The 129,717-nt window shown below is 41.8% G+C and overlaps 1 protein-coding gene and 1 long non-coding RNA gene across 2 annotated transcripts; both read left to right on the plus strand.

Moving 5' to 3' along the window:
* Positions 1 to 17,823: 17,823 nt before the first annotated feature.
* On the plus strand, positions 17,824 to 120,472 carry SKAP2 (src kinase associated phosphoprotein 2). The gene is made up of 13 exons (XM_081883415.1): positions 17,824 to 17,998; positions 23,435 to 23,540; positions 28,103 to 28,128; positions 37,481 to 37,588; positions 66,450 to 66,527; positions 68,318 to 68,401; positions 75,333 to 75,457; positions 76,343 to 76,406; positions 76,900 to 77,022; positions 96,111 to 96,194; positions 103,126 to 103,238; positions 115,988 to 116,089; positions 118,329 to 120,472. The coding sequence occupies exons 1-12, from the start codon at positions 17,950 to 17,952 to the stop codon at positions 116,078 to 116,080; spliced, it is 1,053 nt and encodes a 350-aa protein (XP_081739541.1). The 5' UTR covers positions 17,824 to 17,949; the 3' UTR covers positions 116,081 to 116,089; positions 118,329 to 120,472.
* On the plus strand, positions 61,179 to 64,127 carry LOC309353881. The gene is made up of 3 exons (XR_014162110.1): positions 61,179 to 61,205; positions 62,324 to 62,398; positions 64,017 to 64,127. It is a non-coding gene; the product is annotated as an uncharacterized lncRNA (long non-coding RNA).
* Positions 120,473 to 129,717: the final 9,245 nt, after the last annotated feature.

Consider the following 129,717-nt stretch of genomic DNA (forward strand, 5'->3'; position numbering starts at 1 on the left):
TAGAATGTGCTGGGCAAGGGAGCTGACTGAACAGTTTCTCCCAGTGACAATCATTTGGATTCATAAATATTTTACAAGTGCAGCTTTCAGATCACTAAATTTTACTGCCACATTAATGTGACTTGCAAATTTACAGCATGGGCATTTGTGGGTTGTGAACGTCGAATGTATGAGAAAGATGTCAGTAAAATTTTTATGTTTTGAAGTGGTATCCCTTGTACAGTACAGCCTAACACACACACATCCACATATATCACAGCTGTGTTTCTAGTATAATGCTACAATTCATCAGGTCCTAATTCCATTGAAAAGAACCATAAATATCTCCTGCACAACACACTCTGTGCTGTTAGAAAAAATTTGCACGTCTGAGGATCATAAGGAAGTATCACAAAAGATTTGCATAGAATGCGGTCTACTTTCTTTGACCCTTACTATATTTTGTTGTCAGTGCTTCTGGAATTTTAAAAAGATAGCCGTATAAATTGAAATCATCCGCAGACATGGCAATGTATTTCAAGAAACCCTTTTAGTTTCTGCTCAATGGCATTGATGTAAATGAGTATGGGGAAGAAAAGGCTGGAGAGAAAGTGTGTTCAGCACCATCTTGGTGCTGAATACACTTACTCATGAGTATGTGTGAAAATTTCAGTGGGCATTTATTTGTTTTGCATTCTTGTACACTGCTTTTGGGACGCAGATGGCATTGTGGGTTAAACCACAAAGCCTAGGACTTGCTGATCAAAAGGTCGGCGGTTCGAATCCCCGCAACGGGATGAGCTCCCGTTGCTCGGTCCCTGCTCCTGCCAACCTAGCAGTTCGAAAGCATGTCAAAGTGCAAGTAGATAAATAGGTACCGCTCCAGCAGGAAGGTAAACAGCGTTTCCATGTGCTGCTCTGGTTCACCAGAAGCAGCTTAGTCATGCTGGCCACATGATCCGGAAGCTGTATGCCAGCTCCCTCAGCCAATAAAGCAAGATGAGCGCCACAACCCCAGAGTCAGTCACGGTTGGACCTACTGGTCAGGGGTCCCTTTACGTTTTTACACTGCTTTTAATCAAAATGGACCTCAAAGCAGCACACATCAAAACAAAACAGAGCACTAAGGGTTGTGAGAAACAGTAAAATACAGTTAAAAATCAACTGAAGAATTGATGTTTTTGTTGCTGTTGGCCTCCGTCTGTCTCGAGAGACTATGGAGTATGCCTCAGGGGGTGAAGTCAAACCGCTGTACTAGCAGCACCAAAGTGAATTCCCCAGGGCACAAGTCTGAGCAGTGCGTATGGATGTTTGCACCAAGTTACTATTTTACTGTTGGGATTGGGTTTGCTGGTAATCTTGCCAGTTCTCAGCCTGACCTTTGAACTGGCAGGGATCTCCGCTGTCTCTCTGAGGTTTGCAGATACAGTGGTACCTCGGGTTACATACACTTCAGGTTACAGATTCCACTAACCCAGAAATATTACCTCAGGTTAAGAACTTTGCTTCAGGATGAGAACAGAAATCATACAGCGGCAACAGGAGGTCCCATTAGCTAAAGTGGTGCTTCAGGTTAAGAACAGTTTCAGGTTAAGAACTGACCTCCGGAATGAATTAAGTACTTAACCTGAGGTACCACTATAGTAGACACTGTATCAATGTTTCTGAACCTTAAAATCATCCACCCAGGAATACCCTATGACAGAGAAACCCAAAAGCAATTTAAGAACTATGGAGGGTGAATAGCATGAAGAAAAAAGGAGATGGATTTTTTTTTTGCTGCCCACGGCAGCCATTTTGTACTGGCACTCATGGCACTTTTTGCAATATGTGTGCCAGCAGTTTAAAAAACAAAACATGTTTTCCCGTGTCTTTTCCAGAAGAATGAAGTATACCAGACGGAGTGGATAGTCCCAGCTCATATTTATGTGAAATGGACTTCTATGAATAGGCTTTACTGCCCTGTCATCCTTCACATACTCCAACTTGTAAAATGGCTATGAGAAATCAGGTGCTCAATACAGTCAGTGGATAAAAGCAGACAGGAACAGACAGGTATGAAGGACTGTGAAGGTAGCATTGCAGATGTCAAGCAAAACACCCCACCCACCTTTATCAGGAAAGTTGAATTATGGCTGTTCAAGCTCCCCAATCCCCATTTTTATCAATGGATTCAGTAAATAAGAAAAAAAATGTTTTTAAAGGATGGCTGAGTAAACATTTGTTTTAGAATCTGCAAGCAGATTTAAGGCCTATGAAGTGCCTAAGCTGGAAAATATTAATCTGACATTTAGCCCCTGCATCTTCCCCTATTTCCAGAGGCTAAAATACTCACATTTATATATTCCTGTGTGGTTAAGCCTTTGAGAAACAACACCTTGCTACTTGATATTACATGTGTATACATTCTAACGTGAAATGAAACATGACTCTAAATGACTTCCAGAGGGGTAGCTGTGCTAGTCTGTAGCAGAAAGAGCAACAGAGAGTTTTGTGACACTTGAAAGACTAGCCGTTTTATTGTGGCATAAACTTCCATGGAGTGAAGACTGTTTCCTTATATGCATGGTGTGTTATCCTCAACTGGCAGATATACAAATGAGTATAAATTGGTGTGTGTGTGTGTGTGTGTGTGTGTGTGTAACTGTAAACACTGGGGTCAAATCATCATAATATGCAATAAGTAAAGTCTGTGATAGTTCTGTGCAAAGCTTAAGTGTATATTATTATTATTATTTTTCATTTCGTTTCATTTGCTTTATATTTTTAAGGGGGGGGGGGAAATCTCAAAGTGGTTTATAACACATTAAAACATCCACTAAAACAATCCAGAATAAAACAATACTGAATACAGTCAAATATAAAGTACACATTCAAAGCAATGTAATTAACAGGAAACTAAAAAAATTCTTAAAAAATATCCACCCCTGCCCATTGACATTGTTGGTGAGTGTATACCAAGAAACCATTTATCTCCTCCTCCTTCACTCACCTGGGGCAGGTGCAGGGAAGAAAAGGCATGGATAGCCTAATCAAGGGGAGAGTTTGCAAATGCATAGCAAGGAACCACACCCAGCTTTGTGGACAACAGGATCTGGAATCAATCTAGATTGAAAGCAGCATTTTGAAGAGGTGAGCATGAATGATTCTGGATTGAGAAAAACTATGTTTTTATGCTACAAGTGGGTTAGTGTGCACACAGCCCGAATGCGAACTGGACTGATATCAATGCAGGATGTGAAATGCAGGGCAAACATTTGTCTCAATAAATTTTTAGCTATCTGGATAAAATGCTTATGTTGTTTTACTTTCTTTTTTAATTAAGCAGTGCGGAATTGGGGAGTGGCTGTACGACAATGTCACTTGGGCCTGAGAAAAATAACATCTGGTTAAAGAGAGAGCATTTAGCCTGAGTACATGGAACCTTAAATCAGTCAAAAGGGATTATTTACTTCTCTCATAAATCTATAATGATAGCACCATTATACATAATGGTTTGGGCTTTCCTTTGGTCAGCAAAGAGAGAAGCAATGGAAGTAAATGAGCTTTTTTTGTGTGCAGTAATGCAACATATATCTTCATATGGCTTGTAAAGATAGATGTAAATAATAATATGGTATACTTAAAACTGTAGTGTTATTTGACAGCTGTGCTCTAAGTATATGTTGAGTTTTATTTATCTGCTTGGTAACATTTTATAACATTGTTTTCTTATTCATTGGGACAACAGTGTTCTGAAGTACAGGATGAATATGCCCATTCTGCAGGTGGAAAACTAAGCCTGAGAGGGCGGGACTTTCTTATTTCCATGTTGTTTTGTTTGTATGCAATTAAATTAAAGAAAAAGAGATGTCTGAACCATTTGCCATGAGCTTAGATCTCAGTTTGGAGAAGCATTCCATTTTTTTTCTTAAGTGGGAAGAAGAGCATAACAAATTGAGAAAGTCACACAGTTCTTCTTAGGTTACAAATATAAGCCGGTAGATTACACCAAACACCTTTGCTGGGGTACAAGGGAATATCTCCTGAACAAAGGAAGCTGCCTTAGACGACTGGTATACATGCCTCAATAGTGTCCGGGGGTGGGACACCTGTGATTCTCTAGAAGTCACTGGCCCCAGCCAGAATGACCAAAGGCCAAGAATGGTGGGAGCTGTGGGAAAGAAACATCTGGAGCAGAGTTTCCAAAATTGGGTCTCCGGGTTTTCCCCTGCCCACCCACCCTCTGTTTAAGCTGATAGTCAATGACTTTGCTGTGGCTACTGTGATCGCTGTTCTTTAAGGGGCTGGGTAGGAATTTGCCCAATGCGCTAATTGGCACCGACCTGGTGGTTTTGCCTACCTCATAGCAATTGTCACCACTGGGTTGGGCATTGGGGCAATCCTTTGTTTTGGATGGAGGGGAGGCTGTAGTTTCTATGATTTCTATGATTCTATGATTCTATGTAGTCTCTGCCTGCCCCTTCAAACGCTGGGGTATCCTGTTAAAGGATCTGGGGGGAGTGGTCATGTCCATGGGGCCAGGCGGGGCCAGGGCCAAAGGCACTCCCCCAGACAGTGGTCCCTGTGGGGGGTCACCCTATGTGATGTAAGTCTTAGGAACCCCCGTCTGGACTGACCATGCGTCACTTCCGGCAGGCGGGCTGGAAGTATTTTGATTGCCCCATGCCCAAGCCAACCCTCTTTCATTTGCATTCAATAAAGTTGTGGCCTGTTTTGACCCCCAAAAAGCAGCCTCATTGGTCTCTTATTTGTATGGGTTGGGGTATAGGGTGTATGGGTTGGGGTATAGGGAACCCGACGCCTGGTCCTGTAATGGTGGGAGCTGTGGACCAGAAACAACTGGAGCAGAGTTTCCCAAACTTGAGTCTTCAGCTGTTATTGGACTACAACTCCCATCATCACTAGCTAGCAGGATCAGTAGTCAGGGATGGTGGGAATTGTAGTCCAACAACAGCTGGAAACCCAAGTCGGTCTGGAGGGCCACAAGTTCCCCATTCTGAATCTACGCAGACTGGTGGCAACCCTTCAGGTTTTAAATAGGAGTCCTCCCCGTCCCTACCTAAAAATGCCAGAGACTGGACCCGGAAGCTTCTGCAAGCAACCTTCTGAGTTTCAGCCCCTCAGCCTTTCACCCCCTCACACAGAATCCTTCTGTCTCTCCCCCATTCCCACCAGACATGGCAACTCTCAGTGCAAAATGGCTAATATGAAATGGGCTCATTCGTCACTAGATGCAGCTTTTCGTATCAGAGTATTGCAGCGTGTGTGTGTGTGGGAGGGGGGTGACTGCAGCTGCCAAACCTATTCTTGACATGCATTTGTAAATGCTAATCCTAATGAACACATAGTTCACAGAAATATGAGTGGTTTAATTACTTAAATGTCCTGAGCCCCTTGCATGAAATATGTCTTTCCAGGGAAAAAATATTATTATTGCCAGTCTGAAAACATGCTGATCAAGCAGCTCGGAACAAGTTTACTTGCCCTGCTTCACTTGTTGGTTTTATTTATTAATTATTTCCGCAAGATTGCTTGCATCGTTATCTTTAGCACTTCTGTGTACGAAGTTCTTGATAAGAGTTATATCCTTTAACCTTAGGACAACTCTGATGGTGATATTCCTCTTTCATTTATCAGGAGCTTCGGCTCAAGAGAAACAGCCCACCCCAAAGCCACTTTTGGCCTAGGTGTCGTAAGCTGAAGGACAGCACTCCAAGTTTACATCCTACATCACACTGCTCTCATAAACCAGGGCAGGGAAACTTCACACCTGGAGGCTGAATGCGGTCCTCCAGGCTGTGGCCTAAACCACTGAGCCTCTTGGGCTTGCTGATCAGAAGGTCGGCGATTCGAATCCCCATGACAGGGTGAGGTCCCATTGCTCTGTCCCAGCTCCTGCCAACCTAGCAGTTCGAAAGCATGCCAGTGGAAGTAGAGAAATAGATACCGCTGTGGCAGGCAGGTAAACTATGTTTCCTGTGCTCTGGTTTCTGTCACGGTGTTCTGTTGCACCAGTGGCGTAGCGTGGGTTGTCAGCACCCGGGGCAAGGCAAGTAATTTGTGCCCCCTAACCCGTGGATTTGCGCCCCCTAACCCGTGGATTTGCGCCCCCTAACCCTACCCCCCAGATGTTGCGGCCGGTGCAGCCGGCCCCGCTGCACCCCCCACGCTACGCCACTAGTTGCACCAGAAGCAGTTTAGTCATGCTGGCCACATGACCTGGAAAGCTCTCTATGGACAAACACTGGCTCCCTTGGCCTGAAAAGAGAGATGAGTGCCGCACCCCATAGTTACCTTTGAGTGGATTTAACCATCCAGGGGTCCTTTACCTTTACCTTTTTTTTCATCCGTGCACACCTCTCTCAAGCCCTGCTTTGCACCTTCCCAAAGTGTTTTTGCCTGTGTGTCACTGAACTCTGATAATGCTCCTGCATGCCTGGATAGAGGGCAGAGGAGTTTGTGTGTGGCCTTCTGCATAAAGGTACAATTTATTCATTGTTCCACCCACTTTTGCCTCTTGCCCTGCCCACCACTAGCATGTGGCCCCTGCCCCCGGCAGAAAAAGGCTCCCCGCTCCTGGGTTAAATGATGTCAGAATGCAAACATGGTATCAGTTTGCACATGTGCCACTATGTTGATTTCAGCATGCCTTCCCATAGAAGGAGATAATATTTCAAATATGATGCTTCTCAACCAGAAACAATAGATTAAAAATTCTGAAGGCATGTAGTGTTGAATGGAGAATTAAACACCTGTTCCTGCGAGTGTCTTGACTGATAAATGTCTTTAGTGGTACAATGCATGTGCGTACGCACTCACTCACACACACAGAGCCATAGAATTATGGAGTTGGAAAGGACCTCAAGGATCATCTAGTCCAACCCCTTGCAATGCGGGAAACTCAGCTAAAGCATCCATGGCAGATGGCCACACAAACTCTGCTTAAAAACCTCCAAAGAAGGTTTCCCCTTTCTCAGAATAGTGGTCTGAAATATAACAAAGTTTTAATAATCGCTGATATAGGAAAGAGTACAAAACAGCAGAACACTTGTTTTGTGTGTCTCCCTTCTCCATTGCAAACTTAATAGCTTCCATTCAGAGCTGGTTCAAGAGATTTTGCTGCCTGCGGTAAAGGACAAGGCGACATGCCCACCCTTCTGTGTGAAGACACTGACTGGACTGGAAGTTGAATCTTCAATACTAGCAATGGGGTCCTGTTCTCCCACACACCTGAGGGCAGTTTTTGGGGTGGGGATTGTCCATGCAGTACGCGCTGTCCTGTCTGTCCTTCAAATGAAGGTATAGTTGGTGTGCCCAGGAAGAAAAGACAGGGAGCTGTAGCTGCTGCCTCTCCCCAGCATCTGCCGCCTGAGATAGTTACTTCATTCTGCCTAATGATAGAGCCGGCCCTGCTTCTCTTGCATTTGTACACCCATAGATCAGTGTACCACAAAATACTAAGTTAGCAAAACAGAGGAAATTGAATAGAAATATTACCCACATTTCTCTCCTTCCAGAGTTACAGAATTCACAAGGAGGTACTCTGCCTTCCTCCTTCAGAGCAGGAACATAGAAATTAATTAGCAGAACAATATCTGCACCATTAATGCAATTAATTATGGTTATTGTGCTGTACAGCCACATGTAATACTTCACACATAATGGAACATTTCTGATTATGCCTCTTTAAAGAATAATATATATGAGAATTATGGACCTAAACCTGCTTCCACTGAGGTCAATGGGAAATCTGCCATTGCCTTCCTTTAGAGGGAGATCTGGCTTCAGGGCATGGGAGTTGCATTTACATTAATTAATGTAATGAATGAATGACGGGAAATGTTGAAAAATCTGACTTTGGGCCCCATGACAGACTGGCACTAAACTTGAAAGCAATACTGAAAGTAATATGCTTTCATTGCAAATAATTGAAATGATAAACTTGGTGCCATACTGGATTGTGATAGATGTAGCACCACAATGAAGTGTTTGAAGCTTTAGTCTGTCTATTAGTTGCAATTGCACTTTAGAGCAGAGTTGGCCACCTTTTCCATCCTCATGGGCCAATATCCTCCAGATACTGGTCCAGGGCCCAGGAGCACATTTTGTTATACAAACTGACCTCTTCATCGATGGCTAGCCTTGATCACAAAGCCAGCTCTATTTATCAAAAAGAGTTTCACAATTCTGGAGCGCTGTGCTCAATCCTTTTAAATTAAACAGTTGCCAATGGACCCTCCTGAGGAAATAGCATCGGAGCTAGACTAAGTTCGCAGGCTGCCCTTTCAATCAGCACTGCTTTAGACCACAATTTAATTTCTTTTGTATTTTCTTCCTTATAAACCCTAGCTTCCAAGCACTTGGAATACATATTATTATGTCAACAGAAAAATACAGTTGTTTTCTGACATTGAGCAGGATCCAATGCAGTCACCCTGTGGACAGAATAAGCTTCTGTGAACCGAAGAACCCCTTTTGTGAGTGTTTTCCTTCCACAAACAGTCATATGATTTTGTTAGAGAAACAGATGCAACAGAGGTACTGCAAAAGTTACACAGGACTGGAAATTGGCTTCCAGAGACATTTTCCCCCTCTCAAGACCAATCATCATGTATTTATTGTCAGGCAAACGCACAGGACTCCACTGTGAAATTCACAAGACTCGAAAGTATATCTTGGGTAGAACAATACAGAGAGTTAATTTCATGCCTATGTATATGAATGTACGTGAAGATAGCGATGGTGAAAGTTTGTGTCAGGGTCTGGTTGGACAAGGAAGAGTGGTGGGCGCCATCCATCCAAGAGCCCTCCAGAGTAGACGCAGAAGATGACTTAGACCCAGGAAAATGGTGGTGGGACATGGGAGACCAGTCTGCAGAAGGGACAAGATGGGAGTTGCTAGGTGCAGGAGAGTTGAGTCATCAAAGGGGGTTTAAAAAAGGAGATCCTTCTAGGACAGGGCTGAGTGCTTAGAGAGTTAATGTGAGCACAGACTCAGACAGAGAGGAGTCAGAGGTTGCCCAACAGCTAGACAGTCCCAGTCCTGCTGGCTCTCCTCCTCTCCTGACACCCCACTTGAGAAGAGTCCTGCACATTGCTGAGCAACGGGCCAGACAGGCCCCCCAAAAGAAGTGTAGCCCCTTGCCACAGTCTGCATCTGCTTGAGAGAGATCCAGAGTGAGAGGCTAGAGGGGGAAGGCAGGGCCAGTGGTCAGTGCCAGCTACGTCTTCAGCTAGGTAAGATGAGACAGAGGAACTCTGCTGTGTTGTTTACTTTCTGTGAATAAAAGCTAATTGCATTCCATGTCCCAAGTTCTTTCCTATCCTGTGGGTGACCTATACTTGCCGGACAGCTCCTTGACAGATTGCTATGGATTTGGGGGATACAGACCATAAACTTGCAGTGAGGTTATTGAAGTAATAGGACATAGAACTGGATTCAGCCACATCCTGAGAAATTCAGGCTGTGCAATTAAAGCTGATTTGGTGCTCTAGTGCAACAACACCCTCTTACTCGCCCAAATTGGACTGTTTGCAGTAAGAAAAGTGTTGAGAAAATGCACTTGAAAATGTGGATAAAAACATGCTTGATGTGACCTTGTATAACCTCCCTGCATATATAACATTGCATATTGTATAACCTTGTATAACCTCCCTGCAAACAAATCACAATGAATGAATGCGCAAAAAAAGTAGAAATCACACAATCTCCTCACAAACTTTGACCAAATAAATAAGGATGAATTATCACATTTCATATTCAACTTTCAATAAAAATTTAAGAGCCTGCAGAAAAAGTGGCAAAATATTAGTTTTGGCAAGTGTTTGTTTTTGCTCAGCAGGCTGTCAGTAAATGTGTTTGAAAACCTTTAGCCTTTTAGACTATAGCATATGGACACTGCTTCAGAAAATAGGTGCTGAGGAAAGCTCTTTTATTAATTGAACAGTCTCACTGTAAAACACGTGACATCCCATTAGAGATTTTATAAATAAGGCTAAATTTGCATGTAGAGTTTTGCCAAGCTTCCCCCAATTTCACAAAGTAATAATTTGTAGCTTAAGCTGTTCTCTGAGGTGAAGTTCAATCACACACCATGCTTTGATAAAACAGGAATGGATGCGTGGTCTGTAGGAAGCACAAAAAATACCTTGTTCAGCACGATATTTTATATAGCAGAGCATCATTCAAAAGAGGGCACATAATGGTGTCACCCTTACAAGCAGAAAAATGTCTAGAACATTCTTCCCGCATCTCTTGCACTCTAAGCAGAATTCTATTTGTGAGGGTCTCAAGGTCTGCATTCGCATGCGCCCAGTGAGAGCACTGGGTCCACACAGTTTGAACTCCTGGTTCATTTGAATTTTTATGATGGCATCTTTATGTATTACTGCTAACAGCAAGCATATTTGAGAGTAGGAAATGAAAAGGGAAAAGAGCCCCTCCCCCCCAAAAAAGAATACTAAATTGAGGAAGGTTGTTCAAGTATTCAAAATCATCCCCCAAATCCCAGACATTTTGCCACTTTTCTGAAATCCCCCCCTGCTATGCTGGTAAAATCCCATACATACTGGGGGGGCGAGGTCCTTTAAGAGTGATGTAATGGTTTTGAAGCAGCCTCTAAATCCTGCAATCCAATTTTTATTTACAGAAGGCTCAAAATGGATATGCTGCTAATGTGTGTGGAGCAGAGAGGTCTGCCCTCTGCTCTACAAGAGCCCTTTATATTGTTATGCATTTGGGGGTGGATAGGCCGATGCCTGAGACCCTTCTGATTCCTGGATCCAGCACAGATTCAATTCCTGGAATAGCCAGGCTAGCTTCCTGGTGAGGTCAAAGGCCTCTAAGTATGGGCCATTAAGATAACAAAGGAAGTGGCTCTGTGGCAGACAGCAAATGGGGGGTTCCCCTTCCCTCAACCAGCTGGTAGTTATGTAAGCTAGAAGGTAAAAGAGGGCAGAATGAAGGCTGGGAAGCTGGGAGCCAAGGCAGTGGCTATGGGAGAAGCAACAAGACCCTCTTGGGGCCTTAATGCTGTCAACCACTCCAGGTTGTTGTCGGCGGCATCCAGCTGTCACAAGAGACAATGGAGTATGCCTCTGGGGGTGAAGTCCAACCGCTGCGTTAGCAGCACCAAAGTCACTTTCCCAGAACACAAGTCTAGGCAGTGTGCATGGAGGTCCTGGGCTGCCCAGACAACAGCCTCATTGATGTGGTCCAAAGGAAAGCAGAGCAATAGGTTTGGCCCCAGCTCGGCTGCAGGAGTTGCAGGAAGGAGGTGTGCAAAGCGCCATCCAACTGCCTTAGGGACAACACTCCAGATTTGTGTAATGTTTACGCCACTTCTGCCAGCTCCTAGCAGAAGGAGCAATAGCCCTTTTCTTCAGTGTATTTGGCCCTTCAATTTTTAGCTGAATGTACCATAGGCAGGTATATGTAATAGGTGAGGGGACGTAATTTAAAACACAGGTGAAGATTTCATGATTTGGAACATTTTGCTTCTTTTGTTTTATTTTATGCCTGCAAGGCAGAATTTGTGTAAGCCATGATTATTAAAGCCTATAAAAAAACCTCATGGTTGGCAGAGGAAAGAATCTTACCTGGAGGCAATGCTAAATAATTACATACATTAGTTTCCAAGTCATTAGATAACAAGGAAAAAGAACAGACAAAATAGTTGGAAGAAAGTCAGACAGCTTCAGAAGCTATTACACAATTAAGATAAATTGGAGGTATAAATATATTTTGAAAACAGGGCTGCTAAAAGATAGTTCATTACACAACTAATAATTCCAACCCTGGGTGAGCAGGCTTGTGATAAACCCCACAAAATTTGGAGGTCACCAGAGACAATGAGTGGTCCAAAGTGATGGCTGGGTGGAGATTTGAACCCCGGTCTGCCCAGATCTTAGTCCAACATTCTAACCACTACACCACTAGTAGAATAGGTAGCCCCATTGAAATTAACAGATCTATGTTAGTCACATCTATTAATTTCAATGGAGCAACTCTGAGTATGACAAATGTTGGTTATAGCCTTGTATTGGTAGAAAATATAACATACGTAGCAGGACTTCTTTCTTAATCTGTTGTAAGGAAATTCAGATAGATCTTCCTCTTGCCATTGAACGAAATGTGCTATACAAAATAAAAGGAAAAGTTAGGTAATTCTTGAATTCTGCAAGTTTTGCAAGATGCAGCTGGATCAGTGGATTGCTCTGTCCTATTATGCAAAACTAAAATAATAATATGCAATTTTGGACTCCCCTTAGGCTTCTAAGATTTGAACTCTAAAAGATAGCAGATAGATTTGGCTCTAGTAATTGCTCCAACCTTTGACATCACATTTTTAAGAACAAAAGTTTATTTCTTAACAGATGCAAATATATACATCTTTAAGGATTCCTCCTCCCACCTAGCATTACTTTATTTAGAAGGTGATATCTCCTTACATCTAGACTTCTCCAGGCTTGTTGAAAAATTGTGTTCTGCCTACGTGGTTTAAGCCAAAAGAATTCAAATCACAGATAGCATCTCTCCCTCTGGTATTCTATTTCTAAAAAAAGAACTTTAGGAAATATGTTTAAGGAAATAGGGACAGAATATCTGTCCCCTTGAGTGTTTTTCATATATGTTGTCAAGAGGAGAAAAAGCACGATCCAGACTTTTATTTTTATTTGCATAACAGTCTTAAAGTGGGCATTGGGTTCAACCGTCAGGGTGGAAGACTGAGAGAAAATGTACAGCTGAACCAAATTCTATGGGTAACTGCACTGTGAGAAGTGGCATTACAAGTGACATTTGGGGAAGACAGCAAATTGTGGTGTTGTAGCAATACAGCAAAGCATGGTGGGAAACGAGCTAAGGTAGCGGCCATACACAAGTCTGAAGTGATGGACATGAGGCAGGAGTTGATAATGCAGGTGAGCTGCGCACAGGTGAGCTGAAAGCGAGCTGCCGGCCAGCCCTGTGGAGCCTCCTTTTATTGAGACAAATATGTAAACCAGGCAGATACATTTTGGGCTGTGACCTTTACACATCTTCTGGTTCCGAGATCGTGGGGTGGTAGAAAGTTATTTTGGCACCTGTTTCCACCGTGTCATTTTCCCCTTGCACAGTGTATGACGAAGGATACAAAAGGTCTCAGAGACAAAGGTTACAGACAGGGCACCACAGACTACTGAGACCGCAAAAGGTTAGACAGAGGGAACGATGTTCAGGCAGCTCCCTCCGGACCCCACTCCACGAACATCCCTACACAAGTCAGGTGTGAACAGAGAGCGATGACTCAAAGAGCAATGTTATCCACACCCCACCACCTTTGTATAGCTATGCTCATGTAACACATGGGTGTTGTTGTTTAGTCGTTTAGTCGTGTCCGACTCTTCATGACCCCATGGACCAGAGCACGCCAGGCACTCCTGTAGTAGTAATGCAAAAACACAAGCATAAATTCTCATAGGTTGAACAGGATGGGAAACCTATGACCTCTCAGATGCCTGCACCCCACAGTCAATGGTGAGGGATGATGGGAATTGTAGTGCAACATTTGGAGGGCCAAAGGGTTACCCATTCCTGAGCTAAGGAGTTGCCACATTGTTTGTGTATTCATTGGTGAATATGCAAGTGACAAGGCTGTGCTGTCAAGAGTCTTTCCCACAGCTGCTGCCTACAAACCAAACCCCGAAAGTGACAGGACAGAGAATCAGAGAATACACCACAGCGCAAATCTCAAAGCACCTCAGATTGCCAGATGGGAATTGTATGCTTATTAGTTTCCCCCAGTTGAAAGGTGCTAATGTGTTAGGAGCTATTTGGAGGCACCCTTAGGCTGAGGCTGCTAATCTACAAGCGAGTTAAGAGAGACTTAATGGATTTAAGCCAATTTGTTTTCATGAACTTTCATGGCAATATAGTTCTTTTAACTCGCCCCATTTTAGCTTGACTGCATTGTTGTTGGAGTTGTTGGGCCGTGATCCACAAACCATTTAAGACAACGTGCTCGCTTTTTATTGGAGTATTTTCAATTGACTTCAGATCACCTTCTCTCATGCAGCTAACAGTTATAATAATGTCAACAGGGAAAGTAATTTCAATATAAATAGTATTTGTTAGTTCAAGTGACACCCTAAATTGGTTTCTGAGGAGAGACCAAACAGTAAATTAAACTAAAAGAATAAAGTGGGATTAAGATTAGCCCCAAAGGTCAAAGTCACTGGAATGGATACCATTTCCTTGTTAGTCTATTATGTACATACGGCGTGTTTCCAGAGTCTTTTGATGGAAATGTGTAACCTAAAGTACGCATTAATAGCCATTATAACAATTGGAGGGAGACACAAACACAATAGAAATATTCCCTAGGCAGAAAGAATAGGCATTTATTAACAATTAACACAAATATAAAATCACTATAACCCACAGCTACCATTATTGTATGACATTATACGGGCCAGTTACTTAACTGCTTGAATGTTGGTTAAGCCAGCAATAAAATGGATAATAAAATACTACTGCTATCTAAAATAGCTTTCCTGTCTAATTAAAGATAAAAAGTGGAAGAGATACTAGGGCATAACCCATGAAGTGAAGAACTTTGATTTTCATTACTGTGCCAAACTGCATGTTACATGGGGTTTTCACATAACTTCCTTCCCAAGGTTTATTTTTTTTATATATTATAATTATAAAAAGCTGCTGGAGACTGCCATCAGAATGAATGATGTGGGAAATTGTTAATCCTTTCTGCCAACCATTTTCCCTCTCAAAATCCTCTCCAGCTAAATCCACCCTGTCACCTCTCTCCCACCACAGGACCTATTATTATACCCAAGGCAGAGAACTGTGGATCTCTAGATCAGCCTCCCCCAAAACTGATACCCTTCAGATCTTTTGGACTAGGACTTCCAATATAAAGCACCACATAAATGCCAAATAATTGAATAATGGGCTTATTCAGGCTGAAAACCTCCATCTCCTGCTGCGAAAGGTATTTGGGATAAAGGGCTTCTTCATACTGAGTCATCCATTCCTGTCTTGCTACCAAGGACACTCAAGGTGTCAAGCATTCTCCAGTCCCATTAGTTGGTTCTTTTAAATTGTGGATACTTAGGGTAAAGGCCTGGTTTTTTAAAATGCAAAACATAAGCTGTAGGTCTTCTTCCACCAAAGAGGTGACGTCACTTCTAGACTCAATGATCTCATAGTTTTTAAATCTATGTAAAAGGGGTTGCTATTCAATTGTCTCATATGGTTTTACTTGCCAAATTGCATGAGGATTTTTATTTTTTGCTAACTAGGGATGAGCTGACTTCCGCCTTACATGACACCCTGTCATTCCTGTGGTTCAACCTTTACAAAGAAAAACTGCATACCCACAGTCCCTTCACGGCGGATTGGCATATCCTAATGGTAGAATACCTGCAGCTTGCAAAGATGACAGGAAGCATAAGAGGCCAAACAAAACAAACAGTCTATAAGAACTGGAGAATTTTTAAAGAATACTTTAAAAATTATGGCATAAAAGGAAACTTCTTGGCAGAATTAGACTGAACCTTGCATTGTATACATATAAGTTTGTAGGGAAGTTAACAGAAACTATATAAGAAATATGTATAAGATGTGGTATAAGATAATCAACAGATAAAGTACAGCAAGACTAATTGGAAGTCATTTTTAATTTATTGTTTTACAAGTTTTACAATCGTTCACATCATTGGGAGTACAAAGGATGTTAGTTATAAGAAATGTGTTGTTTCATATATTGCTACTGTCTGTTTGTCAATTTATAGTTTGTTTATTTGATTGTATGTTTGTCTGTTGGTTTGTTTGCTTTCCTGGCATAAATGTATCTATTTTAAAACAATAAAGATATACACATTGACAATTATTTCAGTAAAATAATTTTGCAAAAACTTCACCTAAAACAACTTGTCTGCTAACCACTTAATCAATAGATTAATCAGTGGGAATGCTTATTCAGTTTTGGTGTCTTTTTGCTATTTTGAAGGAAGTACGAGACAATTCATAACTTAATAAACAAAGGATGCAGTTCATTGTTTTTCCATCATTAGTATGTTGCTGTTTATTGTTTGTTACATACCAGAATCAAAATAATACCTAAAAACCCTTGTGTGTGTTGTTTCATCCCTCCCAAATAAAATCACAATTAATTTATTTAAGAAACCTTATATTCCACTTTCTTTTAAAACCTAACTGAGCTGAAGCCAGTTTATAGAACACCTCATAATAACAGGAAGATGATCAAATTTCAAATAATTCAGCATAAAAATAACCACACTTCAAACAGCTTATCATGAAGCACAACCACCACAGGAAACAGTATTAAAATAACAGTCAGAGAAGCATTTGACCAAATGCCTTTTATGAACAGCTGTTCTTTAACTAGATGCCTGAAAGGGTGTAGGACCTGCTGAATCTCAGCCAAGCATCGCACAGATAATCCAACAGAAGGAAAATGGAGCCCTCAGAAACTGAATAGAACATCCAGGGAGGAATTAAAACTAAGGGAGGGTGGGGAACCTGTAGCACTCCGGATGTCACTGAACGATACCTTCCATCATCTCTGCACTATTGGCTATGGTGGCTGGGGCTCATAGGAGTCAGGAGTAGATTAACATCTAGGAAGGCAGTTCCTCCACCATTGAATTATGAAGCTTTATAAAGTGTGTAAGTTCTAGTTTCCACAAACAAGACACCACAAGAGCTCCTTACACATGCTATTCATGAGTTAGAAAAAAAAGATCTTTAAACTTTTGTCAAGGATCCTTTCTTTTTAGCTCTCAGACCTGGAGAGTGTAAGTTGCTACTTTATTCTTTTATAGGGGCAGGTGGGGCTCGTCAACCTGGGAAGGTAAACTCTGATCCTAAACATCTGCTGCCTTGTGTGATATCTTTGAGAGATGGAAAGGCTAAGGCGTAAACCCTACACAAATCTGGAGTGGAGTCCCTAAGTTGGTTGGATGGCGCCTTGCACACCTCCTTCGTGCAACCCCTACAGCCCAGCTGGTGCCAAACACAATGTTCTGGGCAGCCCAGGACCTCCATACTCACTGTCTGGGCTTGCACTCCAGGGAGGTTACTTTGGTGCTGCTAGTGCAGCAGTTGGACTTCACCCCTGAGGCATACTCCATTGTCTCTTGAGACAGATGGATGCCAACCACAGCATAGATAGATAGATAGATAGATCTAAGAGAATCCAACGAAAGCAGTTTTATTTTGTGTGCAAAGTAAGTTTTTTTAGCAGAATGACAGTGGTGTGGAAAAACAACTCTAAAAATTCTACTTGGAAGCAAAATAAGGGGAAAGGAGCCTCAGGATTCTCTTCTCAGTTCACTTTTTTACCCAGGAAATCCCCCAGCACGGCAGTGTAAACGCAGCTCCCTGCCTAGAGTCCGGGGTCGTGACCCAGGCGGCATGGGAAAGGGAAATGAAGAGGACGCCAAATGGCGGCCGAAAGTGTCAACGAAACAAAAACAACGCCACGCTCAGCCAACCGCAGCAGACGCTTCCCGCGCGTCCTATTCCGAGCGCTCTGTCCAATAGCGCCGAGGCGCTTAAGGCGCCATTTTTGATTTTGGAACGCCCGGGACTTAACCCCAACACCTGCGGGAATGGGTTTTGCCCTCTTTTAAAATGGCGCCCGGCATCGGCTGAGGGTCACGTGCCCCCCCCCCCCGGCGCTTTCCCGGAGGCACAAGGCGCGTCCATAGCAGAGGAGGAAGCCGTGACTGAGTGTAACACAAGCGGACGGCTGAATGAGCATGCGCGGACCGATCTAATAGGCGGGGGCATCCCTGGGTTAGAGTAGTGTAGCCACGCCCTCCGCCTTGCCGCCTGTGGCTTCCTTGACTGAACTTCCCGGAGCCGGGCAAAGTGGGCGGGGCCGTTGTCTTTCCCTGACGGAGCTGCCGAACAGCTGCCTCTCGCGCGCGACCACCTGGCACATCATGCACGGCTCCCCCGCCATCCCCGAGGAGGTCAGCAGCCTCCTTGCAGGTAAGGATGCCCCGCGCGCCTGAGAAAGATTGCGGCTGCGGTAGAAGTTTCTCTGGGACGAAGGGTAGAGTGAAGTGGAGTTACAGGGAGGAGGGTGAGGGAAGTCTCGGGGAGGGGGCGATGTGGCAGGAAGATGGGACTGGTGCTCTGTAAGCCGGATAGGGGAAAAGAAAAAAACTTATTGGGAATAGAGTTTTCCAGCTAGGGGAGAGAAAAGAAAATGGGAGAACTGTAGGTAATAATATCATGCAGGAGTTTTGCTAGAAAAGCCTCCTAGGCAAGGGAGGAACAGGTTGGAAGCTGTTGGGCAAATTGTTAAATTATGCACATACAAATATACAGTGTTTTTTCCTTTAAAAATGTTTAGAGCTACTCTCGTTTTGACTCAAGAAAACCACCACTTTATAGTTCAAATCGCGTAAAATAAAGGTAGTAAATGGACAAAAGTACAAAGATTCACAAAATGTTTAGGGGTATGCATACCCCTGCGTCCGCCCAGAAAAAAGCACTACAAAGCATAGTTAAGAGTGTTTATTTGAGGAACGAAATTGCTTCAATGTGTCCAGCCAGCTTCCTGACCCCCCACCCCCATATCACAATCTGCTTTTATGTGTGAACGTAGGGTGGTGGAGTGAACTAAATGGAGAAGTCCAAAATGTAGAAGCTTCCTCTTTAACCAAATGAAAGAGGCCTATGAAGTCCACTTATTTGCTTACATTTTCATGCATCTGACAAATGGGAGAACAGTTCTGTACTATCTATGCTGCATTTCCTGTGTCGCCCAATATACACTCTGAATGTCTCTTCCTTGTTGAAATTTGCATCGCTTATCTTGACAAATGCATCTTGTGACTGGTAACCTACAACTTCCGCAATGAAGTTCTTCTTTTACTCCCTTTCAAGAAACTTTGGAATAAACTCCCATTTTCTCCTGTCCCAAGCAGTGGCCTTTTTGTGTTTGTGATTTATTTTTTTTGCCTGGGATGAAGAACCTGTGCCCCCCTCCCCAATTCCTAATGATACAATTTTATACCCATTTACCTGAATGGACAGTCTGTTGAACTCAGTGGGACTTTCTGTGTAAATATGTATGGTGTTAAGAGTCAACTTGTTTAAATAACCTCTTTCAGAGTAAGCAGGAATACAAAGACAAATGGTCCTGTAAGTACCTTAATTAAAGTCTAATTAACTTATTGCAGCATAAGCTTACAAATGCAGGGTCTCCCATCAACAACCTACATAACTTCTTCTTTGGCGATTGCTCGTAGCCGAGTAAGATTAGCTTCCATGAACACGGTCTAAACAGTGAATCCGTAAGTGACGTGTGGATCCACACGTCCTTCCACAGTGGGGACATAGGTTTCCCAGGCGGGAGTTGATCACGGTGAGGGTTTGCCAAATGTGCCTTTATGCATGCATATATACATTCCTAAGACTAGAGCAGGCATCCCCAATCTCGGTCCTCCAGATGTTTTGGTAATACAATTCCCATCATCTCTGACCACTGGTCCTGTTAGCTAGGAATGATGGGAGGTGTAGTCCAAAACATCTGGAGGGCCGAGTTTGGAGATGCCTGGACTAGAGAAAGGGAATCTATTTTACAAGGTGAAAATAAAACACCAAGGAATACATCTTTAATCTCAGCTGCTTAAAAATGAGACTGCAGTTACACATGGGCGAGAGGTTGCCTGCTCTTGATGGAGTTACACTCCCTCTGAAGGAGTGGGTATGCAGCTTGGTACTTTTGGACCCATTGCTGTCGCCTCAGGCTCAGGTGGCCTCAGTGGTGCGGAGTGCCTTCCTCAGCTTCCACTGGTGGCCCATTGTGCCCCTATCTGGACAGGGATAGCCTAACTTGTGTTGTCTATGCTCTGATAACCTCTCGTTTGGATTACTGCAGTATGTTATATATGGGGCTACCTCTGAAGACAGTACAAAAAAGTTCAGTTGGTGCAGAGTTCAGTGGCCTGGTTGCTCACTGGCCAAGACAGTTTAAGCATATAACACCAGTAGTGGGCTAGCTGCCAGTTCATTTCTGGCGTCCTTTTCTGCAGTGGTTCCCTGTTTGTGGAATGCTCTCCACAGAGAGGCTTGTCAGACAAAAACATTCCTCTCCTCCCTGCCCCGTGGCTAATCTACCACTTTTAAAACTGTGTGTGGGGTGTGTGTTATTGTTTTTGTTTGTTACTGTGTTATGCATTTTTGGTTTTTTATATTTATATTCCATCCAGCTATTATTTTGTTGGTTGATCTGAATTAAAAAGAGTCCTGAAAACTCTTTTTAACTCCTAAAAATATGCTTAGATGGCAACTTTTTGGATTGTAGGGCAGCTGCCTGCTGGTTTTAAAGACATAAGAAAACCAATGCTTTGGAGTTTCTTCTGCTCATCTTCCACTAGGCAGAGCGTTACGCTCTGGTTCTTTGGGATATCTGTTTCTGACTTGCTGGGGCAGCTTCTATCAATATGAAAAAGATTGAAAGAACAAGGCCCAGCCCTGAGGTAATGGGCACCTCTCCTGGACTTTCTATGTACAGCTGCTGACTCTGGCCTTGTTTACATGACTAATTAACCCAAGATGTAATGACATATTAGTGGATTAGTTTCTTCTTGATAAATCAGAAGCTGAAAGAAGTTAAGGGGTGCTGCTGATAAGTGACTGCAAACAAGCCTCCAGTCTCTTTGTTCCAGGGCTAGTTTTTTTGGGGTTGTAGTATATTGTAACCCTTCTGGATGATAGGCCATTAGGCTGTTGGACCAGATTTCTCCACGTTGGACAACTGCAACTTTTAAGCATTTGTTCAGTGACGACGGTACCTTGGATATGCCCATACGGATTCTTGCCTAAAATAGTTGTGAGAAAAGTGAACGGGTCAGGGCTAGTGAGGATGGGGAAAGAAAGAGAGTCTTAAATATTTAGCAGAATAAGTCAGATTGTAGTGCTTCAGTGGAGTATTTGCAGTAAGAATAGAGATTAGATAGCACATTCTTTGGAATTCCAAGGAAGTCTTGCAGGTAGTGAGATGTCTTGTGAGCCTCATCTTGTCTTCTGCACCTCAACTAATGTTGCGTACATCAGTGCACCCACATGAAGGGCTTGCATGTATCTGGTCTTTGAGACTTTACTGAAGAAATAACCACTATCATCTACTTTTGCATAACTGCTCCAAGGCCTATAATCATAATTTTCATCTAAATTAATATACCACCCCTCACCCAAAGTTCAAAGACAAGTTACAACATACTAGTGTTTGTACAAAAGCACATTATTTGGAATTGAATTACATAGGTTTGAATAGTTCTCATTTAGGATTTGCTTATTGATCTTCAAAGCAGTCTTAGAATAATAGAATCATAGAATGATAGAGTTTGAAGGGGTCCCAAGGAACATCTCGTACAGGGTTTCCCAGACTTGGGTCTCCAGCTGTTGTTAAACTACAATTCCCACCATTCCTAGCTAGCAGGATCAGTGGTCAGGGATGATGGGAATTGTAGTCCAACAACCCAAGCCTGGAAACCCTGTTCACTGATCTTGCCAAACTCTTTGTTGTGTTGTGTCCAGTGAGTACAGTTGTATATATTCTTTGGCAAACCTATATGGTTAGATCAGGGATGGTCAACTTCTATATTGTCATGTGCCAGTTTACTTTCAAGACTGGTCAAAAGTTTTCTGGGGGGAGGAAGAGTACCGTAAGTTTTACAAAATGAGAAGGTTGGCAAGGTTGCGGATCTTGAATATGGATGATCCGTCTGATCATATAAAACTGATTTAGCGACCATAATTAAAAGAATGGTAACCACCCTCCTTATTTCTTATGCCCATGCTCTCCGTTAAGGCCATCTAGCCAAGGTAGAATATGATATTTTCTACGTTTAGTTCTCGGACATAAAGATTGAATTCTTATAGTGCTTCATTTCCATTCTGAACATTAGTGAAATGAATGTTCATCACAGACAGATTCTGGATAACTGAATAAGACATAACCATTATGTGGATATCATTTAAGCTGATTACCTTTGCAATTACCATCTATTAAAACAGTATTGAAATGAGGCTAGATACATTGAAGTTAGGAGAGTGAGAGAGAGAAAAGAAAGGAAACCACTGACATTCTTGAAATAGCCTACAGTATCTGAAACATAGTTCAATTGTCTTTGCTATAAATTTGATGTAAGTGTCAGATCTGTAATAAAAATGGCATGGGGTATTTTTTATATACTTGCTGCTCAATTAGCTTCTTTTTTAATTAACAGTGGGCCTGGTTATCTTGTCCTTCTGGCTTTTCTTCCAGTTACCTGTCAGGGAAACTTAAATGGGTACATCTAAGAGTATGTAAACTTGGGTTTATGTTTTTGCATTTAAGAAAGTGGTGCTCAGTTTCCTCAAGACCGTTCTAATTCCCCCCCTGCCATTCCAACTAGTCGGGTGGGATTTAAATTTTGATTCCACCCCGCCCCACTTGAGACCACTTTCCTCAATATGTGAGTGTGTGGGGGGGAGGCATAACACAAATAAATAAAACTACAGCTAATTTCACAGTCTGCTTTGCCCATTTTTCAACATATTCTTCCAAATTTCCTCTTACTGTGCTAAATGGTTGTCCTTCCTAAGGGGACTTGTTTGTATGCTGGCCTCTCCACCCTCAAAGCAACCCCCCTTCCCCAATTCTCATAGTAAAATACTACAAAGCATTTAGATGTTGGAGGGTATTTAATCATTTGCAAAAGGGGATTACAAAACAACAAAAAAGCAAAAATGTAAAGTGCATAGTTTGTTCTGCGTGTGAAGTTAAATGTTATTTCCATGTTTTTAATTATCAAAATCCAGTGAAACTTAAAATATAGGTTCATTTTTCAAATATTAAGTTTTCTAGTGTCATATCTTCTGTACATAGAATTATACTGTTGAAGTCTTTGAGATTATTGACTAGTTTTAACGTGACATTTTTACCCACATGCTTTCAAAATTGGGACCAGCTTTAACCCAGAGGAAGATATCATAAGTCTACGGTCACTTCTGAAAATGGGCTTTTGTTAATGAAAGTGCCAAATGATGTTTGATCTTGCTCAATCATATATGCATTAGAACAGTTTATTGTCTTCTAGCTTTTATTTCTCAAGTAATGGGGTGTATATATATTTTACACACTTTGACAGTTTATTAAAACTTGTTGGGTTCTTGTTCATTTAATGATGGCAAGTGTCAAAACAGCATTTGCTGTGCTAAGCATAAGCACAGCAGTGAACAAATCTATCCAATTTAGAGTTTGAAATATCTTTCAATTATATTATGCCTGGGACTGATAAAGTAATTCCATTAGATAGTTTGGATATTATTGCCTTATGAAAAAAGCCATAATAGAGGTATTTATCTTCTGAGAATTATCATTTCTTCTTTTGACTCATCTCTCTCTCCTTTTATTCTTTCATGATTTAGATGTCGACACATTTATATTGGATACCCTAAAAGGAGAGAATTTATCCAAAAGAGCAAAGGAAAAGAGAGATGCTCTGATTAAGAAGATAAAAGACATCAAGTCCAAGTAAGCAATTATGCATGTATGCTGTGCATTTAGTGCAGAAAGTGAATTATCCCTGCATCAAACCTATCCTTATTATTTCTTCACGTTTTAACAGCGGAAAAACTGAGGCCGAAAGAGGGCACCCAATGGCAGTGTTTAGTTAGAACTGTAAGCCAGAATTTCTGGATCATCATGGTTTGTTGTGAATGAGTGGAATACTAGTGCATGCTGCTGAGTAATTCCCTCTTCATTCCTCCATCTTCACTCCTCTGGCTCATGGCTTGTTGCTCTCTATCAAGCCATGGTTGCTAGCCAGCTATAAACCATGGTTTGTTGTTGGCTTATGGATAGTGACTTGTTAGAGAGCAGCCAAGGCTTCCTGGTTCCCCACCCCCTCCTGCTTGTGCCATGCCAGGAGCTAAGTGGGAGCAATCAAGTACAGTTCAGTATCATATTGCTCTCTTACTATTCTTATTATGACTTCCTATATTTGTGACTCGCTTTTCTCACAGAGTAACCAGTGCAGGATTTTCATATAAGCTAAACAAGCTATAGCTTCCCCCCAAAAGTGTAAAGGAAAAAAACAACCCCTGGATGTACATTTCCAAAAGATAAGATAAAAAACAAATAAAATAAAACCTACATACAGCAACAGTATTTTATGTTGTGTAGGCTCCTATGATGTAAGTAATGGGCCCCACCTGCTAGCCTGCTCCTTAAAATATCACTGGTTTGCTCATTTCTATATATAGGGTGCCTATATTCTGCATGTGCAAATAGCTTTAGATACCTATTAGGTCCATAAATTACCATAGCATATATTCAACACAAAAAACACTGACAATTTGCTGTTGACAAAATACAGCTGGACACATAAAGGGCCCCATTACCTTCAGTAGCTTAGGGCCTCATCAAACCTAAATCTGGCCCTGAGAGTAACCCAAAGCTGTATACCTTAAAACCAGTTAAGAACAACCGATAAAAACCTAAAAATACAATTACTGTTCCTTCCCCGCTAAAATAAGCTGCAGTACTATCCTTCAAATTAAGGTCGTAAAGCCCAGATTCATCCCTGAAAAAAAGATAAAAATGGTGCTAGGCCTGAAACACCCATTCTCATGTTGCCACCCTCTGAAACTCCTATAGTGGGAGCACACAAAGAAGAGCCTCAGATGATGATCACGTGGTCAGGGCTCATCACAATAAACCATGATTAGCCAGAAACATTGGCTCACCATTATGTGTGAACATGGCCTATAAATTCCAGGTCCTTGAAATTTAAATGGTTTCGATTATGCTGGTCCGGCTTGGGACATGCCGTGTGGCCAGGCTACTGCGACGTGGTTGTCTCTTGCTTGTTGTGAAAAGTTCGGCACAGAAGAGTCTTTTGTTCTGCAGCCAGGCCAGAAACACAGGCTGCTGCTTCTCAGTAGGTTAGTTTAAAAAAAAAGGAAAGCTGCCTTCCACTAAGCAGAGTGATGGAGGAGGAGGAGGACAACCTCCCCTCCAGCTGTGCTTCCTTCGCAGCTAGCATGGAAACCAAGCAGACAGGCAGAGGACCGATGGTGAGATCCATCTCACTCCAACAGGCTTGTTCACTCACCTGTATGGAATTTCTAGTTGCCTGTGGCTAGCAGGTGAGTTGTTAAAATACAAGTCTGTACTGGGAAAAGGAAAGAACTGCATTACCTTTTTATGGCTTTCCGTCCTGATGAGTAATAAGAGTGAAGCATTTCTGTCCCTCTTGGGTCTTTCCTTGCAGTTGTTTGTCCATGTGGTTGGGTTGCTTGCATTTCTTTGGCATCTCAGAGCGTGGCATTTTGTTTGCATAAAAAAAAGAGATGGGAAAATGTGAAAGGAATGTGCCTTTCAATTTCTTACACTAGAATGCAAATGCACATCTAAATAGCAGTGGCCTGTGTTTCCAGCATTGCAATCTGCCCCCCTGCTCTGGCAACTCTGAGGTTCAGTGTAGGAAGTCTGCAGTCTGGATGGAATAGCTTATCATGGTCTTCTGCCAGTGCTTGTCAGCTTTGTGGACTTATAGAGACCAGCATGCTGCCAAATCGGTGCACCCAGTCTCTGAACTTAGAAATACCAGAGCTCTTGGTTGACCCAGACAGATTATTTACCTAATAAGAGAAATCATGGCATGCTACCCAACCTGTGAATAATTGTTTCATGGAAAATGAAGAACTGCAGAAGAATGGAGTGAAATTGCTGTGGTTTCTGTATAACAGATCGGCATTTGAAATGAACTTGCTCTGTACAGAAAACTTTGACCTACTTTGTACTATTCCTGCAGGCTAGTTTACACATGTAAACCTTGCTTACTGACTCCACATAATTCTTTATGGTGGCCTGGAGAAATGGTTGTGTGAACTGGGCAATAGACAGATTCTTGCGGATCTGTGCAGTGATTCTTCTGAATATAATTTGTCAGTGTAAGTTGCTGTGAAAGATTTGTCTGTGCATATAATACTTTAGCAAAGAGAAGTCATATTTTTGATGAGTTGCAGCCAGTGTAACATTTAGCACTGGTAAGCATGTTTTAATTGCTTAATTACAAGCCAGAGCCAACACTCCTCAAGGACTGAAGTGAGGACACAGAGATCATAGAATCATGGAATTGTAGGGTTGGAAGATACTCTGCCCAATGCAATTCAGGAATCTGCAGCTGTCCTATATAAAAGGGAATGAGCCCGCAAAGCTGGCATGATCAGCACTGTGCTCTAACCAACTGAACTATCCCCCATATTAAATCAGTCAGATTGTTATTGTTTATAGTCAGTTGCTGTTATAAAACATATCACACACAAAAATGCACAAGCACACAAGACAATCAGATGGTAAGTTAAAACATATCCGTTTTCAGAGTTGCAAGCTATTAGAGCAGTAAAGTTTCCCAAATCTTGTGTGTTTCTATCTCTCTCTCCCCCCCCCCCCCCACTATGTGTGTGCGTGTTCTGGCTAAAAAAAGTAGCCCATAACTTGCTCATTGCTAGTGCATATAAAGCTCCCCTGCAGGTAACAAACTTGTCTACACCAGCCAACAGCCATCTAATTTTGACCTCATCCCATGGAACTGTGAAACCCCCCCTTGAAATGAATTGGGGATTTATCCCTCAGCGAATTGTATAAAGGGCAATACTGGATTTAGTGTGTAGTGTTTTGATCTGTCCCGGTCTCTGCTTTTTTTATAAAAAAATGTTTAGTGGTACAGTGGTGCCTCTGGTTACATACGCTTCAGGTTACATATGCTTCAGGTTACAGACTCTACTAACCCAGAAATAGTACCTCGGGTTAAGAACTTTGCTTCAGGATGAGAACAGAAATTGTGCTCCGGCGGCGCAGCAGCAGCGGGAGGCCCCGTTAGCTAAAGTGGTGCTTCAGGTTAAGAACAGTTTCAGGTTAAGAACAGACCTCTGGAACGAATTAAGTACTTAACCCGAGGTACCACTGTACTCTCATTTTCCTACTCATATTGAAATACTGGCCCTCAATGAGATCAAACTTCGATTCACATAATCTGCATCCCCCCAGAACAAAAAGCACTGCCTGATCCGTGTATGCAAATATTTTTTGGCCTGTTAAAGGATTTACTGGTCAGATATCCTGTGGGCATGATTTGAAATCTAAGATGATCAAATGCATCTTGAACAGGCAGTGGCCATATGAGTACCAAACCACTGTGGACCTCCACAGGCTGCTTGTTGCAGTAACAACAACTACAAGTTCTTGGTGCTTCGGGCATTAATTATTTTTTTTTTATCTATATCAGCAATATAAACACCCAGTGCATATAACACAGTGCATATTGAGGCTTCAGAAGATCACAGAAATTAAATCAGTTCTGAAGCTCCATTACTCATCACTCTTCCATCCAGATTGTTGCATGTTGCATTTCAAATGTTACACTACAGATGTTGCACTGATGTTGGACTACGGCTCGCATAATCCCTGACCATTGGTTATGCTAGCTGAGGCTGATGGGAGTTGTAGTCCGGCAACATCTGGAGGGGCACCACATGGGCTTACTCCTCCTGGCCTTGTTCTCCGCTCACATAAGTGGCTTAATGGCATTTTCTGTTTTTGTTTTCTTTTGCTCCTTCTTTGTATTTCATCAGTTTTACCGATACTTGCACCTTCACTCTTTTGTGTTCAAAATGTTCTTGCCAAGTTTAACTTAATTGATTTTCTTGTTCATTGGATTTACCTAATCTTTCTTATCTGTCAATAGGTATTTTGCAGAGCTGTACTTAAACACCTATCAGTTTTCCAGATTAATATATTGATCTTAAAGTTGGAGATTGCATGCATCCCAACCAGATACAGTCTCTGTTTGCTCCTGTAAACATGCAAATCGTGTAAAACGTGCAAGCCTTTAATTTAATATCTTGAAGGGCATCTTGAAGCTAGTAAAATATTCCCTTGATAGTTTCACTTAGCGTTAAAATATTCAGCGTCTCTTGTTGGTTTTTCTGTCTGTTGTATTTGTTCTCGTTTTTAAAATAAGTAGCCTTAAGACTTTTCTAATACTTACATTATCCTTTCTTTCCCATCCCCCACTTCCTCTTCTGCAGCTACCCACAAGGCTTTCCTGAAAGAGGTAAGGATATGACTACTCATTTGCACGTGGCATAGAAATCTTGCTCACTGGTAGGCTTTTAAACCGATCTCCGGTTTTATTCAATGTACTGTTGTACAATTTAAAATCCCAAAATTCAAGGGTCCAGAGTTCATACTGTGTGTGCATGTTGACTTTTTCATGGATGAGGACGCTAGCTCCCCCTGCTGGAGGAAAAAGAGGACAGCTTGCGGGATTTTCCTTTTGTGAACTTTTTGTGTTGTTAAAAACAGGGAAAGACACAGCACTACAAGAACAACCAAACTAATCATTACATTCCAAACTTTAAAAAAGCACTGCTTCCTTTAGAAATTAATTAGTATTGCCTTTCTAACGTGAACCCCAAGCTCTTTAAATGAACCCCAAGTTTTAAATGGAACGTTTCAGCAGAAATTGAATATGTTCAAAATAGAAATTCTTTATTGTCTAGAAGTTTGTGATATAGCACAAACATATGAATGCAGATTTTGTTTCCCTGACTGGTGTTGGTGTTAAGCAAAAGAAATTGCTTCTTGCATTTGCCAGTATTGTACTTTTAGTTTTTTATATGTGGGAACAAGATCGGAAATGATGAAATGGGAAACTCCAACGTGGTTTGCCTAGAATCGCCTAGTGCATGTATTGAAACAGACCTTTATGGTTTCATTAAAAGCAGGCTGCTACAGTGGCCTGTTCTGAATTTGAAATGGCCCTATTTTCACGATGCTAATTCATGAGGTCATGACCTGCCGACTGTGAATGCTAGCATGAGGATCACAGCATGAGGTAAACAAAAAAAGTATATGAAACTACAGTAGGTTCTCTGCTAACCTGCAATAACATGGGGATCCTGGCCAGGACATAATAAGAGCTTATTTTATTTTTAGCATTTGTATGCCAGCCTTCAACAGGGGTATGTTCAGGGCAGCTTGCAAATAGAAATGTTTAGCATGGATTGGTGCCAGTATTGTAAGCGGCACATACCTGAAACAGAAAATGTGTTTTTTGTTTACAAGCGCGCATAACATCCACACAAAAGTTACTGCCAGTTCCCAGTGCAGGACTGCAACGATGGCAGAATTCGGAAACGGAAAGGATAAAAGCACCACATTAAAAACCCTAACTTTACTATGGGTAAAATACTATTTTGCCTGGTTCAAGCACAGCGCTTCTTAAAAGGGGGGGGGAAAAAAGAGTAAAATCAATATTGCATAACAAATACTAATGAGCAAATTATTTAAAATTGATCCTAGTCCATAGAAGCATAGATGCAAGTTCTGTATGAGAGTGGGGCTTTCGGTTCGTTTCCATATAGCAAGAACTGGCTCAGGACCGAAATACCACAAGGACCGCCTCCATATGAACCGATCGGGACCCTGTGATCATCATCTGAGACCCTTCTTCATGTGCTTCCTCTGCGAGAGGTCCAGAGGGCGGTGACATGAGAACAGGCATTTTCTGTGGTGGTGTCCCATTTGTGGAATACTCTCTCCAGGGAAGCTCGCCTGGCGCCTTCATTACAGATCTTTAGGCACCAGGCAACAACATTCCTCTTCTTCCAAGGCCTTTGGCTAATTAAACCATCTATGGCCTTTTAAACTGTGTGTGTGTCAGGGTTATTGCTTTTGTTTGTTACCATGGTTTGTATAAGGGATGCAGGTGGCGCTGTGGGTTAAACCACAGAGCCTAGGACTTGCCGATCAGAAGGTCGCGGTTTGAATCCCTGCGATGGGGTGAGCTCCCGTTGCTCGGTCCCTGCTCTTGCCAACCTAGCAGTTCGAAAGCATGTCAAAGTGCAAGTAGATAAATAGGTACCGCCCTGGTGGGAAGGTAAACGGTGTTTCCGTGCGCTGCTCTGGTTCGCCAGAAGTGGCTTAGTCATGCTGGCCACATGATCCGGAAGCTGTATGCTGGCTCCCTCAGCTAATAAAGCGAGATGAGCGCCGCGACCCCAGAGTCGGTCACGACTGGACCTAATGGTCAGGGGTCCCATTACCTTATGGTTTGTATTTTTGTGCAGTTGTACCTTGGACCACGAATGCCTTGGTACTTGGACGTTTTGGCTTCCGAACGCCACAAACCCGGAAGTGAGTGTTCCGGTTGGCAAACGTTCTTTAAAACCCGAAGATCCGACAGGGCTTCCGATTGGCTGCAGGAACTTCCTGCAGCCAATCAGAAGCTGCGCTTTGGCTTCTGAGCGTTTTGGAAGTCAAATGCACTTCCGGAATGGATTCCATCCGACTTCGAAGGTACAACTGTATTGTAAACTGGCCTGTGACCCTCGGATGAAGGGCGGTATAGAAATTTAATAAACAACAGCAATTTAATAAACAACAACAACACTCTCCACTGCACTACTAGCACCCCCCTGTACTTGCTCTGTACTTGAAGGAGTCTGGGCATAAGCCCCTGGGCAAATTAAGACAATGAGTGGCTGGGGGTTCATCAGCACTCTGCCTTATGACACACCCAGTCACCTCCTACCAGATAATGGTGATACTAGGGAAATTATGGTGATACTAGACCCAAGGATTGCACTGCCCGGTCTACCCTCTAACAATGTCCTTGCTGGGCAAGATGGGCCAGCAATCTTGACACTATGTAAGGAGCTTCATACATACATATGTCCTTAACTGTTATTGGTGGTAAGGGAATTGCTCCTTAAGTTCAAAACCTGGACTTCCCTTTTGTGGGGAACACATCTAAATAATATACAGGCCAAAGCACCAGAAATGAGTGGGTTAAGAACTTTACCTCAGGATGAGAACAGAAATCGCACTCCGGCGGCCTGGCGACAGCAGGAGGCCCCATTAGCTAAAGTGGTACCTCAGGTTAACAACAGTTTCAGGTTAAGACCGGACTTCCAGAACGAATTAAGTTCTTAACCTGAGGTACTGCTGTGGTTATAAACAGGGGTGCCAAACTACCATGAAAGACAAGTACAGTGGTACCTCGGGTTAAGTACTTAATTCGTTCTGGAGGTCTGTTCTTAACCTGAAACTGTTCTTAACCTGAAGCACCACTTTAGCTAGTGGGGCCTCCCGCTGCGCCGCTGGAGCACAATTTCTGTTCTCATCCTGAAGCAAAGTTATTAACCTGAGGTACTATTTCTGGGTTAGCGGAGTCTGTAACCTGAAGCGTATGTAACCCGAGGTACCACTGTATAGCTATTTGTTTTTAAAATAGCAGAAAGACTTTTTTTTTTAAAAAAGAAATGAAATTAGGAACTAAAGGGTCTAAAATGTATATGATTAGATACACAACTGGTTAATTTGCTAAGAGCACTGCAGAAGGTGTTTGGTTGCGGGATAAACGATCAGCTTAATTCCTAATGGAATGTGATATAGCAGAAGATGAAGAGACTTTTTAGAGATGGAACTCTGAGCAATTTGAGACCATGGGTTCGTTAGATAGTGAACACTGTACATATGTCTAGGGATCTGAGAGGCGGGGTGGGTTCTCAGAGCAGCAACAGTTTGCTTCAAACGTATTGACTGAAATATATGTTGATGGCTCCTTTATTGCGGGTTTTGTGACAAAAGGAAATATTGATGATGTCAAAACGCTCTGCTTGTTGTGGAGAGCATAGGCGGAAGAAAGTTCACTTGTGTTAGAAAACATATAAGACACTATAAAATACCGATTCCTTGATATGAAGCTGATGCAAAGTCAATCTGACATCTTTATTGCGATAACTGGGAATTCCATTAACAATGGAGTTAAGTGACTAGCTTCCCGTATTTAGTCCAGCACCATTATCTGCTAGGATCGATAAGCAAATAATACTATAAATGAAAAAAGATGCTATTTAATAAAGAAGGGTCAGGTACTGTGTGTCATATTGTGAGCAAATTAAAGCATCCTACCCTCAAAACATAAGTGATTAAATCACAGACGAAAGAAAATACGAACAGTGCGTTTTTTCCGGTAACCATTAAATGTGTTTAATTAATGAAACTTTTTTTTTAAAGTTCTAGGATAAATCAAAGGTTGTTCTGGGGAAGCCATATTAATGAGCATTAGCCTCTTAATTATCCTCCTGGCTATGTCACAGGGACACATTCGTGCTTTTTCTTTGTGTAATAACTTTTTATAAAGAAGTATTTTTAAACTGATCATTAATTTTATGACTGCAGAAATGAGATGCAAAATTTATGCTGTTGTCATTGGCACAGGCTCAAGGCATCGCTGACATTATGCATGATTATAATGGAATGGCTGCCCGCTAATGAGTCTATAGACATTTCGTTTGAACATGCCTTGCTTTTAGATGTCTGATTAGGCTGTAATGCTTTCAATTATGCCTGCAAATTGTATTGGATACATTTACCTGATGCTTATTGTTCCTTTGTAGTTTAGTTTTCTATTACATAGATACCAACTGAACGCTTTGCTTTATTGATTTCCTTCCCCCTCCCAGGTATGCTAGTAGACACAAGGCACCTGTCAGGGGGACAATTATTATTATTATTATTATTATTATTATTATTATTATTATTGGGTGAGAAGCTCAAGAGCGACTTCTCTGACCGAACGAAGGCACAACATTCATTGTTTCAAATGTGGTTCCCTTTGACAAGCTGTAGAGTGTTGGCCGTAGGGCTAGGCCTATGAATGTGTGTGTGTATATGTGTGTGTGTATATATATATATATATATGTAACACGAGTTTTGTTTTTGTTTTTTAAAGAGGAAATATGGACATATTAAAGTGAACTGCGTTGCAACCTTCATCACATGAACTCTTTGTTTGGCTCTTATAACACTTTTTTTGTTATAGAAAAAGCTCATTTCTTTTTGTTGCATGAAATAGTGCATTGGTATGTTTGGTTTAGTTTTAAGTATGCTGTATATCTTGTCTAAATCTTTTGAGGAGGAAGCAGCCCACTTAACGCTGGCTTTTTAAATGGACAGACTTAGCAGATATAGACATCTGGTGCTTTTTAATGCCTTTCCACAAATCTTGGAGGCTTTGAGTACTTGTTAAAAAATATATTCCTCGTGCTGCTTTCCTCACAACATTGAGAAATGTAACCAGAGATGCGTCTGCCCCTCCATAAAACATATAATAAAATTCTGTGCCGAATCCAAACTCTCCAGTATGTATACAACTTCCAAATGAGGACCGTGAGAAGAGCTTGGCTGGATCAGGCCAAAGGCCCATCTAGTCAAGCATCCTGCTTCCCACGGTGGATAACTGGATCCCTCTGGGAAGACCACAAGCAGGGCATGAAATCAAGAGTTCTCTGCCACTGTTGGTTCCCATCAACGAGAGGGAGGGAAGGGGAAACTAGTTCCATATGACCATTTGCGTTATCACATGGAAATGAAAAAGAAATAAACTTTGCTGATAGTTGGGACTCCACAGTCTAGGCTCGGGTTAACCTCCAGCCATTATCCTCAACTCCTAGGGTAGGAGTGGCCTTTTCCATCGCCAATCTTGTAGTTGGGTATCTTATGCTTCCCATATCTCAGCGCTTTCATGCTGGGCTCCGCCTCCCACGAAGGATGCTGCCAGAATCTCATTCCTCTGGGAGAGATGCACAAGAGGCGCCATGATGGGGGAAGGCACAGAAAAGTGGGGTAGTGGACGAGGTCTCTGGTAGGGAAGAACAGCAGAAGAAATGAGGAAGTGAACAGGCTGAAATGGGAGGAGGAGGAGGAGGAGGAGTTTGGATTTGATATCCCACTACCCTAAGGAGTCTCAAAGGAGCTAACATTCTCCTTTCCCTTCCTCCCCCATAACAAACACTCTGTGAGGTGAGTGAGGCTGAGAGACTTCAGAGAAGTGTGACTGGCCCAAGGTCACCCAGCAGCTGCATGTGGAGGAGCGGGGAATTGAACCCAGTTCACCAGATTACGAGACTACCACTCTTAACCACTATACCACACTGGACTCTCGCCTCTTTCTTTGTGGATGGTTCTACTACCAATGTACTAGAGGAACAGGAGAGCAGCACTCTGAACCAAATCTCTCATGTCAGCTGCAGGAGCTGGAGGGGAGAGCTGGATTCTGAGCCCAGTTGCTGTTCCTCCAAGAATATGAGGAAGTAGCCACCAGGGAAAGGATGGGTGTCCTCCTCATTATTTTAGCTTGTTCTCCCTGTTTCGGTCCCTTCTCTTTTCTACCCCATTCTCCCATGTCTTTCCTTTCAGTTCTCCCTTGGTATCTATCAGCTGTTGAGTAGCATGGCAGTACAACACTGTGGGCTGGCATGGTGTCAGTGATGTGGGCTAGACATTTTTCCAATGCTCTAATAAATTGATTGGGACCTGTTTAGGAAAGTTTTTAATATTTGCTGTTTTATTCTGTTTTTAATCTGTTGGGAGCCGCCCAGAGTGGCTGGGGAAACCCAGCCGGATGGGTGGGGTATAAATAAATTATTATTATTAATAATAATCTTTGACATATTTAGTATACATGACATAAGAAGTGCTCTGTTTTAATTTTATGTTCTGTGTAAAATTTTTGACTCCCCACCCCAAAGTATTCAATCAGCAAAGTGCATGTAATGTGGCTTGAATACTTTCTTCAAATATGTGTTGAATATTGATATTAATTACATATGCATACACGTTTATTACATATGCATGCACACTTCCTAGGATAGTCACCCGAAAGACTGGAGTTTGGGCTGCAGCTGGTCGTGACTAGAGTCTGTGTTGTGAGACTCTAGCAACACAAAGTGAGGCCGTTGCACTTTCCCTCTTCCTAAAGTTCTGTGGCTGCCCGCCCTTATCATTGGTCTTCATGATCTAGTACAGAGATACCTTCCTTAAGTAAGTTATCAATAGTGGAGAAATAATAATAATAATAATAATAATTTTTATTTATACCCCGCCCTCACCAGCCAAGGCTGGGCTCAGGGCGGCTAACAAGTAACAATAAAAACAAGTTGAATGAATACAACTTAAAAACAAGATTAAAATACAACATTAAAATATTAAAATGCAGCCCCATCACAAGAGGAGAAAGGAAAAAGAAAGAGGGGGAGGGAATCAAATTGGCTCCAAGCCAAAGGTCAGGCGGAACAACTCTGTCTTACAGGCCCTGCGTAAAGAAATCAGATCCTGCAGGGCCCTGGTCTCATGAGACAGAGCATTCCACCAGACCGGAGCCAGTGTTGAAAAGGCCCTGGCTCTGGTTGAAGCTAATCTGACTTCCTTAGGGCCCAGGACCACTAGGGTGTTGCTATTTATGGACCTTGAGGTCCCCCGTGGGGCATTCCGGGAGAGGCAGTCCCGTAGGTACGAATAATTGCCTATGGGGTTGGGGATTTGTGGATCCCTGCTGGTGGACCTTAAAATTAGAAAGAAATTGCCATGTGATCTGGCCTTTGCTTGGCTTGCTTCCCATTTACGACAGAGGTTTCTGTGATTCCACACTGGCTGTGGTCTGTGTTCACAACTCTGTGACAAAATGAGGTTGAGCAAACCTCTGTTACTTTATCTTTCCTGTTTTCATCATTCCTTAATGATTCAAATTCACAGAGTATTATAATGTATGTAAGAAACACTTTGAAACTTCAGTTTAGAGATTTTGGATTAGCGAGACTGCATTTTTCAAACACATGGGGATATTCTGTTCTTTCTGTAAGCTGTAATTGTTGCTTTCATCAGCGTTCCAGGGCCTGAAAGATACTCAGAAGGCGCACTCATGCGTTAGCCAGAAATAGTTGCAATTATTTTGATTCTGTACATTGTGGAGGATTCAGCTAAGACACATCCAGATTACAAAGAAGCCCTGGGAGTTGTAGCTTTTGGGGCAGCACAAGGTGAGCTAGACAAATAGCAGTTGTGCAGGATTTAAATTGCTGTGGAATTTGGACACTAATTATTATTTTGTGCTCTGCCCTTCCTAAAAAAAAAAAATGCTTTAGGAGGCGAATATTTCACGGAGGGCATTTTACATTTATATTACAACATCTGAAGAGAAGTTTTTTAATCCCTTGTGTAACCTCTCTGCTCCTAATAGTAATGGGGCTCAGTGCAACACACTTTAGTTGGTTATTGTTGCAAATCAACACTGTGAAGCGAATGTTCAAGTAGCCATGGATTTGACAAGCGGCAGAGGCTAAAGGGCCCATTCATATGACCAAGCGGGTGTTATGTGAGTGCATGTGTTGAGTGGATCTATGCTGAGTTTGGCATGTGGCATTTACCTTACCGCAAGGCTGCTGAAAAGTGGACTGAGTGATGGCATGATAGATATAGGTTGAGCTGGCAGGTGGATGGGTGATGAAGCGTTCATGTCACAAGTATGTCATGCCACACATGGCCCAAGATTTGCTGCCGCAGCAAACGAATGTTTACTACAGGGAAACCTGACTACATTGTGCAACCAATGGCATGTCAGCGTTGCGTGGCTGTTATGCTGGAATGGTCAGAGAAAGCACTAAATCAAATGTTACGTTTAAGCACATATTGCTGTGTAGCTAATAAAACATGGTCCTCCTCCCCCCCCTCCCCCAGTTAATAAATGAATTATTGCATTGGGTTTCTGCTGGAAGGGATATTATGGTAGTTAATGGAATCTGTAGCTAGATAGTGCTGACAAGCCGTTCCTCATTCAAACACTTCATGTTGGATCCAGAGTAAAGTTGAGTTTATTTTTGCATTTATATCTCCTTTCCTGCAAGGAGCTCAAGGTGGCGTACAGAGCTATCGCCCTCCTCCCCATTTTATCTTTACAATCCTGTGAGGTAGAGCAAGTAACTGACCCCAGGTTACCCAGTGAATTTCATGGCTGAATGGGGATTTCAACTTAAATTAATGGAATGTTAGCCATGATTCGAACATCACATTTTATGATTTTAAGCTCAGCTAACTTTACTTTGGATCCAACTCTTCTTTCTCATTCTTTACCATAGGATAAGGTTTCCAGACGTCCCCGTTTCCCGGGGACAGCCCCCAGATTTACAAATCAGTCCCCTTACGAAATCCTATCATTCCGACTGAAGTTGAAAAGTGTCCCCGGATTCATTGGAAAAAATCTGGTAAACTTACCGTAGGAGCCAAATCCTATTGCCCCCTCCAATAAAATATTTGAGCCCCCCCCCCAAGTTGTTGGGCATTGTCATTCAAATGGTGTATGTGTACCACATCTTGTGATTAATTTTGTGGGGTGAGGCTTATCTGGTCCCCCTCCCCCATTTTTATTCAAGTTGGCACCCCTGTTCTTTACTGTAACTTTGATCTCAACCATGCTTCTGAGGTAACTGGATCGAGGGGAAAGCTTACTGTTGGATCCGGGTTGGTTTTTGTTTTTTTTTGAAATTCAGCTTGTGATGAATATGTGTATAATTAAACTGAAAGGAGCCTGTTTTAACTCCTGATAAATATTTTGGTTTGTGCAGGAGAACTTGAAGATGGGGAAGAGCGTGAAGGCCCTTGCCCTGTGCCTCCTGACAATATCTCTGTAGCATCTGACCGCTGTGATAAAGAGGATGAAAGCCCTTCTGATGGTAAGTGGTTCTCTTTGTCTCAAGGTACCATAATCACAGTGATTTGGGAGTTTTGTTGGCCGCCAGTGTCTCTGAGCTGGTGCAATTCTTGGGAAACAGATGAGCAGCGAACCATGTGGGTCCTGTTCCTTACCTTCACAAGACCCTTAAGGAACTGAAGAGCTCTCTCTAGTGGCTAAAAATAAGATACAGTGGGATTTTTAAAAAATGCACACTTGCTTGTTTGTTTCAGTAACCAAAACAGATCTCTTAGTTTTTCCTCCCTGCCCTCCCACAAATGAACCAGCAACGGATACACTCGGATTTCTTTTATTTAGGACAAATCTCTTCTTAATTCAGCATCAGATTCTTCCTTAATTTTATTGTACTTGTTTTATTTAGTGTATAAATAATGAAAGAGAATTCATTTGATGGATTTTTGTTTTTTTGCATGTGGCACACTTGAAACCGAGCGAGTTCATAAAATATTAAATTAATTGTTCTTATGGTGTGTCCTCCTGTTAATGTACTGACGTTTCTCGATCAAACAATTTTTGGTGCTTACATTTGAGCAGTACTCCCCCCCCCCCAGTCCAAGTTTATTATATATCAAATTTTAATCATTCTTACATTTTTGAAGATAAGAACAAGTGAATGTTCTATGGGGATCATTGCATCACTGTTTGCAGCTATCTCTTTCTGCTAGTTGACAGTGTTGATAGATCACAATTTGCATGCACATAACAGTGTATACTAATTAGTTGTTCTGAATTTTAGACTTGGAAGTGAGCAACTTTTTCTTCATTTCTGTCATATGATGATCAAACTGTGTGGCTCCAACTCAATTGCTGTTTGAAAATAATGCTTCCCTGCAACATGCTACTCCACATTTTATGTTTTTCAGATTATTCCCTTTGGAAACATATATTGCTTTTATGAGGTATAAAATTATATCTATTGCAGAACAGGGATAAGTCAAATATGTGCATAAGTGATGAACATTCTAACAACTGATTCAGAAAACAGGATCTTTACATTTATAGAACTCTGCAATTGGAGTTCTCTTCTGCAGAATTCAACTTGCGCTACAGTAAAGGAAAAACGAGCAATAAAATAACCTTTAGCTTTGGACTACCCCTTTTATATTTGTTGGCAAAACAGATTCTGTGCAATTTTTAGATGAATCTCTCCCCCCTCTCCCCCTGGCGTTAAACGGCGCAAAGACAGAAGTGGTTTATATTGTAACAAAATATGCAGCTGTGTTTTCTGCCTATGGCTTACTGCACACTGGGCATAATGAAGGGGTTGCGAGAAATGTTTTCTCCTTGCTTGTTTAAAAATGGACAACCGTTTTTGTTTGCCAAACCGAATTTGACGGTGCTGATGCTCGAGTATTAAGTACCACCAATATTAATGTGCAGGTCATCTGTTTGAGAAGTTTCCAACTTTGTTGCTGATTTTATTTATTTATTTTTGATATTTTTTTTTATGCCGCCTTTCAGTTAAAAAATAAAAATTCAGGGTGATGGACGTCACCATCCAAAAGTGAATCAGACATTAAAAACATTATCGGTTATTAAATGAAAAGTAAAGATGCAACACCCCCTTTGCTCCTTCCTTTCCCAGTCTGGGCAACCGGTTGTGGAATGGCTATTTTAGTATTGGTTTCTGCTCAGGTTGGTGGGGTCTTTTTGGAGGGGGGGTTGGAGAGAAACTAAGTGTAAGCGCTGATCAGTTTGTAATGCTAAGGCAGCTGCTCCATGGTTTGTTTCACAGCTGGGGGAGGACGTGTAGCAGGTGCATTTGAGCAGTGTACACTAGCATGCTGCTCATTCAAGTTAAACCATAATTTCAGACTATGGTTTGCTGTGATATACAAACTAAGCAATTATGAATTTTGCTGTTTGTCTCTCGGTTAAATATCAGATTTATCCTTCTCTGGTGCGAATTGTGTTCGCTTTGCTCTATGTCAGACATTTTGATATCCGCTCCCTAAGTTAAAATAAGCAAATCTGTGTTAATTTCTATGTAGCCAGCAGATCACGAAGGCTTCTGTGTACAGAGAAAGGAGTTACATTTAAGGTCAACTTCCACCAAATTGAGCCCATTGTTTCTCTTCAGACTTGTTTCAGTTTTTTGTGCTTTTGTTGGCATTCAGTGTTTTTAAATGCACAAACTTTGTTTCAGTATCTCCATGCACACCTAAAATATTCAGATTCAGAAATGGGTGTTAATATTGCAAGAACACTTATTGAGAAGAATGAAATCGCTATATGTCCCAGTAAACTGTTTTTCTCCATTTAAATGGAAACCACTACACTCAGTAATTATTGCACACCTAAAGAATTAAAGCACCATTTTCAAGTTTTAAAAAATAAATAAATCAACTTTTGATTTGACTTTGGGGTTTTGTCGAAAGATAAGTGAGAATGTGTAGCAAAAATCTGCTTGCAGGACTGTAGGTACATTGTCGTATGGAAAAAAATCCTGCCTTTTTGTCTGACCTTTGACTAACAGTGTGCATTAATTAGAAAGAAGGTAATTAGTTTTAACAGTAACTACAGTATAACTAAGTTAGCCCAGGTCATCAAAAGGCCTTTTTGTCAAATCTGATGAAGTTGTTTTGTCCTTTCGGTTGTCGCCAAGTGTTCGGCATGAACACGGGATCCAAACGTTGATCGATTATATAAGCTATAAACATGTGTTTGTTTTATTATGTCGATAAATTTCTGTACGGCTTGAAAATATCAACCCTCTGCCCCCTCCATATCTCTATATGTATTTAAAGTCTGCCTCCTCAAGCCCACCCCCACTTTGTTTTCTAACAAATATCCCCCACCCCACCGTTTCCTTGGTTCAAAAGTTCATCCCATTCCCCAATGGCCACCTAATTTTCCAGTTATTCCCTCCAGCCATATGTGTTTGGGTTTCTTTTATGGTTTATTAGGTACTGTAGTAAAGTGGCATAAGTTATATCTTCTAATGAAATTCAAGCGCACTTCAGTGATGCTCTGTCTTGATTGCCGGCAGCAATTAAATTGCACGGGAGGAGAAGCGTGCAGAGTCCCAGACACCTTAGAGAAAGAGTTTCAGCAAGATGAGGGGAAGGTGGAAAGAATTGCCAGGGAACAGGCCTCAGAAGAAAGCAAGATGCAGAATTCTCGCCAGACACCCTGTTCCTGGCCGGCTTTTATTTTATTGGCTCGCAGCCTGATTGATAGCCAAATCATAACTTGCTATATGCTAACAGGCAGAGTTCACTGGTAGGTTATTGTGAACTGATAAAGGGTTAGATGGAGTTTTGATTTTCACACTGGAGCCGGCTGCACCAGATTAATGGAATTTCAATGAGAGGCTGGAGTAGTTGCCGCTTTGTCAGAAAAACGGATGGAGATTCTATAGTCATGCCTGCTCATTAATACCAGTTGTCTGAAAGGTGTGGTACTTCTCTATACAAAAGACTCCAGATAATTGATTTTTGAATAGGATTTTTTTTTTTAAAAAAACTTATTGACGACCGGGTTTCTTGCAAAACAAATGACAGGATCTTGTATAGTACAACAGTGTTGCGCGTTCGTTGTTTTTCTTAATACGTCTGTGGTGAGGAATAGACCTTGACTTGATGGTGCTATAACCATTCCTTTGATATACTTGGAAATCAGAAAAGCTAAGGGGTGTGGTTTTATTTGCAATACATTGTTAGCATTGCTGTTTTCTTGAAAAGAGACGTGCTATTTTCCCTCTTCTCCCCCCCCCCCCACAAATATTAAAATGCAAACACGTCTACTATAGATTTATAACCGGCAGGATGATTTTATCTTTAAGCAGAGAAAAACTGCAGCAGTTTTACACGGCAAACTTTTCTCTTACATGCAAGCTGGCCTAAGCTCAACTCAGTCATACGTGTGCCAATGACTGCACAGAGAAATGCATGCATACACTACAGTTACAACTATGTATGGGCATCGAGTGGTATACAAATTTAATAAATAATAACAACAACTAGTAGCAGGTTTCATGATTGTACCACCCTTTCCTTCCTGCTTCCGCACTTGCAGGAATTGATGCTGAGTATAGCAATCTCCTTTATACAGTAGTACCTCGGGTTAAGTACTTAATTCGTTCCGGAGGTCCATTCTTAACCTGAAACTGTTCTTAACCTGAAGCAGCACTTTAGCTAATGGGGCCTCCTGCTGCTGCCGTGCCTCCGGAGCCCGATTTCTGTTCTTATCCTGAAGCAAAGTTCTTAACCTGAAGCACTATTTCTGGGTTAGCAGAGTGTGTAACCTGAAGCGTATGTAACCTGAGGCGTATGTAACCCGAGGTACCACTGTATTGACTTTCTCCCCCACACCTTGACTTAATCTGAGATGAACCCCAGCTCCTCTAGAGCAGGCTTCCTCAACCTTCGGCCCTCCAGATGTTTTGGACTACAATTCCCATCATCCCTGACCACTGGTCCTGTTAGCTAGGGATCATGGGAGTTGTAGGCCAAGACATCTGGAGGGCCGCAGGTTGGGGATGCCTGCTGTAGAGGATGTGGGACAAGCAGAAAGTGTCCTTTTTCTTACCATGTGCAGAGGCTTATAATATGAGGGAAGAGGGGCAGTGACTCAGAGTTCTCCTAGGGTGCCAACTACCCTTACTTGCACTGAGCTAATGGACAGCCACAGGTTCTCAGTCCTGTAGGAGTTGTAATCATAATAAAGCACAATTCTGGTTTAGGGCTGTGTTCTACAGCACTGTTGAGGAAGGTGTACTGGGTTGATTCCTAGTTCACTATTTTCTTTGTGGAATTTTTGACCCCTATTAGATTGTAACTTGTTTTCACGAACACTTTTTTGCCATCCTTTTTTCTTGCCATCAAGGATCTATACTGGCTTGCAGCCACCTTGCATTTATGACTTCTCCAGAGTTTTCCTTCTGCCTTGTATCGCCAAGCTTCTAAAGGTAAAAACATGTTCCGTACCCTTTTGGCCATTGTTGGCCAAATCCTCCTTCTCATAGTCTGCTAAATTTTAAACTTCAGTTGTTTGAGACATCTTTCATTGCTTCTGAACCCTTCGTTTGTATTTCACTTCGATGCATCACACTGCACCGCTTCTCGGTTTCCTTTGCAAGGCCATCATGTTTCATTGCAAATAGTTGGCTATGGGCTTTATAGCAGCATGCGAGTGGTAGAACCTGTGACCAGCCTTGTCTGACATAGTAAAAAATGTCTTAAAGCAAGTGATGTTTCAGGGAAGCAGTGGTATTACCGTTGCTTGGCTTTTTGCTTTTTGCAAGAAGTTGGGAAAGAGACTCAGAAACAACACTGGGTATCATGTCTTGTTTCTTGGAAAAGTAATGGAGAAAGGGTGTCACACTTGTCCAGTGTTCCCTTTTCTGCTTCAGATAGTATTTCAGCCTTAATTGTGTAGGTTGCTTGTGGGCATCCCATTGACATCTGACTGGCCATTGTGATAACAGAATGCTGGATCAGATGGTCCTATGGCCTCATCCAGCCGGGCTGCATTTATATTCTTATAGCTTTCTGCATGCTGGGTCACTGTGCGTGGGGAACTTTTTCCAGCTTGAGGGCCTCATTCCATTACAGCTAAACTTCCAGGAGTCACGTATCAGTAGCATATGAGACCAAAGCTAAAAGTGCAAATTCACTTGCTTTCATGGTCATCTGTTCATACACAGAGATTGCTGACATATCCCTTTCTCTGCCATAGGAATTGGGATTTTTAAAAGCCTCCTATTGGAGTGGAGGTGAATCTTCTTTGAGATTTCAGCATTGGAGGAGGGTTAAACTGTGATCTCAACGAGATCGTTCCCCCATATGGCAATTATGCTTGAACAAGGTTCCCATTGGCCCCAGTAGGATATTAACCCCCCCATTGTCTTGCGAGGGATGGGAATAGGGGAGGCTACAGGCCTTGTCTCCAAAGCCATAATGCAGAAGCTCTTGCCCTTAAGCTTCCTTGCTTGCTTTTGAGTTTTCTCAGTGATTTCTTGCCAAATGAGTAGAGCACAAAATGCAGCTTCACGGTGCACATATTTCCAATGCCTGTAGGAAGCTTTCCATGGCAGTGCTTAGAAATACATTTAACTAATCCCAATAATTGCCAGCTACCAAATTAGGAGATGTCGCATTGTCAATCACAAAAAAAAACATTATATCTCATTCTATTCCATTTCCATTGGCAGTTAACTTGTCATCAGAATGGATGAGAACCTGATCACCTAACCAGGTGCTTAATAGTTAGGAGAAAGAAGTTTCTAAAGTAATCTTGGGGGGGGGGGGAGAAGGCTGCAGAGAGTTGGTGATAATTGATTTACTCTATCACATCTAACTATTCATTGTTTTCATTACTACTTCCCTTGGGCAGTGATCACAGGATCAGGCTGCCAGTCTGTGGGCATAATTTTTCCAGTAATGCCATCTGGCTCATTGGCACTTGAAGTTGTGATGGCTCCTTTGCTGTTACAATGGACTTTGTCAAATGGCTAGGCAGTTGATTAGAGTTCTTCTGCTAGTGGCTGCTAATTTTCCTGTACTATTGATTTTAATTGGTAATTGTATGCACTTTTCATCCCACTTGTGGACACGTTGAGAATTCAGTACTGTACTGGAGACATTCTGGGAGGTTATTATATTGTTCGCCTGTAGTTTGCTTCTAAGAAGTTCAGGTTCCACAATTATTCTGATGTTTCAGCAGAGAAATTAACCCTTCTGGAGTTATCTATACTGATAATGGAAACTATGCTTGATCATTCTGGAGAATACTTTTTATAGTCTATGTGTTCATTTTGCATTGGTAGACAGTGATGCTCCAGATACTGAAAATTTCTGTAATGGATGAGGGACATAACACTTAACTGCAGTCAGCGTTAATCCTGATTTGTTAAGTTTCCTAAACATACAGTGAAACTGTGGTGTAATTCTGCCTGAGCTGAGCATTGCTTTTAGAGGGCATGTACAGGAAGACATTAATGGGGCCTCCTGGTCACATTTCAAGCAAAGAAGTGGTGAAGTGGGAAAACTGCCTCCGCTACGCTGCAGCAATGCACATACATAAGAAACAAAACATAAGACACAGAAAGGCTACAAGATCACAAAAGCAGCACAGAACAATACCTTTTAGAAAAGGTATTTTAAAGCAGCCGAAAAACAATAAGATAGGGAGAATTTGGGAGCAACACAAAGTTGCCCTCTTTCTGGTAGTAGCTGTCTCCTACAGAAATTGGGGTACTTGCAGAAGATTGTCTGTTGAAGAGCTCAGTGTAGTCTACACATGGTGCCCCAAATTTACCTATGTGCATGTGCTCAAAAAGCAGGTAGCCAGTACCTCTAGAGCAGGCATAGGCAAACTCCGGCCCTCCAGATGTTTGGGATTACAATACCCACCATCCCTAGCTAACAGGAGCAGTGGCCAGGGATGATGGGAATTGTAGTCCCAAACATCTGGAGGGCCGGAGTTTGCCTATGCCTGCTCTAGAGCCTGGCAACCTATGAAGGATTTCTGGCCCCTTGAGAAATAGACCGGCTCCCAAGAATGCAGAGGTTAGCCACTTGTGCCTTAGCTGGTGCATCCTCCCTTTAATATATATGCATTAGATAATTTTCAAGAATTGGAATTATAAAGCACAATACAGCTTGCATGTACTATAAAAGTACAGTCTCTCTCTTCATTCAAATTCTTCATTGTTATTTCCTCTTCTAAAATTATGCCAGTATTGTGTGTGTGTGTGAATCCCGATATCTGTTTTATCAAAGCACTTCATGAAAGGGTAGGTTTTATTATAGGCTACACTTAACGCTCTTCCCTAAACCATAAGCAACAGCTTTCATTCGGATATATTTCGTCACTGTATTTCCTTGCTGCAGTCGGTGAAGCACTCTGATTATGTGCAATATTTAATGGTAATTCTGCAGAGAGACACTGCTGAAAAATCATACTTGAGAATTATACTTAAGACTTGGAAGAAGGGTTTCGTCTTCACTTTCTAGCTTGCCAAAGCTTAAAATGGACCTGGACGGTAAGTGAATTAAACTCGCATTCAGTAGCAGGGATGCAAAATTCATTATGAAGAAGGGATCCCATAAAAAAACCCGCTAATCCGTACTCGGATATTTTATCCTAATAATTCTAGGTGCGTTCAGCCTAATGACGGTACTGGGATCCAAACCTTCTCATGCATCAATGGAAAGCAGCCCTGTGTGGACCCAGCTTGTGTGTGGAAGGGTTGCTGATTCTCAATATGGTCCCATATGGCCACACCGGAGCAGCTTTTGGAGGGGCTGCAGCAGGAAAAGGGAGCACATAGATGCAACATTGTGCAAGGCTATTTGGATCCCAGCCCATGTGTTCAATTTGTGTGTGTTAAAGTTTAGGCTGTTCAGCAAAAAACAAGAACGTCCCTCCATGGAAGGTTTATAATCAGCAAGTCGTGATTGGTTATACATCCTTTCTGAAATTGCATCATATCTTTTCAGCTGTAACTAAAACGTGCAGCTTAAATGTTTCCTCTAATCAATTGTATAGGATGCTGCCAGACCATTAAGATTTATGCCACCGTCCATTAAAAAAGAAAAAGAAAAAAGGAAAATCCACGGAAATGGTTTGTTTCACTCAAACGCGGAGATAGGAAATTCTGCCGCATTTTTCTTTAGAATCACGGGGAGCTCGGTGACCTTTTGTGGCAAATTATGTAGAAAGAAAATATTTATATTCATTTAAAATAACCTCCGTGAAGAAATAGTCTCATTACCCTGTTTGATCAATTTCTCGTAGCCTGAGCTGTAGCATGCTGCTGTTGCCATTGGGTGATGGAATACACTGAGAAGTGGCTAATGGTGATGATGCTCATCAGAACAGAGTTCAGCCAGCGGTCAGCAACAAATAATTCAAGACTGTTTCTAAGTTTGTGGCTGGTGGAATTTGCTTTTCGCCCCAAGCCAGCAGCAGTGCTGAGCTGGGCTATTTGATTACAAGGGGCATATTTGCCTCTTAGCAACTGCACATTTGCACAACCGACAGAACTATACTGTCTCCAATGGGTCTTTCTCCCTCCCACCCGCCCAAACCCCTTTTTTGTGATGGTGGAATAATGCTTTATTGTTTCCTGACAGGCAAACGATGCCTTAGTTGTTCCATAAGAGTCTACAACCAATTTTGTATTTGTCCTTTGTAGATTTCTAGTGATTGCATTGTTGCTGGAAAAAAATGGCTGGGGTGAAGATGTTTGCAGACAGAGCGTTGAGGCCGTATGTTTCTAGCTGCCGAGTTTATAACGCGCTATGTTTTACCGGCAAAGTCAAAATGATGCGTTCTCATCACAGTTTGAAACAGCTTTTCTCAGATATTAACCTTTCCCACTCAGAATAAGGCTTTTAATACCCATGTGTGTTATCTCGCGGAGCACTTCAGTTCTCTTTGACCATAATAATACTGCGTCTATGTGTTTGGTTATTATGGTAATATGTAAAGAATTTACAATTTCCACAGGAAATGGAGCCTCTGGGAAAAAAACGTGTCAGGAGATGAAAAGTATTTATAACCCAAATAGTTAAGGCACAACTGAGTGAAGAGGGTTTGGGAAAGATGCTTTGAGTTTTATGACCTCAAGAAACCAGACCAGGAAATCGCACACTGGTTTTTATAGCTTTATGGCTTTCTTCACTCCTCAGCTGTGTTCTGACTTTCGGTGTATTCATAGTCAAATCTTTTGGAAGAATTTTCTTTTCGGCCACTGTGATTTTTCTTAATAATTCTATTATAACAGAACAAGGAGCTTGTTGTCACATGGGATGTATATTCATATTATTGTGATATTTAAAACAGGAATGGTAAGGTAGAGATAATTACTTTTACTATAGGACTTGAATCTTTGATTTTAGATTTTAGTACTGAAAATTTGGGAATCTATAGAACACCCCCCAGTGTATTTTTAAAAAATGTTTTAAGATTTCCAAAGTTAAAATAGTAAAGTAATTCTGTACATTACTATGGCTCTGCAATATCTGACAGGAGTTTTGCGCTACATGAAACCATTGTAAATATTATTATTTTGTTTATTGCTCCTCTTTCACCAGCAGCTCGCAGGGCAGATTACAATTTAAAATTCCATATTAAAAACAGTGAAAACAAATTGCAGCCACAGGAATAAAGACAGGATTAAATATATAAGAGTCCACTTAAAATACTAATTTATTGGAATTGTTGTCAGAGTACATCACTAATACAGACGTCTTTATTTGGCTAAAGAGGACTGTTGTATTTCCAAACCCCTTTGTAGGGTAACACAAACCCACACACACACGGTATGGAGCTGATATAGTCTGCAATGCACGTATCTGGGAGTAAAATCCTATTGAACTCAACTGAGCAGGATTATGCAGCTAGTCAGTTTTCTTTTAGCACGGTAGAAAGTTAGGCGCATCTCACTAGCTTTACATGTATTACTGACATATATTTTAGCATTGATGTGAACAATTTCAGCTTCACTAATTTTACTAAAAAGAAAATGAGAACTGTCATGCTAGACTTTGAATACTGGTAAGAGATGCATAGATCATAGCATTTTAATGGCGTGTAAAATTATTTGCTAGTCAACAATGTGAAAGGTTTCCCCCCCCCCCATCTTTGTTTATAGTAATAACAATGCAGTATTAAAACTGAAGTGCTATTACTGTAAGCTGAAGTGAAAATTAGCTGGTTGATTTTTTTCTGCCTCTTTGAAAGGAGCTTACATAGCATAATTCAGAGAAGCTTCCCCCGCCTCCCTGCTTCTCTGATTCACAAAAGAACTTTTCCTTTGAGGGGTTCCCACATATGCACTTGGGCACCAATTAAGTTTCGCTTTGTGGAATGTGGGTAGTTGTATGTGTTTTAGTGAGTTATTTCTTCAGAGTATTTTAATGCAACACAGTTAACACGATACTAATATTTTGAAGTGCTTCCTAGGATATAATCTGTGATCTAGATATATTATCATTGTGTTAACATCAAACGCAGCTGCCTCTTGGGTAGAACTTAGGAAGCTGTCGCAGTGGTACTCTGAACCCACGAGAACATTTTAAAGCCAGGAAATGAGGAATAGCCTATCTAATTAAAGTGACAAAGGGGTTTTTTTTGGCTAGGAAGATGTAATTAACCAACTTGGTGTTTGGCCAAAATGCTGAGGTTAAATCCCCCAGTCTTGCTAATTAGACTTTTCAGTTTCATTAACAATCAGTAAAACTTGATTTTCTGAACAGCGTCCTAAGCGCACTCTGTTCCATCTTGGAAATTCCTTTTGTATTGTTTTCAGGCTGCATAAGATAACCCACCTTGTCTTTTGCGAGCAAAAATAACTGAAGATTTCTGATTTCAGATGTTTGTTATGTTCTCTTCAGAGGACAGTTTCCCTGAACGAACAAGGATGATACGTCGGCAGAATTGCATTAATGCACCATCTTTTGGGTTATGAACCACATGTGGGAGGAAAAGGGGCCTGTGTACAGTTTCTGGGACCTCAAACATCCTTCCTAGCACTGAATCGGGAACCACTTCTTGCACAGTGCCAACATAGTCAGCACTGTCAGTTTTGACAGTGCTGACTATCTGAGCCAGGGGAGCAAATCCTGGGCCTTTCTTCAGACATTTGAACAGTGTTGCTGTGAGAGAGGTGGCTGTCTGGGTAGGCATGCACGAACGTGTATACAGGTGTGTTCATGAGGCCTCTTGTCGTTTCCAGACCTTCAAAGGCAGAGCTTTCTAACGCATATTTCATTCCATTTATTATGACAGCTTTAGTGAGATTAGCTCACCTTCCTCCTGCGTCCCCAAATGCCGTCTGAAACAGAATAGCCACTGGGTTTATCCGGAGATGAGCAGAGAAGCTACTGGGTGACAGGGAGAGCAAAATGGAGGAAAGGATGGCTCCTCTGGGGAAGGCAGTCTAACCTTGCCTGGAGATATAAAACGGAAACAGCATGGGGAACTCCTAGTAAGTTCAGTGGCTGTTGGAGACGTGTGTGTGTGTGTGTGTGTGTGTGTGTGTGTGTATAAGGCATGCCCCTCTTTTGACCCACCCCCCTAGGGAAAAGTAATAAGAGAAAGTCTCTTGAGGAGCAGAATTGCTTTTTGACAGGATTTGACCAGTCCTATCGCTCTGCCGTTTGGAAAATCCATTTTCTAAAATGGCAAGCTGGACCGTACTGCAGGCACCACCCCTCCTGCCGATTGGTGGGCATGTCACTAGTTTATATAACACACGATAGAATTTTACAATTATGCTTGCAAGTTAGTACTGGTTTTTTTAATTTTCAAGACTTTAATATGAAGTTAAAATAGCAACCCATGAAAACCCTTGAGTTGGGTGTTGAATTTCACCAAAGTAAGAAAAGGATATAAATGTCATAATAAATAATAAAATTCCACTTGGCTGGGACAAGCTATAGTTCCTTATGCAAAAAGTCATTGTTCAATCCATCCAGGTAGGTGGACTGGTACACCTATTGTAAACCTTTGCAATGCTCTTATATATTCTTTTGTGGTTATTTTTATGTCAGGAATCACTTTTCTGCTCTGTTCTGCTGACTTCCATTAATGCCATCTGGTTTTTATTTGCATACCGGTCTCCTTCGAGGAAAGGCATTTGGACCTTTTCTAGTTCGTATTTTTAAAAAAGTAAAATAAGGGAAAGCATAGTCAAAATTATATGAAACAACGAGTGCTGTGAAGAAAATGTTTGGTAAGAAATTGGAGTCTCTCACACAATGCTAGAATTCAGCACCATTTAATGAAGTCAGTTGGCAGAAGGTTTAGGACTGAGAAAAAGGAAGCACTTGTCACACAACACATAATTGACTTATGGCATTCATTACCACAATATGTGGTGATGGCCACTGGCTTAGATGACATCAAAAAGGGTTAGATACGTTCATGGAGGGTGGGTCTATCAACAGCTATTAGCTATGATAACTAAATGAAGACTCCATAAACGGAAGCACCATATTTCTGAATGCCAGATGCTGTGGACAAACAGGGAACTGCTATCATACTCACAATCATCTTGTTAGTTCCCAGAGGCCTCTGGCTGGCTGTTGAAGACATGATGATGTACTAGGTCAGCCTTGCTAACCTGGTGCCCTGCAGATGTCCGGGGCTGATGGGAGCTGCATTCCAAAACATCTGGACGGTGTGAGGTTGGAGAAGGCAGATTTGGGTGGATCTTGGTATCTCCTTCAGCAAAATCACATTATGTTCTCATGCGAATGGTGTTCGATCACGTTCATCCTAAGGAGCTCCCTGCTGTATTTTTGTAATTGTCATTAACCTTGAGGTTTTCACTTGTTTTGTAACTTGTGATCCCTTTAAGCACTTCTGTACATTTTGATGGCAACCACCAAAGACTCTGAAGCTACTGAATGTGCTACGAGGATGTGGCACTAGCTGTACAAGGGGGAATCAGGAGCATCCAAGAGCCCCAAATGGTAGTGGGATTGCTTATAGACCGAGGAGCAAACTGTGCCATGTTTGAAAGTATTGCAACGCAGAAAAGTAGCAGTTTACATTACTGAATGCCCTCTGATGCCATGCTATGCCTTGTCCATTTCAGAGGGTGGGACTGGCTTTCCTTTAAGCAGCTGTGGCCATATATTTAGGGGGTTATTCATTTGTTTCTTTGACTTATAGCCTACCTTTCCTTCAAGGAGCTCAAGGTGGCATACATGCTTTGCACCCCTCCTATTTTATTCTCTCAACAAATCCTATAAGGTAGGCCTACGATAAGAGCCAGTGGCTGGCCCAAGGTCACTCAGTGAGCTTCATATCTGAGTGGGGATTTGAACCCTTATCTTCCAGGTCCTAGTCCAGCACTCTTAAACCGCTATACCGCAATGGCTCCTTGCCTTCTGTGTGTAAGTACAGTGGTACCTCGCAAGACGAAATTAATTCGTTCTGCGAGTTTTTTCGTCTTGCGAATTTTTTGTCTTGCGGAGCACGGATTCCCATAGGAACCCAAAAGGAAACAAACTTGCAAGACGTTTTCGTCTTGCGAAGCAAGCCCATAGGGAAATTCGTCTTGCGAAGCAACTCAAAAAACGAAAAACTCTTTCGTCTTGCGAGTTTTTCGTCTTACGAGGCATTCGTCTTGCGAGGTACCACTGTATATGCACTTCCGATTTTTCTGTTTTACCTGGTGTTCTATAAACAACAACCACAAATTTGGCACATCCCAATAGTAATTGCATGACACCTGAAACTGCACCATCTGTGGTGTTTTAAATAAGAGTTCTTGCATCCTAAGCAAACCTATTTTTTTAATCACTGCAAAGTAAAACGCCAAGCGTTAATCAAGTGGAGTCATGATGCAGTTGGAAGTATTGGTGAATTGTGTGTGTGTGTGGTGGGGGAGAAACACATTTTAATTTCAGCCTGCCTCAGAATCAGCAACTTTCATGTTTTTACATGAGCAGGCAGATGCTGGCAATGATGTAGCGCGGCACATACTAGCAGCAGGGCTCTCCCACTGCTGACAGGAGAAAACACCTCATCTTCTCTTTCATCTTAATCTGGACTTCTGCTTAATAGCTGCTCTGTTGTATTCGCAATGCTGTGGGTGATGCGATGTGCTCATGAAATTGCTACGTATGCTTGTTTTTCCTCAGCAGTTACAAGAAAGTGTAACAGTGTGGTGTTTGCAGGTAGGGGGAAAGAAAGCAAGTAAACCTTAATGGACGGTGGAGCTCTTTATTCATTTCAGAGCAGGGCTGTTGTGCTCTGAAGCAAGGAACAACATTTGGGAACAGGGCACATGGAGCTTAGGTTTTCCACTGCACTGCGGTCAGATGCTAAACACCCTATGATGGTGCGTCTGTTTGGATTCCCGGATAATCAGAAGAGCAGACGCAACAGAAGTGCTTTGAAGAAGCATACAATTGTCACTGTCCTCAGACCCTCCAAGTGTCCTTATTTTCCCAGGACAGTCATGGATTTACAGAAGCAGTCCCGTTTTCTGATTTGATCCTAGAATGTCCCGCTTTTCCTTAGGGCATCCCTGTTTACACTGGAGAAATGTTGGAGGCTATGGAGTTATCCGACCCCTGAGCCGCCTGAAGGCAGTCCTGTAAAGTGGAACCTCGGAAGCCAAACACCTGTAAACTCAAACATTTCGGCTCCCGAATAATTGAAATACCAGAAGCAATTGTTCCAGTTTTCGAATGATTTTTGGAAGCCGAATGTCCGGCGTGGCTTCCGATTGGCTGTGGGACGCTCCTGCAGCCAATCAGCAGCCGCGTCTTGGAAGTTCAGCGTTTTGGAAGTCGAATAGACTTCTGGAACGGATTCTGTTCCAATTCCAAGGTATGTCTATATAGGGAAGGGTTTTTTAATGTTTAATGTTTTATTCTGTTTTTATATCTATTAGAAGCTGCCCACAGTGACTGGGGCGACCCAGTCAGATGGGCGGGGTATAAATAGTAAAAGTATTATTATTATTATTATTATTATTATTATTATTATTAATTTAGTATTATTGAATATTATTACTATTTTCATCAGAGAAATGTTGGAGGGTATGTATCCTATGGTAAATGCCTGGCACAGGACTGGCAGTCTCTTCCTTTTAGAAACTCTAAACTATTATACATGTTGATAGAGTAGAAACAGAAAATTTGGTCTTGAAGCCAGAAGTAATAGGAGTGATTTGGGCGCACTCTAGAGGCAGGACGAAAGACTGAGCCAGCTTGATACTGTTATTATTCCACAGTGGCATAATTGCCATTAGGATGAAATTGATTCCTTTTTGAGGGAAGAAAAAAAAAATTGTGGGAGAAACTTCTTTAAAACCCGCCACACATTTATCTTGTGAGATTATACTTTCATTCTGGTGATGAATGTTTGAATGGGAGAATTTGATGGAAACCTTTCAGTATTAAATTCTGAAATATGGAAGAATGCTACCAAACACTTCCAGATTGCCTTCTGTCTGTCTGCCTCGCAAAAGACCCTCAGTTAAATGGACCATCCTTAAATGGTGTCATTAGCTCAAATTGAAAAGACAGAGCCCGAAGCGAAATAATTTAATTGTCTTAAAAGCACTTCCTACTTTGGGTGCGAAGATCTCAAAGCACTTTTTGTCGCCAGGTAATTTATCTAAAAAAAATTCTTCCTCGAATTCTCTGTCAGATTGCCGAAAAGTAATTTTCAGCTTTCATTAAAGTTTGAGGTTCTGAAATCTTTTCTCGATACCTACAAATTGTTGGGGAAAGTTTCCTCTCACCCCCTGCTTCCCATACTAAGTTTCCTCATGCTCCTGGTACTGGCTGCCTTAGAAGAGATGCTTTAAATGTCAAGGATTGTGGGTAAAATTCATGCCTGAAATGAACGTATCTATAGAGCACATGCTGTACATTCCAGGGGTCTAAGGTTTAACCTCTGGCCTCTCCAGTTAAAAGCATCAGGAAGCAGTAAATGGGAAAGGTCATTGCTCAATAACCTGGAGACTGGGACCATATAACACCAGTCCTGAAAGACCTACATTGGCTCCCAGTACATTCCTAAGCACAATTCAAAGTATTGATGCTGACCTTTAAAGCCCTAAACAGCCTCAGCCTGGTATACCTGAAGGAGCGTCTCCACCCCCATCGTTCAGTCCAAACACCGAGGTCCAGCTCCAAGGTCCTTCTGGCAGTTCCCTCGTTGCTAGAACTGAGGTTATAGGGAACCAGGCAGAGGGCCTTCTTGGCAGTGGCGCCCGCCCTGTGGAATGCCCTCCCATCAGATGTCAAGGAAATAAAAAACTATCTGACTTTTAGAATAAATCTGAAGGCAGCCCTGTTTAGGGAAGCTTTTAATGTTTGATATTTTATCACTTTTTTATTCTTTTGGTAGCCGCCCAGAGTGGCTGGGGAAACCCAGCCAGATGGGTGGGATATAAATTATAAAATTTATTATTATTATTATTATTATTATTATTATTATTATTATTATTTGACCCCTTCTTCCCTTGCAGGGAATAGAACGCCATTTTGGGATCTGCCATAGGTGCCAAAATGTCTTGGGTCAGCTCTTCCTGGAGAGTCCTTGCCAGTAAGTTTAGGCCCAGGGAGTCACCAGCCTTTTTCAACCAAGGGGCACATTTTGAATTTCGAGAGAGTGATGGGGGGTGCAAGTCACAAAATGGCTGCCTTGCGGGGCATGGCATAACACAATTGAGAGTGCGGTCATGATGAAGTTTTTTCCATAATTGTATTTTCATACCAGAAATGGCTTAAGCTGTTGAATTGTTGCCTAGAAAGGAAGACAGAAGCAGCAAAAGTGCATTAAAGGGGAGGGGGACTACACTACACAACACAACACAACACACTAATCAATTAATTGCAGCTCTGATTGACAGTGGAACCGTCTCCCTTGGGAGCTTGTGGACTCTCCTTCCTTGGAGGTTTTTAAGCAGAGGTTGGATGGCCATCTGCCATGGATGCTTTAGTTGAGATTCTTGCACTGCAGGGTTTTGGATTAGATGACCCTCGGGGTCCCTTCCAACTCTACAGGTCTATGATTTCAGTGCACTGTGGGCCACAACTGGGTCACAGGCCAGTGGTTCTCCACATTTTGGGCTTTGGGTTCATGAATGGCATTATGTATATGTGCTACTCCCTTTCTTGTAACTTCCAGTCTCCTTTACCCATGATATACCTGGTTTATTTCTCTCTGAGCCTCTTCTAATGTCAACAAGGGGAAAATAAAGTGCTGCCACTTTCTACACTGCAGGGTTTGAGAAGGGACAGTGCTGTGGCTCCTCATTGCACCATCATACCTCCCCCTCCACCAACAATGGCGTCAGTCTGTTAAAAATCCTTGTCTGCAGTGCCAAAATCTGTGTTTGAATGTGGTTATTCCATAACATTGTGGGCTGCTTTCACTCCAGCTCAATACATTGGTTTTGAGCAGAAGAAAAGCTCAACCCTTACTGTCAGTGCAGTTACAGTTCTGTACAGTCGTACCTTGGTTTTCAAACAGAATGCGTTCTGGAAGTCTATCTGACTTCCTAAATGTGCAGAAACCAAGGCGCGGCTTCTGATTGCGCAGGCACGCTGGAAACGATAGCGGAGGCCACATCAGACGTTTGGCTTCCAAGAAAACATTCAAAAACTGGAACACTCACTTCCGGGTTTCAATTGTTTGGGAGCTGCAACGTACGAGTACCAAGGCGGCGTTCGAGAACTAAGGTATGAGTGTATTGCCTTTATTGGCATTCTTTGACTAATCAGTTCTAATCCCATACAATATTTTTTGGGTTCCTCTTTTACTGCAAGCTGTTTGTAGAGAGACAATATTTGTGTAGAATAGAGCAAGCATCATTGACCATGGTATGCAAGCATGTGTCATTTTTTTGGCAAGTTTTTGAAAAACAATTTATGTGTGTTCTATTTTGACCAGAGATAATAGTGGGGCCATAACAATAAGTGTGTATACCACAAGCAATGACACATCTATGGTAATGCCTTCAACTCTCTCCAGAATGCTGTTTGCCTCCACCTGTTGTTTGCTTCCAAAACAGCCTCTTCATTGATTACCGTGGCTCTTAAGGTATCCATAACCGGTGTCCTGAATATTGGTTTCACAAGGAGCTGCATGTTGTGATTCATTCAAAACTGAATTGATTCGTTTGGCGTAACTCAACTTTTTGCTAGTTGTCAAGCATCACGTAACAGGAAATGAATAAGAACCATTGGGTTTCAAATTGTTGGGTCATTCTCACAGTTCCTTTTCTGTCTTCCAAAATGGAACCAGTAGTTGCTCCATATAAACCCAAGTGCATTCAAAGGGAGATGCTATGAAAAGAATCCAGTATTTTTAACTCTGTAAATGTTGGGCCTGGTAGCTGCCCTATACTGAGTCAAACCATTGAGTCCATTTGACTCAGTATCATCCTGACTGATTGACAGTAGCTCTCCAGGGTTTCAGTCAGGGTTCTCTACCATTCCTTTTTTGGATATAACAGGGATTGGACCTGATGCTCTACCACTGAGCTACAGCCCTTCTCCAGATCTGCAGCAAATGATAACCAGCATTGCGGAGTCATTTAGTCTTTAGTGCTGGTGCTGATGCCTTGAGTTGGTTCTGGCAGACAGATGCTGGCCTGAATCGATGCATTCTTGTAATCTTCATTTTTTTGGCTTTCAGATTTTAAAAAACGTAGTCAACTCCTAGGGGCTTTGGCCCCCACAATAAAATATCTGAAGGGGCTGGGCCCCCACAAAGATGATGGGAATTCCCATTCAAATAGTGTGTGTGCACTGCGTCATGTGATCAGTTATGTGGGGTAGGGCTTACCTGGGGCTCCATGATATTTAATTCAAGTTGGCACCTCTGACTTCTGCATTTGGCATTCATGCCCCTTGAGAATAGAAGTCCCTATGAGTAGATTTTTAAAGCTGATCCTATTATTTCCCCCCGTCCCCACCTCCCCGGCATTATTTAGTTCTCCCAATAAACTGAACCATCCCAAGATCGGTTGGAAAGGTATCCAATTTTCTCCTCGTCACTGGTTCACTGCTGGGTCAGCAAACTCTTCCGAGGAGAGAATGAAAGGCCAGGGGGTGGTCCAGAGCAGGTAATAGTCAGCTCTGTGTATCCAGGTGAGAAGGTTCATAGCTTCCAGACCTAAGCAATTACGGGGTAAGAATCCTCAGATAATTCAGCCAATAAAGGTGTTTAATGATAGTATGAACAGTTAGAGGTGGTGATTAATTAGCCTGGGCATTTTGGGCTGGCTAGTGTGCACACTGTACTACATACTGGCCATCAGCTGGTAGGCATGCAGTCTTGTAAAGGGCTTTCTGCTTTGACATTGGTCATATATCACTGCAGCTGTGCCCTTTGATTACTGGGAGGGCTTGTGGAGTGATTAATAGCCAGGATCAATGTTTCTGCCCAGCACATGACATTTGGTCACAGAGCAACCATATACTTATTCCCCCTTGGCACAACGCTTAGGAGAAATGAAGGATGAGACCTGCCAATTTATAGCTGAGGAGCTTCCAGTTTATAAAATGAGTCAACTTTGACTGTACAAGATTATTCCCCATTGAAATAATTAGTGCAGCATTAAACACAATTAGAGCCCAAACTATGGGAGCATGCTTGCTGAATCCAAGCCAGTTGACAGATGGTTAAAGCCTGATACTTGGCTGCCTGCAAGGCCCAAAGAGTTATTATTTTGCTGAGAAAATGAAAAAAAATGAAAAAAAAAGCCCAGAAAGTGTGGATGCCTTGTGTGGGGGATGGGGAAAAGATAAATAATGCAAATGCATTTTGATCTTTGGGCAAAAAAATGAAGCATTTTGAGAGTTTAATAAAATGTACGGCGATATGGAGCAGCAAATTATAGCATAAATGACTCCGAAGGGTCATATTGCATATTGCACATAGTGGTATTCTCCTATTCAGTACAACGAAACTGCTGTCTTGTAAGTGGTCATCTAATCATGCCTTTAGTATCTGCTAATTTTAGAGCTAGTTTCAAGGGCTCTGCATCCTGCTAGAATTTCTCTCCTTTGCCTCGAGAATGATGACTTTGCTTTAGTTCACTCAGTAAAAAAAACCCTCTTTGCTTAACTCTGAATGTGCAGTAATTGAGCCTTGGGGAATATTTTATTTTGATAATGTATATGTTGCCCCTTTTAGAAAACCTGTTTGGCCTTTGTCTGTTTTGTGAAAGGAAAGGTGGACTGTACACTTATATGCCTATTTTGAGTTAGGTAACTCTGCACCCCCCCCAGTTTCCATTCATAAAAATGGAATTCTGTCCTTTTAATCCAGGATTCTCTACCTTATGGCACCTTGCAGAGGTGGTAAGGGGGAAAGCACAAAAACCGCTTAGTCAGCCAGATTTTTTTCTTGATTGACAAAGGGAAAAGTGCTTATCGGGTCTCTTTTGAGGTCCTTTGGGGATCTGGGAAGCAAGAACTTATCACACTGCTTGTTCTTTCTTTCCTTACTTACCGTATTTTTCGCTCTATAGGACGCACCGGACCATAGAAGGGGGAGAACAGGGGAATTTTTTTTTCTTGTTCTCCCCCTCTAAAACAAGGTGCATTCAAAGTGCATTCACCCAAAGCTTGACTACCCACCACTGAAATGGATATTAAATGGTTCTGTTTAGTGGGCACATATTCAGGGAAAGTTATACGTGGTTAAGTCTGCCATCGTACATATAACTTACCTGGGAATTAGTTCCCCCTGAAATCAGTAGACTTAGTTCTGAGCAGTCTAAATAGTGAATAGTGTGCAATATGTGGTGCTTTCGGGTTTGAATCCCTTCTCAACCATGTTTGCATTTTTCATTCATTTTTTTTATCTTATTTTTGACGCCAAGGTCATTGGTTTGATCACCATGTGGGTGCATATGCATGCATTGCAGGGAGTTAGACTAGATCAGGGGTAGGCAACCTAAGGCCCAGGGGCACAATCGCCTTCTCAATCCAACCCGCAGACAGTCCGGGAATCAGCGTGTTTTTACATGAGTAGAATGTGTCCTTTTCTTTAAAATGCTTCTCTGGGTTATTTGTGGGGCATAGGAATTCGTTCATTCCCCCCCCCCCAAAAAAATATAGTCTGGCCCCCCACATGGTCTGAGAGATGGTGGACCGGCCCATGGCTGAAAAAGGTTGCTGACCCCTGGACTAGATGATCCATGGGCTCCCTTCCAACTCTATTTTTTCTGCTGAGATATGATCATAAGATTGTGGCAGTTTGCTTCCAGAAGATGTTGCAATGGCCACCGACTTGGATGGCTATTTGCTGGGGGTCACAACTGGCCAGAGGGTTGCTGCACTCAGGTCCTGCTTTGGGGTACCCACTGTTGGGCTAGCCCCACTGTTAGCCACTGTGGGAACAGGATGTTGGACTAGGACCAACAGGTGACTTCACTTCTGATCCTTATTAGAAGATCTAGAAAGTTTCAGGTGCATCAGGATGGCAAACATTGGTAGAACAGTAGGACTTGGGGAAGCCCAGTTAATAATTGATGGCTTTGAAACCTTAGCAATATTCTTATTTGGTACTTAAATATAGTTATGTACCAAAAACTGGTGTACTGAAGAATATAAAAAACCTGCTTGCAATTAGTACGAAGTTCATACTTTGCTCAGAATGGGGATCCTGAGTATCTGTGCATATTAAACAAATATTTTTTGTTCCTTCTGCTTGCACAAGGGGAGAGGGGGGTATAAAAATATATGCAGCATTTAGCAATCTCCCAGGAGCTGAAAAGGATGCTCATCTTTTCCATGCTGTTGGCACACGTAATGTTGTTAAATGTTGCCAGGGTATATGGCGTCCAGCATTCATTCTGCATATTTCTCTTGATACTAACTTGAGCAAGTTCTTCTAACGTGTAAACTGTTTGTTTTTCATGAAGGCTTTGGACATGGTTTCATGTGCTGGGTTCTGTTTCATATCCTTATCGCCATATGGAAACAGCGAAGCAGAAGGGGGAAGCACAGATATTCCTGCTTCGGCATTTCTAATGGCCAGTTTTATTAGAAGAGGAGGAGGCAGGTGTGAATGCTTGTGTAACTTAGATGGACGAGGGGAAGAGATAAATTTCTAGAATAGCAGGCACCCTCAAACAATCCTTCCGATGGTGTTTTCCTCTTGCTTGCGGTTTGCCTCAGGATTTCAGCATTCTACTTTGTCACTTGGCTTGCTGGTGCTTGCTGCTCATTCCAGCTGTTTCCCCTCTTTCCGTCTTACAGCCAGGCCTTAAGCATGAACATCTGTCTGGTAGAGCTATGTAAAAACCCATAAGTCATCAGCAAGACCGAAACTCCCTTATAGTGGAGTCATGTTAAAAGGAGATGGAACACACATTTTATGGGCACCTTATGTTTCTCCAAGTCACAAAATAAACCTTGCTAGTCTTTTAACATTTTTCTTAATCTTCTACTTGTTGCTTGTATTCATGTGAAAACAGTAAAACTCTCTCTGTCTCTCTATGTGCATATGTGTGTGTATGTATGTACTATATATCTTGGAAAGTTGTCTGTTTGCTATGCTTTTGGACACTTCTTCAGATAGTGTAGCTAAATTTCGCACGATGGCTCCTGAGAGCAAGGAGCAGGTTTTCATCTGTGTTTGGTTACTATTGGGTGCCATTGTTTTGGGGGGTGTTTCTTAGAATTCCTGAGGAACGGCAGGTACAAGGCTGCTGAAATAACATACAATTGCTGTGCGGGCCACAAATTGTTTGTCAGTTGCTTCAACTTCCTTAACAGTATTAGAGTTGAAGTCATTTGTGTAAATTGTGGGATATTTTGGGTGAAAGAAGAGAATCTTCTAGAACAGGCGTGAGGTGGCCAATCTGTGGTCCTCCCAGATGTTGTTGGAATACATGCCTGACTGACTGTTCTGGCTGAGGCTGATGGGAGTTGGAGGCCGGTAACATAGTGAGACCCACAGATTAGCCATCCCTGTTAGGATAATTAGCAATCTGAGGTACCTCAGGTATTTGTCTCAGGATTTCAGCATTCTCCTTTGTTGCTCGGCTCCGCTTTTCTGTTCTAGCATTGGGGCAGAGCCCATAGTGTCTCATGAGGTGGTGAGTGGCAGTGGTGCTCTTGCTGCAAGGAGCTATGAGTACATCTTCGCCTCACTGGGTGAGCTGCTTCTGGTTGTAATCTGGGAGAGAGATTTGTGTAAAAATGTGGAGGGGGGAGAAAGAAGCCCACAAAAAAACCACACACACCCCAACAGCAATATTTATAGATCTGTAATGATGATAAACTATGCTTTTACTCCCCGCCACCCCAGTCACATCAGGCAATGAAGTTCTTTCCAAAAAACCGAGGAAAAGAACTCTAGGTTTCAGAGGAGGGTTAAGACTTGCTGGTGTGCCACTTCATGATGTAGAGAGCCCCAATGGTTGCCTGCCCTCAATTTTGTGTGCTCATCTCACCTATGCCGATCTCTGTAGCCCAAACGAAAGCACATCAGGAAAGCAGAGGGTTGGTGTGCTGACTGGCCACTCTTCCAACCGTGGACATCCACATGAGATGTTCCACACCTGCAGAGGAGGAAGGTTAGTGCTGGAGAGTTTGGATTTGATATCCCGCTTTATCACTACCCGAAGGAGTCTCAAAGCGGCTAACATTCTCCTTTCCCTTCTTCCCCCACAACAAACACTCTGTGAGGTGAGTGGGGCTGAGAGACTTCAAAGAAGTGTGACTGGCCCAAGGTCACCCAGCAGCTGCATGTGGAGGAGCGGAGATGCGAACCCGGTTCCCCAGATTACGAATCTACTGCTCTTAACCACTACACCACACTGGCTCTTCCCTTGGAGGACCAAGGGAAAGTGTACAAGCATGGAAATTCATTTGTAAGCAAGCACTATACAGTATGTGAGACTGTGGAATGTGTTCACTGCACCTTGGTGCCTTAACATACAATCCCCATGTTTGCAAGTACCTAAAGCAGTGTTTCTCAAACTTTGGTCCCCAGCTGTTCTTGGCCTACATTATCCCATCATCCCTGAGCACCGGTCCTGCTAGCAAAGGATGATGGGAGTTGTAGTCCACCGACAGTTGGGGACCCAAGTTTGAGAAACACTGGCCTAATGTGTTTGCTTTAATCTGACATGGTTTTCGACTCTTGAATTAATTTGCAATGCATTTTTATTTTGCGGGAGTTCTTGGTTTGCTTCCTTTTTATGGCAGTTTGCAGCCTCTCCCCTTAGGTCCATCCTCAGCTCAGGAGTTTATGCTGTTTTGTTTTACAGGGCGATCTTTAATCTAGAACAAGTGCCATTATCTTGAAATAACTTTTGTCATGCCAGGTTTCTCAAGGAAAAGAAGTAGGTCAAATGTTGCAGGCATCATTTGCATGAATTCTGTTGGTGGCAAACTTCCAGGATTTTAGTTTAGTTTTGGTTATTGTTCTTTTCTTTTTAAGGTTGTCCCTCAGTAGAATCATAGAATTGCCAAGTTGGAAGGGATCCTGAGGGTCATCTAGACCATCCCCCTGACATGCATATTTAGAAAAAAAATTAAATGCCGTAAACCAGTCATCTATGTGTTGCCCTCCAGATAACTCCCATCACCTCCAAATGGAATGGCTGGAGAGGTTGGGATTGATGAGAGTTCATCTGGAGGCCCATCTCTAATATGAAGTATTTGCTTTGGTAAAAAATAAAAAATCTTCCTATGACTTAAGCAGTTTCCCATCTTTCCAGTTTAAAGAAAAAATGTCCACGAGGGCTAGAAAAAGATTCAGTGGTAAGGTGGTTATTGTAACTGGTGATGTGGGAGCAGGCCATGTCACTTGAAGTTAAGACCCTTTGCAAACATTTGATTTCTGGATGTTGCCTTCTGGCTCGCTAAGAAAAATCCCCGTGTTTGTAGAGATTATCCTGACAGTAGTAAGCTTTTGTCAGTTGTCAAGGCATGTTTAGCATGTGGAGATGTATTAATCTGACACAGCTACCATTGTAAGTGGCTGAAATAAATAGAGGGCTCAAACAGATGAAGAGGGATTAACTGTGTAGATGGAGCAAACTCTTCAATCACTAAACCAGTGATTTTACAAAGGATTAGCTTGCTTCTACAAATATTGATTACTGATTTGCTTCTCAAAATGAAGACGGCATCCCTTGTGCTGTGTATAGTGTGCCTTGTGAAGCAAACATCGTTCATATTAATGAGTTTGTCGTGGGTATTATAGGAGCTTACAGACATATTATTTTTTCATCCTCTAGCCATGCTAGATTTAAGATTGTCAGCTGCTACAAGTCCCCCTTTTGATCTTAGAGGCGTCATATTTATTTTCAACTAAAGTTGGCATATGGGCTACACAGTCCAGATAAAACACTGCCATGCACTTTCGCCCCAGAATCAACCATTTTAAAGTAGCATGGCAAATGAGTATATATTTGCTTTACAAAGGATATGATTATTTAAGAAGGGGAAAATGGACTCCTATAAGATTTAGCCGTCGGACATCACATGTTTTAATAGCTCTGTGTGTGGAATGCTCTCCCCAGGGAGGCTTGCCTGGGCCCTTCATTAAACATCTTTAGGCGTCAGGCAAAAAAATAAAATAAAAATCTTCAACCAGGCCTTTGGCTGATTAATGTCCTTCTAAATGTGTCATAGGAGAGGGGTTTATTGACTTTTTCTGTTCTTGTTATTATTATGTATTTTGTTAGTTTATGCTGTGACCCGCCCTGAGCCTTTAGAAAGTATTGTAGTACAGTCATACCTCGGGATATATACGCTTCGGGATGAATATTTCCGGGTTGCACAGACGCTCAAAATGATGTCACACACATGCACGGAAGCGCCGAAACGTGACGGACACGGGTTACGTTTGCTTCGGGATGCGAGCGGGGCTCCGGAATGGATCCCATTCACATCCCGAGGTGCAAATGGGAAACGGGAAAAACACAATCCTTGCTTATTTCCCTTTCTTTACAGTACATTTGATGAAGGAAGACTTACTTTGCTTTCATATGATCCTCGTTTAAACAAGGAGAGAGCCCACGACCAGCCTTTAAAAGAGCAGGAGGAGTCATATGCTGATGAAAGTAATCTCAGACCAGACAGTTTTTGCTACCTGACGGGTAGGGATGAAAGAAAAATTTACCGTCCTCATTTGCAGGGTGAAATGGCTGCTGAGTGATACTGATGACTCTGTGATATATAAGGTGGCTCTCTATGCCATGGCTGCCAGGAAGATTAGGAGGAAAGAACTGGATGGACTAGCGGTCAGTTGCAAAAGAGGCTCTGAGATCTAACTCGCACATTTTATTTGAGAATTACTTCTTATTCTGGGTAACAAGAAATTTTGGTGGATTTGATCATGGTTTTACTGCAAATGTAGCGACTGCTGTCCCCCCTCCCCTCCCTTCTTTGGATGTTGCAGTGGCCTTTGGCTAGCACAAAAATACCGTATTTTTTGCTCTATAAGACTCACTTTTTCCCTCCTAAAAAGTAAGGGGAAATGTGTGTGCGTCTTATGGAGCAAATGCAGGCTGCTCAGCTATCCCAGAAGCCAGAACAGCAAGAGGAATCGCTGCTTTCGCTGCGCAGCGATACCTCTTGTTGTTTTGGCTTCTGAGATTCAGAATTTTTTTTTTCTTGTTTTCCTCCTCCAAAAACTAGGTGCGTCTTATGGTCTGGTGCGTCTTATAGAGCGAAAAATACGGTAAATAAAAATGCAATTGGTCATTTGACTACTTATGTGCATGGCCGCTCGGAAAAGCTTAGCCACTTGTGGAACCCTGTCAAAATAAATAGTGCATTACCAATACAGAAATGAAACTTTACTGTTATTGGCAGTATTAAGCAAAAAGGTGTTGACGGTTCATAACTGTGGGAAGTTATTCAACTTGCGTCTCATTACAGAAGGGGGGAAATATTGTACTTTTTCATGGGGAGGGGTTTAAGGACAGAAGATATGAAAGGTAATGTATTATGGCAGTACCAGCTTGAATATATGGCTAGCCTGCTATAGCAGCACTGCTACAATGCCTTGGAAGCAAGAAGCCATGAGGTTTGGTTTAAGCAGATTGTGCAAAGAAGTCCTTGCTCTCTTTGCCAGATGACATAGCCAGAGACTCCCCAGTCTTTTCCATGTTGATGATGAAATTTCTCTCCAGTAACCCAAAAGCATGCAGACAATGCTGTGAATGACATAATTGCCTAGAGTGTCATGCTGGGAAATGATTATTCATGTTGCCCAATGCCAACCTGGATCTGGATGCCAAGAGCTCTTGGTGATCATTGTAATTTGCTGACAGTTGGGTAATTGCCTGCTTTGCAGTTGCACTCCATCTGATCCTTTAAAATCCATGCAATGCCTCTCTTAACTACTGTGATGTAGAAAAAGGAGCATATGGGAACTAAAGGGAGAAAATTAATTACTGTTTAATTATTTGCAGTATTTGTTGAAGTGTAGCAAAGAGGCAACCAATGGTAAAATGGTAAAGCTTTAAAAAAAATGAGGGGAAATGTGTGCTTTCAAGAGTTCTGTCTCAATTCTGCTGACTACTGGAGCACCCTAGTGGTATAAATTGACAACTGGCAGGTGTCCATCAATGCCTGGTATAGGAAAGATGATTTTAAGTACTAATAAAAGATGCCAAGAATAATTCATAGTGTATGTTATCTTAAATCTTAAGGTGTAATTAACGTTACTGATGTAACAAATCTTCAAAGGACTATTATTTAGAGCTGTCACAATGGGAAAAAATTGGTGTCAATTAATTGATTGCTTAAATCTTCCCTAATTTGGTGCTATTCATAAGCTAATTTTTTCATTCCTTTAAAAATATTTCTTTCCTAAAATAATGCTTAGTGAAAACACTCTATGAAAGGATGTTTTACATATTTTTTCTGTAGCAAGAAAAATGGCAGCTGTCTCTAAAATTAAACATCAGTATAGGATGCACCCCAGTTGTTGATAAGACTTGGGGATGTGCTTAATTTTATATTTGTGGACCTTGGTTATAGTAAAAGACAGGCATGCTCAAATGCACTCTTTACTTCACCAATCTGTGTAGTAACTAGTATCTGTTCTACACTATTTTGGGAACTGATGTTATGAATGCTGTCTCCCGCAATTGCACTGCTGCTTGAGGAAAGTAGAGAGTTCCTAACCAAGTGTGTCTCCTCCTAAAACACAGGAAATTATTTCCAAGCCACAGGAGGGCTGCCTGGAAGAGGGAAGGAAATACAACAATTTCACCCTTATAAGCCCCACCATCTTGGCTTAAAAGTGGGACTGATCCATGTCTACAAATAGACTGAACATTCACTAATAACCAGTGGTTATATTCCCCCCTGTTTGATAACGATTTGCCAATGCTTTTAAAAAATACTACCCACTACTGTTTCTCTTTTTTTCAGGGAATCAGTTCCTTCCAGTTGCAGCGCAAGACCTTCAGTGTGTTTTAAAATCCGGGTACCTGGAAAAACGCAGAAAAGGTAAGCAGCTTTGGAAAAGTTAAATTATGGCTTCTCTCTCCTGCTCCCCATTGCAACTACTGTCACTGGAAGCACAGGTGGGAAGAACTCTTAGCTAGTGGAATAGCAAGAAGTATTCAGAAGACTAAAACCACGAGGTGAGTGGCTTTCTTTGGAGAGTCCTGAAAAGTTTGAGGATGCTATAAAGAGACCTTTAAAAATGGGTGGAATTTGATGAACAGCATGAAGACGTGGGGCACTGCAGTTAACATGGGACTGAATGTGCTATTTTGGATCATCGCAATCCTGTTACAATGTTTAAAAACCTCTCTTTCCTTCTCCCTTTTCCCACAGCTCATGACTTTCAAGAACTAGCATGGGCTGTGAAGTCTTACAGTGAGGGCGGGGGCGGGATGCCAGGTCACAGTGAGAATTTTAGCCAGTCCTAAGAGATTCCTGGATGCAGGTGGCACTGTGGGTTAAACCACAGAGCCTAGGACTTGCCGATCAGAAGGTTGACGGTTCGAATCCCCATGACGGGGTGAGCTTCCGTTGCTCAGTCCCTGCTCCTGCCAACCTAGCAGTTCGAAAGCACGTCAAAGTGTAAGTAGATAGATAGGTACCGCTCCGGCGGGAAGGTAAACGGCGTTTCCGTGCACTGCTCTGGTTCGCCAGAAGCAGCTTGGTCATGCTGGCCACATGACCCAGAAGCTGTCTGTGGACAAACGCCGGCTCCCTCGGCCAATAAAGCGAGATGAGCGCCGCAACCCCAGAGTTGGTCATGACTGGACCTAATGGTCAATGGGTCCCTTTACCTTTTAAGAGATTCCTATGCTCTTCCCCATAGGAGCCAACTCCTAGGGGCCAAGGATGGGCATTGCCATTCAAATGGTGTGTGTGTGTGTGTGTGTGCGCGCCATGTCAGTTATGCAGGGCGGGGCCTACCTGAAGAAACACAATTATATATTGTAAGAATTACATTCCCTGTTGTAGCTAGACTAACTCCCAAATTCAGTAGGTATTGCTAAACACCTTGAAGTGCAGAGAGGATCAAGCATAATTCTGTAGATTGAACTGCTGGATGCAATTATTTTAAGAAAAGAGTCCCCCCCCCCACACCCTTATGGATTTAAGACCTTACAAGCTGCAGAAGCAAAATTTAAGTTGGAAATGATATGAAGATGCGCATATTTGCGTAACCTGCCTCTTCAAATTTTAGACTTCTGAAGGGGATGCATTGTAGGCCCTCCATCATACAAGATTGCTGTAAAGCAAGACTGAGCTGGGCCAGTGTTTAAAGATCAAGAAAGGTTTGGTAGGATGTACTTGGAACTGTTAACTCACTATGCTGGAAGTTGAAAAATAGCTAGTTTTTCCTTGTCTAAAGTTTTGCCATTCTTCAACCACCTACTGATACTTCAAGGAAAGGGGGAAAGTCTTAGGAAAATCTCTCTCCCCTCCCCTCCCCTCCCCTCCTCTCCTCTCCTCTCCTCTCCTCTCCTCTCCTCTCCTCTCCTCTCCTCTCCTCTCCTCTCCTCTCCCCTCACACAAACACAAAAAAACATACCAGCACATATACTTGCCTACATACCCTTATTTTGGCTAACAAAAAATACAGTAGAAATAATAAAGCCTATATTACCGTTTATTTACACTGCTTAATTTTTTTTGTTCCAACATTACATTTCTGCTTTTTAATTGAGAAGTCAGTTCCATCTTTAAAAAAGAAAATCCGTAATTGAAACAGATATGAAGTGTGTTACTGAATTTTGTGTAGAATGCCCAACTAATACACATTGTGTTAATTGCAGACCACAGCTTTCTTGGCTTTGAGTGGCAAAAGCGGTGGTGTGCTCTGACTCCAACAGTCTTCTACTATTATGGAAGTGACAAAGGTATTGTAAAAATTTGTGGTTTATCTTAGAATCCAGTGCAATGCGGTTGACTGTTTGCAGACCTCTAGGGTCGCCCTGTTGTTTTGAGGCATTCCGGATTCCCGTGCAACATTCATGGCCTTTGTATAATGGTCTCTGTGTTTCCAGATGGCGTGAATGTACTGTATCTGCTATATGTTGTCTTATCTCTTCTGTTCTTTCCTTTGGAATTTCAGATAGGTCCTTCTCCCCCCCCCCCAACTTTGATCAGTTTTCAAGATGCCTTAGCATTATCCCCACTTAGTTTCCTTTGTTGTTTCTTCTTCTCTCCTCCCCTCCGTAAGTGGTTTTGAAGTTTCGTACCTGTTTACCATCTTCTTGTCTCAATTTAGTTCCAGATGGAATTAATGACAATCTTGAATTTGCAAGGCAGAACAGTTTGCATTGTGGGAACACCTCTATACTTAGGATGTATTTCATTCCATGTTAAAATTCCTGTTTATTATATAACCCCTTCCAAAAGTGGTTTGTCCTATAATTGTGAAATTTGGTAGAGAAGATCTCTTGGGTGAGGGGCAGATCTTTTCTGAATTTCAGAGAAGTCGGATGAAAGATGGTTGGTTGCAGTAGTTAAAAAACTGGAGGCAGTTCTTATTTATGAGTTGGCATGTGCACACTGGCAACTTTCACAAAAGTGAGCAGTGCCCACTGGGCTATCTAGTGCTCCCTGGCTCTCTTCCAAGTACTTCAGTCTCCTGCAATTTCTCCTGCATCTCACGAATTCCTTTCTTAATAATTAATAACGGCAGCTAGGACTTTATAGACAGGGCTCAAAAACCACCTGCCTCCATTGTAGCCTGTTGCCAGCATTTTCTTGCTGGCTTTATCTGTGGTTTTCACATGTACAAAATGGCCAGGGTGCCCAGGAACTGCCACCCCACTGCTTTGAGCATACAGTGGTACCTCGGCTTACATATGCTTCAGGTTACAGACTCCGCTAACCCAGAAATAGTACCTTGGGTTAAGAACTTTGCTTCAGGATGAGAACAGAAATCATGCTCCAGCGGCGCAGCGGCAGCAGGAGGCCCCATTAGCTAAAGTGGTGCTTCAGGTTAAGAACAGTTTCAGGTTAAGAACGGACCTCCGGAACGAATTAAGTACTTAACCTGAGGTACCACTGTACTTGGTACACATGTTGTTGAAATTATTGGGGAGTGTGCCTCCAAATGGTTGTTGCTTGAAAACAACCCGAGAAGTTACTTGTACACCAAGACACACTAGTTGCTATACAAAAGTTTGAGGGAGAGAGAGACTCTTCATAGATATGTCATGAGGTGTGCTGCAAAATTAAGGCCACCCCAAAAGCTGACATTAGTATGCACACCAATACATTCTGCTTCTAGATTACTACAAAAATCTGAGAATGGGCATTTTTGCATATACAGTGGTACCTCGCAAGACGAATGCCTCGCAAGACGGAAAACACGCAAGACGAAAGGGTTTTTCGTTTTTTGAGTTGCTTCGCAAGACGATTTTCCCTATGGGCTTGCTTCGCAAGACGAAAACATCTTGCGAGTTTGTTTCCTTTTTTCTTAAAACCGCTTGAAGAGGTGCAGTTGCGACTGACTGTGCTTCGCAAGACGAAAAACCGCGCAAGACGAAAAGACTCGCTGAACGAATTAATTTCGTCTTGCGAGGCACCACTGTAGCTGTGTGAGAGGCTTACTGTAGTTATATACCCACAGTGGACTGATATACACAGCAAACTAAACATACATGGGAAAGGTGTATTGTCTTCTAGGAGTTCTGTTGTGTGTTTAGACATAGATTTGATGAAGGGGACACCTCCAGAAATGTGTGTGCACACATCTGTGTGTGTGCAGTGTAAACATCAAATTAATTAATATTAAAGGCCAGCTGTTCCTTTTCTGAGATGTTTGCTATGCTAACACTCTTTGTGTCTCTTGTGCAGAAGTCTCATTCAGGAAATACCAAATCTGGCACTTGGCAAACATCCTTTAGCTCAAGGATGTTTTTTAACAACTGCAGTAGCACTAATTGCAGAAGCACTGTGTGAGCAGACAGTTTAGATTGTGAAGTTAAGGAAATCTGTTTCTTAACAATCATACATGGCAGAGAACTCATGTTATTTAGGCATGACCTGTAGATCTGTCCTCCTCATTGAGGTTGCCTTGTGACGTAAGCAGAGTTCAAGTAAGAGTAAAGAAAAACAATTAAGAAGGCTCAAACTAGTGACTACCGTGAAAAGTGAAAGATATTCCCTTGTTTCAGCACAGGTCCATTTCCCATCTATCTTGCAGCAGGTGTTTCAGAGAATGCCCTTACAGCACTGCCTGTTAAAAAAAATGTTTAGGGCTGCATTCAGAGGCAGAAAAATAAATTTGATTCATAATTATAGCATCAGAGTTTCCCTTGAGGTAGAAAAGAACCCAGATCTACTGAACTTTTTATTACAGAAAATGGTTAACTGCTTTTTGAATTTCTAATGATTCTCGGCTGAATTGGAACTACTTGCAGCTTGAAGATGAATCTTTACTAGGATTCCACTGTGAGTCTTATTAGGAAGGCAGTATGATTGCAAAATTTGTTTTCAAAGGCCATTGCAAGAATGTTAGCAGCACCATTTAATTCTGTTGTTTACAAGTAATTATTGTTATAGCTGCTGGCTGGCCATACGTTTTGTTGTTAATGGTCCAGATTGACTAGTAGATGTTTTGTCAATGGAGCTAATAGTTAGGAAATAGTTCAAGGTGTCTCTTGAATTTCTTGAAAGGGAGAGGCTTCCAGGGTTTGGAAGGTGACAGCTAGGGCTGGGCAATATCTGGTTTTCAACATTGCAATATATCAACAGCTAAACATCACGATAAACTGATATATCTCAGTGTCTGAAATAAGAATGAAGCTATGGAGAGGTACCTGCTGGTTTCGTGGTTTTTTTCTGCATTGTGATTTTTGTATAGCGCATGCGCGCGCACACACACACACACACACACAATGATTTGTGACATATTGCCAGGTCAAAAATTATAAAACCGATATCATGATATGGACTTCAAACTGGTTTTGGATAATATAGCACTGTGATATAGCCCTGTGACAGATCTCCCCGCCATCTATGTGTGAGCGAAGAAACAGGTATACAGATGAATCCTGTATACCCAAAGGAGCGTCTCCAGCCCCACCATTCAGCCCGGACACTGAGAAGGCTGAGGGCCTTTTGGCGGTTCCCTCATTGTAAGTAGTGATGTTACAGGGAACCAGAAAGAGGGCCTTCTCAGTAGTGGTGCCCTCCCTTCAGATGTGAAGGAGATAAGCAGCTATCTTATCTTTAAAAGACATCTGAAGGCAGCCCTGTTTAGGGAAGTTTTTAATATTTAATGTTGTATTGTTTTTAACACTTGATTGGAAGCCGCCCAGAGTGGCTGGGGAAACTCAGCCAGATGGGCGGGGTATAAATAATAAATTATTATTTATTATTATTATTATTAGCAATTTTGAGCAAAGACACACACACACACAGAGGAGAGAAAGCATATTTGCATGGAAACTCTTGCTGTATCAGCCCTCTGCAAAATATAATTAAATTATATCCATTGGAAAGGAAAAGAGCCCTTTCCTGAACTTTTTCCAGGCATGTCGTGAAGGTTTTGTAGATAATAATTGCTTTGAGTTTTGCTTCATGTCCAATGTATTATCAATGAACTTTAGGGACGGGGGTGGCGCTGTGGTCTAAACCACTGAGCCTCTTGGGCTTGCCAGTCAGAAGGTTGGCGGTTCAAATGCCCGCAACAGGGTGAGCTCCTGCTCCTCTGTTCCAGCTCCTGCCAACCTAGCAGTTCGAAAGCACACTAGTGCAAGTAGATAAATAGGTACCATTGTGGTGGGAAGGTAAACAGCGTTTCCGTGCGCTCTGGTTTCCATTTCGGTGTTCCATTGCACCAGAAGTGGTTTAGTCATGCTGTCTACATGACCCAGAAAGCTGTCTGTGGACAAACACCAGCTCCCTCGGCCTAAAAGTGAGATCAGCACCACAACCCCATATTCGCCTTTGACTGGACTTAACCTTCCAGGGGTCCTTTACCATTTTACCTATCAATGAACTTCTGTAAGAAGGTTGAGCGTGCTTTGTATGTGGATACCGTTGCCAGTAAACCAAGTTTAGCTCTATCGGATGCCTGCCAGTAGATGCTCTTACCTTAAGCACAAAACAGCTGTTTCTGGTAGTAGGCAGCACCATTTATTTCTGGGGAAATGTAAGAGAAGTCACAGGGCAACTTCCCTCATTCCTTCCAGCTTCTTGTACTTGTAGGTTTTTGGGGTGACTCTGAGCATGTTTGTATTCCTTAGCCATCCAGTCTGGTAGCCACTGGTGACCCTGTCACTCATGACTTTATCTAACCCTCTTTGTGTTTAGTTTACTTTGAATTTAGCTATGCAGTTTACCCTAGTGACATCCCCTGGCTACACACAACATGCTTTCGATTGTGTGAAAAAAAACCTATTGACAACTTTTTAAAAAATTGCTGCCTATTTTGTTAAATGATTTGTAGTTCTTGCAAGAGGAGATATATATAGCAGGCCCTGGTTTACTTTCTCGCGCTATATTAATGGCATCCCAGGTTATCATTTCTAGAAATGGAATGGTCAACTCTTCAGCCTTCCTCTATTGTGAAGAGCTGTCCTGTATATCCGTTCACCTCCTAGGCAGCAAAATTCTCTCCCTGCCACCTTAGTCTGAGATATAATCTGCAGTCCTCCCTGATACAGACCTGCGGTGCCACATTTGCTACTTCTTCAATCTGTACACTTTACTAGTTCAGATACGCATTAGACTGATAATAATCTCCACTAACAGACTTTGGATTCTATGCTCAACATAAATTATTCAAGTCAAGAATATAGGCACTCTTTTGCCTATATTATTGACCATTTTGCGGTTTTATTCTGAAATAGATATGTGAGCATTTGCAGAATTTGCGTGAACAAGTGGCAATTGGGAGCTTTGTAAGACTTTGCACATTTTCAAAGGCATGATCAGAACCCTCATAAGAGGTCTAGAAATGTGCTGATTTTAAAGGAAAGGGGGATATTGAGGATTTGGCACCAGGCATTAGATCTCATGGAAACTTGCTGGTGAATTACAGCAGAACAGTTCTAACTATTCCTCTCATCAATTGGAGCTAGTACAGCATGGGCATGCCACAAGTTTAATGGAGATTATTTATTTCCTGATACATGTTAAAATGTTTTCCTTTTGATTATTTAGACCCAGGAATGGTTTGCATGGTGTTGTTGCAAAATGCAGGGCACTTAGCTTATGTTTGTTTGTTTGTTTGTTTGTTTGTTTATTCCCTGCCCATCTGGGCGGCTTCCAACAAAAGATTAAAAATACATTAAAACATCAGTCATTAAAAACCTCCATAAACAGGGCTGCCTTCAGATGTCTTCTAAATGTCATATAGTTGTTTATTTCTTTGACATCTGATGGGAGGGCGTTCCACAGGGCAGGTGCCACTACCGAGAAGACTGTCTGCCTGGTTCCCTGCAACTTCGCTTCTCACAGTGAGGGAACCGCCACAAGGCCCTCGGAGCTGGACCTCATTGTCCAGGCAGAACGATGAGGGTGGAGACGCTCCTTCAGGTATACTGGGTCTAGGCCATTTAGGGCTTTAAAGGTCAGCACCAACACTTTGAATTGTGCTTGGAAACATACTGGTTCACTCATTGAACTGGTTAGTATTGTACCGCTAAGCCAATCCATGACTTAGTGCAAATGTGGACGTTCCCAGAGAGATCCCTGCTGCATTGCTCCTTCTTTGGTCCTGCTGCTGCAAGGCTGCTCTGAGCTCAGCAATGGTTTGGTTTGAAAAGCCACAAGTGGTAAGCCATAGAACAAACGTTGGCCAGAGCTCATGGACAAACTGCAAGCATAGGTGGGTTTGGACAATGTGCTAAACCATGGGCTGGTTTACCTCATAGGAGTGCAATGTGGCCCCAATCTCGTTAGCAGCTTGCATGTTTGTGCTAAGCCATGGTTTGGCTTGGAATAATGTGCACAATGCTTCTTTGTTTCTCCCCAGCGTACTTTGCACGTGTAGGCCCTGAACATTATACTGATAGATATTCAAATTTGTGAGAGCTTTCTCAGAAGTTTCCTAGCTTGCTTTGCTTTTATCTAAATAGCAGGGTGGTCAGTATACTTCAACCCTGTTTAGTGTTCACCCTTTTCCCCAGACCATAGCTTAATATGTTAAGAAGGCTATGCAAAGAGGTCTCCAAACCAATTTTCTGTTTGTCCTGAGGGTACCTTTATCTTGAAATGGTTGTGTATACTTGGCTTTTGGGTTGTTTCAGAAGAAGTCAGAATAAGCTGAGCATTTTCTAGGCTCCTTTAGATTCCTTCACATTAGTCAGTAGGTGAAGAACCCCTTTTTACAGTTGTTGTTAACAGCCCCTGAAGTTCATTTCTTCTTTTTTGAGATGCAATAGTGGGGCAGATGTACCAAGGAGATCAGTAAGTTCTTCTTCACTGGACAGATTTTTCCAGTGGCTACTGAACCAGAAAGAGACACTGATTTATGATGCACTTGTCTTGCAAGTTCCATGTTCCAGTTCTTGGTTCTCCCTGGGTACAGAAATCATTGCATGTACTTCTCACTAAATGTGACCATCTGTAAGTATCATCCTGGGGGATTCTGTAGGCAGCTTTAATAAAAATGTGCTTTGTTTGTACCTTCTCTTTAAAGGAGAGGCTTTTCTCTTTTTTTTAATCACTTATAGCATCACCTAAACCATTCGGCTAATAACGTCTAACCTATTCTCTCGAATATTCATGAAATGGAAAACAAAATCTGAATAAATGATAACCTGCCGTGCCATTCACGTTCAGCGTTGCAAATGAAGTTCTATCTTTGCTTTTTATCTACAACAGACAAACAACAGAAAGGTGAATTTGCTATAGATGGCTACACCGTCAGAATGAATAATACCCTTCGGAAGGATGGAAAGAAAGATTGCTGTTTTGAAATCGCTGCTCCTGATAAACGCATTTATCAGGTTGGACTTCTTATGTCATCTTGAAATTAAATTGATAAAAACTGTTACTGTTCCAGTTATGAAGACATTAACGTTTCAATAAAACAACTCCTGACATGTTCAAGAAAAAGTAACTCTTGATTTGCTTACCTTGTACATTCATTCATATATATGTATATGAATAGATTAAACATTATACTATCTTTTTGGATAAGAACAACCAATATACCATTTTTATCTGCTGTTCCATTCCACAGCTTATATTTAAATATCTATTATCTAATAGGTCTGCTCTTGGATGAATAATAATGTAAATATTATATATATAAACCCCCCAAATGTTAAACATATCTTGTATTGCTTTGAGGACGGGGAAGGAAATCTAAGTTAAAGGCACATATCAGCTATGTGATTCAAGATCTATCAGCTAGGCATCAGTGTGGAATGTAAGTTTAATAAGTTTTAAATATCTGAGATTGCAGTTGAAAGCCAGTTAATTAAGTTGTCAGGTACTGTGTTGGAATCTGACAAGAACATTTTTAAGAAAACTGTACCCAGCAGTCTAAAGAAATTCATGGGTGTCTTCTAATTGTCAAGGGCGAATTTTGTTCATCAGTCCTGCTTTTGACATTGATGAAGAGAAGCAGCTTTTTTTTCTGCACAGCTGCCAGCTGCTGATCAGAGTTCCAAATCCATCATCCTCTGCTTCAATTACGTAAATTTGTCAAAATTAACTGTACATTATAAGAAGCATCCTTGCAAGAAAAGTACCAGAAGACATGTAAAGAATTGCTAATGGTGCCTTGAAGAAGTGACAAGAATGTTACTTTCTTTTCATTACTGATACTGTGCTGGCTGTATTTTTATGCTCATGATTCCTACTAGTAAAATCAACTTTTTGAACAGTTTACAGCTGCTACTTCCAAGGAAGCTGTGGAATGGGTGAAGACGTTGAGACACGCAATACGAGGTAAGCCAGTTGTTGAAAAGAGCCTTTGTTTACAGTGCATGTTGGAATTTCAATCGTTATCGCTTTCTAATAGATTTTCTGTTTATTGATCTTGGCATTTCATTGTGGCCATTTTTGTGTAACACGTTTCCTGATTTCAGCTTTCTGTGTGAGTGTGAATAAGGAATCCTTTGTGCACTTGGGTATAAGTTCTTGTAGACTCGGCTGGACTTGCTTCCTAAGAAATATACATAGTAATAAGCTGAGGACATGCGACTGAGTTAAATTCCACTGAAATAGAGATGTGCCTGTTTTTATTCAGCTGGTGCTAGCTAAATAAAAACAGTCACATCTGCATTTCAGAGGCGTCTCTTAATAAGCTAGAACTGGGGCATTGAATTTCCTTGGATTTAAAATGGAAGCGTCAGAATTATTTTGCTTTTCTTTCGCATTCCTTGTGGCTGTGTTCACTGGGTGGGTACCTGTTGAATAGCTCTTGCATTCTTCTGAACAGACATGGGATCTGAAGATATTCTTGAGGAGGATGAAGAAGAATATGATGACATTGAGGAAAGTGGCGTTCCTTCTCAACAACCAAGCACAGAGCCAGACGAAGATATTTATGAAGAACTTCCAGGTATTGGGATGGGGAGAGCCTGGGTTGCATAGTGGAGATGCCATGTAGAGCTCTGAAGGGACAGAAAGGGTTGGTGGAAAGAATTGATTCTAGCAGATTGTTCTTGGCTATGGCAGACCTGAACCAAGCTCAACTGTCTGGTCTTAGGTGAGTCATAGTGTGTCAGCCTCAGTTCCACATGGTCTTCCATGATTAATGCCAGATGCTTGTGGTATTTAAAGAAGTGTGGTGGGGTTGTTTTTTACTAGGTTTAAAAGAACTATTCACTTTGAGCTAATAAGGGCATTGAAACTAGACAGGAATTGTAGAAATGGTCTCTTGAGATTATTGGCTCGTTAGCATCATCTCTGCTACATAATTTTCTAATTAAAACGTTGACGTGCCTTACAGCTTTGTCTCACCAACGCAGTCACTCATTCCTGCCCACTTTATTCATGGTGTCACTTGCATTAACCATTTTTCTTCACACTCTCTGTTTTTATCAGTATGTTCCCTCGTACTATGATCTCATAACCCCTGCATATAAGCACAGGATGTGTGGGTTTTTTTGTTTCATATCTGGGGTTGTAGAGAGGAACTGTCAACAAAGGTTTGGCGTGGGGCTTGGCTTGATTTTTTCCTAATTGGATCCAGCATGAATCTGATCGTGCCATGATTTCTTCTCTGGATTTTTCAGTTACGGAAAAGTTTTTCTGCATCTTGACGCCCTGATGTAAATCTCATTCAAACCTTCCTTTTGGCACCTAGTGCTGAACTTCACTCCAGCAAGAAGAAAGTGGCAGGACAGGGTCTGTAGGGATGTAAATACATGGAAATGAGGTGTCCTCCTTGCTGCGGTTTAAAGAGATCTTGAATATAGAGAGCTGCAACACTTATTACTGTAAATGTAAAGGGGAGAGTGGGGTATAGCTCTAGAACGGGCTTGGCAAAACTTGGCCCTCCAGATGTTCTGGGACTACAACTCCCATCATCCCTAGCTAACAGGACCAGTGGTCAGGGATGATGGGGATTGTAGTCTCAAAACATCTGGTGGGCCAAGTTTGGCCATGCCTGCTCTAGAATAAAATAATGCTATCAGAAGGTAAGTTGGTAAATATAAATTACTTCCATCTGATGTGTTTCAGATATTACAGCTATATTTTCTAGGGAACCAAAATAAGTTCAGTGCATAAGGAAAGACACAGACTGAAAACTATTGTAGACTTTTTATCAGCAGGTGTATCAAGCGGTGTGCTGCTATGTTAGCTCATTTTAAAACTTGGTTAATGAGAAACAGTAACAAATCTCAAACAGACCCCCGGGTATAGGACAGAATATAAATTCAATTAACAACAACAACAACAACAACAATACAGGGAATGTTGCAAATTTGAAATCTACCCAATGGTTGGAATGTATCAATTATTAAGATCATTTGGGGGAAAGTTTCAAGAAAGGCAGAGCCCAGAATTCTCACCACTGACCACAATGCAATAATGCACAGTTTGAAAGCAAAGAGCTGTTGGGTAATATGAAGCTTTGGGACTTTGTTTTGGAATGGTTGAACTTTGAAAAATATCAAAAGAAGGCATAATTAAGTCATGCTATCCAATAGGATATGGGTTGAGCACTGAACCTTTCCCTCCAGTATTGCCGAGTAAGACAGATATTTAACTATTTATTGACATGATATGGATCACTTAAGAGACTGCGCAAAGTTTGAAAAGTTAATGCCAGCTGTTGGCCTAACAGGAGGAGTATTAGGTCCAATTTACAAAACTAGCTCTAATTCAGAAACAGTGAAAAAATAAATAAATGCCAGGTATAATGGGAGGCAGATTTATTAAAGTAAATTCCTGATGAATTATGGAAGTAGATGTGGAAAAATACACAGTATTTTACATATACTACATTACATTCAACAGGCTTCAAGACTGAATAAAATTTACCCAAATGTAAGCAATTTGGGCTGGTGCTGTCAAACATCAGGTGCAATTTACTCCATGTTTTTTGGACATGATTTTCCATTACTATTAGTACCCATTCCTCACAGGGGCATTTCCCCTGTCTTTCCTCAATTGTCCAATCACTACAGCAGTTTTCGTGGTGGCAGGTGTTTTGCATTTTCCTCACTTTTCTGCAGAATCAAAGAATGACCTCGAAATATTATCTCGTCCAACCAAATCCTTGCCAGTGCAGGAAATTCATTACTACAGCACTCTTGATAGGTAGCCATCTGCCTTAAAAACTTCTAACCAAGGGTACAGCACCTTCTAAGGCAGACTGTCCAACAGCTTGGACCACCAGGATGTTCTTCCTAATGTTTGATCCTAGTATCCATATTGACATTAATTTAATTATGACTTGCTCCCTTTAGTCTCACCCTTCTACTATAATTGACAATGCTGTTGTCCTGTGCACATTACTTTTGTACTTTGCTAGCTGTTTAAAGTAGGTTTAAAGCATTGAGTATTGGCCCGCTTAACCCAGGTATAAGGTAAAAAGGGCCATCATTTTTTTTTGCAAAATGACACTCTCCCTGTCACCATCACAGCTAAGTTGTACATCTGCACCAAGCTTGGCTGAGAATGGAATATAGATTTCAAAGATAGCCTCCTGCCAAAACAAGGAGGTGGGGGAATCTTTCAATTCGTTTTTAAGACATGGGTACTCAAGACTAGAGAGAACCCAGAGTTGTGCCACATTTTCCAGATATTATGATTCTTTCTAATAACACCAGGGTGTTCTGTAGAAACAATTTTTTCCCTTGAACAGAGCAGAATAGTTTCAGACTGATGCATAGTACCAATTTGTTGCTTCATTAAAATCTTTAGCTTGTCTTGTAGATTGATAAGACCTCAGTCCTGTACACATTGACCTGGGAGTAAATCCCACAGAACTCAATGGGACTTCTGAATAGACTTGCATAGGATTGTGTTGCAATTCTCTTGCTAAGTAAGGAGCTGTTTATTGGATAAGGGAGACTAATCTATTGATACCTTGCGCCATAAATCTGTTTTTACAAGGGGGAAGATGACTAATTTATTTTCTGGTAACAGTGTAAATTTATTGTAGTTGTCTAATATTATTCTCAACAGCACCAGGATTCTAGGCTGCCTCTGCTTCTCAGCCAAAGTCGCATTCCAGAGTTCCCTTGAGCTCACTTGGACTAACACCAGTAATTTGTAAGCAGACTGCATTTGGGCTGCTCTGAGCCTTTTCTCAGTTTTTAGAGAATTAGGAGGCATAATTTCATTCCCTTCCAGGTTTTGCTTTGTGGGCAGGCATTTGCTTCCTCCACAGAGTAGGTGTACCTGCAGTCAGCTGAGTTTCCTCTGCTTAACATCTCATAAAGTACAAAGTGTGCCCAGTTCCAGTTAGGGCAGCGGTTCTCAACCTGTGGGTCCCCAGATGTTGTTGGACTACAACTCCCATCATCCCTGAGCTGTGGCCTTGCTAGCTAGGGGTGATGGGAGTTGTAGTTCAACAACAGGTTGAGAAAGGCTGATTTAGGGTAAAACAAGCAGCGAGTTGGAGCCGCTCCCCTAGGAGGAAAGACTGCAGCATTTGGGTATTTTTTTTTAGTTTAGAGAAAGAGGTGACATGATAGACGTTTACAAAATTATACACAGCATAGAGAAAGTGGATAGAGAAAAGTTCTTCTCCATCTCTTATATAGTGCTAGAACTCGTGGGCATCCAATGAAGCTGAATATTGGTAGATTCAGGGCAGAGTGAAACAATGTGCTATTTCATGCAGCACATAGTTAAATGATAGAACTCGCTCCCACAGGAGACAGTGATGGCCACTAACTTGAATGTCTTCAGAAGAAGATTCAACAAATCCAAAGAGGATTAAGGTTATCAGCACCTGAGAGCCACAACGGCCATGTCATACCTCCACTGTCAGAGGCCATATTCCAGTTGCTGGGAATTGCAGGTGGGCAGAGTGCTGTTGTGCTCAGTTCTTCCTTGCAGGCTTCTCTTAAGCAACTGTTTGGCTACAGTGAGGCTGGACAAGATGAACCACTGGCCTGATCCAGAAGGCTCTTCTGATGTTCTTACGTTTTGTTAAGGAAAGTTAAAAGGACATTCTCTTGGGTGGAATTGAATTACGCTGGGTTAAAAGGCTTGCAAATAAATTGAATATTGAAGCACAGACTCCAGTCTTGACCCAACGTAGCTTGTTTTGGCCTGGATTCAAAGAACCGTGCAACTTATTCAATGCATCCGAGGGAACATTGGCCATGCCAAATGGATTCCTTCCCTTTTTGAACAGCAGCACCACCCCACGTTTACACAGCAAACCTGTTTTGGGATAGAACTTTTAGAAACAAACTGTAATGTTGCATATTGAGACGGGAGTTTTGGGTGGGGCGAGGTGTCTGTCTTTTAAAGGGAGAACATTACACCAGGCATGTTAAAGCCCCCTAGGTGTACTTAAAAGCATCTCTTCTGCCTAAAGCACTCAATGTTCTGTTTAAATATTGAATAAAAGGCATTACAATTAAACTGTAAAACACAGCACAGACTCAGATTTGATTTTCTACTTGCGGCAATCATCCCAAGATTTGCCCTTCTCCCAGCATGTATAATTTAAACTGCTTTTCAGATAATACAATAATTGCCCCATTTGTTGCAGATTATATCCTATCACTTTTGTCCTGGGTTTTGCTAAGTAATACACAGAGTAGCCATCATAAGCTGCTCTATGCCTGGGGGAGTCCCGTTCAGCTTTCCTTTTAAGAAATGTTCCAAGGGAGTATTACTTCACTGTTCACACTGACCTTTGCAAGATTTCAGCCCCAAACCCCAAATGTCAGCAATAATTGGACTTTGGTATCAGTCACAAATGTAATAAAACCTGTGACATTTGCAGCTTCAGTCCATAAGCGTGTTTGGCTCCAAAGCATCTTGCTGCCAAGTGATGCAATGGCATAATCATCCTACCCCCTGAAAAAAAGTAGCTTTTCCTAACTTGTGATACAATAAACCACATTTCTTGTGCTTTTTGTAGTATCCAAAAAACTTTTGTGACGTATCTTAGAATAATAGAATCATACAAGTTAGAAGGGACCCTGAGGATCATCTCATCCACCCCCCCTGCAATGCAGGAATATGCAGCTGTCCCTTACGGGGATCGAACCTGCAACCTTGTTGACATTATCAACACCATGCTCTAACCAACTGAGCTATCCATTGCTGATCTATTTCTTATTGCATTAATATCCTGGCTATTGTCCAAGGAGCTCATGGTTGCTTACGCCCCCCCCATTCCAGTTCACCCTTACAATAACACTGTGAGGTGGGTTAAAAAGGTAAAGGACCCCTGACAGTTAAGTCTAGTCGCAGACGACTCTGGGGTTGTGGTGCTCATCTCGCTTTACAGGCCGAGGGAGCCGGCGTTTGTCCTCAGACAGTTTTTCCGGGTCATGTGGCCAGCACGACAGTCGCTTCTGGTGCAACGGAACACCAAAACTAGAGCAGCACACGGAAATGCCGTTTACCTTCCCACCGGAGCAATACCTATTTATCTACTTGCACTAGAGTGCTTTCAAACTGCTAGGTTGGCAGGAGCTGGGACCAAGCAACGGGAGCTCACCCCGTCGCGGGGATTCGAACTGCCGACCTTCTGATCAGCAAGCCCAAGAGGCTCAGTGGTTTAGACCACAGCACCACCCGCATCCCCTGTGAGGTGGGTTAGGCTGAGTAATAGTGGCTTGTTATCCTCCACCCCACCCCAATTATTAATAGCCTGAACAAGGAGCACATTGCTTTCCCAATACAATTCCTTATTTCTGCCCCAAAACAGCAGGATAGCTTTAAGCTTTTCCCTTTTAGAACGGAATCTAGCTACTTAACACTGCATACACAGTTGTTGTGTGAAACTTTTTCAGGATTCTGGTCTCCCTATTTGCATTTTTATTGATGCATGGGAGCTGCCATGTGCTGCTCAGTTGACCTCCCCAGGCCATGTGGGAGGATGTTGCAGCAGCCCTTCCCCAAAGCAGTGTTGTTCCTAGAGCAACCAGAAACTAGAGCAACACCACTATGGGGAGGAGCAACAAGGTGAGCTACTCGTGGCCATTCTGCATGACCTCTGAATGGCTAGGGGGAAGAACCCTGCATAAGCAGCTTTTGTCTGCAGATGAGCATTTTAATGTTCAAATTAACACCATTTATCTTTTTATCATTTTAAAGCATTTTGGTAATACTTATTTCCTGTAATTTTTGAAAGCGATCTCCTTGCACAATAATAAGAGAGTTTTCTTCATAAGCATGCAGTTCAACTTTTGAAAGAACTGTAAAAAAAGAGAAACGATCAAGCATTATATTCCCACACATTTGCTTCCTATTAAAATAAGATTGCTTATTACTCGTTCTGATCAGTCATCCTTTTTACTGCTTCGAATGGACCAACGCGAAAACATTTTTGACACTATAGATTTGTAAAACCAATATGAAGTGAATGCTGTGTGACAGAATTTGGCTGTTTTATTGAGGGGGGGGGGAGAGAATCCCAAGTTGGAGAATCTTGTCATTCTAGAGAGACAAAAGTAATTTTCCTTATATTGAAGCCTTTTCACTGTTGACTACATTTTTGACAGCTGGCTTCATGTTACACATTAACAACACTTTGTTTATTCATGAATAGCTTTGGCACACTATGTGCCCAAAATAGAATATTTCTCCATATGCAAGCAAAGCTGTCTTGTGATTAAGAAGCAATGCAACAAAACAGTCTTAAACTTGAACATTAGTGCTCCAGAATATCAGACTTTTGCACAGCCTAGGCAGCAGAATTTAATCTCTTTTCCTTTAAGTGGGTGGGGTGCACCCATTCTGCTTCTCACCCATTTAAAGGAGAAACCGAGCAAAATGCTCTTTGAACCAGCCTCCCTTTAAAGGGGATTGAGGCTGGCTCAAAGGTCACTTTGCAAAGCTGCAGAGGGGATTTTGGCAGGTGGGCAACCCTGCTGACCTGTCAGATTTGGCCTGTGAGGCCAATCCTGCTCATGATGTGGCCCATGGAGCCAAAAAGTTGCCCCACTCTTGCTTTAAACCAATGAGAAAACCCACATTGGCGATCCGTTGCATGGGTACGTTTAGCACCTTGCCTAAACAAAACACTGGAGTGCAGAAGGTGACAAATATGAGTGACAGGAGGCACATGAAAGAGCACCTTGAACAGAGCTGCCGCCGAACAAGCTAGCCCCACAGAGTGTTCCCGAAGCCATAATACTAAGCCCTGGGGTCCATGGGACGGAAGGGTGATGCATAAAATTAATAAATGATTAAGATAGGATACCGCCCTGTACTGAATCAGACCATGGGCCCATCTAGATTAGCATACTCAACACTGCCATACCCGAAGCCTTAAAACCACCACAGTCCACCTCTGTTGTTGAGCTCTCTGCGGATAGCGGCATCACCACTTGCCTTGTCTTTCAGTATGCATGCATGGAGGAATGAGAATGTACACCTGATATTTTAGAAGCTCTCTGCTTCAGGTTTTTTCCTTTTGTATGTCTATGGAGGGGAGGCAGCTTAAGGGATCTGCTGGGAAGGAAATTGCTAAGTGCCTTTCTAGGGGATAGTAAACACAAAAAGGGTTAGATTAAGCTAATGGCTTTTCAAGTGCTGGAAATAGTCTGAAGGGGAATAGCCGCTACCTAATAACACAGCAGTGCAATTTTTGCTCCACCACAAAGTGTTTTAAAGTGGCAGCAGCCACTTGGAAGATATCTGAACTTGTGCTGTAAGAGAAAGAAAATATACCCCTTTTCTGTGGATATGTGTCTTGCCTCCACAACTGGGATGGTATAGTGCAAGCATATGTTCTTGGTATGTGGGTTCAGATGGGGATCACAAGACTGGGTTGCAGAAGAATTTAGACTGAAATTATTGTCGAGTGCTGGCCAACAGCTCTTTTGCTGTCTATTATGTATTCTTACTTTTTGCTTCTGTTGTATGAGTCAACTTTTAGCTAGTTTATAAACTGGACTCTTTTAGTACAGATGGGGGAGGGGGGAACAAGCTAAGGACGTGGTGATGCCAATTTCAAGCAGGCAGAAAATGGCAGTGGTGTCTAATTATATTGACACTGAATGAAAGTATGGCAAATGATATCTCTGGTTGAATCTCTGGTCCCTGTGCTGTCTATGCAGGGAATGCATAAACATTAGTTACTTAAAATGGCTAAAGCGGCTAGGAGAGAAACATCTGGGAACCAGACCTTTCCTGTGGAACCATTCCAAAAAACTGCATTGTGTTTCCTTTGCTGTAGTAAGTCACACTGAAACAACTTGCTTTGGGTTTCTCTCTCCCCCTCTCTCCCCTGAATTCAGAAAGGAATCTACCCAAAGAACCGGAAACAAAATTCAGTGTTCTAAACCCACAAATTATTCACAAAGTAGGAGGTACAGTGGCTCATTCTGGTGCTATCTGTGTTGCCAAGTCACATTTGTCACAATTAGAGATATTTAGTTTTCATGAATGACTCTTAAATCAAGATTCCTACCTCCCGATAGATATGCATGGGAGATGTCACATGACATGATTAGTTTCTGCTTCATTCTGCTAATATTATGCTTAAGGCACAGAATATTGTGTATGACGAATTGTTCTTAAAGTAGGGCAACTTTTTATTGCAGGCTTTTGTGTGTACGTGTGTGCACATGCTTGGCCATTTATTTATGAAAACTATTTACCCTTGTCATTCATTAGCTATATTTTAGCATGAAGCTTATAGTTCGTAATGTAAATCTGTTGAACTACTTGGTGAGCAAACATTTCTAAATTGCTGCAAATCTATATATAGGGTATGATGTGGAGACACAAAACACACAGGGGTGAATAATTTTGTTTTCAGTTTATAGTGAAGCAGGACTTTTTGTGCTTTGCTTTGTGTTGCCATGTGTGAATGACACCCAGCGGTCAAGGAGTTAACCCTAACATTTTGAACCACATTTTATACGTCATGTTTCTTTATGGATCCATGCCGTTTTGTTTTGAACCTGTAGAATGCATTTCAGTTAAAAGGGGTTTTGACTTCCAGTGTCTTGTGTTCTTTGCAGGTCCAATGTAGAATGCCGTCTTCTGTCAGGGTTTCAAAACACTTTAAAAATCAAAACATATGGGCTTGACCCAGGTGATTCTAAACATGTGAAAAATCACTGGTCATAAATCTTTGGGAGTAGCTGTTTGTGAGAGGAGCAGTTAAAATTAATAAGAGCCATTTTGTTCCTCCTTTTGCCTTACGGTTTCCACCTGCTTGATGTCCGCTATTTTAAATGGTAAGCCATTTTGGACAGGTGCCAATCTGTTTGTGCCAACACACTGATTACTTGCAGGTACAAGGGCTGCAGTGTGTGTGTGTGTGTGTGTGTGTGGAGTCCCACCACCCACAGAACCTTCTCATTTATTTATACTCTCTGCCTTGCTGTAAAGTGCACACAGAAGTCCACATTTGCAGGCACTTCGTCTACACATTAGGAGTGTGGATTGCAAATGCCAAGCATCAAGGGAAACAGATGTTTGAGAAGTTGGGCCAAAGTTAGTTTAGAGTTGAGGCAAAACATTACTGAGATGGCAGACTCTTTATAGTTTGCGGTTTGGCAGGCATCCAGTAGGGAATTCATCTATCTGTATGAAAAATCAATGGTTCCTCTCGCCATGATCCTAACAAATGCAGAGGCCTGGCACATATATGACCGTATGCTGTTTGCATTTCTGATTTGTGAATGGACTGAGTCCCAAGAAGGAATGCTTGGCATCGCATCTAGCAATCGTGACTGCCAGTTTTGATCATGCCATATAGATTTGGCTGAAATGCCAAGCACTGGGAGCCAATGGTATATGGAATATGAGCTGGAGGCATTCTAGGAAGCAAGAAGGAGAATGACTCCGCTGTGCTTGCATATCCTGGGCTAGTATCCAAAGACCTGCTTAGGCTCACCAAAGGTGTTTGCACTGGATCAACGAGTGTTAAAACAACAAGACTGAATTGCCCATCTCTATGCCATGTCACAAACTGCTTGAGAGTGTTGCGTCAGCTTCCAGAGCGATTTGCCATGTGGCACTGACTACAGGAGGCAGAGCTGCAGTTGGAAGGAAACGAGTGCAAGAGCTCCCTTTAGACTTGCAGAATTAGTTTTTGCAGTTCTCTGAATACTGACCCTGTAATGGAATCTATAAAGGTGAAATCATGATACAGGAACCTCTGTTCAGATTGGATGGCAGAACTGGAATTTTCTCTAATGCAATATATGAATAAGGCAGCTTCTTGGCTGAACTTTTTTTTTTTTTGCAACCCCCCCCCCCAAACAATCTGGGAACTCTAGTTTACAGAGCTACAACTCCCAACACCCGTAACATGCTACAGTACCCATGATTCTTTGTTTTTCTTCATGGGATGTGCTTTAAATGTGAAGTGTGTTTGCAGCCGGAGACTGACCAAGCATGTATGAAAATGACTTTTTGGTTGCTCAGTGTATTTGCAACTCAGATAACTGATCTAAGTGGGAAATATCAGCAAGAACAAAACATTGCCCAAACACACTAAGCGCTTAGGGAATCTGCTTAGGAAAATGTTGTGTGTGTTCACCTTGTGGAATGGCCAATCTTATCTATTATCGCCACAATCTGAACTGAGCAAAGCCTGTGCAAGTCTTTGACCAAGTAGGTCCTGGTGGAGATTTGGTTGTACGTGATGTTATTTATTCCTGTGAAAAACTCTGTTTAAATCTCCATAATGCGTAAAAAGAAGTTTGCTTTTAAGGTTTCGTTACAAGCTGTTACGCCACATTCTCCCTTATAATTGTGTGCATATAATCACCCCTGTGTTCATGACCTTTAGCTGATGAAGCTAATAAGTTAGAGGGAGTTATCTCAAGAGGGCACTATAAAGGTCAAATCAAAACCCAACCTGTACTACAACTAAGCATCGTGTGCTTTTAAAAAGTGTCTAAAAGTATCCATAATACTAGAATCAACCATTACATGCAGGCATTTTATAACTTGTTTTAACAATGATTCAGAGATCTGCTTAATTGCCTTTTGCCATTCAGGCGGTTCCACAGCCCTCTGAAGTTAAGCGTTTATGGTCCCTATTGATTTAGGAAGTGTTTAGATTAGGATTTGTGTGCATGTTAGCAGAGAGTCCCCGGTGTTACTTGTGGTATCTCCAGTTCTTTGTGTCTTGATCTGTTTCCATGTGTGGTCTTTCTAGAACTCAGTCAGGAGCCATTCTTTATTCATCTCAGTATTGCTGGTCTGTCTCTAGCAGAAGGTGTTGATAAGGATGCTCAAAAAGAGTCAAGGCAAAGACCTGTTGCCTCAGGTCTTTCCAATTGTCAGTATGCTTCAATAAGTATATATTCTCTCATCTAACTTCCCTGTTTACCTCAGAATGTATTTTGTTGTCCACACCAACAATAACAGAGGCAACTCTTTTCCATTTTGTGTGGGCGTACATCTTCCTCCTGCTGCTTTAGACTAATGCCACAATAAATTAGGTAAGACTTTAAGGTGCCACAAGAATTTGTTGCTTGCTGCAACAGACTGCTACAGACTACAGTGGTACCTTGGTTTAAGAACAGCTTAGTTTATGAATGACTTGGATTAAGAATGCTTCAAACACGGAAGTAGGTGTTTTGGTTTGTGACCTTTGCCTTGGAAGTAGAACATGTTGAGTGTGTTTCATTTGTAAGTTGAGTCCCACGCAGCTATAGGAAAGCACACCTTGGTTTAAGAACACTTTGGTTTAAGAATGGATTAAGTTCGTAAACCAAGGTACCACTGTAATTGTTTGGCATGAGCCAAACAATATAAGCCAAACAAATATAAGCTATTAACATGATTTTACTTTTGATTTTAATAAGGAAGTTCAAAAATGGTGCTTCCCTCTCTGTATCATCGGAACCAAAGGGACTTCAATGTGTTTTTTCTTTGGCTTAGTTCACATTTTTCACATGAGTGTTCACTTTAACTCTGAGATGTTCAGCATAAAATAATGAGGTCTACAAGATTTCTTAAAAGCTGCTGCAAATGCTGAGATGTCTTCTGAAAGTAGTAAGGTCAAGACTAACTTCATTTTTCATGAATTTGCTTCTCCGATTTTTTTTTTTTTTGCATTAAACGAGGAGTGGGGAAGTGTGCTCAAAGAACAGGTGTTTGACTTAATTTTATGGGTGCTTTCTTTCTTCAAGTGTATACAACATAGAAGAACTGAACAAAGGCATTTTACGTAAAGCTGTTTCATGGGTAAATAATTACTACATGGCAGGTTTCCTCTTCTTTATTTTTTCCCTTATTTTAATCCAACCCACCCACCCCATCTGACCTCTCTCAGCAGTCACCTTATTCTTGACTTTGTTTAATTAACTCTGGTTTCCTTATGTTGGACCAAATTATTGTCTTGCAGGGGGGAATCATTTCAGGAAGTGCCAGGAAATGCTTTATTCAAAGCCCCGCTGATTGCTTTTTCAAAAGATGTGCCACCCTGCGAAGCCAGCAGGAGTTGAGACTAACCATGCCTGCTGATGGTCTAAGTTGTCCCTGGAAATGTTGCAGATCTCTGGCCACCCACAGAGAGCTGTGGCAGTCACTCTGAAGTTTAGTGCTTCCTGAGCCTCCTACGTTTTGCCACACACTCGTCCTCTTTACCCCTTGGAAATGAAAGAGACAGAGAACCATAAGTGTGTGTGTGTGTGTGTGTGTGTGTGTGTGTGTCTCTAGATTTATATCTCTTAACACGTTCAGGGCCTTTTTAAAACAAGATGATAAGATGTAATGTCCCTTTTACTTAGGTACACAAAATAAAACCATTGGTTTCTGAACAGTTAGAGTATGCAAGCCTAGAAATAATCCCACTTAAATCTGAACACACCAAAAAAATGTTGTGTAGATGTTTAGATAATGTTTGTGTAGATACACACACACACACACACACACACGTAACTAAGTGGATTCTCAAATCTATTTACACTAACAGGATTAAATTTTTGTTAATTTATCCACAAAACAAGAGTGGCAATGAAACTTAATTCTAAATGGCGGTTTAATGTTACATATTTGTATATGTGATTTAACTTTCCTTAGAGGGGAAATCAATGTCTGAAATACTGGGGAAGTATTTTATTACCTCGGAAATTAGGGAAGGATGAGGAGACCCTGGCTTTCTTGTGGGCAATAGTTTGTATTTGTTTAGCCATAACATAACATCAAGAGCATTGGGATTTGAACCACAAATTTAGTCCTTTCATAAACTGTCTGCCAATGCAAATGAGGTATAATTGCAAAGTAACATAGTTTTCATGGTCAAATAGCAAAAAATACAGAAACTCGGTAGGTGTGAGAAATATTTGTTATGAGGATGTTTATAAAAAGGACATTGATGTAATGAACAATGTAGAATGCTCTCCTGAGGAAAACAGGCTGGGTTTTTAAGCACCAGACGAAGAAATTTCTATTCATTTAGGCCTTGGCTAACTAATATGGCCTCTATGGTGGTACTAATGTTTTAGTGGGGTGAGTTGGATTTCTCCTCGTTATTATGTTATTGGATGAGCATTTTAGTTACTTTGCATTATTCATTGCTTTAAATATTCTGTTTTTTGCTTTTATCTGTAGTATTTTATCCTGTTTAGTTGCTTTGACTATTTTTTGTAAAAAGCTACTGATACGGTGATGATAATATCCTCTATGACTCTTTTACAGGACGAGCAAAAGCACTTTTCCAATAGCCTTTTGTCATAACAGCCATCCAGAAAATTACAACTTGAGAGTAAACAAGCACAATATTTTTAACTGCCGCTATGAAATAGCTGCTGTTGCATTGGACCTGACATAAAATAGATTTAGGTGTGTCCTGCTGTATCACCTTTCATGTAATTCAGAAGGTTTTGTACTTATTTACCAACGTAGCACCTGTCTGCTTTCCCCCCACCCCACCCCCAGAAGTCTTTGCAGTTAGCTGAGGAAGGACGGGCTCTTGGAAGTGTTGCCCATGCAAACAGTTTGTTCAATGAGGACACGAGAGAGGCAGTCTTGGTCACTCTTCTGTTCTCAGGCCCTTCCCAGAGCTCCAGCAAAGCAGAATCTGGACAAATGACTAGATCTTTAACTCAGCAACATCTGTGCCAGCTGTATCTCAGAGCGGAGGGAGTTCCAAAGCTGGGGTGCCACTCCCGAGAAGGCTCTCCCTTCTCTAGTATGATCAGTTTTGAAACAAAAAATTGTGTACTTATTAAAGTGGCTGAGATGACACTAAGCTTTCAAATAAAAATAAAAATAAAAATACACCTTTATACACTACAGGCATGAAATTATTGACCAATGCATTTTTCTTACAAAGGCAAATTGTCTTAAAAATCAGCAGTAGTAGTGGCTGATCAAAATTTATCCCAATGACCCTTCTAATGCGATTGGAATAGCAACTCTGTGTGTTGAAGACTTCCACAGTGCGGCTGAAAGGCATGTAAATACAAGCTGCTTATTTGCAAGGATCTTCCAGATTTGCAAGATGATTGCTATGGAAACCACATAATGAAAACCTTATAACCATCTGTGTTGCTTGATGGATTTTACTGCATAGCTCAGCTGTTTGTGTTTACTGTTGATAAAAGTATTGAGTAGAATATATTAACCCACAAACTGTTGTTATCTAAGGTATTAATTAATATTGTGCAATGACATGGTGTCTCTTAGCTAGCATAGCACAATACAGTGCTTGTTTATGATTAGCCATGTTATTAATAAGGGCTAATGGAGGTATCTTAGTAATGAATTCTAGAGCTTTTGACGGGAATCTAAACTGAATTGCTTACTTCAAATACATCTTTATCTTGGGCATAACTGATCTCGTGACAGAAGTACGCTCTAGGAAGCTAACTTGGGACATTAACAAAACAACAACTACCTGATATGATTTTTGCTTTTTATTTCAGTTAACTGTATTCGTAGCATTCCAGTCATTCAGTTCCATTATATGCATTTTGTGCACACCTTTTGCATGAAATACATGCTTCTCAGCACATTCACCAGTAAAATAAGCATCTTGTATACCACTCTGAGTTCTTTTCTACAGCCAAGTGGTATATACAGTTTATGCACTAAATAAATAAAACACCTGTTTGGGTTGCCAAAAATGCATTGCAAAATCTGGAAAAGTCTGCAATCCAGCTGGGAGCTACATTCCAATCTGCAAGCAAATTCTGGAGTTTGAGATTGGGTTTGGTCTATTGCAAAAAGTGGACCAAACAAATTCTTTCTCCATCCATAGTCACAAGATATTTCTACTTGTCTTTCATGGTAGTTTTGCTCCCCTGTTTATAACTACAGTACTGTACCCAGGAAGATGGGCTTCATGCATCTGATGAAAAAAGCAACATAGTCCATGATCTGCTGGCCTCTATCAAAATTTAGATCATATATTTTTTCTCGTAAGATAGGAAGAGACCTATTGTCCTTTATGTAGTCATCTACAGTTCCTTGTGTTGATCTGAAAATCACCATCTATGTCAGGGAGGGGGACCTCCACAGGATGTTGAGCTCATATCATCCCTGATTTTTGACCATTCTGGCAGGGATGAGGCAAGTTGGAATCTAACATCTGAGAAATCTGCACTAATTTGTTTAAAAGTTGCTGGTACGCAGGCTGAGACCCTACCTGCCTGTGGACTGTCTTGCCAAAGTGGTGCATGCTCTAGTTATCTCCCGCTTGGACTACTGCAATGCGCTCTACATGGGACTACCTTTGAAGGTGACCTGGAAACTGCAATTAATCCAGAATGCGGCAGCTAGACTGGTGACTGGGAGTGGCCACCGGGACCACATAACACTGGTCCTGAGAGCATTGGCTCCCAGTACGTTTCCGGGCACAATTCAAAGTGTTGGTGCTGACCTTTAAAGCCCTAAATGGCCTTGGCCCAGTATACCTGAAGGAGCGTCTCCACCCCCATCGTTCAGCCCAGACACTGAGGTCCAGCTCCGAGGACCTTCTGGCGGTTCCCTCACAGTGAGAAGTGAGGTTACAGAGAACTAGGCAGAGGGCCTTCTCGGTAGTGGCGCCCGTCCTGTGGAACACCCTCCCTTCAGATGTGAAGGAAATAAGTAGCTATCTTATCTTTAAAAGACATCTGAAGGCAGCCCTGTTTAGGGAAGTTTTAAATATTTAATGCTGTATTATTTTTAACACTCGATTGGAAGCCGCCCAGAGTGGCTGGGGAAACTCAGCCAGATGGGCAGGGTATAAATAATAAATTATTATTATTATTATTATTATTATTATTATTATTATTATTATTATTATTATTATTATTGCTACTACTACTACTACTACTACTTAGGGTGAATTGGGGCAGTGGAAGAGAGGGCTAGATCAGCATTTTTTAAACACTAGTCTCCTTAGTTAAATTCAAATATTGTAAAAGTTTTTACCCTCTCCAGTTCTGGAGAAACTTAAAGCTGGTGAGAACTGTTGGCCTTGATACTGCAGTAGAATAGTTTTATAGGGTTTATTAGGAAAAGCCGTTTCCCTCCAGTGTGCTGCATATTAACAGATGCTTATGCAGTGTAACATAATTAGGAACAGTGATACCCAGTGGAAAGGAGAGATAAGCCATAGGATGAGAGTGCCTCCTGGTGCCCCTAACAGTATATAGAAAGACATTTCTTTTCTTGTCTTTGTGTTCTTACTTAGCCTTCTAAAATGTGTGGTAAAAGGAAACTGTATCCACTCGTCAGCATTCCCCTAGCACTTTCCCTTGTATGAAGTGATGTGATTTTATCTGTACAAAATCCTTATCTAGTTGTTCTCTGGCCCTTGGCCACCTGGTGAGCTTTGTGGCCGAACGGCAATTGCAAGTGGGTTTATTTCCAAATCCCAGGACAACATATTGGCCCCAGCTGAACCTTGAATGTGCTATATCAGTCTAAATATGGTTTCCATAACAAATCTACCCATTCCGGCTTTCTTGTGGAGTCTTGTACCAACATAAAATCTGTCTGGATAGTGGAATTGAGATCTACAAAGCTGCTATGTTGAGTAATCTGTGCCCTTAACATCCAAACTACAATTGCTGCTTTCTGTGGGTAAGCAGCACATAACCAGCCTCTTGAGAGCCAGTGTGGTGTAGTGGTTAAGAGCGGTAGATTCGTAATCTGGGGAACCGGGTTCGCGTCTCCGCTCCTCCACATACAGCTGCTGGGTGACCTTGTGCTGGTCACACTTCTTTGAAGTCTCTCAGCCCCACTGTTGTGGGGGAGGAAGGGAAAGGAGAATGTTAGCTGCTTTGAGACTCCTTCAGGTAGTGATAAAGCGGGATATCAAATCTAAACTCCTCCTCCTCCTCTTCTTCTTCTTCTTCTTCTTCTTCTTCTTCTTCTTCTTCTTCTTGGGGTGTTGTGGAGCAGGTATTATGAACTGGTACTCTGCCTTGCATGCATTTGACAAGTGTGAAACATGTCTAAATACATGAGTGTTCTCATGGCTGCTAAAAATCTCTATTCATCAGTTTGAAATGAGAAGTCAACAACATGCTGTCACCCAATTTACTTTTTTTTTTTAATCCTCTGTTAATCCAGGAGTAGGGTTGTGTCATGAGACAGTGTCTGGTAACTGTGGTTGGGTACGTAGGGTTCAACAAAATGAATCTGGGTGCAGAGGTTGTAGTGATAGTTAAAGCAACCTTGTGATCTGAAGTAATTGGGGTACTTCTGAACGATGGGGTCTTCTTACCCCTGAAGCATTAGGTATGTGGTGTGGTATGTGCACACTGCTCCTGGGATGCCAGGCTGAGGCTTATGCAAGAGCAGCCATGGTGTCCCCAGATTTTGTTGGACTACCACTTCCTTTTTCCTTGAGCATTGGCCATATTGGCTGTGGCTGATGGGAGCTGGAGTTCAACAACATCATCTGGGGACCACATTGGCCAAAACCATCCTAAAGGTATGGTTGGCTCCTTCCTTATTGAGTTTCAGGCTTGGTGTAAAGATGCAGCCATGTTTAGGGAAGTTTTTAATAACTGATGTTTTAATGTATTTTTAACCTGTTGGAAGCTGCCCAGAGTGGCTGGGGAGACCCAGCTGGATGGGCAGGGTAGAAATAATAAATTATTATTATAATTATTATTATTTGGTCAGAATACTTGCTGCTTTGTTTTCTGAGTTCTAGGATTTCTGCTGTGGTTATGTTTAATCAATCGGGCTGTGTTAAATAGACTAAAATGCTTAAAAAGGTGTGAATGTGGCCATAGTTTAGCAGCAGCTAAATTTCTTTGACAATGTATGAATCAGTGGCACAAAAAAGAGTAAATTAGTTTCAACCGCTTTTGCTTTGTTTTTTGTTTTCTTAGAGCCCATTAAGCTTTTAGGCTTTCCCTTTTGAAATGAAAATGTTAGCTCTTGTTGACTTAATTGCATACTCTTTATGTGGTGAACCTTGTTGCATATGATACCTTAGATTTTATCAGGGAGAACTGTGATTTTCAAGCCTGTCTCCTTGATGCGGGATAGGCCCTGCCATATAACAACTTCCTTCAGGGAGCACAATGGGGCCGTGGCAGTGTGGGGAATGGAGAAGGGTCAGGAATGAGTGTCTGAATTGGTCCACTGAACTGGTTTCCCTCAGTGCAGAGGGTGCAATGTGAGCTCTGCTTCTGGTGGGAAAATGGCTTGGCCTTGATAAGCTACTAGCTTTCACTGTATGAAGGCGAACTTAACAGCAATATGGTGGCGTTGTGAAAACGATGTGAGAAATATCGCCTTGTGGGGAACTTCATTACATCAAAAACCTGTGTCAGCATTGGAACTAGAGAAACCAACCAGTGATAATGGCGCTTCAAGCCGCCTTCTCTTTGCTTCGGAGGAGAAGGATTGGATCTAAAGGCACACGAGTTATATTTCTAGTTCAAAACTGGGGTGTTTGTTTTTAAGAGGGACATCCAAGTGCATGACCGTATTTCAACCCTGCTGTGTGTGCTGACTTTGTGGCCTCCTTGACAGACAAAATTTATGCCGCCTCAGCCACACTCTGTATTTTCTAAACTGTCGTGGGCTATAATTCCTGTAGACTAACATGTTTGTTCAACGTATTGCTTGTGTCTGCAGAAGAAGAAGAAGCACCGGCCAAAGTGCCAGTGAAGGCTGAAGAGTCAAGGAAACCGAGCCAAGACAACCTTAGCAATCCTTCAGGTAACTTTTGGATTCCCAGCCTGTGTTTTGCCTCCATTGCTTTACATTTACTTTTCGGTGTTTGCCTCTCGCCCATCCCAGCCCTCGGCACAGATAAAAGCCTTGAAGTTTCTGAAAGTTTAACTGATTTCTTATGGCAGGAGAAAGGTGGGGGGCGGCGGAATCTGAATAGCACCATTTAGGATGCATGAAAATCGCTTGAGAAGGATTTATAAAGTAAGCCAATTTATACAAGGTATTCCTTCCTGAATTACTTTGTAATGACTCAATTAGCTTTCATTTCTTCACAAAGGAGATTTAGCTGCATAAATTAGCTTATCATCATTGAGGAAGTGTCACTGCTAAAGGACAGTTTATAGATACAACATGCAGTTCCTGTCAAACCTATAAGAATGTAATATAGACATCTGTGTATACTTTGTGCTTGAGCAGAACAGACTTCTGTCATTCAGAGACTAACAGGGGACAACAAGTTGCCCAGGGGACCAGCAATGTAGACGTCTCTGAAAAGGTCATCTTGACACAGGCTCTGACAATCGACCCACAGCTCTGTCTTCTTTGATAAAAATCAGATAAACTTAAGACCACTAATTGATCTGCAGCCTGTTTAAATGTTGGCCATGCATATCTTCATTGCATATGATTATACCGCAGAAAGCAAATGAACTGGGCTAAGAAATGCCGGTGCTCAGTGACAGCAGAATGGAAAAGTGACGGCAGCATAAAAAAATCAGAAAAGGACATGAAGGGCTGTGAAGAATGGCCTCTCTCCACTGTGCCTTGGCGACTTGCCCCGTGCAAATTAGCACTACACTTGGGAGAGCAGGGTGGGGACTGGACATGGCATATGAAGCCTTTGGGTTAGGAGCAGCCTTCTTTGCCGCTCTTAAAAATCAACTCAACCTCTACTTTGGGAGCTCACTCTCTTGTCACTTTGAGCTCCGTGTTGTTTTTAACTTCAAAAACCAGAGCTTGTCCCTTATCAGGACAGTTCTTTACACCCCAGACACCAGCTGAGCAAGTGGTTCAGTGTTGCAGCTGGGCCCTACAAAGGAATGAGCCCCAGGGTTATCTTTCTCGTCATATTTGCTCCACATCATTCTTCCACTGCTGTCACAGAAAGGGTGGACGAGGAGTGTGTTCAGGAAGCGTCTTGACTGTGCCCTTCCTCATATAGTGTGTGGAGAGGAAACAGGTCTGATTTCCGGCCTCTCACAGGAAGCTATCTGAGCAGGTTGTTGTAGACAGTTTGGGTTTGGGTTTGCCGTGCACAGGAAACAAGGGGGTGAGTCATCAGATGTTGCTGTCAGAGTGGACCACTACAAAACAAGCATTAAAAAAAAATAATTCTCAGCGTAACCTTGGCAACGGGATCACGGAAGCTTTCCAGTAAATAGACACGTTCCCAAATTAATGCGATGTAGGCCAGCCCCGTTTCTCAGCCATTATAATGTGAGTGCCAGAATCTTTTCTAAAACTGTAGCCTCTCCTATACATGTTTACTCATAAGCAAGTCGCAACAAGTTTGACAGGGCATACTCCCTGATAATGGTGCATCTTCAAGTTGGGCTGGGAAAGACTCCTCCCTGAAGCCCTTCAGAGCCGCTACCAATCAGGGCGGACGAAATTGAGTTGTGTAGACAATATTGAGTTGGATGGGCCCAGTGATCAGATAATAATAATAATAATAATAATAATAATAATAATAATAATAATAATTTATTATTTGTACCCTGCCCATCTGGCTGGGTCTCCCCAGCCACTCTGGGCGGCTTCCAACAAAGATGAAAGATACACTAAAATGTCACATATTAAAAACTTACCTGAACAGGGGTGCCTTCAGATGTCTTCTGAATGTCAGGTAGATGTTTATCGCTTTGACATCTGATGGGAGGGCATTCCACAGGGCGGGCGCCACTACCGAGAAGGCCCTCTGCCTGGTTCCCTGTAACTTGGCCTCTCGCAGTGAGGGAACCGCCAGAAGGCCCTCGGAGCTGGACCTCAGTGTCCGGGCAGAACGATGGGGGAGGAGAGGCTCCTTCAGATGCCTGGACTCCTAGGGATTAGAGCCTTAGTAAACTTTGAACACAAAGCAGTTTAATAATACAATGCCATCCCTTTCACATGAAGGCTGTGCTGGGAAACTGCCATACCACAATTGCCTCTTAACCTCTAGGCTCTGTATGCAACGTTCAGGATGTTTGTTCAAATGAATTCTGATAAAGCTCTCAAGTTCTAAAGTTACAAGTTTGTTTCTAGAACCCACAAAGTTGAAGAATTTCAAAGGTGCTGGTTTGTGTAGTAGGCTCAAACTTGAATGCAATCTATTCCTTGCAGCTGGATTATTTTGAGAACCTTTTAGGAGTTCTTCTTTACATTTGGGTTTTGTTGACGTGAACTATAGTGCTGGGAACAGTCCAAAGGGATTTGACAGTGGGAAAGGATGGGATTAACACATTTTTGTTTCAACATGTGGCCAAATTACCTTTTCTTTGTTCACATTAGAAAGCCTGCAGGATCAGATCAAAGCCTAATCCAAGATCTTGTTTCCCACAGTAGCTTCCAGCAACAGGGCATAAAAGTGATAGTCATCCTGTGGTGTTACCCAGATTGAAATAAGTCTAGATAATACTTTGCCCAAGTAAGCTGTCCTGTAAGCATCAGTTCATCTTATTTTCCAAACACTAAAAGCTGTGGTTAATGTTAAGTTATTGTTTGATTAAACAAGCTACCTTCATAAACCATGGTTTGAAGTTGGCTTGTTTTTAACAAACCATAGTTTATGAAGGTAGCACAACAAGCTAGGGTTAATCTAAATGGATAGTGAACATCTTGTAGGCACAACAGAGGAGCATATGCCATGGTTCATTCTTTTCATGCTAAGCTACGGTTTAGTGTCATGTCCGAGTGATGACTTTCTGTGTCCTAAACCTGCTGTTCATTTCATTTTCTGGCTTCAAGTTCTGCTCTAGCTTTGAGAGAGTATGAAAAGGTTTTCTCCCCTCCCTCCTCACTATACATAATTTTATTAACTTTGGTCATGAACTCCCCTTGCCTTTTCCTCACCAACTACCCTCCACAATGCTTTCAGCTTTTCCTCACAAGCCTCTTTGTGTATATATGGGGGCAAACCATTTCCCCCCACTTGCTAAGTCTTTAAGGAGTTGAAACTTTAATCTTTCCAAAGTGATTGTAACTTACAAAGCATCCTCTGAGCTTTTAACTCCCACGTCAGAAATTGTACAATTGTCCCAGAGTGGCAGTTTCTGCAACAGCTGTGCCCTGACAGTCATGCAAATTCTATGCAAATGACGGCTATTGCACATAAATAATAGACAACGTAGTTCATGTTTCCAGCAGTCTCTGTGCTAAAAAAGTGACCTGCCCCCATCGTGAAATATTACTGTTTTCCTTTGTTAGCATGGTCTTAAATTTTTATGAGCGAACCTATAAATATAAGTACGTTTCATACAATATCCTTGAAATAAAGAACCATAATAATTATTCCCTGACGTGAAATTCATTTCAAGCAATGGTTCTAACACTTTAGTACGGCAGTGACCTCTGATCCTCTCTGGATGGTTAAACATGTAATGCTAGAAGTTTGTTTGTTATGTAGGGTCGTGAATTGGCAAAGAATATTTTGGCCTTACTACAGATCACATGACATGAACTTGTTCTAACCTTACTTAAGAATGTAAGATGTTTTTCACATTAAAACTCCCCCCACCTTCCAACAATAATATATACAGAGTTTTCTATTTGTATACCTGTGTGGCTTGAACAACCAGGCATCATGTGTTGATCACAAGCAATTCCTTACTTGTGCTACACTCCCCTCATGGACAAATGTGGCTTTTAGATAGGCATGCGGGGGAAAGTTGTTTCTTCACGTACCTTATTTTCATATCTAAGGTTGCGATCCTGTACACACTTCTCTGGGAATAATTCTCACTGAACTCTGGCCCTCCTGAGTAGACAAGCATAGGTTTTGACTGTCAAATCCTGTTAACGTTGAGTCTGTAATCGAAATAACTGTACAGCAGCTTTGCCCGCTTGGTCTTCGGTTTTGGCACTGAATTCTTTTTTTCTTTTTTTTAATAATGTTTATTAAGGTTTTAAAAGCTGCAGAAAGAAAAAGTAAGCAAAAACAAAACAACACATCACAATAAGGAAAAAAGAAAGAAAAAAAGAAAGAAAGAAAAATAAAATCCATTAAAAAACATAGCAAATCTTCCCATAACTTATATTAAATTTACTTGTTTCATTGACCTCCTCACACCTCCCTTTTTTGTATTCTAGTTCGGTTAACATTTCAGCAAATCCTTTCCATCTTTTCCAATTTTTGTCCTGTAATTTATCTTAATATAATGTAATTTTACTTTCCCTCCTTTCACCAATTAACAGTCTGTTTTTTTCCTAAACCTTTATAACATTTCTGCTAAAACCACATAACTTCATTCCAACATCCTTCTAACATTCATTAATTTTACAATGTTTCTGTAGATAGTCCTTAAATTTCTTCCAGTCTTCCTCCACCGACTCTTCTCCCTGGTCTCGGATTCTGCCGGTCATTTCTGCCAGTTCCATGTAGTCCACGGTTTTGGCACTGAATTCTAACGCTCTGTCAGAATTCAATTTACTGAGAGCAATTTTTTACATTCTTAGTAGGTAAATGCCTTGCAATCTCTGTACAGAAGGATACGATGTTGAAGATAAAAAAGATATTTTTTTTAAAAAAATAATCATTACTAAGCATTCGACGGCTGTATCCAAAATCACCTTAAATCATCATAAAGGGCAGAACAAATTTAAAACAATAAAAATTTCAAAATGATAAAGCCGCAGTTAATAATATTGTTACATTCATGGAGCCAAGTTTACATTTAGTTGGACTGGGTGACCCCCAGGGTCCCTTCCAGATCTATGAGTCTATGATTCTGTATTCTGATTTCAGATAAGAACTAATTGATATTAATCTCGATATCAAACCCCTTGTTCATTATCTATCAATACAGATATACCCTTATCTGTATTGGTGTTCACCTTATTATAGTAGGATAGGATTCTCCCTTCTTAAAATATTTTACCTTGAGCATTTTTAGTTACTGGTGTTGTTTAATCTTTTCAATGTTAATTTGTATGTACGCTTTTGCAAGCGTGCATCGCTGTGAGACATTTTGTGTAGAAAGCAACGGCATATTGTAGCAGCTCTAGAACCCTGTTGGGAATGATTAAATGCAAGATAATAAATGCAGGCGTTATCAAGCCCAACCACCTTATTTTTAAGACTCTTATTTTACGATTTTGGCGAAGTGGGGAATAGGAACTACATTCCACAAATCAGATTTCTTAACCCCCCCCCCCTCTACATTTATAAGCTATTAAAATATCCTAATGAAATATGATATAGGTATTTAACACAGAACAAGCAAATTGCTTATGGGGTGGGGGGAGGAAAAAAGAAATGGCTAAAAATAAGTGGTGCATGCACAATCCGACTCACTGTGCAGACTGCCGCCCTGAGTGCCCTCTAGCGTTTTACAACAGAAGTTAAGCCGGTTCTGTTTAGAATTCAGGCCACGTGATGAAAATGGAAATGCTGCCTCGAGTCGAATGCAGATCAGGGAAACATCTGCCTATGACTTTCCATGAGCTGAGCTGAATGTAGCATTGGAAGATATTATTATGACATCTTAATACTGGAGGGGATTAAATGTAGATCACCGTCATGATTAGAAAACCGCGCTGCTTTCTGAAATGCAGTGCGCAGCTTACATTTGGCGAGGCTTTTTTTTACACATGTGATAACCATTAATTATACACAATTGTATGTGGAGGGATATAAATAATGAGTTCTTGAAAGTGTCGCTGGATCGCTTTCGTGATTCTCAGTATGGCAGTTTTGTTGCATCTGTAACAAAATGAAGACAGCGTTAATCCGATTAAATCTGGAGTGCTTATCTCTGAATTGAAAGATGCAGATTATTAGCACACCCGCATCTGTTGTGGGTCTTGTGAGCATAATGTTCCCTGCTTGCCTCATTGGGGCTTCTTGCATTCTTGCTGTGTTAAACTCGGCCGATGCGCTTCTTACAGAATCGCAAACAGGAAATAGCTTCCTGTGTTCACAGAAGGTTCCCAAGTATTTCAACCGCATGGAATTTCTGTGCTCCAGTAAGTGCTTCTCTGTGTGGCAAGCATATGACAAAGCATTTATTACTGTGTTATGGTGGCATTACAGAGCAAACAGTGCTAAAATAATCAATCAGTTAATGGTCTGTATGGCAGTTTGAACGCAGCACATTCATTGTGCTTATGTTCTTAGAAGGATGAGTTTATGGCTGCAGTGTGTGTTGCATATTTAGCCGGAACTTAATGTCCTAAGCTGGTGCTGATACAAATTTTTTTTTTTTTTAAATGCAACTTCAGCAAGGTTAGCTCTACCGACGTGACAATATTTCAGCTTTAGCCCTCAAAAAAGGGAGAAGTTTTCAGAGGGGAAGTTTGTCTTTTTCAGGAGAAAGACATGGAGAGCTGCAAAGTGCTTGGTTTGCCCTGTTGTCACAGGTTTTCTTAATGTCAGCAGCCATCTTACCCCTATTCTATGGGAAAACACATAGCTGCTTGCGTGAAATAAAGTAGCAGATCTGTGATGTGCAGCTCCATGGCAATAACTTGTTTTTTTAAAAAAGATAAATAAATGTGACTACATGTTTGACGACTGCAAGAAATGGAACTTGTTTTTCATCCTTGCTGTAGTACTTACGAGACGAAGGAGTGGTTTCCTACGACATAAAAGAAAGTTGGAAAATGTTTCTCGGTCGATCTTTGGGGTTTTTTTGAGCGGTGGTGTATTTGTAACCTTGATAACAAAACCCCAGATCACATATGCTGACAAATCTAATGTATTCACCTCTTCCTTCCCCAGGCAGTAAAAAAACCGATTATGCTAATTTCTATCAAGGTATGTGGGACTGTACTGGTGATGTTCCTGATGAGCTGACATTCAAACGTGGAGACGCTATCTACATTCTCAGCAAGGTACTGTATCCTACCGAGAATAGATAGGTACGAGGAGATAGCTGAAGTAAAGAAAAAAGAAAAGAAAAAAAGCGTGCAGCCTTCAAGGGTGTCGGGAAATTGGCATTTCCTTTACATCCTTCACGTTCTGTCAGAAGTTCCTTGCCCATTAATTATTTTGTCAATGGAATGTAATCACATCTGAAGTGGTATTGTGCAACAGGAATTGTCTTTAAAGCATGTTTATCTCTGCTTCCCTCGGAGACAATGAACTCAATTGCATGTAAAAGTTAGCTTTGTCAACTCCTCTATGCGTACAAGTTACATCCTCTTCCTTGGCAGTTCTTGCATGTGCTGAACTCGGAATTTTTGGAATTGTTTTCATATCACAGTTTTTGGCCTCAGCAGTAACCAGCGGCTGTGTGTGTGTGTGTGTGTGTGTGTGTTTACAGATTCAGTTGACTTTCCATACATTGCTTCCCCTCCCTCTCTTTTCTGTTAATCACTCTGCAAAAGTGCAATTTCCCCCCTGCATTTACTGAAGGAGGCAGAATTAACGTCAGTATGCATCAAACGTAATATTTCATTCTTACAACATTTAACTATTCTGGAAAGTAGATCACTGTAACAGCGCCTCTAAGTTGCAAACACAACAGGACTTTATTTTTGAGCCGTGTACGGAATTATGCTGTTAGTCTCGCTTAAGAGTCGTTTCCCCCCTCAATTCCTCCACAAATGAGCAGACCCCCTTTCCAGAAAATGTTCAGTTCTTGCTTTGCAGAAACTAGAGGGCCAACCCTGACAATGAGCCACGGCTGTGGCCTGGACACCGGGCGATACTTTGAGCAATTGCTTCTTGAACCCCATCCTTGCTGTCTGTAGAGCCAGTGTTCATGGCATACTCTTGCTAGGGTTGCCACCTCTTCCTGTATAATACAGGATTGTCCCAAATTTCAATGTAAAATGTTACATCCTGTATTGATACAGTTTTGTCCTGTATTTCAGGTCTTCTCTCTCTCTCTCTTTCTCTCTCTCCCACCCCAGGTTAGGGTACCTCTCCAAATGCATGTTTTTGAAAGGGTATGTGAAAGGTCATGTATCTAAGCTCTGGGTAGCCAAGCACAGACAGATTTACAAAATTGTTTTTGTGTGTGTGTGTGTGTGTGTGTGAGAGAGAGAGAGAGAGAGAGGGAGGGAGAGACAGACAGACAGACAGACAGACAGATTCCAGAGGGGCCATTGTGATAGGCTGCAGTATATTGTAATGGATTGCTTTGAAGTCACTTCAGCACCAGATGAAAAAAAAAATTTGCCTCCCAACTGCCCCGCCCTGCCCTGTCCTGTATTTTGCCAGAACAAAAGTGGCAACCCTACAATGACTTTCCCACGCCTGTAAAGTGCAAAGTATCTCTAATTAAATAGATGTGTTTCATTAGAACTAAGTGTACCTCTTCTGCTTTGTTATTGATGTAACAAAATAACTTAAAAATAATGATTTACAATATCTCTGTTGCACAGCTGCCCTCAAAACACTATGAGAGTTAGGTCATCCTTATTCCCATTTTACAGATGGGGAACTAGTTCCTTCCCAGGCACACCTGCTAAATCCTTGGTGCGGCAGGAATTTAGCTCCCCAAAATCCAGACCGGGCATATCTAATCCACTCTTTTTGCTTTGTTAAATGCAGTAGCTATCTTCCAGGATGCTCTGCAATCCTGTCCATGCTTTTCTGGAAGTAAGGCCCATTGTATTCCGACAGAACTTATTCCCAAGAAAGGGTGCACAATGGCAGACTTACACTTTTATTTTATAGCGCTGTCTTACTGTACTTTTCTCTTAAGTATGTTAACTAACATGTTAAACAGCTACAGCTCTTTAAACATTCCTACAAGGAATTGCATCTTGATTTTTACCAGTCAAATTCGTGGTTCATTTGACCCAGAACTGAAAGCATTCCACTTTGCAAAGAAACACAAGGTGGAGCAAACATGCCTTCTCTTTCCCTTCAATCCTATGTAGTATCTTGATTCATCTACCTACCTACCTACCTACCTACCTACCTATGTACAGTGGTGCCCCGCAAGACGAATGCCTCGCAAGACGAAAAACCCGCAAGACGAAAGGGTTTTTCGGTTTTTGCGACGCTTCGCTAGACGATTTTCCCTATGGGCTTGCATCGCAAGACGAAAGCCCATAGGGAACTCTCGGGGACCTCTTTTAAATGCTGGCGGTGGGGAGCAAAGCCTTTCCCCCCCCCTCCGGACTTCAGAGGAGGTCCAGGAAGGCCGGCGGGGGCGAAAGGCTTTGCTCCCCACCGCCAGCATTTTAAAAGCGGTCCGGGATAGCAGGGAAGCGCTTCCCACTATCCCGGACGGCTTTTGAAGGCAGGCGGGGGGGCAAAGACTTTTGCCCCCCGCCCGCCTTGGGAAGAGGTCCTGGACCTCTTCCGAAGGCGGGCGGGGGGCAAAAGTCTTTGCTCCCCCCTGCCTGCCTTTCCGGGAGAGCGGGAAGGCAGCGCTGCCTTTTCCGCTCTCCCGGAAAGGCAGGCAGGGGGGAGCAAAGACTTTTGCCCCCCGCCCGCCTTGGGAAGAGGTCCAGGACCTCTTCCCAAGGCGGGCGGGGGGCAAAAGTCTTTGCCCCCCTGCCTGCCTAACCGGGGGCTTTTAAATCGCCCCGGGACTGTCCGGGGCGATTTAAAAGCCCCCGGACGGCTTTTGAAGCCTCCCCACGCCGCCCGGCTTCGGGGCATCGTCCCGATGCCGGGCGGCGGGGCGAGAAAGCCTCCCCCCGCCGCCCGGCATCGGAACGATGTCCCGAAGCTGGGCGGCGGGGTGGGAAAGCCTCCCCCCGCCGCCCGGCTTCGGGGCATCCTCCCGATGCCGGGCGGCGGGGCGAGAAAGCCTCCCCCCGCCGCCCGGCATCGGAACGATGTCCTGAAGCCGGGCGGCGGGGCGGGAAAGCCTCCCCCGCCGCCCGGCTTCGGAACGATGTCCCGAAGCCGGGCGGCGGGGCGGGAAAGCCTCCCCCCGCCGCCCGGCATCGGAACGATGTCCCGAAGCTGGGCGGCGGGGTGGGAAAGCCTCCCCCCGCCGCCCGGCTTCGGGGCATCCTCCCGATGCCGGGCGGCGGGGCGAGAAAGCCTCCCCCCGCCGCCCGGCTTCGGAACGATGTCCCGAAGCCGGGTGGCGGGGCCGCGAGGCCTGGGCGCGCTGGCAACTCTCCGCAAGGAGCGCTCCCGCTGCTTGCGGAGAGGTCCGCGAAGCCTGTCCTGGACCTCTTCTGAAGGCAGGCGGGGGGCAAAAGTCTTTGTCCCCCCTGCCTGCCTTCCCAGGGGCTTTTAAATCGCCCCGGACAGCGGAGAAGTCCTCCGCTGTCCCGGGCGATTTTAAAATGCCGCCCGCCAGAAGAGGTCGGGGGAAGGCGGTTTCCATAGGAACGCATTAATTGATTTTCAATGCATTCCTATGGAAAACCGTGCATCGCAAGACGAAAAACACGCAAGACGAAGAGACTTGCGGAACGAATTAATTTCGTCTTGCGAGGCACCACTGTATCATCTATCTATCATCTATCTATCTATCTTCTACACCATGGGTAGGCAAACTAAGGCCCGGGGGCCAGATCTGGCCCAATTGCTTTCTGGGAATCAGTGTCTTTTTACATGAGTAGAATGTGTCCTTTTATTTAAAATGCATCTCTGGGTTATTTGTGGGGCATAGGAATTTGTTCATTTTTTTTCTCCAAAATATAGTCCTCCTTCCCCCCCCCCCCCGCCAAGATCTGAGTTACAGTGGACCGGCCCCCTGCTGAAAAAGTTTACACCTTGGTTTTGATCAGTTGTAGCTGCTCCCGATCTATGGAAGTTTTATGTTCAGAATTTGCCCCTCCAAAGTGAGGTCTCTAGTCAGCATTGAATTCAGGAACTTTGGAAAGTAAAACACTAGGGAATAATCTGCCTCTACTGTTCAAGGTCTAACTGACTGTTACCAGCCAGACAAAGGGTTTGTTAAGAATATAAACACAGTAAAATATAATCCACAACCTCTTAAGCTGAAGGATTTGAACAAATGCTTCTTAACCCTCTAAATTGGTGCTTCAGTTTTATGGCACTTGGATGATTCCTTGGCAGTTTTTTGTTTTTTAAAGAAACATTTTTTTACACCATCTAGTGGTTGAACATGAGAGATGCAGGTGTTGGGAGACGCTAATGTCTGCAGTTCCAAAATGGTGTCATAAATTTCAACTTTGGCTTGATCTCAGCTATTGCTTATTACTTTCTGATCGTATATCAGCCCCCCGTGACATTAATCCTCAGGAAATCTTATTCTGCTGATAAGGAATTAAAGGTAAGTATTATATGTTGTGGGAAGAATGCAATGTGAGCTGAAAGATAAAGTACTTGTGAAGGCAGAAAGCATTTCAGCAGAGGAAATTTAAATAACAGCAAGGCCAGTTATGAAACGAGCCGAAACATACCTTTGGTGCTCCTGCCAGTAACATCTTTGTGGGTGGTTGTCGTTCCTAAAATATGATCAACAAAATTAGTTTTCCTAACCATGTCTTGACAAATTCCTCCCTTCCCGAAAAGAAATATTTGGAAACAACTTCACTTTAAAAACAGTAGGATCTTACGTAGATTTTGAAACGGAGCGCACACTTCAACTTTTGACTCTTGTTTGTGCTTCTTGTTGCTCATATCTTATTGCAAACAGTGGCAACTGCAACTGGTCTTAAATGCTTTTTAGTAGTACAGAGGTTTATATTCTGTGTTTTCACATATATTTCCTGTATGTGTAAAGTTCACAGGGATATAGTCTCCTCCTTCCCCTATCATCTTTTTGATTTTAAACTTAATAGCAATATTATATAGGAGCATTCTGACTGCACGCAGGCTCCCATACATTTCTGATCTCATGCCCAGTACCATAAAGTGTTGTGTTGTTAGTTAATACTTTGTGTTTGCTTTATTCTGACTTTTATGCAAGAAAAAAGGTGGTTTCCTACCCCCATAATGTAATTTGTTGTTTACAGTACTGAGGATTCTAACAAGGGGGGAGGATTAGTATTCACTTTTGAAATATTGCAACTAACTTTTTTTTTAAAAAGGAATCTTTCTCCCCTACTTTTGGCTAAATTTTAAAACCAGGTTTAAAATAGGAATATAAATTACAATGTAGATTTTGGGGACCCTAAAAGAACGTTGTTTTAGGAATAAAGAACTTTTCATTTAGAAGAAGATTGCTTAGTACCAGATCCTGTTTTCTTTTCACAAGCTGCATGCTCCAAAATACCTGCAGCATGGACCCTTCAGCTTTAAACATAAACTTTTGATAGAAATGTGCAAGTCTTCATTTTGCTCCAAGCCTTTGTTAGGGACACTGTGGCCCACATTATGCAGTAAGGAGGGTGTGAGCTATCTTGCTATGAGATAATTTCATATTGTAGAAGGGCATAATTTCATGTGCCAGGTGCAAATGATTATGTCGAGTATATTATCAGGCTCCTCCTTATTATTTTTATAACACAAATCTGGATTCAGGCAGAATATAGCCTTATTCTAGCCTTATAGCCAGATATTCTGCCAACCCAGACTTATACACTCCTATTTTCAGAGCAATCAATAACGTTTACTGGGATGATGTGTTCCGCAGTTCAGAGATTATTATTGCTGCTTTTTTCCTGTTTCTAATTCAGCACATATCCATGCAGCACAAGGCTAGCTGTCCTTAAAAAATGAAGTATAGGCTCAGCTCTGCTTGAACATCTTTTTGGAGCTTTTGCTTATAAACAAAAAATACGCTCAACATTGTCTTCCTGTTTTTAGTAGTAGAAGAATACAGTAATGACCAAAGTAGTTTTAGGGAAAAACAAAACCCTTCTTTTAACCAGCAACTTTGTTCAGCAAGCAAACGGAAATCTATTAAAATAGTTTACAGTCTTTCATTTCCAGTTATATCAGAGCTGACAATCCAGGTTTGTATTGTATAATAGCAGGCACAATGCCCATTATCCACTTACTCTGGAATATATCTGTAGGTTACATATTTCATCAACTTTTTTTTTTAGATATATACATAGATAATATTTGATATTTCTGTACCGTTGAACTGACTGCTGGTTTGAAACTTTGTTAAAAACAACTGTGTACAAATCACACGTTACAGAAAGATACTTCTATAAACTGTAAAAAGATACTTAGAGTTGATCTTAATGTGTTGCTTTACTAAATCCAGTCTAGACTGGGGATGACTTTGTATCAAAATAGTTCAGCACAGAATCTAGTGCATGTCAGTGGACAGGGTTTCTCTTGGGCCTGGTTTAAAACATCACTCAGCCACGGAGTGATTGAATGGTGTTGTTGCGATCTTTCTGTTTCGCTGCTCATAATAATAATAATAATAATAATAATAATAATAATAATAATAATAGAGCAACCAACTTTTCCGGGGCTCCTGTATGAGTTTGAAACGTAGCTGTAAATCGCTTCAACCTCAAGCTTAGTCATTTAGATTCCATTCAAACTCACTGTGTCTGGTACGCTACTGTTTAGCAGTCCTCTGTACCACCAGAGATGCAGAAAGCAAGTAGAAAAGTTTAAAAGTAGAAAGTTCACAAAACAAGGAGAAGGGAAGACCAGAACCTCTGTTCTCTGGCATGGGCTTCTCAAGTTTAGGAAGTTTTTTTTTTTTTGATGGGTGAGTTCATACTCAGGTGTTACAGGGTGTGAGAGGGTTGTATAATCCAAAGGCTTTTGATGAGCCCTTTGAGTCACAGCATCAAAGAGTCAGACAGTTTGAAAAGGCAATCTAAACCAATGCCTTGGCTGGAAGTCAGGGCTGTCCACCCAGCAGCTCTTTTCCCATGCATTTCAAACCACCGTATAGTTTGAATCACAAACTGTGAGTATATTAACTTAAGCTACTTGTGACTTCAGCAACTTAGTAACATAAAATGTCGTGTTCTGCATTTTGCTGTTGAGTTGCCTTATAAACACCCTCACACCTGCCTGCAGAGAGAAGGCCCTGGAAATTCATATTACGAAGGCAAATGATGGGATTTTGTGCATCTGGGACAAATTCTCCAAAGATCCTCAATTCATTTTATCTACTTGGGTAACCTTTGTAAGACCAGGGTCTCTGTTGCCTAGTGCGCATTTTATTTTTATGTTAAAGAGTTGCTACGTAAATCTTCCTATATTCATCCACGTGAACCATTTTTTTGGGTGGTAATTGTAGAAAACCTGCAATTTCTATTATACTAAAAAAGCACATGCCATTTCTTTTTTAAAAAGTTCTCAGCTACTTTACCGTTAGTGTTGCTTTTTTATTTAGTTCTGTTATATTAGCGAGATTCTGATTGTGTTGAAGTTTGCGGCAAAATCCTACACGAAGTTAAGCCAGCTAAAAACTCCCTTGTCACTTCCATCAGCTGTTTTTCATTGGGCAGCAGCTGAGCAAGAGGAGGGAAGCAGGATCATCCTATTGGCTCTGCCCAAAGACCAGCAACTTTTGGCTCCTCCTCTTCTTTTGAACTGTTTCCATTCCAGGTATAAGGTTGTACTTAAGATCCAGGGCCTAAATTTGCTTTCCTCCCAAACCTTCCCTTCTGTCTTCTGTCTAATGATAAGCAAGGGCTGACAGATTATTGATCTTTGTGAGCTGCTCTGGCAACCTTTTTTTGGGCTGAGCTGCAGGTGTAGAAATAAATTGATCTTTAAATAAACCAATAAATAGATGTCACTGAGATTTAAGCAGTTGTAACTGTGTTCTGACTCACAGCTATAATTTCAGGTAGCCACATACTTGCATTAAGTGCTTCGGGAAGGATGGCTAATAGTTCCAGATGAAATTTGGGTGCATGGCTTATTTTGAAAACGTCACTGCTGGTTGTCCCTTTATAGTTTTCCTTCCACAAAATTTTAAAGTATTCTTTTCTGCCTTCTCTTCCTCCCTCCTCGTCTCCCGGCCATGCACACATCTGCCTTTAAGCCATTCATTATGTGGCTCTTTAATTTCTTCCGAGTGTTATTTTCATACAATAAAGCATTACAGTGCTCCTGGATCTTGATAGCATTTCTACAGAAAGAGAAAGAAGCTTTGTGTTCATAATTACCTAACATTGTCAGGAGCTGACTGCAGGCCTCTTCCTAGCGATAACAGAATAACCACATCATGTAGCTTTATAGCGCATGATTAATAGAAAATAATTACACATCCTACAAAGGAATGCAATATTTCTTATAAATTGACTGGAATGGTTTCCTGCAGATTAAAGGACTCTTCATTATTTTATCAGTCTCTCTGAAGTGGAGTCAATTGCCCACGCTGGAGCTAGTGGGAAGAATACACACTCCACCTACATATGCTGAGGAATACCAGATAGTAGGCTTATTCATACCTGAATAAGGTATAAATAAGCAGCTTACACAACAGGCTCTCACGGTGCTGTTTCCCCACAAATATTAAATAATTTGCTGATTGATGCTGTCGTTCACTGGCTGTAGGATAAAGACCGGCTTTTAAATTCGAGAGACCTCCCTGTAAGGAACAGAGCATTGCTGTTGGCAGTGTTGCAAGAATCTTTTCAATCTCCTGAATGAGATGGAGCTGTTCCATAGCATAAATTATTTTGTCTCCTGGCATTTAGTTATGAAGGAGTGGCTACATGCATCTTACCTGTATTATGATATAATGCGATCAGTCATATTTTGCTGTTCGCCGAGTTGATGTACAAATAATAAATGGCTGAATCCGGAGTAGATTGAGCTGATCTCTGATTGTGCAACAGAGCTTTGCTGGCTTGCCATCACTGCATTCCCCTGCCCGCGACAGACCCTCACAGTGGGATGTGGGCACAGGGGACAAGGTGGGGCTGCCTTGCACAAGCATATGTGCTTTCCCACTTACGCAGGACCCCCAAGCCATGAATCAAAATGCATGGCAGCTTGTTGGTTTTCAAGGAACCTAGAATATATGAATTGCCCTAATGCTTATATTTTCCCTGGAGGTGAATGTTAAGGCTTTTTATTCCGTATGTGTGTGCTAGTTCAATAACTAGCATATATGACTCTCAGAGTAGCCCGAATCAATTACCTTTAGAGTCACGTGTAAGTAATGTATCTGTAACAGAGCTCTAAGAGCAGGATCAAATTGGTTTTTGCGTGCATATGAAAGTCAGAAGCACTCTTTAAAAAAGAGAGAGAGATGTAAATACATTAACCGGTTAGAAAGAGGTCTCTCTGCAATAACGACTCCAGCCGAAGGTTAAAATATGGCGTTCCCAATCAAGCGGGGCCTGTGTTTTCATTCCTACTTGCTTATACTACAAATGCTCTAATTGGGATTCATGTTGCTCGTGAGGCTCATACCAAGAATAGTAATGATAAAATAAAAGCATCTGGGTTGCAGGCTTCTGCCTCTTCCTGGGCCGGTGTCTGCAGCCAATCCATAAATTAGCTTACTAGACTGTTACATCACCAGCCACTTCATCTTCAAGTTTAGCTTCACACAAGTGCATTAAACTGTATATTCCTAGCAGCTAGAAATTGTTTTCAAAAAGGAGGAGAAATTTGGTTTTAAATTAAATTTAATTGTATTCTTCTGAAGCAGCTTTCTCTCTGCCCGCCCACCGCAAAATACGTGTTATTTCCAAGTTCCTGAAATGTCTGCATGGGATATTTCCATTCTGTAATTTAGGAGACTGCTTTTATTCTCTGCCATTAGTCGTAAAAGCCTTTAATGATCACTTAACTAAAGCAGCCTTCCACAAACCTCACGTTGTTTTGCTCCCTGCCCCATCTATGAACGATTTCTATGGCTAGTGTTCAAAAAGTGGTGTCCCCCCCCGACTTTCACTTCTTTCTCTTATTTTTTGGGAAAGCTTTCTTGGCACAATTCCCTCCCGCACAGGTGAGGGCTGGCACCGTGAGTGATTGCTCGCTCTTTAAGTCTGCAGGGACATGGATTGTATATTTAAGCAGCCTAATGTGAGATGAAACATGTGTTTATTAAACACACACACACACACAGCTGGAACATCTGAACCCCTGGTGAGGCGGCAAAGCTCCTCTTTGCCTTTAAGGGTTTTGGCCCCAGAACAATCGTTTCGAAACTGCAGCGGGAGAGTCGTTGGCCTGGTTGCTGTATGTGCTGATGAACCAACATCATTCACTCCAATGGGCAAAAGGGAAATCCGACTTCTGCCTTGGGACTTCTCTTGCTCCCCTGAAGGTGCAGGGCTTCCGAAGCAGAGCCTGGGCATGCTTCTCATTGTAGGTGCTCAGTTAAATTAACGGGCTTAGCGTATTTGTTTTTAACATCCAGGCAAAGTTAGGCATAAAATAAAAGATTGCGTCCATCATGAAAACTCTGCCATCTTGTTTATGTTAGGGTATTACTGTGTGGGCTCGCACACACACACACAACCACACATACACTTATACATGTGTAAAACATGTAAAACATCCTGTATAGCCACATCCTAGCCAGAATACATCTTTTTATCTGAGAGCAAAGGAAGATCCTGCTGGTTCAGGCCAATGGCCCATTTATTCCAACATGCTCTTCCCACAGTGGCCAACCAGATGGCCATAAGAAGCCCCAAAGCAGAATCCGAGCATTGGACTCGACCCACCGACCTGAGTAGCCATTAATAGCCTTGATTTCTTTGATTCTCTCCCCGCCCCATCTAAATTTTTAAATTTACAAAGAGGCATCAGGACCATATCTTGACAGATTCAGACTTGACAAATCCTGCAGAAGAAGTTCCTCTGCTTTCACACTAAGCAGTTAATGTCAAATTATAAATTAAGGAGAAGCCCTTTGAAAATGAAAAAAGGTGTGGCATATTTCAGGAAGCAAGGTGTAGTTTTGATTGTTTGAATAGCACAATCCAGGCTAATGGGTGGAAGTGACTGGGAGATGTGCATTTATGAGAGATGGATGAGTTGGGGTGGGAAGTATATGGGCTTTGGGGGTAATATATATGGCATGAGTGAACCAGATTGTTGAAGAAATCCCTGTAAGGGTTGGGTATAATTTCAATCCTTTTCATATAATCTGTAGAAAAGGACAGGTAAAATTTGCATCTCACATACATGCCGGAATCCATTCAGAATGCCACCAATGCTTAGATTCAGGTAGAAAACAGCTTGCTTTATTCTGCAGAAATTCTCTACATTTGCAACAGAAGGTTGACGCTCTCTCCTATATCAAAGTCTCTCTGTGTTTCGGCTTTCCTCGTCCCTCATGTGGTCACTGTCAGCCTGATTTTGGAATGAGCTCTCTGTTTTCATACTGCTGCCTGCTCCACGCAGCGTACGAAGGGGCAATTTCAGCAGCTGGAAGTTATTGAGCTGCTGTTAGGATTGATCTTAACAATATTTACCTCAGAGGGACAGAAATTAAATTTGGATCCCACAATGCTCTTACTTGGTATTGCTTTTGGAAAATATTATTTCCTTAAACTATCATATACTTGTTTTGTTCCAGATTTATCTCGCTACGCCTAAGCAAATTCCAAACCAAAATGCATTAGTCACCTGTCAGGCATATGAGAACTGTGATAGAATTTTCCGCATAAAGCAATGGTGAATTCTGAGAAGGGATAGAGGCTGTGTGTGGGGAGCATTGCCCCTCTACGTCAACTTAACTTGGCATATATGTGAACTTAACCAACCAAGGTTCTTTACGGCTCAAGGCTGCGTTACTGAATGGCTCCCAGCTGATCTTCATACCTTATTATAAAGTATTAGTTTTCAAATGTCAGCTGTTGATATGGTTTTGGATGAAAGAATGTAAAAAGAAGGCAGAGTAAGTCTCCCTGTCTCTAGGGGAATTCACCCCATGAGCCTCATGACCCGTAATGCAAAATAATAATAATAATAATAATAATAATAATAATAATAATAAGGAGGAGGAGGAGGAGGAGGGGTGTTGTAGTAGTAGTAGTAGTAGTAGTAGTAGTATACCAGTGATAATACCAAACCAAAACACACAACACACAATGGCCCAGTTCACACAATACAGTAAACCACAGTTAATGATTTCCTGATCTTGCTCACTTTGCTGCTCCCCGTTTGAGTGTGGGAGACACAAACCATGATCTCTTGGTTAGTATTGTGTCCATCCAATCCTGGGTTTTTAGTATGTTTTGTTCAAACCACAGTTAGTAAGCCAAGAACAAACCTTCGCTCCAGATCGTGATGTGTTTGGCGTGAAATGATTTAGACGTAATGCTGAGCCAGAGATCGTTGGTTTATTTCTCCTTCAAACTAGCGGGGGGGGGGGGAGAGAGGCAAAACCAGAAAGTTCAAGGGGAACCATTAACTGAGGAAAAGCCAAGTGGGTAACCAGGAATGAAATAAGGCCAATGAAGACTGCATGGTTTGGATATTACTGTTAAAAACAACAACTAGACGTATATACAAACTCTACAAAACAAGACATTAGTACAATCACATTCTGTATTGCTCATTGAGTGAATTTTGCCTTGCTATAGGTAGTTAGTATTTCTCTCTCTCGTCTCTCTTTCTCGCTGTCTCTCTCTCTAGGACATAGTAACAGATAGTCTTTAAAAATGTAATTTCCTGTTTTGCTTAACTGCATTTCAAGTGCTTCAGAAACACATACACACGCAATTCCTTAATGTTTTAATTTTCCATTCATGCTTTTGTAACTGTATATAAGGAGGAAACCTAAGGAGTCACATGCAAAAACTCTATTGCATTTATATCAGACTAAAGGTTAATATTGCATATTGTTTTCAATTAGGAGTACGGTAGATTTGGCTGGTGGGTAGGAGAAATGAAAGGAACCATTGGCTTGGTGCCTAGAGCCTACATAATGGAGATGTATGATATTTGAGAGGCCCGGGTAAGTACATTTTAATTCAATCTTCTGTAATGGCTTATATGTTCCTTGCTCTCTGTTTCATACAGATTTCTTTTCCAGGAATCTTCGCTGGAGTTCTGTTAATAAAGACTGCAGCAAATAAAACAAAATAAAAAATGGACCCGTAGTGTAGTTTTAAGTGAAATAAAATAAACTATTGTATAATGGGAGGAAATACGTCTTCCACAATGCGTCCCATCCTTCCCGGGTGACTCACCATATTTCAGCCTCAATTTTTTGAGGGTGCCTACAGATGTAATGTTGAAGCAGGATTTTCTTTCTGCAGGATGAGGCTCTTGCTGCCACGACATAAGTGGCATACAGACCAGTAAACTGAACACTACCCAGTCTTGTCCTTCTTCTTAATTTCCACAGAGGTTCCCTTTTTTTAAACAGAGGAAGAAGCATCACCTGTAAATTTAGTAAACTTTAATTCTAATAATGGTAACCACAACAGTAATCATAATTCTATTCCCCACTTCTTCTCAAAGGTACTAGTGTTAACGTTTTTAGTTGTAACAATATCATACCCACGAGCACAAAACTGCTTCCAGGATGGGACAGGGGGACAAGGGGGCTTTATGATATCAGGTGGTAGCCTAGATATTTTGGACTGCAACTATCTACTGCTGCAGGCCTGGCTGTGGCTGAAGAGAGCTGTAGTCCAAAATATCTGGAAGGCACCGGGGGGCAGGGGCGGGTGCTGCTGCTACACAAAGCCCATCAAATGCTGTGTGCACTTGTGGTTCTGCTTCAGACACTCGGAACTGCTTTTTCCTGAGCAAAACCAGCAGGCAAAAACCATTCGTTTGAACAAGTTGGTGAGGGTGCTCTCCCAGTGCAGCAAATAGTGGCTCAAATAATGGGATGTCTGTATACGCCCTGAAACTATCTTAAGGCAAATTCTGAGCGTGATCCAGTCAAAGTGATTTTTAAAATTATTATTACCGTATTTTTCGCACTATAAGACGCACCAGACCATAAGACGCACCTAGTTTTTGGAGAAGGAAAACAAGAAAAAAAATATTCTGAATCTCAGAAGCCAGAACAGCAAGAGGGATCGCTGCGCAGCAAAAGCAGTGATCCCCCTTGCTGTTCTGGCTTCTGAGATAGCTGCGCAGCCTGCATTTGCTCCATAAGATGCACACACACACACATTTCCCCTTACTTTTTAGGAGGGAAAAAGTGAGTCTTATAGAGCAAAAATACGGTATTTTGCTTTAGAATTCCCATTATGGCAAGCTCTGTTAGCCACATTCCGTATACACAACAGCCTGATGGTGATGATGATACTGTCAAGGTGCTTCCATATTTCCAAATGCCATATTATAGGAATGATCTTATATGAATGGGTTTCAGGCCACTCGGAGAACAGAAAGTGCTGCTTCCTAGGATTTCTTTACATCACCAGTAATGCTAACGCTGCCTGGGGGGGTCATGGCTTGCTTCAAATCGCAAATACCACTTGTCTGTGAATGTTTCTCCTCTTTATATTATTATCATCCCAAGGCAAAACAGCTCCTGATTATTCCTGGACTCTGCCGTTTTAAATTAATTCAGCTCTGGGTTTAACTCCGTGATACGGCAAATGCAGCCAATCAGATGGCCCCATGTAGGGAAGTTATTCTGCATTGGTGGGATAGTTGCCACAAGAGCCACATCGATGGCTACTGTTGGCCAAGCAATACAAGGGATGGACAGAAATTATGTTCCTACAGGAAATAAGTAGAGCAAGGTGACCTAGCCCCCTTACCTTTCGTGTCTGACCTGATCTATGGTTTTTAGAAGTCTGTAATGGGCACAATCTGGCTAAAATTGGGGAAGGTGGGGCTTGTGAATTTTATTAAGGCCCTGCCCCCATCTTTTCTTTTAAATTCTGAACGCTGCAGATAAACGATGCAGAACAAACACAGCATTCTGTCTGCATCTTCTTACCTTTAGTTTTTTGTAGTCTAGATCGGTGGTGACTGATCATAGAAAAAAAGGCCCATGTCTGCCTGATTGGTTTGTGCAGTTTTGCATGTGCTCATCCGCATCCATGGGGAAAACTAATTCACTGGTGTTAGGTATAGTATTCAAGGATTGCCATTCATTTCAAAGTGGTGTGAGTATTTTCTTACGCATTAACTGTGGGCTTCTTTCTTTCTTTCTTTCTTTCTTTCTTTCTTTCTTTCTTTCTTTCTTTCTTTCTTTCTTTCTTTCTTTCTTTCTTTCTGATTAGGTGGATTCTACAAATTACGGGAAGCCAGGCATAGAAGTATTGCAATGCAAATCTGCAGGTGCCTAGATTTTAGCAAGAGCATTAACCCTAATATATTGCACTTCTACATATTGATTCTTATGCTGTATTTTTATATTTAATGTTTATTGTGAGTGTTGACGTATAGGTTAAGCCAAACTTTTTAAAAAGAAAATCTCTGCTTATCGTAGGACTCAAATTATTTTGCATTGGAGTTATTTTTTAAAACTGTTGCGTTCAGTCATTTGTTATGCTTTTGCAAAACGGGCATCACACACAGGATATGTATCCTGAGTAGCTGCAGCTGAAATGAATGTCAGGGAAATCTACAAGAGATTCTGGACCGTCTCACATTCATTTCAACACAAGTGACGCAGAAGACATCTCCAAAAATTAAGCTTCTGCGTTTTATGCACAGCAAAGGGTCTTGGATGTGAAATATTCCTCTGGTTTCTTTCTTTTCCCTAATGGTACATTTTACTTTAGTGGTATTTTACATTTTTTATTACTTTCACATTCTTTTAAAATGCAAAAGTCGACGACACTGTGGTAGCAAATTATATATGATGTGAAATTATATATGTCTATCTATATAGCAGTCTTCGATTATAGATGCTTTATGTTGCACTTTCTAGGATACATTCTTACATATCCTTGCGCCAGATGCAGTGCCTTTATAGAGTTTTCAACAACAACCCCCAACTGCAACCCTGAATATTGTGAATCTTTGCTTTTCCTCTTTTTTTTAGAGGGGGGGATTACCGTCTTTTCTTCCTCCTTCTGGTTCTGTTGTCTTCACATTTCCTCGGTGAGTCCTGATCCTCAGAAAACCAGGACATGCCTAATAGAGGGATTGTGTAATGATCTACCAACATGTCACTGAGACATATCATAAAACCAACTGAGAGTGTGAGCCATGTGGGGGCAGGGAGCAGCCCCTGCGAAACCATGAAAAAGACGTGTGTGCTGTCGCTCCTGAACATGTTTGCAATGTTCCAAAAAGAAGCAAAAAATCGTTCCAAAAAGAAGCAAAAAATGCTCCCACTGAAACGAATGGTCACAAGTTAGTAGCTAATTGAGACCTAAACGTGACTAACTTGGCACGCTTTGCTACACTCACATATGAGGGAGCAAGTCCCACACTGAACTCAAAGGGGCTTACTTCTAAGTAGACATGTGCTGTTTTTCTGGATCCAGCTCTCTTGTTCATGAGATTTCCCTCCCCAGGGGCTGGGTGGGGAGCATTCAAACATGTCTGCTTATAAGCCAAAGCATTGTCGTCCAATCCAGTCCAAAGGACTAAAGACTTCCTCAGGTTAGTGGAGGAGCTGGCTTAAATCCCCGAGAAGCAGTGCTAGTCAAACAAACCAGAAATTACATCAGTGCTGCTTAGCACTGATCTGAAGGGGGAGAAATAGACTTCTCTGTATTGCCAATGTTTGCCAGTAGATGGCAGTAGACTTTCACAGCATATTGGGCTTCTGGGAAAACCCATCCCCCACCATCACGCTCAGATGGATCTTTTGCTACTTAAAATATTTGGAGGACTCTCTTCCCCTTTTCATGTAAATCCAGGAGAGGGAGTCCTTAGCCAGCTGATGAATGACAGATCTTCAAACAATTTTTCCTATTGATAGGAGAATATAGACAGCAGCAGTTTTATTATTTCCATAACCTTTCCCCCCCCCATGCAGTATAAAGTGATATATTTAGCAAACACACACGCACATTGCAAATGAAGATATTTCAAAGGTACCACATCACCACCTTTTAAGTAGACATGCCTTGGAATAACCCAGCAAAATAAAAGGGGTGAAATGTTTGCTTTGAAATCTTGACAAATACCGTAACCTTTTTAGGGGGGTGGGAGAATCCCCCGTTAATGTGTCTCAAACAGAAGAAAACGTTGCAATATATGCTAATTGCTTTGTTCTCATTGTTTACTTATATTTCCTTTGCGTTCCTTGGAATACTGAGAGAGCTGTTTTGTAAGTCATATTTTATGCAGCATTTTGCTTGATTATTTGCTCTGTACTGTGGATTTGTACTCTGCCGCCATTAGATCTTACAATAATGTTCCACGCTGCAAATTTTTAAGGTTCAAATAAAGTTTAATTGTTTGCAAACTGTTATGATGCTAATAATTCAACAGCCTGCTGTGTTACTAATGAAATTACTTTGTTATGATTAATTTGGAAAATAGTGTGTTGATTGTAGTAATTAAACACAACAAGGTGAAGTAAATGATTCTAATGCCATCTGGCCTCCAAAGTGAATGAAGAAATGAAATGGGGCTGTCATCTGAATTTATTCAGAGGAGTAAGGGTAATACAAATGCCTTCAATTGCAGTGCCGCCGTGATGTAGCCATGCCACCTTATATAGTGATTTCATATACACTGCCTGCAGTAATTCATTTGGTTGGGAGCTTACATGCTCCAGAGCCCCTCTGTTCTAAAGACTTCTTTGCCTCTCGTTTAATGGTATCTGCCTTTCGCATGGCCAGGGCTGTGGGAGCAGACATTGCCACGTTTGCACGCTAAAAACGAATTGCCACGGGGAACAATTCCACTGCTGTCTTCTACAGTGCGACAGAAACCTGTGCAGACATGACACCTGCTGTTAAACTCGGGGATTGGCAATAGTGGAGGTGCAAATCTTCTCTGTGTTTCAGCCTTGACCCAATCTCCCTGTAAAAAGATGGTTAGTGATTGTAGGTACCATACCTTATAATCTCAGGAACAGGGCCCTGCTTTTAGTGACCGGTGAGGGAATGGCATGTTAAATGGTTCTCATGTGAAATGAAATAGCTCAGTTCTATGTACTAGTTCTCGTATAATGCTGCACACACACTTGGAACACAGTGAGGCTTACTTGCAAGTAAACATGCTATATATATATGTGGGGAAATGTGGGGATTTTAAAAGTGAAATATTTTCTTTTTCAGAAGGATTAGTGGAACACTTCTTGCAGCAGATTTAATAATAATAATACTGTTGCAGACAGTTCATTGTACTATAAATCTCTTTAAGATCCCAGATTCAAGTATAGATTAATGTTAGCGATGATAGAATTGCAGCTTCATTTGACTGGATTGTTAAACAAGCAACCCTCTTGGATCGTGATTATGGAAAAGCACTTGCAACTTGCTGTGGCGCTGGGGAGGTGCTGGGTGCTTAAAGAGCTGTGGGCACGGGCCCATGACAAGAATTTACATAACATTTGCATGTGCTAATACACTGACTCAGTTAAGATGTTGGGTGGGGGGGGGTCTCATCGGCACTGCACCCGGCAGTGCATATAGCCACAAAAGCATTTTAAGAAAATTGGGGAAAGGGACAGAGATCTGGGGCCTGACGCAAAAGACCCAGGTATTTTGGTCCATTTTATGAGTATGCCTGGCATTTTGCTCCTTGGATTCTTCTTGCTGCTCACTTGTCTCAGATTCTCCTCATCTTCTGCATCAAGTGAAATGACACAGAGTTGAGGGACAAAATTACTTGTACAAAGAAGTTCAGAATCAGAAAATGCGGATCTTTCAGACACTAGTTCTGATTAGAGAAATAAACTGGAATTATGCGAATAACTTCAAGCACATACTGTTTACTGGGGTGGAATGGGATATAAATAAAACCAGTGGCTGAATTAGCCTATAGCTGCTGTGATACTTAAGCAAGTCACCTTCAGTTGAGTGATGCATACTCCCAGGTAAGTGTACATAGGATGAACAAAGAGAGGACACACTGTTGCAGAGATCTCTAGATCTTGGGCTTCACAGTGATGGGGTCAATAGCAGTGGACAACCTTTCTTAGATCACAGGTGATCCGATCAAGACTAGTAGTGCAATACCACACATAAATGTCTAATCAGAAGTACATTCAAATGGGATGTACACCCAAGTGAGTGTGTACAGGTTAGGAACGTTGGTGAGTTGCACTAAGGTCTCACTGAAATCCACAGGAAATGAGTCCTAAGTAGCTATTTCAGGGGGACCCAAGATCAACTAACTTAAACTTGAGCCATCCCAAGGATAAGGTGGATAAAATTTCTGGAGATATTGAAGTTAATCTCTCCTATTGCCCCTGAGTATCAAGTAAATGTTTCATAGATTCTCGAGAATAGGATTGTTTAAAACCACCACACACAAGGTCTCTGTGCTGGTAAAAAAAAAAAAGGGTGGGAGTGAACCTATGAGACGTGGCATAAATGCTTAGCCTAGAGAAGACAACATTGACCTTAAGATGTCACCACAAATTCATCTTTTAAGCAAACCTAAGAAAATCTGCTCTTCTCTAGCTGGATCCTGGATTAGCATTCTTTCCATTAGAGGCAATTGAGTTTCAGATTCAGAATAAAAACAGGCTCTCTTCTACTAGTGTGCATCATGTTCTTCTTGGAAGAAGTTTATTTCTAATTCAGTCATCTCCATAGGATTTATGTTGGGGGAGGCAGGACTTTAGTTGGGCAGGGGCAGAATTGTGATGCAATTGGTCAGCTAAGTATTTTTTATTTATTTACTTGAGTTTGAGGGGTGGCAGCTGCCCCCCTCTGGCTATGCCCATGGCCATCTCTAACCTGACCCCTTCTAATGTTTTAGCCTATAACTCCCTTCTGGTGGCATGTGGTGAATTTTTTTGTAGGGGAGCAATTAGGGCCAGAGCCACCAGCTTGCGAGGCAATGGAAAGGGGGGCACATGTGTGACATTATGTGCATGAGCATCGCTTCCCTCTGTAAGCCAGGCAGAAGTTTCCCCGGCTTTGGGAAGGAGGCGCCAGGGGAACATTTAGGGGTCTAGCCTAGTCCCCTTAGTCTACTAACCGTACACCAGTACTGCCATCATCCCTGACCAGCGGCAATGCTGGCTGCGTTTGATGGGAGCTGTAGTTCAAAATGCCTAGAGGACATCAAGCTGGGAAAGGCTGTTCTTATTCAAAACAAGGCCTATGTTCTATTAGAGTTGCCATATGATCGTAATACTGCAGTCAGCAGCAGCGTCTGGGCAGAAATTGGACAAATGTCTGGGAAAATCCGGATGTATGGCAGCCCATGTCAGCAGTGCCATTTTTGCTGATTCCATATAAAAATAGCTCAACAACTTTGCCACTGTTTGAAATGTGGCAACCCTACTTCTATAGAAATGACGCTCGACTTATTAAGACAATCAAGTGTTGTTCTTGTTTTTGTATGTGGAATATGAATGTCAGGGTCTGTGTAGTCAGTTTTGCAGTCACACAGAGAAGTTTCCCGGAATCCGTTCACCACAGTGAAGCAGAAGGTCATAGGGAATGGGGGGGGGGGGAATGTATTTTGCTGCATACTTAAGTAGGCAGGCTGCTTCACATTGGCCTGCTCTGTGTTAAATACTAGTTAGAAACTGGAAGTTTGGAACAGGGAAATCATTAATGAAGTTCCATCTGTAAGAACACCAGCAGATGGGCGCTGGTATATTGTAGAACGCTGATCAAATCTACATGGAAGGCCCCCATCCATCAATTTTCTGTGGACTCCTAGCAGGCTGTAGTTATATGAAACAGAGGAGCCATACTTCATTAAACAGTGGTATTTATTAAAAACTGTATATATCTTGAATTTATACTGTACCATTAAACTGCTTCTGTATATATCATTCATTGTGACGATCAAAGTTTTTAAATATATCGAAGCTTATAAAAATTGTGCAAGCTGTTCCCTGCACATTCACAAAGAGTGCAATCATGATTTATATTCATGATTTCCAAAAGTGTGATGTCCTTCCTGTGCAGAGTGCAGAAAGTGTGCAGGAATGAAAGCAAGTAGAATATCGCAAAAGATCTCAACAACGTTTCCTTAGAGTAACAGTATATCATTATGGCAGTCCTAGAAAAAATATGTATCTCCTTTAATTACATAAAAATGTCTGGTCTAGCTCAGTTATAGCTAATTAGGTTGAGTAGTTTGGGTGCTATAATATTCATTTAGTAATTTATATCCTGTTTTTACAACAATCTGTTCAAAGTAGCTTACAGTAAAGATTTGAATGTGACCAACGTAATGTTTCAGCGATTAAAATATTAAGAATCAAATCATCAGTAGAACAAATGGAAAGAATACAGTACATCAGATCCAGGCACAAAACTAACTGCACCGGAGTGCTCATTTCATTGGAACTAAACATCCAAAGTTTAGATATGCTTAAAACACCAAAATTCATGTCCGAAGTTTCACTAGCTCTAAGCAGAGTTTGTGGATTGAATGCTCACCCATGTATTTCACAGAACAGTCTTCTGAAAATTATGAACCTGCAGAATTTGAATGTGTGTGTGCAGCAGTCCTTCTGTGATAGAAATCATTTGTGTCTGGTAGAATATGGACTACTTTCTGAGCGATAAGAAGTCATGACTTTTCCTGTGCTGGTATCCATCTGCGTGGAGAAGATCTCTTTCGTATTGGATACCTCTCTTATCCAGATGGAAACTTCAGATACACGCTGCAGATTTTTAATTCCCACTTCAACCATTCAAGGTTTGGAGAGTTTCAGATGAATTCTAATCTCTTTCCCTTGTGTAGTTTCCTGGTTGCACATCAGGCATGTGTAAACATTCTAGATATGCATGCTGGCGCTTACAGCAACGCTGGGACCATCTTCTGTGTATTTGAAACAAGCTGCTTCCAGGTGTAGACACCAATTATTTAAGAATGGGTCAATGAAGCGAAGTGATCAGTGTCAGATAAACTCGGCTTGAGATGTGTTTCATGTAAGTTTTTGTCAAATACACATTGATCGAACTGAAGCCATGCTTGAACACACCAGAGTTCCAACATGTGGCTACAACTGAGCCATCCACTGATTCTTCATTGTTCATTCCAATGGAGGAGGCAGGGTCATTGACACATTGCATGAGTGCTCTCTGTCTGTTGGAGAGTACGGGGCGACTGATGTCTGCATAAGCTCTTTCTACACATCTAACCAATGTCTGCATTCAGGTAGGTAACCACGTTGGTCTGACGCAGTCGAAATATAAAAATAAAATAAAAAAAATGTCCAGTAGCACCTTAGAGACCAACTAAGTTTGTTCTGGGTGTAAGCTTTAGTGTGCATGCACACTTCTTCAGATACACAGATGCAATCTGTGCAGGAAGGAGCACAACATTTCAGTCCCCGCTGTATTTTCTCGTATGTGGACAAAATCCATCACTTCCTTTGGAAGTTGATCTTTATGGACCTCCCAAGTTCATAATTAATTTTATAATGATTTTAGAGTGTTGTGTTGTGTTGTACTTTTGTACTGTTTTATTGTTAGCCGTCCTGAGCCCGGCTTCGGCTGGGGAGGGTGGGATATAAATAAAATGTATTATTATTATTATTATTATTATTATTATTATTATTATTATTATTATTATTAATCTACAGAGAGGACTAACCATTCCAAGACTGTTTGCTGTTTTTCTGTCATCAGGGCTCATTCAGCTTGACAAAAGCATTTCCTAAATATCACACATATCCTAAATATGCACCAGGATATCTGTAGAAGGACCCAGCCAGAGCTAAACAATAATATTCAGGGTATCACAATCCTTGAGTGGGATGACTTTCATTTATATGCCTCTCCAACCATTACATTTGCCTTCGACAACAGCCCCTGAGGTGGTGGTTGGGGGGAGGGAGTAAGTAGTAGATTCATTTACAGATGAGGAATTTAGGCTGAGAGAAAGGGTTGCATAATGTACACAATGGACAGATCTAAATTATGGCTCTCCTTGTCAATGGTGTCAACTGAGAATCCAGAAGCAAAGATGGATCTAAAAGCATCCCAAGACTGTAAGTGTGATGATTAAGAGTATCTCAAGGGCCTACGTAACACCAAGCCTCTACTGGGCTTCACACCAACAACATCTCAGCATTGTCATCCTTGAGTTAGTCCATTCCCTTCTAGCCCATTGCTTTCAGACTCCAGTTCAATGAACCTACTGGATACCACCTATATTACATCCATGTTTTAGAATCCAATGAACCGTTAGCATTGCCCCCTTCCCCTTTATTCATAAATGACAGTAGGGGTGGGGCGGAGATTCAGATTATATTTTAACTCATACTTACCTAGTTTGTACTTCCCAAAACACTATGTGAAGCGAAATGCAGCTACCCTTTGAAATTTGCACTTCTCCAAATTTTACAATGCCGTTCTCCACTCAGATAATTCATGTATTTTTTTTTCATATATTGCCATGAAAACCACATACCTAAACTGCGATTTGTACTAAAACGCTGACGAATTTCAGTAAGGACTTTTTAAAAAAATTGACAAGCTGATGTGGAAATGGGCAGAACCGAATTTGAGACTTGGAAAACGGGAAACAGACAGAAAACAAACTTGGCAGATTCCGCTCTCTCTCTAGCTAACAAGTCTTCACACGAGGCTTTCTATGAATGCTTCCTATGCTTTCAGCTGTGTGCAGACTGCTGCCACATAGGTGTGCCTTAAGGGGGAAAAGCAGTTTACACTTACAGTGCTCTGATACCACTTTAAACCGCCATGGCACCTCCCAATTCTTTTATGAGAACTGTAGTTTGTTGAGAGTTGCTAGGAGACCCCTATTCCCCTCACAGAGCTACAATTCCCACATTTCGCTATAACAAGGGATTGATGGTTAAATCCCTTTGAGAATTGTAGCTGCGGAAGCAGAATAAGAGTCTCACAACAACTCTCAGCACCCTTAACAAACTACAGCTCCCAGAATGCATTAGTGCTTAAAATGTACAGTGTACATGTGGCCGGAAACTTGATCAGGGGTGTCTTCTGGTAAACAATGAGTATATTGTTGTGGGGGTTGTCTCCCTTCCTTTCACTTACAGCATATCTGAACATTATGGCCATCCGGATGCTGACAGGAAGACAGGAGATGGGTGCATTCACACATGAGGGAATACACAGGCCTGCTTTTATGTGTGCCTGTGTATTCCTGGGGGGGAAAGAAGAATGGGGTGTGGAAGTGGGGAGAGGAGGACTTTCTTCATCTCTAGTCTTCATCTCTGAAAGTGCCAGACCATGTCCGAACTTCCAGAACAATGCCACTCTGCAAATGTATTTTTCTGAGAAGAGTTTGGAATGGTCACCATTCTGCTTTACAGTAATGGAATTATACTCTGCTCATTGCCTTGTACATTAAGCATCTCTCAGGATATCCTTCTCCTTTTAACTGGGGCAGGGGAGATTTCATATTCTGGATTTCTCTCTCGCACGCACACTGACACATGCACCTGCTGCTACATTTAATATATGTTTTGGCCTATCCTTTATCTTTCTAGATGGTCCTTTAAAGAACTCTCTTTATTCCACCTGAGTTTAAAGGAGTTCTCAATGATCTTATACTGAAATCTATGCATTGGGAATAACTGTCTCTCCTGTAAACAATGACAGTAACTACAAAACCAAGTGTAACATACAGCTGTGATGGACTTGAGAGCTGTAATATTTTGAGTTACGGCGCTGCTTTGGTCACCACAGTTGGAAACCTGTGCCAGACTACAAGCTAGGAGTCTTTCAGAAAAGGCTGTGCAGTTCCTCAGGCAGGGTGTAAGGACAGACTAGTTTGTAGGACAGTTAGGGATGCAATCAGAGTAGTATATGTGAATTAATCTGGGTGGGGAAATAAAGGACATTCTTGAGAATGGCCAAGCAGGCGTGGTTTAAAGTAGGGATGTGGGAGACCTAACAGCTTTCCGGATCATGTGGCCAGCATGACTGAACTGCTTCTCTTGCAACAAAACACTGTGATGGAAACCAGAGTGTACAGAAACACTGTTTACCTTTCTGCCACAGCAGTACCTATTTATCTACTTGCACTGGCATGCTTTCAAACTGCTAGGTTGGCAGGACCTGGGACAGAGCAACGGGAGCTCACCCTGTCTTGTGGATTTGAATCGCCAACCTTCCAATCGGGAAGCCCAAGAGGCTCAGTGGTTTAGACCACAGCGCCACCAGCATCCCTTGTTTGCCTAGAGAGGGGTGCACGGCTGTGTGGAACTAGGATGCTGCACAAAGGTATAATATTAATTGTAGCATCTACTTTTGCCCTTGGCCCCACACAGAAGTTTGGCCGGAAGGGAAGGAAATCCTTGAGCTGAAAAAAGGTTCCCTACCCTTGGTTTAAAGCGTGCCTTTTCCGTGTTTCTCTTCATGCTTGGGCTTATAGCAATAAATACTCCATATTGATTACTTAATTGCAGTAGAAGTATCCTTAGACAGAAGCAGCATTACAGCCTACTTTGTGGTCTTAATTTTAAAGATTAATATTGTACTATCTGTAGTGTTACCATGCTATTCACCACATGGTATAATGGAGCATTTCTCCTCAACTGATTTTACAGAAATATTGTTTTGTTTAGTCACTGAGAGTTACATTTCTCTCTCTCTCTTTCTCTTTGCCTGGTGCACTTTAGATAAAGAAGGGATCTGCTATCTTTGGGAGCTTAATTTGACAAAACGTAAGCTCCATCTCCCAGCTAAGAGAATTTTAAAAGACTGTAAGAGAAACACAGTTTTTAGCCACCACATAAATACTTCAGATTGACTTAATAGCCTTAAGTGAATATCACTTTAGAGAAGTTTTAACTTTTCAATTAAGCTGCCATTTTTGCAATAATAACCTATCAAATAACACTGAGCCTATATAAAAGATATGCCTAAAAGGCTGGTGTATAACTTTGGATTATATGAACAAGGGAGGCTTCTTTCTTAGAAAACCTAATAATGTCTCAGACTCAATTGCTTTCTCGCTGTGAACACAACAGCAGAAGACGCTTGGGACATAAACAAGACATTTGGTTAAATATTGAGATCTGCAATACTTATGTGCTATTTCTACTCCAGGTCACTTGTCTTAGAGGAGGTTTGTTGTCCTTCTGTAAGTAAATCAAAGTACAGATCTGGTTGTTTCTTGAGTCCAGCCTTCAGTGTGAGTGAACCTGCACCTCCACCCCGCAGATAAATCTCTGCACATCAGCACTCTGAAAAAATGATTTAGTCACAATGTCCTGACTGTGCAAACATCTGATTAGCATGCTAAAATTGCATCTTTTCATACAAATATTAGCTAACTTTTTCCTGGCTTAATAAAAAAGGCACAAGTAGTAATCCCGCCCCATTTTTTCTTGCTAGCTTTATTTCCATTAGACTTTTCATCAGACAAAAGAGGAAGGGCACCTAATGTTCTTCTGAATTATTTCTGGATATTCTCTCTCTCTCTCTCTCTCTCTCTCTCTCTCTCTCTCTCTCTCTCTCTCTCTCTCACACACACACACACACACACACACACACACAAACCCTTACCTGATACTATTGTTTGCTTGTGCATTATTACTTTCAGAGCAGAACGAGCTCAAAGGTTTCA

Source organism: Podarcis melisellensis, assembly GCF_964234715.1.
Source record: "Podarcis melisellensis genome assembly, chromosome: 12".
In the NCBI taxonomy this organism is placed as follows: Eukaryota; Metazoa; Chordata; class Lepidosauria; order Squamata; family Lacertidae; genus Podarcis; species Podarcis melisellensis.

Coding starts and splice junctions, on each gene's coding strand:
- SKAP2 (XM_081883415.1), top strand. CDS start 17,950: ATGCACGGCTCCCCCGCCATCCCCGAGGAGGTCAGCAGCCTCCTTGCA. Junction 28,129..37,480: donor ACAAGGCTTTCCTGAAAGAG/GTAAGGATATGA, acceptor TGGTTTGTGCAG/GAGAACTTGAAGATGGGGAA. Junction 37,589..66,449: donor GGATGAAAGCCCTTCTGATG/GTAAGTGGTTCT, acceptor TCTTTTTTTCAG/GGAATCAGTTCCTTCCAGTT.